Source organism: Aquarana catesbeiana, linkage group LG04 (assembly GCF_042186555.1).
Source record: "Aquarana catesbeiana isolate 2022-GZ linkage group LG04, ASM4218655v1, whole genome shotgun sequence".
NCBI classification, from domain to species: Eukaryota; Metazoa; Chordata; class Amphibia; order Anura; family Ranidae; genus Aquarana; species Aquarana catesbeiana.
In genome coordinates, this window is record NC_133327.1 from 546,870,962 (window position 1) to 547,015,140 (window position 144,179).

Genomic DNA, 144,179 nt, shown 5'->3' on the forward strand with positions numbered 1-144,179 from the left:
ATGGGGAAAAATGAGAATATATGTAGTGCAGCTGGACATCAGGCCCTATTAATAAAGGCATTGATGTCCAGCTCCACGTTGATACCTAGAGGAAAAAGCGTACGGAGCTCATGGATCCAGAAGGTCTCCAAATGTGATACCCCTCTGGTCCTGGCACCACCCCTCCAGGGAGGAATGTATTTATCAATCACCACAAATTGTGTTCCTTTAATTACACAATTGTGATTAAGCTTATAATGTCTTGGGACAGTATGTTTGGTATCACCGTTCTTAATGAGAGCAATATGCTCTGCTACTCTAACCGCAAAGGAGCGGATGGTGCGACTTACATACTGTTTACCACAGTGACATGTAATTAAGTAAACAATGTAACTGGTACTACAAGTACAAAACTGCTTGATAGGATATCTTTTCTGGGTAACTGTGGATGTAAATGACACAGTTTTCCGTCCTATCCCAGAATTATGTTGGCACACTGTGCACTTTCTGCACGAGTAGAACCCTTCCATCTCATGAAAAAATGTCTGACATATGGGGGGATTGATGATATTTGGGGCGATTTTACTCTGTAAGGTTGGGGCTCCTCTGAAGATGACTTTAGCCCGATCAGGCAACACTGTATTTAAAACTCGGTCATTTCTCAGAATGCCCCAATGTTTTGAGAGGATAGCCTTGATTTGTTTGTGCTGGGTGGAGAAGGAAGTGAACATGGACCATTTGTAGATGTCTCCCTGTTCTCTTTTAGGTTTCTCCTCCAGTAGAGACTCCCTGTCAACCGCGAGAGTATGTTGGAACTCACGATCGACAAGGTTAGGGTCATAGTCTTTGTCTGAAAATGTCTTTCTTAGAAGTTCAGACTGTGATTTAAAGGTGTCTACATCAGAACAGTTTCTTCGCAGTCTGAGGAATTGACTGCGTGGCACAGAATCAAGCCAGGATCGATGGTGACAGCTATCTGGTGGTATAAAGCTGTTACGATCCGTGGCTTTAAAATGTGTCTGGAAATTAAGTTTGCCGTTACGTATTCCAGTCTCCAAATCCAAGAAATTCATTTTGTCTCTACTGGCTGTGTAAGACAGAGAAATACCCCTGTCGTTATCGTTCAAAAACTTGAAAAATGAATCTAGAGATTCAGCACTACCTCTCCAGAGGAGGAGGATGTCGTCTATGTACCGCACCCATAACGTGAGGGAAGGGTCCCTACTGGCATAGACGACATCCTCCTCCCCCTTCACCATAAATAAATTGGCGAGGCTAGGGGCGACGCCGTGCAGTTGTAAATAATATTGTTGATTGAACCAAAAATAGTTTCGCTTAGTGGCGAATTCCAACAGCTCTATGATAAAAGAGCGTTGGAAAGAGGCGATGCTGGGGTCCCTCTCTAGAAAGTACTGAACGGCATCTATCCCCTTATCTTGGGGAATGCACGTGTACAGGGATGCGACGTATATTAGCGCTGAATATTTTATTTCCGTATATATTTATGGACATCAATGTAAGTGCCAAATCTATCCAATTTTCTTGGGGGAGCCAACTTCAGACCCTTGTCTAGGACAGAAAGTTCCTCCTTGGTTAATGACTTGGCACTTAGATTGAAGACTCCTTGGCCTGTCAAATTTTCCTTCTTTTTCTTCTCCCTCCCCTTGTACCTCTCTTGGCTCTGGACCCCTTTTTCGTGGCCTTTGGTCCTCGTAAAAAACCTGGCTGTTGTATTGATTGGGTTGATGATGACCATAGGGATAGGGTGACTGCACACGTCTAGAACCAATATCATGTCTATAGTCATATAGTCATCTCTATATTCATCATCTTGCACACCCCTAAGGGGGGAGAACCTATTATACGTGGCAGGGGGAGGTTGATGGTAATAATGGGGATCAGTGTGGTATGTGTCATCATAGCCTTTATGTCGAGATGTAGAGGTATCTGTAGGTCTCGAATAGGATTCAGAGTGACGCGCACCATGACTTTGTTGTCCCCTAGCCCCACATTTATGCACGCTGGGTGGCCATTTTGCCCGAATACCGGAAGTGACATTGTTTACACAGTGTGGAGCTGTCCCTCATTAACAGGATTATTGTCTCTATATATACTTTGCTGGCTGCAGTGGGGGGACCCCCCAGACGATGTCTAAGAGGATGAAACGCGTCGGGTAGGACCCCACTGCCGCCATTTTCTATACAGCGCTGATTTTACAAAGACGTACATGTGAGTGTATTTCTTACTTTAATAAATTTAGATATTTGTTTTACGGAATTACGCTATGTGGCCTTTTTCCTCCTTATTTTATATTACCACCATCCACTCCTCAACTTTATCCTGAGGGACACACAAGTCCACGGTTTACTTTTAGACGTCCATCTCCATCATACTTTTGGAATATCCACTATCACCCACCACCCAAGCCTGATTTGACCCCTTTGGGCGTATGCCCTCTAGGGTCCAGGAGATCTGGTAAGCCTTTCCATTTTCGGTGGTGGTGTGCCTCTTCTGTTTTCACCTTGGATGTCACGTATTTGAATTGCTTTTCTCACAAAGTCATCACATCCATGTGGACTATATCTATGAATTATATACATATTGAGGACTTTTCTTCCTTTTTTTGATGTTTTTCATTATTTGTTGGACTTCAGTGTCCCTATAATGAACTCTTAGCGCTACACATATTTCTGTTTTATTGTTATTTGCCTATATCCTATTGGCCATGTTAGCTGCTGACTTCATCTCTTTGGGTAGCGCAGAATTATTGATATTCTTTTCTTTGCGATCGTCAATCATGACGCCCACTGCCACCGTGGACCTAAAAAAAGAAAAAAGTCTGCTCACATGAAGGCTCCTGCCATCTGACAGTTCTAAAATAACTAAGGGGTGGGGTCACCCGGTGATGTCACTAGGTGGCCTCGGCCCTTGCTTATTTAAGAACTGTTAGACGGCGGTATGAGTGGACCTTTTTTTCTTCCGGGTTGGTGGTGGGGTCGTGATTGCCGATGGATAATTATTGGATCATTGCCAGCATTGTTTTTTTTTTTTTTACTTTCAGCTGTCAGTGTGGAAGCCCACTGACAGCTGGTGACTCATCTGTTGTTAAGTATGTGGCGGCCGCCCGCTCTTTAACAACCAGGTTGTTTCCCAGACGGCAAGCAATTGTGCTGCTAGTTTGAAAATGACTAGCTAAGCTATTGCTAGACTTGCCAGGCTTTACAAGTTTGTTGCACAATTGCAGCAAGTCCGCATTGCATGACTCCAGATCAACTTTCTTTGCAAACATTCTGCAAGTCTGCTGCAAGTTCTGGTTCAGTTGTGCTGTGCAATAGTCATACCACCACAGGGGTCTCTGTGGCTGGATTTTCATGCTGTGGACTCACCACTGCAACTTTTCTCTTGACTTGTGTGATGGAGATATTGAATTCCATATTTATATTAATGAGATCCAAGCGGACCATTGCAAGGACTCCAATTAAACTGCCTTGCCCCATAGGATATATGTATGTATGTGTATATATGTATATATGTGTATGTTATGTATCTACGTGTATATATGTGTGGGTATATATTAGACATGTGCATTCGTTTTCGTCCAAATGCATTTTCGTCCGAATTTCAGGTATTTTCGTTATCGTTTTAACAAACGATAACGAAAGTGCAGAGTCCGAAAAACGAAAGATCCGACATAAACAAATGCTTTATTTTCGTTTTCGTTGCTACAACAGTTCGATATAGATAGGAGATTCGACATGATGATGACAATAACAATCTGTGTCCATCAAACCTGTGGTCGAATGTGCCTAACCTTAGCTCTATTAGTCCAAGATTATTCTACATAGAGAGAAAAGATTCGACATAGAGAGAAAAGATTCGACGTAGGGGAGGAAAGATTCGACGTAGGGGAGGAAAGATTCGACGTAGGAGAGAAAAGATTCGACGTAGGGGAGGAAAGATTCGATGTAGGGGAGGAAAGATTCGACGTAGGGGAGAAAAGATTCGACGTAGGGGAGGAAAGATAAATAAAAATAATGATGATGATGAATGTTATTGGCTGATTGTAACCAAAGAGGAGGAGCAGTAAAATAGCTAGAACTAAGTACACACGTACTTTGGCTTATGGTGTCTGCTGAAAGTTCTAAGAAGATTCGACGGAGCAGGTAAACTATACAGCGTCGTACAGTTTAGCTGCTCCGTCGAATCTTCTTTGAACATTCGACAGACACCATAAGCCTTTAATGACAGATTCGACCTTAATTTGGATTTTCAGACGAATGCAATTTTTAACGAAAAATGAAATAAATAAAAACGAATTTCGGGAGTAACTAAATAAATTTATTTTTCAGACGAAAACGAAATTCCGAAACGAAATATTTCAGTGTGCACATGTCTAGTATATATATATATATATATATATATATATATATATATATATATATATATGGGTATATGTTTTTTAATATCATGATAGAGCATAGCTCACCTTGTTAGGAATGTAGTTACACTGGTGGGAACCAGAGAAGGTCCCCATGTGTTAATTGAATCAAAGAGTATTGGCAAACCTTAAGGCATCAATTCATCAGGGGGCCATTAACATGCTAATGTCGGGACTGTTTGGGATGGGAGATCAAAGGAGATTGTTCATTAATTCATAGACTGAGAGGCACCAAAAGTTTTACTGTTCCATCAATGTCCTAGCATGGTATTTAGCTTGACTTCAGATGTGACCAATCAGGATTGGAGGCAACTATAAGCCAATGAGCAAGTAGGTTTCAAATGTAGCCATCCAGACTTTGAGGCAACTCTGAACCAATCAATGTGGGGCATCTGTTGATTGGTGGAGAATGCATATAAAAGAGGGAGAGAGTTAAAAGTTCAGTCTCTCTCTCTGTCCAGCCCGAGACCATCTAGGGGATATGCTGTCTGAGTAATATATACTGGTATCTCTCTTTATGTTTCTTTCTAACCTTTTTGTATCCTAGGAATTGCCTTAGAATATTGTATAGCCTGTGTATGTCCATTGTAAAATTTTCTGAGTTTGGCCTAGATTAACTTTGCAGCCTAGAGCAACACTGTACTTATGACATCACTGGAGATATATGATAAATTCTAATTATTCTAACTTTCTTTTCTGTGTAAATAAATGTAATTGTTTATCTCTTTTCCCTGTTATCGCTCGTTTTTATTCTTATATAGACAAAGGTTTAATCACTTATATTTGTATCGTTAATCATTTAAGTGAGGTATAAACATTTCCAAAACACTTGTCATGCAAATTTGCTACAAATTGGAAAAGTGTGAACTAGAACTTGTGCTTCAAGTGCTCTGCAAGTGTACAACTTGCCAGTGAAAATGTACAGCAAGTTAACAAGACTTACAAATCAACACTGCCACAAATTTGGCAGTTACTGCCACCTTACTGGTTGTTAAGGATGCTGGCGGCTGGCGGTTCCTTAAATATCGCATGCCGGGGCCACGACTCTTGTTTTATGCGGTATTCACCAAGCATTTTAGCTTTATGTGGTAAATACCGCATAAAACAGTAATGAATTGACATTTCCAGAATTGCATGAAGTCTTTGGGAAAACACCTAAATACCAGATGTGATCTGGTTCTGTGAATGGAGCCCATTATAATTTATTCACAAGATAAAAAGTATGTACATATTTAATAAAACCTCTTACAGTATAGTGCCTACCGTATACAATATTTAGCTTTATGTGGTAAATACCGCATAAAACAGTAATGAATTGACATTTCCAGAATTGCATGAAGTCTTTGGGAAAACACCTAAATACCAGATGTGATCTGGTTCTGTGAATGGAGCCCATTATAATTTATTCACAAGATAAAAAGTATGTACATATTTAATAAAACCTCTTACAGTATAGTGCCTACCGTATACAATATGTGCTGACACCATAGGTGTGCGCAGCCTATTGCATTAGGGTGTGCACCCCAAAGCTCAAACATATATGTGTGTGCGAATTTGTATATATGCGGAAGGTGTCAGTAGAGCAGTAAATGGTGTCATAAGGGCAGATATTGGTGGTGTCAGTAGGGCAGTTACAATATTATTTTAATAATTTTTTTACAATTTTTTAGGAGAAAAAATTTTTTTTTTTTTTTTATTTGGTGAAATATCAGGGGACTAAACATTGGAAATATGCACCACACGGGGTGATTAGGGTGTGCCCAGGCACACCTGGCACACCCTGTGTGCACGCCTATGGCTGACACTATAAACTGCATACAAGCAGTAAACAAGCTTTTAAAAAAGCCTTCACTATCCTCTATAGCTGCAGGCACTGTTCAGCAATTCATCCGCAAATCTCACAACAGAAGCACTCAAGTAGTTTAAAGTGATTGTAAACCATCCTGTTTTATTTTTTTTTTAAATAACAAACATTTCATACTTACCTCCACTGTGCAGCTCGTTTTGCACCCTTTCCTCCTCACATCAGATAACCCCTAGGAGAAGTGCTCTCCTGGGGGGTTACCGTGCGTCCATAGACACGAATACTGGACTCGGCCCCGCTCCCTGCGTCCGCGTCATTGGATTTGATTGACAGCAGCGGGAGCCAATGGCTGCGCTGCTATCAATCTATCCAATCAAGAGCCAGGACCCCGTGCAGAGAGGGAGAGCGCGTCTCCGCTGAGGGAATTACAGGGCTCGGGTAAGTAAAACAGGGGGGTTGGGGGGGCCGGTCACTGCTAAAAGTTTTTTCACCCGATGCATTAAGGTGAAAAACACGAGGGTTTACAACCCCTTTAAGTCTGTTCTCTCTGCTCCCTCCTACCATTGTTTATATTCTGTGTTTATACAGTATTAGAGATTAGAAAGCTGGAAGGCTGCTAAATCACTGCTAAGAGGGGGAGCAGGGGTAGCTGAGCTGGCTTCTAAAACATCTGCACCTCTTCTGCTGTGAACTTTGAGATTTAATTGCTCTAGAGAACCTCTAGATACAAAGGTCTTGTTCTAAAGATAATAGAATATGTAAATATTTGAATGTGCATAGCCCCGCCAGAGTTACACTTCATTACAGAGGCTCTAACCCTTTTCCAATAACTTTTTTGATCCACGATGAATGAATTAATGTAAATGAATCTAAATATAATGAAAGAATGAGGAATGTGTTCCCTTGCAACTAAAGTGGGCCTAACCCAATTAGAATTGTATTGCCCCAAACGCATTGTGGTACAGGGAGAAAACATCTATATTAAATTGTAGAATTGTGTAAGTGGAATCAAGTTGCACTCTAGTGAAATTAGTGGAATCAACAAGTAATAATACATGACTTTTATCAAACTCCCTGTTACAGATATTACAGTTTAAAAACAGAATGGTAGACGTACAAATCTGGTGCCCAATTCAGTATGTCTGCATAGCTGCCACCCCTTCTTTGCACATAAGGCAGGGCAGTACGTCTGAGTTGTATAAAAAATGGATAAAACTATGTGGAATTGATTCACTAAAACTGGAACACTCAGAATCTGGTGCAGCTGTGCATGGTCGCCAATCAGCTTCTAACTTCAGGTTGTTCAATTGAGCTTTGGCAAAAAAAAACTGAAAGCTGATTGGTTTCTATGCAGAGTTGCTCCAGATTTTGCTCTCTTCAGTTTTAGTAAATAAACCTCACTATCTCTTGGTTACTTATAGACCAGAATTTCCCATTTAGCTACTATATGGCACTGTGGGGTTGATTTACTAAAATTGAAGAGTGCAAAATCTGGTGCAGCTGTGCATGATAGCCAATCAGCTTCTAATTTCAGCTTGTTCAGTTAGGCCCCTTTCACACCAGCAGACTGTTTTTCAGCAGATGCGATTGGAACACCAATTGTTCTGCATAGGGCAGCGGATGTCTGCTGTTGCCCGCTGACATCTGATCTGGTCCGCTAAAAACAGATGGATGGGGATAGGTTCACCATCCATCCAGCAGATCGGATGACAATCGGATGGAAACCGCCCCATAGAGAGTTTTCATCCAATCACCCCATAGAGAGCAGCAGGCTGTGTCCGTGTCCACTCTGCAAAGAGGAGCGGACACAGACCTGTCATCCGCCTGCTCAGCGGGGATCAGCAGAGGACAGATTCCACCCCGTGTAAAAGGGGCCTTAAGGTAAGTACCTAAGTACCACCAGCTGCACAGCTGCACCAGATTTTGCACTCTCCAGTTTTACTAAATCATTCTCTGTGTGTATAGCATGCATATTATTTGCAGCCCGTGGCGGCCTGTCCATTATGGGCCCACAGGTGCCACTCCCCCATCCATGCGTCCAGCTCCCTGATCTACATACCAGGCATACCCCACTTTTAAGTACACAATGGGGTTTATTTACTAAAGCTGGAAAGTGCAAAATCAGGCTCACTTCTGCATAGAAACCCATGAGCTTCCATGTTTTATTACCAAAGCTTAATTGAACAAGCTGGGGTTAGAAGCTCATTGGTTTCTATGCAGAAGTGAGCCTGATTTTGCACTTTCCAGCTTTAGTAAATAAACCCCATTGTGTAATTAAAAGTGGGGTATGCCTGTACAGGGCGCCTAACTATGGATTCCAATGGGGGTGTGTGTTTTTTTGAAGCACGTGATTAGCGCCAGAGGCTCTAATAGGCTTCAAAAAAGGATAGGCTCGGGGCGCAGTGAGCTCACCCAGTTGTTTGACGATAGTGAAAGAATATTCGCTATTTTCACACTAAATCTCCTCCTCGCCAATCAGGAAGTGGGTCATAAGACCCTTTTGCCGAAAACGTCAAGCGATCCTATTGGACGCCTAGTGCCTAGGAGGAGGAGAGAGGAGACGCACGGCGGCTTGCACTGCGGAAGCCGCCGTGCTGGAGGAGAGGTCACCAGAGCCGCTGCCTGCAGTCCGCCACCTAGATGGGGTCCGCCGTGCTCAAGGACACCAGAGCAGCTGCATGCAACCCACCACCTGCCACCTATATGGGGTCCGCTGTGCTTAAGGACACCAAAACATCTGCCTGCAACTCGCCCCCCACCACCTGCCACCTAGATGGGGTCCACGTGCTCGAGGACACCGAAACAGCTGCCTGCCACTCGCTGACCGCCACCTGCCACCTAGATGGTGTCCGCCGTGCTCACGGACACTTTTGACACACTTTTGGGACCATTGACATTTATACAGCGATCAGTGCTATAAATATGCGCTGATTACTGTGTAAATGTCACTGGCAGGGAAGGGGTTAACACTAGGGGGTGATTAAGGAGTAAATGTGTGTTCCCTAAGTGTGTTCTAACTGTGATGGGATAGGACTGACTAGGGGAGGAGACATATCACTGTTCCTACTTAGTAGGAGCACACGATCTGTCTCCTCTCCCTTGACAGCACAGGGATTTGTGTGTTTACACACACACAAATCCCTGCACTGGCTCTCGTGCATGCGATCAAGCATGGCCAGCGCATCAGGTCCCCTGGCTGGCGGCTCTCCTGGGCAAAGCCGTACCCGTATGGGATTTCGCCCAGGAGAGCCATTCTGCAGCAGTAAAAGTATGTGAGTCGGGCGGGAACCGGTTAAGCACCTTCCATAGATCCTTCTGGGAAGTCACTTCTGAGTGCTGTAAGCTCAGCACAAGACGTTCCTGACTAGGGGACAAGCTGTCACTCAGTTTTCTGTAACAGCTGTACAGAGGATGGTGAAATATTAAAAGTTAAGTTCCTTCATTTACCTGACTGGTCCTTTCCGGTTAAAATACTGATATGTTGTTTTATTTAAACTATATATTTTGTATTACATGTCATAAGATATAGAAACTTTGTTTCAGTGAGTAAGTCATGGTAATTCATAATTACATGGTCTCTTTCTGTTCCTTCATACTGGGCACGCTTTGAATATTCGATCTTTATATGCAGTGTGCTGCACTGATAAAGCTGAACTATACCTAGCTATAGAACCCTAATATGTCAATGACCTGGGTGAATATATATTTGTATACTCATATAATGAAAATTGTGGCAATTTCTTACTGATTCATCTGTGACCTTTTTTAATCTTATAAATAAATATTTTATATAAAAAAAAAGTTAAGTTTCTAGATTTTTCTGTCCTAAAGCTCTATTTGAAACACTTTAAACCTGTGTTTGAAAACATAAGTCATTCACCCTTGGTGCTGGTCATATATAACCAAGAATTTATTTAAAGTGTTTGTTAACTTAAAAAAAAAACACAGATCCTGTTCCCTTAAAGCATGTTATACATGTGCTTGTTCTGTGTAATTTGTCTCCTTCTATGACCTAAAAAACCTGGGTGATACTGCCTGGCTATATCATCCCCCCTGTAAACTGACGGAAGAGACGGAATTAGAGCTCAGTGTCCCACCCTCCTGGCAGACAATGTGTGTTGTAAGAGAGCAGAGAGGTGCATGTCTACACCATGCTGTCCAGGACAGGACAGGCCAAGGCCTCGAGCCTGAGAGAGAGTCTATGAGAGACAGAGCAGCAGGAAAACTGCAAGGAAAGATACAGAGCTGACAGAGGTACAGCATTGGTGCACAAGCACTGGGAAGTGTGTTAGATTGTCTAGAGGACCAGGGGCATGAGGCCTGAGCAGTAGAGCTGCATAGAGAGCCATGAGGCTGAATATTGGTATTTTGTTGTATTAATGGTGAGAACCCTCTGCATTGGAAGATATTCATTTGTGAAAGTTTGCTTTCTTTTAAATAAAAGTGGGCAGGAAAAGCCCTAAAACATACATCTGGTGTGGAGTAAACTACCAATGCAAAACCCCCAACTTGTCAAAGTGCCCTAAAACAATATGGCTTTCAACCAAAAAAGATTAATCAGATATTTATGTCATAAAAATAGTTTTTAACCAGTTACTGTATAATAATCAATAGTCATATAAGCCAATTATAACCATAATCTAGTAAAATATTTATTTTGCTAAACCGGTTTATTTTGAAATCAGTTTACAGTTCTAGCTGCTAATATTGGTTCAAGTTGCTCTTCCAATGGTCATTTGATCTTTGGGACATTTAAGCATTTAAGGGTGGTAACAAGATCTATTGATGGTTTCCACAGAGAAAATGGACCACACCATATACTGCACATTTATCACATTCACATGCCACCCAAAGCAATCAGAAGATTCTAGTGTGACTTGGTGCTCCAGCACATTAGAAGCTTTCTTTACTGAAATGAAATTGGACTCCTTTGGGATCGGATGATGACTGTAAACGACACATACTATTGAGGATTTTGGAGAGAGACCTTGGGCCACAGTAGAACACTCCAATGTTGTCACTGATAGAAAAAAAAAGTATTGATTTAATTGTATAATTAATGCTACTAAAAAGTCAGCTACAGATAAATTTTACTGTTGCTTTGTCAATTAACTAATAATGACAAAGTTGAAAAATGTGTACATTAACAGTATATTGCTATGTCATGTTTGTAATTCTTAGCTTAAAACTAATTATTTAAATCCCAAATTTGGCCAAAACAATTAAACAATTCAAATCTTGTTTTGTTTATCGCAGATGGCTTTTACTGCCAATAATAATGACTGAATCCTAATTATTCACAAATACATGCCTATAAATTCCAATTTTCTGAATTTGAAAGAAATCTGGCTCCAAAAAAATGAATATTATTTAGATAAAGTAAGAGGTTATTGCCAATGTCAATTGTGTTCTGAATATATCCATCTCTATGCCCCACAGTATGTGTGGCAGATCCTGTACTCTTCAGCAGATCCCGTACTCTTCAGCATAGGGTCACTCTAGGTTTGATTTACTAAAACTAGAGAGTGCAAAATATGAAAACAATCAGCTTCCAGGTTGTTTTTGTCAAAAACTGAACAAGCTGAAATTAGAAGCTAATTGGCTACCATGCATAGATGCACCATATTTTACAAGCACCAGTTTTAGTAAATCTCCCCCTCTGCGTACTATATGTACTTGTTTTATGTACACCTATGCATACACACATATACAGTATTTCATAATATGTATAGGTAATAGTATGGTAGTAATACATATACCAAACATCTTTCCAATGATGTAAGAGCCTTAAAATTACCTCCAAAGGTTTATACCTTTGTCTTTCAAATTTGGAAAAATGTCAAAAGTAGTTTATCAGTTGAAGATATCAGTAATTGTTACAGTTGTGTTCCATGAGAATGTAGATACTAAATTATACCCTGTACATGTGCCGTAACTATAGAGGATAGTGCGAAATGTGCTCTAGAGGGCTATTGCTAGGTGAATACTGTACATATTGTATTTCAAAATTAGTTAGTCTCACATCAAGAATGAGTAACATTGAATGTTTTCATTTCTCCAAAATTTAAATCTATATAATTTGAATATCAGGAGTAGGGATGAGCCGAACACCCCCCTGTTTGGTTCGCACCAGAACATGCGAACAGGAAAAAAGTTCGCTCGAACACGCGAACACCGTTAAAGTCTATGGGACACGAACATGAATAATCAAAAGTGCTAATTTTAAAGGCTTATATGCAAGTTATTGTCATAAAAAGTGTTTGGGGACCCGGGTCCTGCCCCAGGGGACATGGATCAATGCAAAAAAAAGTTTTAAAAACGGCTGTTTTTTCAGGAGCAGTGATTTTAATAATGCTTAAAGTCAAACAATAAAAGTGTAATATCCCTTTAAATTTTATACCTGGGGGGTGTCTATAGTATGCCTGTAAAGGGGCGCATGTTTCCCGTGTTTAGAACAGTCTGACAGCAAAATGACATTTGGAAGGAAAAAACCCATTTAAAACTACCCGCGGCTATTGCATTGCCGACAATACACATAGAAGTTCATTGATAAAAACGGCATGGGAATTCCACACAGGGAAACCCCGAACCAAAATTTAAAAAAAAAAATGATGTGGGAGTCCCCCTTAATTCCATACCAGGCCCTTCAGGTCTGGTATGGATATTAAGGGGAACCCCGGCCAAAATTTAAAATAAAAAATGACGTGGGGTTCCCCCTAAATTCCATACCAGACCAAAAAAAAAAAAAACGGCGTGGGGCCCCCCCAAAAATCCATACCAGACCCTTATCCAAGCATGCAACCTGGCAGGCCGCAGGAAAAGAGGGGGGGGACGAGAGTGCGGCCCCCCCCTGAACCGTACCAGGCTACATGCCCTCAACATTGGGAGGGTGCTTTGGGGTAGCCCCCCAAAACACCTTGTCCCCATGTTGATGAGGACAAGGGCCTCATCCCCACAACCCTGGCCGGTGCTTGTGGGGGTCTACGGGCGGGGGGCTTATCGGAATCTGGAAGCCCCCTTTAACAAGAGGACCCCCAGATCCCGGCCCCCCCCTGTGTGAAATGGTAAGGGGGGTACTTACCCCTACCATTTCATTAAAAAACTGTCAAAAATGTTAAAAATGACAAGAGACAGTTTTCGACAATTCCTTTATTTAAATGCTTCTTCTTTCTTCTATCTTCCTTCATCTTCTTCTTCTTCTGGTTCTTCTGGCTCTTCTGGTTCTTCCTCCAGCGTTCTCGTCCAGCATCTCCTCCGCGGCGTCTTCTATCCTCTTCTCCTCGGGCCGCTCCGCACCCATGGCATGGGGGGAGGCTCCCACTCTTCTCTTCATCTTCTTCTTCATCCTCTTCTCTTCTTCCTTCTTCTCTTCTTCTCTTCTTCATTTTCTTCTCCGGGCCGCTCCGCACCCATGCTGGCATGGAGGGAGGCTCCTGCTGTGTGACGGAGTCTCCTCGTCTGACGGTTCTTAAATAACGGGGGCGGGGCCCCCCGGTGACCCCGCCCCCTCTGATGCACGGTGACTTGACGAGACTTCCCTGTGACGTCACGGGGAATGCCACAGGGAAGTCCTGTCATGTCCCGCGCGTCAGGGGGGCGGGGTCACCGGGTGGCCCCGCCCCCCATTATTTAAGAACCGTTAGACAAGGAGACGCCGTTACACAGCGGGAGCCTCCCTCCATGCCAGCATGGATGCGGAGCGGCCCGGAGAAGAAAATGAAGAAGAGAAGAAGAGAAGAAGGAAGAAGAGAAGAGGATGAAGAAGAAGAAGATGAAGAGCGGGAGCCTCCCCCCCATGCCATGGGTGCGGAGCGGCCCGAGGAGAAGAAGATAGAAGACGCAGCGGAGGAGATGCTGGACGAGAACACCGGAGGAAGAACCAGAAGAACCAGAAGAAGAAGAAGATGAAGGAAGATAGAAGAAAGAAGAAGCATTTAAATAAAGGAATTGTCAAAAACTGTCTCTTGTCATTTTTAACATTTTTGACAGTTTTTTAGTGAAATGGTAGGGGTACCCTTACCATTTCACACGGGGGGGCCGGGATCTGGGGGTCCCCTTGTTAAAGGGGGCTTCCAGATTCCGATAAGCCCCCCGCCCGCAGACCCCCACAACCACCGGCCAGGGTTGTGGGGATGAGGCCCTTGTCCTCATCAACATGGGGACAAGGTGTTTTGGGGGGCTACCCCAAAACACCCTCCCAATGTTGAGGGCATGTGGCCTGGTACAGTTCAGGAGGGGGGGGCCGCACTCTCGTCCCCCCTCTTTTCCTGCGGCCTGCCAGGTTGCATGCTAGGATAAGGGTCTGGTATGGATTTTTGGGGGGACCCCACGCTGTTTTTTTTTGGGTTTTTTTGGCGCGGGGTTCCCCTTAAAATCCATACCAGACCTGAAGGGTCTGGTATGGAATTTAGGGGGAACCCCACATCATTTTTTTTTTTAATTTTGGCCGGGGTTCCCCTTAATATCCATACCAGACCTGAAGGGCCTGGTATAGAATTTAGGGGGACTCCCACGTCATTTTTTTTTTAAATTTTGGTTCGGGGTTTCCCTGTGGGGAATTCCCATGCCGTTTTTATCAATGAACTTCTATGTGTATTGTCGGCAATGCAGTAGCCACGGGTAGTTTTAAATGGGTTTTTTCCTTCCAAATGTCATTTTGCTGTCAGACTGTTCTAAACACGGGAAACATGCGCCCCTTTACAGGCATACTATAGACACCCCCCAGGTACGAAATTTAAAGGGATATTACACTTTTATTGTTTGACTTTAAGCATTATTAAAATCACTGCTCCTGAAAAAACGGCCGTTTTTAAAACTTTTTTTTGCATTCATCCATGTCCCCTGGGGCAGGACCCGGGTCCCCAAACACTTTTTATGACAATAACTTGCATATAAGCCTTTAAAATTAGCACTTTTGATTATTCATGTTCGTGTCCCATAGACTTTAACGGTGTTCGCGTGTTCGAGCGAACTTTTAAAGGGTGTTCTGCGGCATTCGAATTTGCCGCGAACACCCCAAATTGTTCGCTGTTCGGCGAACTTGCGAACAGCTAATGTTCGAGTCGAACATGAGTTTGACTCGAACTCGAAGCTCATCCCTAATCAGGAGAAACTAGACAAAATTTGTTTTGGTGGCTTCAAGAATCCTGCACCTGTTCTTGTGCCAAAAACAGTCCCTCCTTAGCTTTATTATTGTGGGCAAAACCTTTTGTTTAGTCTTGGATAGAACAGGGAAGGGTTAGACCCTCTGTTAAGTTTTTATTGCTGTCTCCCCATTGGGGAGATTTAACACACATTGCCCACACTCTAATCTAAATTTGGTCAGTCGGTGTATGTTCAGCTTAAGAGAAGAATTCCCCTTACTTTGGGATTTCCACTAACTTCCTGATGTGTTTCTGGGACAGGAAGTGAAGGAAATTTCCCCAATGTTACAGACAGCAAAAAATATTCTGGCAGGAGTTTTAAATGTTCCCCACTCTATCCAAAAGTTAACAAAAATGGCTATACATACAATTTAAAGTGACCTTTTTAAACTACACATCTAGTTAAATTCATTTGTTTTATTACACTTTGTGTCCTCTAAATGTATGCAAAGTACTACACTGTGACAGTAATCGTGGCAATGGAAAAAAAAATGATATACAGTATGTACATAAAAATGTATATTTGTATACAGTAAGTATGAAAAAATAAGGAATATGGTTTACCTTGGATGCTTGTCTGCTATACACCTGAATTCTTTATGCCAGTTGGGCCTTCCATAATTAGTTTTATGTCTTAAACCAGTAATCACATCTAGTTCACTATCATAGTGAAGAGCTATATGCTTAACCTAAAATATATGATAACAACAAAACTTTCAGTTGAAAATACTTTAATAATGAGCTAAAATATTGTATGCACACATTGCAGAAGATGAAACTTTCCAAATGCTGACCGAATACAGAAATGTAATAGATGGTAATAAATAGTAAATAATGTGTGTTACATGGGCAAGGGAATGCAGGAGGTACAAATAAAAAATATAGAACTGTGGTATATGGATTCATGCCAGGGCCATATGGAATTCATGTTATAATAACTGAATTTCTATTTTTATTTTTTTACTCAATAGGTCAGTTTTTCGCAAGTTAAACATGAGCATGTACAATATAAAATGTCTGCTTGGGGCACATGTCCTATGTACTTGCAGACAGCATGCAAACAAAGAATAGTCTCCTAGGTTGGCAGTTTGGCCAAAGGACAGGTAGCCTTGTGGGGAGGTGCAGCATAGTGAGGCAGCAGTAAAGAGTCCAGTTGCAGTAACAGTACTGTTTTGAAGCTAAAGTTCAATAAAGCACAACTACTCAGCGAGAAGACAACCCGACTGGGTTGCACTCACAGAATGTTGCATCGAAGAGTATAAAAATAGGTCCCAGGTGCACCAACATAATCTGTCTTGAGGGTTGGAATGCAACCTGGCCGGTCTGTACCCAAACAGGGGGGTTTTAAGGAAGGATAGCGTCTCCCTGCTTTTTCCCTACTCGTCTGTAACCTCTCCCTCCTACTAATTACTGTCTCTGAAAGACAGATGACCTGTCCCTTCACTACCCATATACGAAATGCGTGCCAAACCTGAAAACTAGGATTATAAATAAACTCTGCTCAATCCAAAATGTCTGCCAGAGTCACATTGGGCGCCAGCATCCAATTGGATAGCTCCCCCAGTAACCCAGGAAACCATATGGGATCCATAATCCTCTTGACTCCCTCTGCAATGCTCCTGCAGTTGAGTGCCACTTGCAGTGGAAAAAGTAGAGTGCACCTGCCTACAGTATAGTGAGTGAGAAAGTGGTAGATTAGGAAGATCACTAGTGGTTTTTGCCAGAGTGAAAAAAGTCAAAATTTAAGTAGTGTCAACTTTGTTGACAAGTTACAAAATTGTAGGATGTGCCAATTGTGCAAATTGACTGGAAGCATGGTGCAAGAGTGCAAGATACAGAATGCTATAATTTCTTCTCACAGTAAAAATGAAGTTGTATTTGCTTAGTACTATACAGTAAAATATAGACACTGCTAAGAGTACACACTACAGCAGCTGTCTCCCTCTCTGCTAACTAGGGATGGAAGAAAAATAACGTTTTTACTCAAATTTTGGTCACAATCTGGAAATTGTATGACACTTACCTGCAAACGAAGCCCGCACTGTCTCCTGTGCAGGCTGCGTCCATCTTCGCCCCACTCCGGCTCTGTGACTGGCCGGAGCTGCATGACGTCCCTCCTGCACTTGCACGCGTGAGCCGTCAGTCACGGCACACGCTGGGGGAAGAAACGGCACGGTGGTCCGTTTCCTCACACCACATGCGCCGATGACAACATTGGCGCACTACAAGTGAAATATCTCCTAAACGGCGCACATTTAGGAGATATTTCCACTACCTATAGGTAAGCCTTTTTCTAGGCTTACCTATAGGTAAAAGTCACTTAAAAGGGTTTACAACCACTTTAAAGGTTTGAATTGGGCTTTAAAGGGCTCATAAGGTTGCTTTTTTGTGTTTTTTTCCTCTTTTGTTGTAATTTGTGTTATGTTGCTTTCATTTTTTTTATCTTCTTTTTTATGTATGCACAATAAAGGTAAATAACATTACAATACATAGAAAAAAGAAAAATACAAAAATTTCTTTTCTGTCCTTTTCTTGTGGTTTTTGATTCCATTTTGTGTATTTTTTTATCATTTTTTTTCCACAAAAAGAAATAGACAGTGACACAAATGTTTTACCTGATTATCATCCCAGCCTGTGAGAAAAAGATGATAACTAAGGAAATTGAATTTGCCTTGTTCTGACATTTGCTCCTCTAAAGACTGAAGTAGGTCAGCAAACCATTCAAAAGCATGAGTATCACGGCAAAGCCAATAAAAATACACCTAAAAATTAAAGAACAAGTATCATTCACAATTATATCTGGAAAATAAAGTAAAAAAAACACCACAAAGGTGAACATATACATAGTATATTTGTAATAAAACACACCATTTAAAACCAGAACACACACTCGCAGTGCTCATTCACACCAGAAACTGCACATCTACTGAATGTTTTTTCATGCACATTTGCATGTATTTATTATACATTTTTATGCACATATACATGCAGTTTATTTGTGTGTTTACATGCAGCTGACATGCATTTTTACATCCTCATTTGTCCTTTGAGGTAATTTCCTTGTTCTTTCTTTCTTTGTGCTTTTATGTGTACTGTGATACGTTGAAGTGCATTTGCGCACATTTACATGCATTTGTGCATAGTTTTGCACGTTTGTGGTGTGGAAAAATTCAGCTTTCTGTACTTTTTCACTGCACTGTAATGGTCTGGACCCCCTGCTTATGGTCCATTGAGGATTTTTACAAATTAGTTGTTTTCATTTAACAGTTTCCCTTAACCACTTAAGGTCTGCCCTATAGCAGTTTTACTGCTACAGGGCGGCACCTGTGCGCCAGATTACGCATATATACGTGATCAGACTCTTCCAGGGAGGTGGTGAGCATGCGTGTCCACGACGGCTCACTTCAGCTATCATTGCACACAGCAGAAGCCGATTGATGGGTGCACAGTACCCAATGTCCACTGGCACCCGATAATCATTAGGCAGAGAGACAGGACTGAGATCTGCCTATGTGAACAAAGCAGATCGCCGTTCTGACAGGAGGGAAATTATGGAGTTTGTGTCCCTGCAAAGCATGAAAAGAATTCTATCTTTTCCCCTAGTAAAAGCACCTCTCACAGTATAGTAAAACACTGGCTAGGCACAGTTACCCCTCTGGTCCCCCCGATGTTAACCTCTTCCAAGCCATTGTCATTAGTATAGTGACAGTGCATATTTTTTAGCACTGATCACTGTATTGGTGTCACTGGTCCCCAAAAAGTCTCAAAAGTTTCAGTTAGTGTCAGAATGTCCACTGCAATATCACAGTCCTGCTATAAGTCGCTGATCACCACTATTACTAGTAAAAAAAAAAATAGAAGTAATTAAAAAATCCCATAGTTTGTAGACGCTATAACTTTTGGCAAACCAATCAATATACACTTATTGGATTTGTTTTACTAAAAATATATAGCTGAATATATATTGGTCTAAATTTATAAAGAAATTAGATTTTTTTCCATTTTTTTTTTTATTGGATGCGTTTTATAGCAGAAAGTAAAAAATATTGTTTTTTTTGTTTTTTTTTTAAATTGTGGGTCTTTTTTTGTTTATATCGCAAAAAATGAAAAATGCAGAGATTAAATACCACCGAAAAAAGCTCTATTTGTGGGAAAAAAAGGACATAAATTGTTTGGGTAGAGTGTTGCATGACTGCACAATTGTCAGTTAAAGTGACGCAGTGCCGTATCGCAAAAAATGGCCTGGTCATGAATTAGGGTAAATTTTCCAGAGGTTAAGTGGTTAAAGTATAGCTAAAGGTGAATTCACATATACTGTGGTGACATGCGTTTTATTGCACTGTAAAAAAACCTGTCACTGTAAGGACACACAGGTACCAAACGTTTCCTATGTGTCCCATGCACACTGCAGTACAGCCTAGAACTTCTGTCAGGTTTTTATCTTTGTCTGTGCCCCTGTTCTGTCAGATTAGGCGTCCCGTCAGAATTGGTAATGGAAGTGAGGTTTCGTCGCCGCCATTTTGCTACATCCCGCACTCCTCCACATTAACGATACACCGAGAAGGGGGCAAGTGGACATCTTGTTACACCCACCAGAGTTTTGCATTTCACAGTTATTTTTAACAGGAAACGGAGCATATATGGTGAAAAATAGTATTAAGAAATCCATCGGACTGTTTACATGTTGAATTATAAAAGCAGCAGTGTTCTGTCACATTAGAAAACCTGTGAGATCAGCAGGTTTGCCGCTGCTTTTAAAATTCAACATCTAAACAGTCCGTCGGATTTCTAAATACTCTATTTAACCTTATAAGCTCTGTTTACTGTTAAAAATAACAGTGAAATGCAAAGCTCTGGTGGGTGTAACAAGATGTCCGCTTGCCCCTTCTCGGTGTATCGTTACAGTGAAAGAGTGTGGGGTGTAGCAAGATGGCGGCAACAGAATGTCACTTCTGTTACCAATTCTGACGGGTCGCCATATCTGACGGAACACCCCATTAGGGAGATTCATCCTCTCTATTTGTCCTATTTACAGTTATCATTGAAAGTGAAAGTAAAAGAAAATCCCAAATTTTGGGGTGTCCCCAGAACAGTAATAGAGCAGAAATCTTCCAATAAGGACACTAGTTCTGGCGCCCTAAGGAATTCTCTTAAAGTGGTTCTAAAGCTAGAAGATTTTTTACCTTAATGCATTCTCTGCATTATGGTAAAAAAATCTCCTGTATGTAGTTCCCCCCTCCCAAACAAAGCAGTTGCTTGGGTGAACTTGTTAGCATTTTTTATACCTTTTCTAGTTTCATTGCTCTGTTTGGATCACAGGAATCATACCAAATAGATTTCAGCACTGATGCAAACGGTGTCACTCCAATCCCAGCTGCAATGCATACACTGACTTTAAAGTTAAACACATTAGTTGTTGCTGATCCATAGGGTCCATCAACAGCCAGTCTGTAATATAAAAAAAAGGTAAGTGCAATTTAGTGAATATGAAGGTTTACACTCCAAAAATAAATTAAATGTAAAATATATATCTAAAAAATAATGAATATCCACCAGTCTGTCTACATTTAATGGGCCAGAAATAAGCAAACTGATCTGCACTATGATGTCACTATTCAGTTTTCAGGTGGAGCTTGATCATATGATCTATACCTGCAGTATTGTTGATCTTCCTTATTAGGATCAGACTAGGTTTAAGGTTTCCTTTAGACCTTTGTGTTACCAAAAGCATGTTAATTTGCCGTATTTCATGCATTAACTTACCTTGCCTTAAGGCAGCCCATTCATTTGCATTGGGCTACCATGCTGCCAATGCATTTCAATGACCAAAATAACGGACATGACCCTTTTTTGTAATACAGCGCACTATAACGCACAGCATGTACACATTTTACTGCATAGGCCCTCTCTGGATTCCATCAGTCACTGCTGGCCTAATTTACTGAGCTGCACTATGATGTCACTATTCATTTTTCAGGTGGAGCTTGATCATATGATCTATACCTGCAGTATTGTTGATCTTTCTTATTAAGATCAGACTAGGTTTAAGGTTTCCTTTAGACCTTTGTGTTACCACAAGCATGTTAATTTGCAGTATTTCCTGCATTAATTTACTTTGCCTTAAGGCAGCCCATTCATTTGCATTGGGCTACCATGCTGCCAATGTACTTCAATGACCAAAATAACGGACATGACCCTTTTTTGTAATACAGCGCACAATAACGCACAGCATGTACACATTTTACTGCATAGGCCCTCTCTGGACTCCATCAGTCACTGCTGGCCTAGAAGCTGAGGCATATGTACAGGGGTCGCAGGGATTGCAATTGCGACCCGGCCCCATGCTCCAAGGGCCCCGTATGGACCCCTGTACATCTGAATGGGTGGGGCGGTGGAGGCAGTATATAGAGGAACTGACCCCCTCCATTGAGCAACTCCACTGTACCCCTCCATAGAACAACCATTTCCCTTCATTGAAGGAGAATGGTTGCTCTACATGCCGCCCCACTGCCCCTCCTAGCCACCTCCTGCTGTGATTTGGCTCCTGTGTACTCCTCTGGTCCCCCCTCATCCCCTGCAGTGCTTCCGGGTTCCCCCCTTCCCTCTTCCACCAGCTGCTGCAGGGAATCTGTCAGGATCCTTGTCTTAACGAATAGAGCCAGTGATCTGTACCAATCACTGATTCTGTTCATTCATAACTGAGGCATAGTGAACCGTGTTTAATATGCTTCAGTTTGTGAATATATGTGAAGCTATGCACAGAGCTTTTCCTGTTCATTCTGTGCAGCTGAGGCTGCAGAGAAGGAGATTGAGGCTGTGTCCTTAATCTCCTTTTTCTGTCTCAAAAGTAAAATATCAGAGATCTGTTTAGCCCCCATGATACTTCACCAAAGACCCCCAACGGTGCTCCTAAAACATGGTAAATAAAATTATAAAAACAATTGTAAAACATAAATAAATGAAATGGTAAAACAAAATGTAAAAAATTAAAATAATGAAAAAAAATACTGACAAAAGTGGAGGAACTACCAGTGTCACAAAGGTCGTATCTGCGACCGGCCCTGTGGGGGGGGGGAGGGGGGCAGTCGTGGAGGCTTTTTTATGGTTTCTTGCATCGGGGCCCTGAAGATTCTAGTTGCGCCTCTGCCTAAAAGTTTTTCTGCTTCAGTGTCTTATTTATTCTATGCTCTCTTCGGTTTTCTGTTTCTTATTACAGATTCTGCTGCCCTTGCTTAATAGCTTGAGATACAGAAAGGGGCTCATTTACCATTAGAGTACACCAGCCGTTGGAAAAATGTGGAGGCTACCATTGCTCTAAACATTGGTTGTCTGGCTGTGTCTGGTTTCAATATTTCTCCATCATCAGTCATGGACATGGAACAGTAAGGCCCCTTTCACACTGGGGCGGTAAAACAGCGCTATTTTTAGCGCCGATTTACCGTCGTTTTAGCGGCGTATTCGGCCGCTAGCGATGCGGTTTTAACCCCGCTGGCGGCTGAAAAAGGGTTAAAACCTCTCGCATAGCGCCACTACAGCAGCAGTATAGCCGCGCTGCCCCATTGATTTCAATGGGCAGGAGCAGTGAAGGAGCGGTGAATACACCGCTCCTTCACCGCTCCAAAGATGCTATTTGCAGGAGGTTTTTTTTTTCTCCTGCCAGCGCACCACTTCAGTGTGAAAGCCCTCGGGCTTTCACACTGGAGAAACAGCAGCGGCAGTTTTAGGTCGGTTTGCAGGCGCTATTATGCAATGGATAGATTCATAGCATTAATCTATCCACGGGTGCCACGGCCACCGCCTATTCATGCATCCGGCCCCTTTCAGGCAACCTGGCGCATGAATTACAGCAGCCAGAGTTTTTTTTAAGCACCTGATTAGAGCCAGAGGCTCTAATAGGCTTCAAAATGGGGTGGGATCGGAGCGCAGAGAATGCACTCCGATCCCACCCAGGTGTGTTACAACAGCCATCAATCCGGCCAATCTGAAGCGAGTGTGAGATCCGTTTTCAGATCAGCCGAAAAGAGAAGACTCCCGATTGACCACCGAGGAGGAGGGAGGAAACGGAAGCTGCCACCATGGAGTACAGGAGAACGGGAGGCCCCCCTTGCCTAGAAGAAGCCACAGGTGATGGGGTAAGTGCTACCGACCGACCAACGGGGGGGGGGTTGCATACTGTTTGCCGCCCCCCCCCCCCCAAAAAAAAAAAAAATTCCACCGGCCGCCACTGTCAGGTACAGACAAAGGAGGCACATATTGGATAGGGACAAAGGGCCTGATGTATTAATTAAACAAGCAATAAAATGTAACTAACTTTTTTTGTTTGTTTTTTTGTTTTGTCAGGTTTTGACTGCTGTCTTTGCCCCCGTTAGGGGAATTCACCCTCTCTTTTTTTCCCATTTACCATTATTATCAAAAGTGAGAGTAAAAGAAAATCCCAAATTTTGGGTTGTCAGCAGCACAATAATAGAAAAGAAATCTTCCAGTGGGCACAACTATTTATGGTGACCCAGATGACACCCTGGAATTCCCTCACTTCTTGTTTTGGCTATGGGACAAGAAGTGAGGGTGGATCTCCCCTATGGGACACAGATGTCAAAAAAACTGACAGGGGTTATAACCCTCCCTTACTCTATCCAAAATTTAAAAAATACATCTTGTCTTTAGTTCTCCTTTCAGGTGATATACTGCTTGATTCATCAAACAGAGAAAACAGTCATATTAGACAAACATCTACAAATGTTGGCATTTGATCACTGAGTTAAATAACCCTAACACTGGACTTCTCTTATTTGCTTCATGTTTCTCCGTTAAATATGCACAAAAAAGTTATGTATTCTTAGCCCACAAGGCTTAAAGTGGAAAGGAACCCTCCTATTCTTTAACCATTTCAGCCCCAGAATTGTGCAGTCGTGCGACACTGTACCCAAATAAAATGTATGCCCTTTTTTTTCCCACAAATAGAGCTCTCCTTTGGTGGTTTTTGAACACCTCTGCGGTTTTTATTTTTTTGCGCTATAAGCAAAAAAAGACTGACAATTTTGAAAAACAAACAATATTTTTTACTTTATGCTATAAAACATATTCAATAAAAAAATTTAAAAAATCAAATGTATTCATCAAGGCCAATACGTATTCTGCTACATGTCTTTGGTAAAAAAAAAATCCCAATAAGCGTATATTGATTGGTTTGCGCAAAAGTTATAGCATCTACAAACTTTGGGCTATATTTATGTTTTTTTTACTAGTAATGGCGGTGATCAGTGATTTTTAGCGGGACTGCGACAGTGCAGCGGACAAATCAGACACCTAACTGACACTTCTGACACTTTTTTGAGGACCAGTGATACTAATACAGTGATCAGTGCTAAAAAATATACCCTGCCACTGTACTAATGACGCTGGCAGAGAAGGGGTTAACATCAGGGGCGATCAAAGGGTTTAATGTTCTCCTAGGGAGTGCTTTCTAACTGTGTGGGGTATGCTTTGACTGGGGGAAGACAGATCTGTGTTCCTGCTTAGCAGAAACACAAGATCTCCATCCTCACAGAACAGTGGTCTGCCTTGTTTAAATAGGCAGACTGCAGTTCTGCCTCTCCTGAGAACGATTGCCGGCGAACATCAGGATTGGGTCGCTGGCGGTGCGGGAAAGAGCACCAGACCCAGTGCACGAAATGAATTACGGATATGTGATTTCGTGCAGGAGGGCTGCCCTGCCCCAGTATATCTGCGTGGGGCAGTCCAGAAGAGGTTAAATCCAAGGAAGCTGACATCTTAGCTTGTGTTTGATGTGCAGTTGCCATATATTATTTTCAATCTATATGCTGCTAGCATTTGTAAATCAATAGAAAGGTATGTTATATTTACTTATTTTACATCTCTTCAGTTGCCTCCTGGTTTCTGTCTGGGCCAAAATGATATCATACATCTGAGTCTTCATGGGTAATTTTTTTTCTTTCATCTGGAGGAGGGGCTTTCTCGGCTAAGGACACCCTCCTGCCTGCATGTCTGCGCTAAGGGGAGATGGATTCCAGGAAGCTAATACTACTTGAATCATCTGCCCTTACTCAAGATAGTCACAGCCAAAAATGCTGTAGGGTGTTTTTCAAAGTGATTTCTCAACAAAATAAAGCATGGCGACGTGGATGGGTGAGTTTGCTTTGAATATCAAAAATTAATTAAATGATATTTTCAATTTGTGGTGTTCAGATATAGCTCAGTTCTGTTTTAAGGTCTGAGCACATTTCAGGCAAATCAACAGGACATGCAGGATATTTACGCGCATGAGTGTCCAACCTGCGGCCCTCCAGCTGTTGCTTAACTAGGTCCCATGAGGAATAGGGATGAGCCGAACACCCCCCGGTTCGGTTCGCACCAGAACCTGCGAACGGACCGAAAGTTCGCACGAATGTTAGAACCCCATTGACGTCTATGGGACTCGAACGTTCGAAATCAAAAGTGCTCATTTTAAAGGCTAATTTGCATGGTATTGTCCTAAAAAGGGTTTGGGGACCCGGGTCCTACCCCAGGGGACATGTATCAATGCAAAAAAATTTTTTAAAAACGGCCGTTTTTTCGGGAGCAGTGATTTTAATGATGCTTAAAGTAAAAAAAAAAAAAGTGAAATATTCCTTTAAATATCGTACCTGGGAGGTGTCTATAGTATGCCTGTAAAGTGACGCGTGTTTCCCATGTTTAGAACAGTCCCTGCACCAAATGTCATTTTTAAAGGAAAAAATCTCATTTAAAACTGCTTGCGGGTTTAATGTCATGTCGGGTCATGGCAATATGGATGAAAATCAGTGAGACAAACGGCATGGGTACCCCCCAGTCCATTACCAGGCCCTTTGGGTCTTGTATGGATATTAAGGGGAACCCCGCACCCAAATTAAAATAAGGAAAGGTGTGGGGCCACCAGGCCCTATATACTCTGAACAGCAGTATACAGGCGGTGCAAACAAGACAGGGACTGTAGGTTTGTTGTTAAGTAGAATCTGTTTGTAATTTTGAACATTTTTAACGTGTTTAGCTCCAGCCAAAAAATCTTTTCTAAGCTTTTTGGAAAACATAGGGAAGGGTTATCACCCCTGTGACATTTGTTTTGCTGTCTTTCCTCCTCTTCAGAAGATTTCACCTCACTTTTTTGTCCCAATGAAAAATGTTTTTTGAAAATTTGGGTTTTTTTGTGGAACAAGGATTGGAAAGCATCAGTGGAAAGGAGAAATTGTTTTCCCATATTAACTCTTACAGGAGAGAATTTCCCTTCCTAGGGGTAGATTTCATCTCACTTCCTGTTGTCTCCTTCCGTTTGCAAGTAGGAGTCGTTTGTAAGTTAGATGTTTGAAAGTAGGGTCCTGCCCTATATACTCAGCAGAAATTTGAGCCTTAGGTGTTGCTGTGGCCACAACACTGTAAGCCCTCACAGGGCCCTGCTGTGAAATATTAGATCAAGAATTGTAATTACATGCCCCTGTTGAACAGGAGCTGAAAAATTAGGCCTTAGGCACTGGTGCTGGTGCCACAACACTGCAACCCCTCACAGACACTCTAGTTGGAACACAGGAACGAGCCCTGCTGCAAAGTATTGCTTCAAAAATTGTAATTACACGCCCCTGTTAGACAGGGGCAGAAAAATTGGGCCTTAGGCACTGGTGCTGGTGCCACAACACTGCAACCCCTCACAGACACTCTAGTTGGAACGCAGGAACGAGCCCTGCTGCAAAGTATTGCATCAAAAATTGTAATTACACGCCCCTGTTAGACAGGGGCAGAAAAATTGGGTCTTAGGCACTGGTGCTGGTGCCACAACACTGCAACCCCTCACAGACACTCTAGTTGGAACGCAGGAACGAGCCCTGCTGCAAAGTATTGCATCAAAAATTGTAATTACACGCCCCTGTTAGACAGGGGCAGAAAAATTGGGCCTTAGGCACTGGTGCTGGTGCCACAACACTGCAACCCCTCACAGACACTCTAGTTGGAATGCAGGAACGAGCCCTGCTGCAAAGTATTACATCAAAAATTGTAATTACACGCCCCTGTTAAACAGGGGCTGAAAAATTGTGCCTTAGGCACTGGTGGTGGCGCCCAGAACCAAAAATGTTCTTACAAGCTATCAGCGTGATGATTGAGGAGGAAGAGGATAATTACTCAGGGATAGTCACTCAGCATCAGCATAGGCAGTCTTTGAAGGGATCTGAGATTTCAAAAAAAATTATTCGGTTACATCAGCATCAGGTGCTTGGTAGCTGGTGGTGATCCAAGACTCATTCATTTTTATGAAGGTCAGCCGATCGACCGAGTCGGTGGACAGACGCACCCTGTGATCGGTTACCACGCCTCCAGCAGCACTGAATGTGCGTTCCGAAAGAACGCTGGATGCAGGACAGGCCAGTAGCTCAATTGCATACTGTGCAAGCTCTGGCCAGTGATCCATCCTCAAGACCCAGTAACCCAGAGGATTTTCGGTGGGAAAGGTGTCCAAGTCTGATCTTGCCCCTAGGTATTCCTGCACCATGTAAAACAGACGCTGGCGATGGTTGCTGGAACCGATCATACCTTGGGGCTGCGGACTAAAAAATTGTCTGAACGCATCGGTCAGACGGCCACCTTCTCCACCGCTCCTTCTTTGACTGACCGAAGCCTCAGCAACACGTTGTCCAGAAACAGGAGTTTGTAACCTCCCAGTCTCTGGGAACGCGTTGCACAGACCTTTCTGCAAGGCCTCCCAAAGATGTTTCATCCTCTGCTCCCTCTGCGATGGCAAGATAAGGTCCGCAACCTTACCCTTGTAACGTGGATCAAGGAGGGTTGCCAGCCAGTATTGGTCCTTCTCCTTGATACCACGAATACGAGGATCCTTACGCAGGCTTTGCAGGATCAGGGAGGCCATGCAGCGTAGGTTTGCTGAGGCATTCGGTCCGGAGTCCTCTGGGTCACTAAGAACGACATGGTCCGCAGCCACCTCCTCCCAGCCACGTACAAGTCCATGTGTTTCTTGGGACTGATCCCTTAAAGACTGCTGCTGATGCTGAGTGCCAGGCTCCACCTCCATACTGACACAATCTTCCTCCTCCTCCTCTTCCTCCTCGTCCTCTTCCTGTGTGATCTGCGGGCACGCAGGAACACTGTCTGGATAAAGGGGGCCTTGAGAGCTAAGGAAGTCCTCCTCTTCCTGCCTCTGTTCTGCCTCAAGTGCCCTGTCCATTATTCCACGCAGCGTGTGCTCCAACAGGTGGACAAGGGGGACAGTGTCACTGATGCATGCACTGTCACTGCTCACCATCCTCGTGGCCTCCTCGAATGGTGACAGGACAGTGCATGCATCCCTGATCATGGCCCACTGGCGTGGGGAAAAAAAACCAAGCTCCCCTGACCCTGTCCTGGTGCCATAGTCGCACAGGTACTCATTGATGGCCCTCTGCTGCGTGTGCAGCCGCTGCAGCATGGCCAACGTTGAGTTCCACCTGGTGGGCATGTCACAGATTAGGCGGTTCTTGGGCAGGTTAAACTCCTTTTGGAGGTCCGTCAGCCGAGCACTGGCATTATATGACCGGCGGAAATGCACACAGACTTTCCTGGCCTGCCTCAGGACATCCTGTAAGCCCGGGTACCTGCCCAAGAACCGCTGCACCACCAAGTTAAGGACGTGAGCCAAACAGGGCACATGGGTCATTTGTCCCTGTCGGAGGGCAGAGAGGAGGTTGGTGCCATTGTCGCAAACCACCATTCCTGCCTTAAGTTGGCGTGGCGTCAACCACCTCTGAACCTGCCCCTGCAGAGCTGACAGAACCTCTGCCCCAGTGTGGCTCCTGTCCCCCAAGCACACCAGCTCAAGCACCGCATGGCATCTTTTGGCCTGCGTACTTGCGTAGCCCCTTGAACGCCTACGGAGCACCGCTGGTTCCGAGGAAGAGGCCATGGAGGAAGAAGAAGAGGAGGGGGTGGAGGAGAGAGGTGTGTCACAATCAGCATTTTGGAGGCGTGGTGGCGGAACAACCTCCAACACTACTGCACCTTGTCCTGCATCCTTCCCAGCTGCCAGCAGAGTTACCCAATGCGCCGTGAAACTTACGTAACGTCCCTGTCCATGCCTGCTGGACCATGAGTCAGCGGTAATATGCACCTTACCGCTGACCGCCCTGTCCAGCGAGGCATGGACATTGCCTTCCACATGCCGGTAGAGAGCCGGAATCGCCTTCCGTGAGAAAAAGTGGCGTTTGGGTACCTGCCACTGAGGAACCGCACATTCCACAAACTCACGGAAGGGGGCAGAGTCTACCAACTGAAAAGGCAGCAGTTGAAGTGCTAGCAATTTTGCCAAGCTAGCATTCAACCGCTGGGCATGTGGATGGCTGGGAGCAAACTTCTTTCGGCGGTGCAGCAGCTGGGGCAGGGAAATTTGCCTGGTACAATCTGACGTCGGTGTACCAAAAGCAGATTGCCCTCAAGTACTTGGCTGTGACACACCTAATTCTACACCTTCATTCCTCTCACTGCAGGTCTCAGAGAGGACTGAAGGTCTAGTGGGGTTGGAAATCTCAGCTGATGAGGAGCAAGGAGAGATCCTCTTTGTTCTTTGGTGTGGGTCTTTTAGATACGCTTGCCAACGAACTGCATGGCAGGTCAACATATGTCTGGTCAAGCATGTGGTACCCAAGCGGGAGATGTTTTGGCCACGCGAGATACGCTTGAGACATATGTTGCAAATAGCAGCGGTGCGATCTGATGCACTCGTCTCAAAAAAGGCCCACACCAAAGAACTTTTTGAATAACGCGCAGAGACTGCAGCGCCCTGCACATGTGGAGCTTTGGGGTGTGATGCAGTCAATGTGCTGCCCTTAGGCTGGCCCCTGGAGGGCATCCTGCCTCGTTGGTGATGTGCCGCCGCCTCCTCCTCCTCCTCCTCCTCCTCTCTCCTATCAGGCACCCACGTTGAGTCAGTGACCTCATCATCCCCTCCCTCCTCATCACTGGAGCAAACCTGGCAGTATGCTGCAGCAGGGGGAGCATGACTGCCAGATTGCTGTCCTTCTTGGGCACCCCCTCTGTCCGTGCTCATGTTACTGCCTTCATCGAGCTCAGTATCGTCATCAGAGCCTTCCAAACGCTGGGCATCCTCCTGGAGCATGTACCCAACACTGTGGTCAAACAGTTCGAGGGAATCCTCATGAGGACATGGTGGAGCTAGGGAAGGAGTCACTGATGACATTGAGCTGAGGGAAGAGGCCGCTGCTTTGCCAGACAAAGCACCCTGGGCATGGGTGAGAGAGGATGAGGAGGATGAGGACGGCTTGGTCATCCACTCGACCAAGTCTTCCGCATGTTGCGGCTCAACACGGCCAGCTGCCGAAAAAAAGGCCAAGCGTGTCCCATGGCCACGTGCTGATGAGGATGCACCGTCTCCACGACCAGCACTAGACACAGAGCCTGCTTGCCCTCTCTTATTGGCTTGTGACTGTCTGCCTCTCCTTCTTGGCCTTCCAGACATACTAATGGCCTGTAGCTGCACTAAGCTGGGATAGAACACCTGTAATTTTCTTCAGGTAGCTTTATATACTGTAACCAGACAAGCCTGCCTGTCAGTAGGAAGATAACAGGAACGGATCTAGCTGAACACTGTGAGCAGGACGCACTGTACTAAATGTAAATAGTCTAGCTGCCAGACCGTGGTACTAATAGGATCAAATAGAACACCTGTAATTTTCTTCAGGTAGCTTTATATACTGTAACCAGACAAGCCTGCCTGTCAGTAGGAAGATAACAGGAACGGATCTAGCTGTACACTGTGAGCAGGACGCACTGTACTAAATGTAAATAGTCTAGCTGCCTGACCGTGGTACTAATAGGATCAAATAGAACACCTGTAATTTTCTTCAGGTAGCTTTATATACTGTAACCAGACAAGCCTGCCTGTCAGTAGGAAGATAACAGGAACGGATCTAGCTGAACACTGTGAGCAGGACGCACTGTACTAAATGTAAATAGTCTAGCTGCCTGACCGTGGTACTAATAGGATCAAATAGAACACCTGTAATTTTCTTCAGGTAGCTTTATATACTGTAACCAGACAAGCCTGCCTGTCAGTAGGAAGATAACAGGAACGGATCTAGCTGTACACTGTGAGCAGGACGCACTGTACTAAATGTAAATAGTCTAGCTGCCTGACCATGGTACTAATAGGATCAAATAGAACACCTGTAATTTTCTTCAGGTAGCTTTATATACTGTAACCAGACAAGCCTGCCTGTCAGTAGGAATTTAACAGGAACGGATCTAGCTGAACACTGTGAGCAGGACGCACTGCACTAAATGTAAATAGTCTAGAAGATAACAGGAACGGATCTAGCTGAACACTGTGAGCAGGACGCACTGCACTAAATGTAAATAGTCTAGAAGATAACAGGAACGGATCTAGCTGAACACTGTGAGCAGGACGCACTGCACTAAATGTAAATAGTCTAGAAGATAACAGGAACGGATCTAGCTGAACACTGTGAGCAGGACGCACTGCACTAAATGTAAATAGCAGGAACGGATCTAGCTGAACACTGTGAGCAGGACGCACTGCACTAAATGTAAATAGTCTAGAAGATAACAGGAACGGATCTAGCTGAACACTGTGAGCAGGACGCACTGCACTAAATGTAAATAGCAGGAACGGCTCTAGCTGAACACTGTGAGCAGGACGCACTGCACTAAATGTAAATAGCAGGAACGGATCTAGCTGAACACTGTGAGCAGGACGCACTGCACTAAATGTAAATAGTCTAGAAGATAACAGGAACGGATCTAGCTGAACACTGTGAGCAGGACGCACTGCACTAAATGTAAATAGCAGGAACGGATCTAGCTGAACACTGTGAGCAGGACGCACTGCACTAAATGTAAATAACAGGAACGGATCTAGCTGAACACTGTGAGCAGGACGCACTGCACTAAATGTAAATAGCAGGAACGGATCTAGCTGAACACTGTGAGCAGGACGCACTGCACTAAATGTAAATAACAGGAACGGATCTAGCTGAACACTGTGAGCAGGACGCACTGCACTAAATGTAAATAGCAGGAACGGATCTAGCTGAACACTGTGAGCAGGACGCACTGCACTAAATGTAAATAGTCTAGAAGATAACAGGAACGGATCTAGCTGAACACTGTGAGCAGGACGCACTGCACTAAATGTAAATAGCAGGAACGGATCTAGCTGAACACTGTGAGCAGGACGCACTGCATTAAATGTAAATAGTCTAGATAGAAGATAACAGGAACGGATCTAGCTAAACTGAATACAGTGTATATATATATATATATGCAACACCTGGGATGCATATATATACACAATACACTGTAAGTGCAGCTAACTGACTGACTGTTCTGCCTAATCTATCTAACTCAAATCAAATGACACTGTCTCTCTCTCTCTCTATCTCTCAGCACACCGGAACACACACTACACAGGGCCGCCGTGCAGGCGGCCTTATATAGTGTGGGGTGTGTACTAAATCCCCTGAGCCATAATTGGCCAAAGCCACCCTGGCTTTGGCCAATTACAGCTCTCTCTACTGACGGCGCTGTGATTGGCCAAGCATGCGGGTCATAGTGCATGCTTGGCCAATCATCAGCCAGCAATGCACTGCGATGCCGCAGTGAATTATGGGCCGTGACGCGCCACACGAATTTAGCGCGAACGGCCCATAACGTTCGCAATTCGGCGAACGATCGAACAGCCGATGTTCGAGTCGAACATGGGTTCGACTCGAACACGAAGCTCATCCCTAATGAGGAACTGCAAGGCTGACAGTTGCAAGCATGACATCCAAAGGCAGTGGCATGATGGGACTTGATGGGACAGCTGCAGGTTGGACACCCATGATTTACAGGGATAAAACCTTTGAAAATGTGCATATACTGCAGAGATATACAGAGAGATTTTTTTTTTTTTTTTTTTTTTACTTTGTTCAGATTTACACTTTCACTACTTGTTCATATTTCACCACTTGTGAAAAACTTATATTGCTCAGATCCATGTCACAAGGCCAATATACGTATCCTTGTGACACTTGTGTAGCCCACAGTACCCACAAAATACAAGTCAATAACAGAAGCACAGGGGTCCATGAATGAATAATTTGCTGATCTCTGCCTGCTATGAAAAAAAAAAAAAAGTTTTTCTTTGTTTCTGTCAGTGAGTTTTGTAAATAAGTAAATTTTCTTCTTCACTGATGTGGGCTAATGAGGCTGCACTGGTGGGCACTGATGAGGTGGCACTTATGTGCACTGATGAGGCTGCACTTATGGGCACTGATTAGGTGGCACTGATTGGGAGGCACTAATATGCCGCACTTAATGGCATTGATAGGTGGCACTGATATGTGGCACCGATGAGAAGTGATAGGCGGCACTGATAGGTAGCACTGGTGGGCACTGATAGGGGGCACTGGTGGGTTCTGATAAGTGGCACTGATAGGCGGCACTGGTGGGCACTGATAGGCGGCACAGATAGGTGGCACTGATGGGAACTGATGGGCGGCACTGATGGCATTGATGGGTGGCACTGGTGGGCAGCACTGATGGGCATTGATGGACAGCACTGATAGGCGGCACTGATGGGCACTGAAAGCCAGCACTGACTGGCATCACTAATGGCCACTTTTGGTGGCACTGGTCGGCACTGATTGGTGGCACTGGTGGGCACTGATTGCTGGCGCTTTAGTGTAATCAGGGCACTGATGATCAGTGCCCTGATTACATGTCTTGTCTTGATGCCGCTGATCGGCTCCCCTCGCCACACACTCTGTCAGTGTGAGGCGATGAGAGACGATTACCGGCACTTCCTGTATTTACATGTGACCGGCTTTTTATAAAGATTGGGGTTGCGCCATGTCCTAGCAATACAGCGCCACGATCGCCACGCTGCATGCCCCCGGGGGCACGTGGGAGCTGCCGCTCGTGTGCGCAATCATATGACATCCACCCAGAACGAGGGCCGCACCGTTCCTCCGTCATTTGGTTAAAGAAAGCATATGCTGTAGTCAAAATAATATTATATCCTCATTTTTTTAACACTTTCAGCAGCTGATGCAATCACTTACTAAGTATACAGCTTCTTCATCTTTTAATCCTTGCCTAGGCTCCAGTTTAAGCTGGTGCCATGACCACTGTCCCAAGTCTCCTATTTCAGGATGGCTTCTTTCTGTCTCTTGCAAGCCACTCTTGAATGCAGGGACTTGAGTTGTATCTCCCTATACTGTGTGCATCAAAAGAAACACACAGCCCTTTAGCCTAAAATGGCAAGACACACCCCTGCTCCTCCCTTCTCCTCCCCCTCCCTTCTCAATGCTAAAGGATAAAAAAAAAAATATAAGAATTGATCGAAGATATATACTGCATAGCCAGATTTCAAATTATGAAAAAGTAACTAACCTAGGAGGCTGCCAAATATTCTGATGAATACTTCTGTTTGCTACACACTCCGTGATAAACTTTTGGGTCCAGTCTCCAACAGCTCTCACATGTACGCTGAAAAATGGCTCTTCAGGAGCTGATGTTAGTGTAAATGGATGCCACTCTAGATGTGATACAGAAGGACACTGAAGGAAAATGTACTGTCCTGACTTCATAGTAAAACCTTGTTTCTTCATTTGAATCTCCAAAACTCCAGAAGGATGCGTGACAACCTAAGAAATACATTGCAGATATCATTTTCATATATAAATCACCAATGGTCTTTACTCAACTCAACTCAAAGATGTTCATTACTATTAGAGACTTAGTTCTTAAAACATTGTTATAATGTTTACAGGGGCTACAATTCTACCCTTTCAGACAAGTATATGACTTGTATGCACTCAATTCAGGCACCATACCTACAGTATAGAAGTCTGGACTTTCCTGTCTATAGAGTCCTTTAACATGTTTTAACCTTTTTTTAGCACAGATTGTTAAAATGCACATTTTAGGCCTGATTATTGTTTAAAACCCCCAAAACACCCAATGTGCATGTTTGAATTTGCGTACATATGTGTGTATATAGTAGCAACAAGCTTTTAAAAAGTTTTTTTTTTTTCTTAACTGGCCTATGTGATAGCATAGTGCAGATAATAGGTTCTTTTTAGGGAGCCATCAAGGGTTTATTAGACCCCCTAATATCACCTATGCACTCTACTGAAGATGATTGTGCTCATTCGTCTTCTTTGCTAGCCAGAGAGGCCAAAGATTGACAAAGACTGACTATGCTTATTTTCCAGTTGCTCTGACCTTTTGCCTGTCCCTTTTTCAAATATGGCCTGTAGACTGTGTACCATGTTCTTGTAATGTTCCTGTTCAGCTGCTTCCTAAGCAGTTGCATAAAAATAGGTGACTCAGAGGGTTGGGTGTGTCATTGCCATCATCCCTTTGAAGATTTAGAAACAAATATATACCTCAATGTGGGATTTTTAAGGCAATGTAGTAAAGAGAAAATTATATTTAGATAAAAAGATAACTTATTGATACATAGAAAATATATAACATACAAAAATACTTTTAGTGATCATGTGATTAAAAAATCGTCAAATGACATGAGATAAGCAGGGAGCTAGAGCTCCTACATCGTGATACATCCTGCTTCAAGATACAATCACCACCTATAATGATGCCATGGCGTCAAGTAGCGATATTCCAATGCGTTTCAACTTTATAACATCAAAAAAAGTCTTCCTCGGGGAAAGATTGCATCACGTTCTAAAGTTTCAAAAAATAGCAATGTTACAAACAATATACATATCGCATATATCTCATTAGTAGCATATATTGGATAAGCACAACTTACATTTTTCGTGTAACTGCAAGAAAAACGCATTCCCAATGCTAACAGGGGTCTCCATTATTTGTTGCCCATACTGTCTAATATCCTCTACAGGACGAACGGGCATGTTTTAAAAGAACCAATAATAGGCAGCCAATAGGTAGAGTTGCTAAAAAAACAGAAGGCAAAAAGAGTGTTTTAGATAGATAATGGTAGTAAAAGCAGTTTTTTCAGAGATCAATATTCTCTGAAGCTTAATAGTTAGAGCTTGTATGGGATTACCTTCTGGTGATAAAGTAGAGTATAGGTCTTAAAAGTTCAAAGCAGCCTGTAACGATGAGCCCAGGTTGTGGAGTACCTCTCGGTTAGGAGCTGAGTAGGAAATGCTGCCATAAGCCGTCCCTGGCGTCCTAATAAAGGGAAGTGGGCGTGGCAAAGGCTCTGAGCTTTGCGTCACTATGGCGACGCTCCGCTGCCAATTGGTGCTAATGTAGGGGGTGCGGTGCCGACAAGGTAGCATCCCGCCCCTTGCGTAGAGAGTGTCGATGTGTCAAAAGCTTTGGGGAGTCGCATCTCCATGGCGACGCCCCATGACTAGTTGTTACAATGATGGGGGACGCAGAGCGCCGTTCCGCCCCTTGATTGAGGCACCACGCCTCACCTCCCCATATCCTATGGGGTGTGGACATGGCTTGCCGAGACAGGGGAGGAAGGGGTCGCGTCACCTAGGCAATGCAGCGCACTCCCATTGCCTGTCCGCGATACATGCAGCGTCGAAGTCATATGACTCAGACGCTTGCCGAGACAGGGGAGGGAGGCGTCACCTCACCTAGGCAACACAGCGCACTCCCATTGCCTGTCGGCGGTACGTGCAGCGTCGCAGTCATATGACTCAGACGCTGCCGGGACGCCGTTTCACCTAAGAAAAATAGTAATCGTCTCACAAGTGGGCAGAGGCCAGCCTAAGTGAAACATAAGAACAAATAACTTGTTGTTAAACAGAGAACCTTTTTAGATTAAAGTTAGAAAATTACCTTAAATTCATGCTCCATGGTCTGATAAGACCTGGTGCACAGATAGAATATATAAAGGCAATGGGGGTAACTATATTGATTTACGAGGTTGCATTATAATGGAGTAGAGACAGCACCATTGGGGATTTTTATTCCATATGCGGAATGCCTGAACCCTTTAAAACGGTCTATATCTCCCTTTACTTCCAGCGTGGAGGTTCGGGAGAGAAAAACCTATTAGGACTAATAACCACTGACACAGTGAAAAACCCCCCCAGCCCCGAATCATGATCAGGGTCCTGGGGTATATAGGCCACGATATTTGAAGCGTGGCCCCCCTGTGACGGGTAGGGATAAAAGAACAGAGAGGGCAATCATATGTCAAGACCTGAAACCTTTGCACTGGGAAGCAATTATAAAAGTTGTTCTCCTCAAATGCGTTAATGATGACAACAATTATACAACAATCATGTGGGTAGATGGAACTTAATAGACTACGCATAATGAATCATAATATAAAGTAAAAGAAACTCTCCTAAAGAATTTTTACTGGACTGAGTATATACCCAATACCTTGGCGGTTTGGAACATGTGGTATCCCACTGTGGGTCCCACGAGAGGAACCATGCTACCTAAGTGTAGCTAAGGATGTGGCCCTTGGAATAACTATTTCGAATGTATGGGTAACCCAAAAGTGTAATACCTAAACAGGGGTCAAAGCATGCAAAGCAAAGCAACAAAGTGCAATACATATTTGTGATTTATTTTTAATCCGTTTTCCCAGAGCTGAAACCCTCCAGAAAAGGTCTGAAGCTTTCAGTTTCAATTAAGCCCGAGGGGGTGGTGGCCCTAAGGTATATTATCCAGCGCATTTCCCGCTGGAGGAGAACCTTGTTCCAGTCGCCCCCCCTGATTGGTAGATGAATCCTGTCTAGGACTGTAAAATTAACGGAGGGTAATCAATAGCTATTCTGTCTAGCGACATGTCTTCCCAAGGGTAAATATAAGTTGTCAATACGCATGCTTTGCGTGTGTTTGTCAACTCGTTTCCCGAGTTCTTGTCGGGTCTTTTAGACAGTATGGGCAACAAATAATGGAGACCCCTGTTAGCATTGGGAATGCGTTTTTCTTGCAGTTACACGAAAAATGTAAGTTGTGCTTATCCAATATATGCGACTAATGAGATATATGCGATATGTATATTGTTTGTAACATTGCTATTTTTTGAAACTTTAGAACGTGATGCAATCTTTCCCTGAGGAAGACTTTTTTTTTATGTTATAACGTTGAAACGCATTGGAATATCGCTACTTGACGCCATGGCATCATTATAGGTGGTGATTGTATCTTATAGCAGGATGTATCACGATGTAGGAGCTCTAGCTCCCTGCTTATCTCATGTTATTTGACGATTTTTTAATCGCATGATCACTAAAAGTATTTTTGTATGTTATATATTTTCTATGTATCAGTAAATTATCTTTTTATCTAAATATAATTTTCTCTTTACTATATTGCCTTAAAAATCCCACATTGAGGTATATATTTGTTTCTAAATCTTCCTAAGCAGTTGGGCCTGAAAGTTGCAACCTGGTACACCCACCAATAAAATCCATCACTAAGCTGGTGAAGATCTGGTATGTGTGCTTAAATATTCGTTTTCTGCACTTAAAAAATGGCCTTTTACCCATTCTTTTCTCTACTGTCCTCTAAAAGGTGGTACAGTGGAACCTTGGATTATGAGCATAATCCGTTGCAGGATAATACTTGTATTCCAAAGCACTCGCATATCAATGCAAGTTTCCCCATAGTCACTGTAAACGAAGATAATTCGTTCCACATTGACTTCTATTACATGTAATACTCGGAAAGGCTCGGAAACACTCGGGAACGGAGTATTTTCAAGTGTTTCCGAGTATTTCCAAGCATTTCCAAGTATTTATGAGCGGCTCCGAAAGGCTCCGAGTGTCACCGGCGTCCCCGCACCTCTGACCAAATGCGGTACTGCACAGCGCACAGGCTTGAATCCTGCTCGTTTTGCGAGACAACACTCGCAAACCAAGTCAGGATTTTTTTTAAATAATAGCTCATATTGCGAATCGCTCGTTAACCGCGTTACTCGCAATCCGAAGTGCTACTGTATTCCTTGTTGGCATTGTTGGCATTTAAGCCTGGCACATTGACAGCTCCGGTCAGAGACACTGCTCTAATGATCTGACATTAGTACAGCGATCTCCCCTGCTGTTAGTTTGTGCTTTGACAGGGGAGCGCTGATAGGGAGCCGGTCAGCTGCTCGTTTTCCAGCATGCTCGTTGGTCAGAAGTCGGCCAAACGGCTTCTGTCAGACCGGCTGCCATACACACGGGCCGAATGTCTGTCGTTCTTTTTTTAACCAGCCGATGACGTTCGACATTCGGCTCATCTGTACTAGGCTTAACTTTGTCAGTCCAGTGTCAAATTGTATGCAAAGGGATAGACTAGAGGCAGTTCTATTGTATTCATCTGACTCTACCATGTTGCTGCTTTGTAGTAGTTTTCACCTCAGCTGATCTTTTAGTCCTTTAGTTGTCTTTTTGACCTGCTGCCATTAAATCATATACAATTTGATCGTTATTGATTCACAGTACAATGTTTTTTTCATTTCAATATTGGCTAAATAATTTTTTGATGGCTTCAATAAGACAAATTTCTTCACCTATCTGCTTTACAACTTTTTTGTATGTGTTAATTATTATTTCTTGCTCTATTTCATTGGGTTCCTTGAGTCAGACTTTCTTTGAAATGTCAATGCCCACCCTTACCATTATGCTATCAATATTTTTCATATATTTTTTGTCAGAAGAGCCAAGGGATGCAGTTGTGGCCAAATTGAAAAGCTGTTTTAGATCGGAGAACCAAGTGGAAATAATTGCAAGAAATCTTATAGCCAACATCACTTCTGAGAGGCCGATGTCTGAGCTGCAGGTCTTATCTTGAATTATTTTAATTTTTTTTTCATTTTTTAAAGTTAGTAGACAGGTTGCATTGCTGCTCCTGCCCATACACACAACTGTACCAAACAAGTATTCAGTGACATGCTGCAATTGTCAAATCAAAGCCACCTTGTTGAAGGGCGGCAAGTCAAGATAGACACACACAGTGCAGCTCGAGATCAAGTCTTCATGAGTGTCCCCCCCTAGAAAGTGGCTTTTTTGTGGGGTCTAAAGAGAGGAAGAGCACCCGCGGGGGGCCCCAGAAGGGGAGGATTAAGACTACTATTTGCCAAACCGCTGAACAGAATAGGTTATCATGACATGTTTGTTATTTTTTAAAAAATGGAAAGTTTACAATCATTTTAAATTTGCAATTTTTGGACTTTATGATAGGTTTGACAAACATCCAGTAACTGAACCCAGAAACAGTGCCTTGCAAAAGTATTCACCCCCCTTAGCTTTCTACCTATTTTGTTACATTACAGCCTTTAGATCAATGTTTTTTTAAATCTGAATTGTATGTGATGGATCAGAACACAATAGTCTAAGTTGGTGAAGTAAAATTAGAAAAAATATACACATAAAAATATTTTTCAGAAATAAAAAACTGATAATTGGTAAGTGTGTATGTATTCACCGCCTTTGTTATGAAGCCCATAAAAAGCTCTGGTGCAACCAATTACCTTCAGAAGTCACATAATTAGTGAAATGATGTCCACCTGTGTGCAATCTATTACATATACACACCTTTTTGAAAGGCCCCAGAGGTTCCAACACCTAAGCAACAGGCACCACTAACCAAACACTGCCATGAAGACCAAGGAACTCTCCAAACAATTAAGGTACAATGTTGTTGAGAAGTACAAGTCAGGGTTAGGTTATAAAAAAATATCCAAATCTTTGATGATCCCTATGAGTACCATCAAATCTATCAAAACCAAATGGAAGGAATATGGCACAACAGCAGCAAACCTGCCAAGAGACGGCTGCACACCAAAACTCACGGACCGGGCATTAATCAGAGAGGCAGCACAGAGACCTAAGGAAACCCTGGAGGAGCTGCAGAGTTCCACAGCAGAGACTGGAGTATCTGTACATAGGACGACAATAAGCCGTACGCTCCATAGAGTTGGGCTTTATGGCAGAGTGGCCAGAAGAAAGCCATTACTTTCAGCAAAAAACAAAATGGGATGTTTTGAGTTTGCGAAAAGGCATGTGGGAGACTCACAAAATGTATGTACATCTGGTCTGATGAGACTAAAATTGAACTTTTTGGCCATCAAAGAAAACGCTATGTATGGCGCAAATCCAACACATCACATCACCCAAAGAACACCATCATGTTTTTCAGCAGTCGGGACTGGGTAACTGGTCAGAGTTGAGGGAAAGATGGATGGTGCTAAATACAAGGATATTCTTGAGCAAAACTTGTACCACTCTTTGTGTGATTTGAGGCTAGGACAGAGGTTCACGTTCCAGCAGGACAATGACCCCAAACACACTGCTAAAGCAACACTTTAGTGGTTTAAGGGGAAACATGTAACATGTGGTCAGACTTAAAGATTGCTGTTCACAAGTGCAAACCATCCAACTTGAAGAAGCTGGAGCAGTTTTGCAAGGAGGAATGGGCAAAAATCCCAGTGGTAAGATGTGGCAAGCTCATAGAGACTTATCCAAAGCGACTTGGAGCTGTGATAGCCGCAAAAGGTGGCTCTACAAAGTATTTTGTCTTTAGGGGGTAAATAGTTATGCACATTGACTTTTTCTGTTATTTTGTCCTATTTGTTGTTTGCTTCACAATAAAAAAAGAAAACATCTTCAAAGTTGTAGGCATGTTCTGTAAATTAAATGATGCAAATCCTTAAACAATCCATGTTAATTCCAGGTTGTGAGGCAACAAACCACGAAAAATGCCAAGGGGGTGAATACTTTTGCAAGGCACTGTACATTCACTCATCCCTAGTGGTTATATGCACAGCAACCAAAGACATGAGATCTGGAGAAACAACTAGAACTGCCAACTGTTGTCTAAAATCTACGGGAAGTGCTTCAATCCTATCAACATAGTATACTTGTTTTAAAAATTCATAAATACTGAGAGATGACAAATCTCTTACTGCCATGGAAGTGGATAAATCATGTGTTTAATGCTATCTTTGTAGTTTACACGTTTACTCAGTTACCTTTGTGATTATAACATCTTGTTTAGACTTCCAAAAACGTATTATCCTCTCACACGCATAAAGCGCTAAAGGACAAATGACCCATTTCCAAGCCTGTTTGGAAGAAAAGCAGTTTGTTATACATATTCAGCTAGCAGGCTTTGCAATCCATATTAATAAAAAGAGGTTGGGCAAGTTGGGAATGAAAGGGTAGGTAGATGCTGGAGTAATGATTTTTTTTACATTTAAAATGTATACATTTTACAGCATAATTCCATCACTAATATTCTTATGATTACACATTTCCTAAAAGAAAAAAAAAGCCATTAAATCACATGTATTATAACAGATATTTGTCTAAATTCTTGCTTTAATACAAAAAAATAATATATATAAAAAATAGATATAAGACATAAACTATTGCAGCTCTGTACTCATTAATGCACCACTAAATGTATTTTAGAAATTCAAGTGTAAGTACCTGAATTTGACCTTGTATCAGCCTATTGCACTCTACTATACAGCAGAGCTCAGATGGGGAGAAGGAGAAGCAGCAAAAGGAGCCATCATGCTGTGCTTCAGTGGTCATGTGCTAACAAGTGAATGCTGATAGGAGGAATAGGAAAAGTGACAGAGAACTGAGCTCATCATTCTGCTGCTTCACCTTTTCATTGCCCAGTCACAGGCTGGGGAGGGACAAAATCTGTGTTACTTTACTGCAACAGGAAAAAAAGCAGGTATTCTGCACTACCAGACAAGTCTGTGCTATGTAGCAGAGTTGTGTAAATCTTCATACTGCATGGACAGAAATACAAATGCTTTGGCAGGTGAAACAGCTCCCTTATCATGGTTTTTAGCTGTTTGCCTAAAGCTATTCTTTAAAAAAGTTGCATAATGTGTTCCCTAGTGTGTGTTTTAACTGAAGGGGGGGTGGGAATGTCTAGGGGAGATGACATATCGCTGTCCATACTTTGTATGAACACATGATCTGTCTCTTCTCCCCTCAGAGAACCGGGATCTGTGTGTTTACACATACAGTTTCCAGTTCTCGCTGTGTCAGAGCAATCGCAAGACCCTGGCGGTCATCGTGCCCGCCGGGCACTCAAATTGGCTCCGGGGGCGTTTCGCCCAGCTGTGCCATTCTGCCGCAGTAAAACTGCGATGGCTGGTCGGCAAGTGGTTAAATTACTTCTAGCCTACTCCTGTTAATCTGAATAATCTTGAAGTTTGTAAACTTACTTTGTGAAGATCCCCATACATTCACTTCCTTGAATTCTGGAACATGTATTCACTATCACTAGTGCTTGTGAGTAGACACTGCTGTGTTCCAGAATTATACTGTATATTCTGATACTAGCAAGCAATGGGGGGGATTTACTAAAATTGGAGCACTCAGAATCTGGTGAAGCTGTGCATGGTAGCCAATAAGCTTCTAAATTCAGCTTGTCCAATTAGAGCGTTTTTAAACCCTCAACAGTAAAATAAGTCTGTATATGCAGTAAAGCATGCTTGTTATACTCACTGTGGAACCTAAGCAGTTAATCCTCTGCATTGTGTAAAAAGGCTGTATGCACAGATCCTCCCCTCCTTCCACTGTCCCCTGATAATTTCCTGATAACACAAAGTCTATAGTCAGGCAGCACATGCTCAGTTTGGTGTGTATTGCTAGAGAGGTTTTTTGTCCTTGGAAAAGTGCATGTGATCAGCACAGGGCCAAACAGCACTGTCCAGACAGAGAGTCAGAGTTCCTAGATCCTGATAGGACAGCTCAGTGCAGTGTGAAAACTCCTCCTACAAGCTTTAGCTAGTGCTTGGCTGGACACTGATATAAGTCACAAGATTGCTCTAAATGCTGATGGGAAAAGTTATTTACCAGTTTATATTTACTACGACTATTGCATTTCCATGTTCTGTGTACTGTGGGAGACCATATATAGTGAATGCAGGGTCCTGGGTTTAGTAACACTTTAAGCTTTGGCAATAAATCCCCCTGAAGCTGATTTTCTATGAAGAACTGCAGCAAATTTTGCACGCTCCAGTTTCAGTAAATCTCCCCCGATGTCTCACTGCGAGATATGTAAACATCTAAAGTCTTAAGTAGTACAGACAGTGCAAATTGGTAATTTTGAAAGGGAGAATTAAGGTGTTCATAAGTGTAATGCCCCGTACACACGGTCGGACATTGATCGGACATTCCGACAACAAAATCCTCGGATTTTTTCCTACGGATGTTGGCTCAAACTTGTTTTGCCTACACACGGTCACACAAAGTTGTCGGAATTTCCGATCGACAACCACGCGGTGACGTCAAGCACGTACGACGAGACTAGAAAAGGCCGGTTCAGAACCAAGCGCGGCACCCTTTGGGCTCCTTTTGCTAATCTCGTGTTAGTAAAAGTTTGGTGAGAGACGATTCGCGCTTTTTCAGACTCGTGGCTTTCAGATCGTTTTCTGCTGTTCAGTTTGTGCTTGTGGGTTTGTATCTGCTCTTCAGTGCGTGGCGTCAGTTCGTATCGGAGTTTTATGTGCGATCTTGTCCGCTCGTTGCTGTTTTTCAGGTCGCTCTTCACAGGCCTTGCTGTTCTTCAGTGCGTTCTGTTACTTCGTTCTGAGCAGCCGACCGTTTTCTAGCCATGTTTCGTATGCGTACTCCTCGTACAGTTCGTGCTGTGCGGGGGCTTGGTGTTGGGGTCCTGACCTTGACACAAGTCCAGTCCATGAACAGGGTGGGGAGGAGTTCATGGACCAAGAATTGGTTGCTTCAGCGTGACCAGTTCTGTCATATGCCTTTGCTCCGTGAGATCCGTGAGAATAATCCTGATGATTTCAGGAACTTTCTCAGGATGACGGACCCCGTATTTCACCGTTTGTTGGCTTCGCTGACCCCCTATATCAGCAGGCAGGATACCTGCATGAGGCAAGCCATCACTCCGGAGCAGAGGTTGGTCGCTACCTTGCGGTATTTGGCCACAGGGAGAAGCCTGCAGGACCTCAAGTTCTCGACAGGCATCTCCCCCCAGGCTCTTCTTTGTGGACATTTACTGCTTGTGTTTGTTTGAGCTGACCCTGACAGAAATGTGTTGAGTGCAGAAAATGGCGTGATTGTGTAACCTTATACAAAGCACTGTTGGCTGTTATTTACTAAATGCAAAGACACTTTTCACTACAAGTGCACTTGCAACTGCACTGAAACTGCACTTGTAGTGCAAAGAGGATTTGCCCTTAGGAAATTACCCCCATTTTCTCATAAAACAACAATTACATCACCCCAAAAGTGTTGTAGCATTGAGACAATAATCCACACATTCTTGATGAACAATCTTTTTAATACCAGCACAATCACATGTGCATTTACCAAAGGTTTTTCTGACAAACCGACATGTTTATTGTATAACATATTTTGTGGTGTCATTATCCAAAATCAAAATGTGCATTTTATAGAAAACAGGCCTGTGTAAAACCCACAAGAAAGACACAAATCTTGATCTTACAAAGTTCACATTTGGTAGAACTGGAAGGCAATATCAGACATGAGAATTTAGGAACTGGGTTTGATATTGCGTTCAGATGGGGGGAAATCACCACTGGAAAAGCCAAATTTGGAAGATGCACACAAATTTCACAATGTCAACATGTGCTATCTGCCATCACGGGGGATCAAGGGACGTGTTTTGGGGGAGAAAGCCCTTCCTCACCGCTACTTTATAATTGAGGAAGGGGTTGCACCCCCAAAACGCGTCCATTGATCTCCCGTGATGGCAGATAGCACATGTTGGCACACTGTGTGCATCCTCCAAATTTGGCTTTGGGAAAAATCACAAAAACATTTCGCACATTGTAGCAGACAAAAGAAGAAAGTGATTTGGAGGGGCTTTAAACTCGCCCCAAAACATCAATGATGTTTTTATATTTTGGAATAACATCATTGATGTTTTGCTTGATGTTTTCCAATTGTAAATTACACCCCATGATCTCCCCGATCAGGATTTGGGCACTTTCGGATGTGAAAGGATCTTCATCCACAACCTCAGGATCACCTAAAAAGAAAGAAAACCCAAAATAAATTAGGTCTAAAAAAAATGCCGCCATCCATCTCTTATCTGAGCCTGTGGTTGCAGACACTCACCTGTTGTGGTGACTAGTTCCACCACGTCTTCCTCCTCCTGCTCATCTTGTGTTGGTATTTCCCCTTCTTCCAGAGGGGGGGGGGGCTCTGGTCTCCTTGGATGAGGGGTGTCCTCCGAGTCTTTTCTCCCCTATGTAAAAGAAAAATGGTATAATTAGCACACAGATATTTGATGTCAGAACTATAAAGATGAAACATTGCTTGGAAGTGGGGTACAATGATCTATTTTAGCAGAGTTCCAAGATGTCGCTTTTTTAGTGTCCTTTGTCAAGCTGCAATACTTTACCTGTTTGGTACAAGCTTCACAGATGGAGACCCCCCTATAGTATTCACTGGAGCACCTGTGTGGCCCCCCTAATAAAAAGGGTGTTCTGGGGTCCCACACTAGTGCTCCAGTGTCCAGATGTGAAAACAGCTGCTGAGTGTCCTCTCCTTACACACAATCTAGTTTGCATTTCATTCTAGTAACAAAGCCATCTACACAACCCAATTCTTTGAAGACAAGTATAGGGCCTCAAAATGGTGGCCAAATGCATATGGGCTAAACAATGGTATTTTATAGTCCGAAAAAAAAAATGTGTGATCCGAACGAATAATGTGCCCATGAACATGAAAGTTGCCATTTTAAACTGTACAACAGTTCCTAAAAGCACATGGAGCAGCACGAACGTAATAAACATAAAGAATAGGAACACAGCACAACTACTTACTTTTTTGCAGCACTCTCCGGATCTTTCTGTACTGCTCATGTTCTCGTAATTTCAGGTCCGACCACCGCTTCCTGAGCTGATCTTTCGATCGTTGTACCCCGAATTTCCGGTGCAGACTCCTGACCACATTCGCCATGATCTTGGCCTTTCGGACATTGGGGTTGGGGTAAGGCCCATACTTTCCATCATAGTCGGCCTTCTTCAGGATGTCCACCATTTCCAACATCTCCCCAAAGGACATATTTGAGTCCTTCAATCTCCTTCTGGATCGGGACGTTTCAGGCTCCAGCCTTTCCTCCTCCTCCTCGTTGCTGTACTTAGCACTATCCTGCTGTCTCTCCGCCATGTGCTCTTCCTCCACTGCGCCGAATGAAAAGGGGCGGGGAATAGAATAGAAAGAACGTCAGGGGCGGGCGGAGTTATACGCATGCGCAGTGTGTATAAATCGTAACGCGCGCGTCTTACGTACGATCTGTGAGCGGAGGAAGGAGCATCGGAGACGCCGATCGTGCTAACGAAGGTAGGATCTAAACTTGGGCCTATATTGCTTCGAAATTGAAGCCTATATTGTAACAAGATTAGGGGAGTTTGGCCTGACCTTAGGGTTTGTCATGTGTTGTGTTTTGCAGAGAAAATGGATGGGTTCAACGACCACAATTTCCTGCCCCTGTTCATAGACAAGTACAGGGAGCTGCCCTGTCTGTGGCAAGTCAGACACCCCCATTATAACCACAAACGGAAGAGGCAGGCAGCGCTGGAGAAACTGCTGGAGTTGGTGAAGCCGGTGGTCCCCACAGCAACCATCCCTTATTTAAAAGCTAAAATTGGGGGCCTGAGGAGCACTTATCTTAGGGAGCGCAAGAAGGTCACAGATTCCCAGAGGTCCGGAGCTGCAGCAGATGACGTTTATGTCCCCAGGCTGTGGTACTATGAGAGATTGCGATTTCTGTCAGACCACACTGAAGTCAGGGAATCCCTCTCCACTCTTCCTTCCACGCTTCCTTCCATCCCAGCTGAGGCTTCCGATGTCCAACCTGGGCCTTCCAGCCAGGAAGAAGTGGAGGAGCCCAGCTGGAGTCAGGTATAGCATTCCTCTACAGATTTCTGGGCAATAAATAAATTATGTTTCCTAGATGTTATTATTGATCACTAATTGCTGATTAAAAAAAGTGTTTTACATATCAATAGACAGTAGTGGGCAAAAATAATTGGGACAAGAATGAAAAATGCTGGGCTCAGAAGGATAGTCTGTTATATTTGTTAACATTGAATTTGCAGCAGTCAGGAGGTGAAAATTGTGTGTGATTGATGAAAACAATACTAAAACTATGTCCCTTTTTCATACACAGGAAGACCTCAGCCAGGAGGAGGCTGTGGAATGTGGCAGTCAGGAGGAGGCGGGGATTAGTGGCAGCCAGGAGGAGGCGGGGATTAGTGGCAGCCAGGAGGAGGCGGGGCTAAGTGTCAGCCAAGAGAAGCCTGGGACAAGTCGCAGCATGACTGAGTCTCAGGTCCCTCCCCTCCGCCTGCCAAATAAAAGGGCCAGGAAGGCCACTCCGAGTCCCATGCAGGATTCAGCATACAGGCTGATCCAGGAGGCTTCGGCGTCCCTCAGAGCCTTCCCCAGTCCTGCAGAGGCCTTTGCCTGCATGGCTGCCACCAAATTGCTGGGCATGCAGGAGGGCCAACGCAAGATCTCTGAGGACCTGATTTATAAAGTCCTTCGGAAGGGGGAGAGTGGGGAACTGACACACAAGACGGATGTCATGGAGAGGGACGATCCTCCTCCTCCTCCTCCTCCTGCTGCCACAACTCCACCACCACAGCCACAGCGTGGAAGGAAGCGTGGAAAGAAGACCACAGAGTGATGACCCTGGGTTCAGTCTGGTCTGACAGAAGCTGCAGTCTCTCGTATGACCACAGCCTGGGGACACAGATGTCATCTGCTGCTTTCCGGATCTCTGGGACTTCTGGACCAGACTGCCCTCCCTTAGATAAGGACTCCTCAGGCCACCAATTTTGCTTTTAAATAATTGATGTCTGCCCTGGGGGTCCAAGGCTTCGCCCACTTCTGCAGTTTCTCCAGCGTTGCCTCCCTCTTTGTTTATAGTTGTGACCCCTTAATAAAATATTTTTAGGTAAATTCTACTCTCCTGTGTGTGTTTTCATCCAAAAAGGACAGTTTGTTGGTGAGTATTCAGGTACATTTCTAAAGTACAATGTGAAATTAACAAGGGACAACAACACCAAACAATCTCCTCCTACAGATTAAATCGAACAACATATCAATGGTGTTGTGGGAACTTGTCACAAAAAACACACAAACATTTTCGGGAGTACAAATCAAAATCACCAAAAAAAAAAAGAGAAACACAAAAAAAGATTCTACATTAAAGTAAAAAAAAAAAACAAACAAATATGTTGTCAGATGTGAGAAATCAAAATATATTGAGGGAATCCCGATAAATAGTAACGAAAGAAGTTTGTGAGAAGTGTGTGTGAATATGAGCATCAAAACGACTTAATTCTTGTCACATTATAAAGAAGAGAGTGCGCTGTATTAAACCATTTTTTACATTGCAGCGTGACGAAAGTGCTGTATCCATTGCGAACGCTAAGTTTACCAGAACGAGCTGTCCCGTGTCGGAATTTCTTCTGAGCATGCGTGGCACTTTGTGCGTCGGAACAGGCCACACACGGTCGGAATTGACGCGATCGGATTTTGTTGTCGGAAAATTTTATCTCCTGCTGTCCAACTTTGTGTGTCGGAAAATCAGATGGAAAATGTCCGATGGCGCCCACACACGGTCGGAATTTCCGACAACACGCTCCGATCGGACATTTTCCATCGGAAAATCCGACCGCGTGTACGGGGCATAACAGTTTGGGGGAAGAAACTGTTGTTAAGTCTGTTTGTCCTGGTGTACAATAATCTGTATCACTTGGTAGAGAGGGCAACAGAAACAGATAATATTCAGGTTGTGTAGGTTTTGCAGTGATTTTCTATGCTGGTTTCCTGACTCAGAAGCTGTATAAGTCCTGGTTTGCAGACAGGCCCGCACAAATGATTTTCTTCTGCAGACTTAAGTGTCCACTGTAGTCTGTCCCTATTCTGTTTGGAGGCTAAACTGAACAGTGGTGGAAGTGCGAAGAACAGACTTGATCACTGTAGTATAAAATCATTCACAAATCTTAGGGCAGGTTGAACTTTCTGAGCAGGGGAATTGCTGGGCTTTTTTGAGGAATGTGTTGATGTTGGATGTCCACTTAAAGGAGGAGTCAAGCCTGAGCTTTTTGCACTCAATTGCCTTTTTTTTGCACTTGTTTTGCACTTCGGCAATGTTTGGTGGCTCGGTTCTCAGTACAGAGACGGAGGGGGACAGATGCAGCATCGTTCTGATGCTGCATCCACCTAGGTAAGTATGATTAGCCAAAAAAAAAAAGAAAACCATATTTCTCTTGTAAGGTCCTTGGAAATTATTGATCAAGAAATCCAAAGGTCAATGCTGTTGAGTAAGGGGAGAGGAGACATCGTGGGAAGGCTTCTTCTGAAATCCACTCTAATCTCCATGGCTTTGAATGTGTTAAGCTCCAGGTTGTTACAAGTGCACTGTAGGGCCAGCAGTTCTTTTTCATGCCTGTATGCTGACATCTCAGATGAGACTGATAATGGTTGTGTCATCCGCATAGTTCATCTTTTTAATAGACATATTCCCTGAGGTCCAGTCATTGGTTTAGAGCAAGGGTCTTTAAACTTTTTAAACAAAGTGCCAGTTTATTGTCCTTCCAACTTTAGGGGGGTCGGACTGTGGCCAGTGGGAGTAAAATTGTCCTGGCGTCAGAGGGAGTATACAATGCCCTATCATTGGTATTATGGGGAGGAATATTGCCCTATTGTTGGTATCAATGGGAGAAATAGTAGCACATCATTGGTGTCTGTGGAGAAAAAGTGCCCCATCATTGGTATCAGTGGGATGAATAGTGCACCATCATTGGTATCAACGGGAGGAATAGTGCCCCATTGTCTGTTTCAGAGGCAGGAAGTATGCCCCACTGTTACTGACAGTGTGGGGGAATAATGCCCCAAGGGCTGGATAAAAGTAAGAAAAGCGCCACATCTAGCCCCCGGGCTGCAGTTTGGAATTCACTGGTATAGAAGGAAAAGTGTAGCTGTGAGAGCACACATCCTTGGAGAATGCCAATACTAACTGGTTGCTGTATATGATTTTCCTCAGCTTTACCTGTTGTTTCCTGTCTGTCAGGAAGTTGGTGATGCACTAGCAAGTGGAGCTAGGCACAAAACGCTTGGTAAGTGTGGAGTTGAGGATTTATAGAGAGACAGTATTGAATGCCAAGCTGAAATCCATAAACAGGATCTGTGCATATATGCCTAGGGAGCAAGATGTTGTAATATGTAGTGCAGCCCCATGTAGACCACATGCTCCACTTACCAGTTTGCTCTATATGTAAACCGCAGAAGGTCAAACAGGAAACCTGTCATGTCCCTCAGGTGGGTCAACACTAGTCTCTCAAAGGACTTCATGAGTACTGACATCAGGGCAATGAGCCTGAAGTCATTTAGTGCTGTGATGGTGGAATTCTTAGGGACAGAAATGAGTGTGGAGCATTAGTGGAACTTCAGGCAGATCCTGTGATTTGTTGAATATCTTTGTGAAGATACAATGCCCACTGATTACCGCATACATCCAGTCAGGGGGGTGTTATTCCCCCTGTTGCCCTCCTTATCTTTTTACCTTGTCATGAGTTACTAAACTCAGACAGCATTCACTTTGCAAAATGAACAGTCTCTACTCCCTTATGCTGGTCAAGTAGGGAAATAAAAGCAAAGCACTGAGAAAACCTCTCAAACTTATCATATTTGATGATAAATTGATTGGTCTAAAAGTACATATATCACAATACAGTATCTTACAACATATCTTACCCCTGGTTTGTTGCCAGAAAATTGTGGAAAAGGGCATTGTTCCGTTTCTCCCCACTCATTGTAGTGGTCTTTACAATATGAAAGATTATGTTGTAACAAACTTTGCGGAGTCTGTCCACGAACTATCTGCCTAGAGAAATAATAATGAATACTGAATTGGGCATATGGGAACTGACAAATAACTAAAAGCTAAAATTATGCCATAAAAAACATTTCTTCTGGTTATACAGCATTTTGATATTCATTAAGCTGAAAACTTTATTTTTTTAGTGAAACGTTTTAGTCTTGAAACATCTCAGTAAATACAATACTATGAATAATCTTTTGTATATATACAGAATATTATTCTTTTCAATTTTTATATACCTGGCAAGATGAATAAATAATATAACATCTACAGTATGTTAGTTTTCAGTTTTACTGAATTTTGCAAAAGATAAACACATAATTTATAGTAGAGTGTATGCATTGCTCAGATTCTTTATTGTGTTTGTAGATATAGCATAAAATGGTTAAAGCTAAACTCCAACTCTCTTTTCACTAGAAGTAAATGCAATGATCAGTCCCAGCATAGATCATACCTCTGTACCATGTTGCTCTTTTGTCTGTAGGTCTCCTTATATTCTGGGCTTTAGTTGTGGCTTTGTACCATGTGACAGTCTGTATAATCGAATGCAGTGGTCTCCAAACTGTAGCCCGGGGGCCGGATGCGGCCCTTTGCTTACTTGTATCTGGCCCTTGGGCATTATTCTCCCCCCCACTGTCAGCAACAGTGGGGCATAGTTCCTGCCACTGACACCTGCAATGGGACACTATTCCTCCCATTGATGCCAATGATGGGGCACTATTCCTCCCATGAATACCAATGATGGGGCAGTAATTCCTCCCACTAACACCAGTGATGGGGCACTATTCTTTCTACTGACACCAATGATGGTGCACTATTCCTCCCACTGACACCAATGATGGGGCAATAATTCCTCCCACTGACACCAATGATTGGGCACTATTCCTCCCACTGACACCAATGATGGGGCAGTAATTCCTCCCAATGATGGGGCAGTAATTCCTCCCACTGACACCAATGATGGGGCAGTAATTCCTCCCAATGATGGGGCAGTAATTCCTCCCAATGATGGGGCAGTAATTCCTCCCACTGACACCAATGATGGGGCAGTAATTCCTCCCAATGATGGGGCAGTAATTCCTCCCACTGACACCAATGATGGGGTAGTAATTCCTCCCACTGACACCAATGATGGGGCACTATTCCTCCCACTGACACTTACAATGGGTTACTATTCCTACACCAATACCAAAAATGGGGCATTGTTCACTCCCACTGGTGCCAGGACATTTTTACTCCCAATCGCCACAGTCCGGCCCCCCTAAAGTTCGAAGGAGCGTAAACTGGCCCTTTGTTTAGAAAGTTTGGAGACCCCTGGTCTAATGTAGACAGAATGCCTTCCACTTCCTGCTTCTCTAGCCTAAAACACACCCCTCTGTAGTCTTTGAGACTCTGCAAATGATGCGATTTCCTTCACAGCTCTGAGGTTGGGAGGGATGGAATACATCCTAATTAGCATTCAGTCCCACCCAGGCACACCTACAGGAAAAGCCCCCCCACCCAAGTCCCACCTAACAGATCCTAGCATTATTCAAAAAAAGGAAAGCTCTCCATGTAATATACATAGCCTACTGGGAAAGCTAGTTGTACTAATGCTGGGAGGGATTGAATAGACAGCCCTGGTTCACGCAGCGCCACATGAAAGTCACGTGACTTCCAGCGCCACTATCACTATCTCACAGAAAATGCATGCTTTTTCTTGCAGATTGCCCTGCATTCGGAAACTCGCAGATGTGAACAAATAGTAACCCAAGCATGACGTTGCCACGTGTTTTCGAAATGCACAGCAAAGCACCCAATTCCTGTGCGGGTTGACACTCATTTGGAAATACGCAGATGTGATTGCAGACTATATGGTAACACAAGCATGACAGACACAAATTGCTACACGTTTCCAAAACACATGGTCAACACATGGCAAAGCATGCGTTTTCTTGCGGCTTGCTGTGCATTTGGAAATACGCAGATGTGAACGAGAAAAGTGCAGATGCAAATGCATGGTAATGCAAGCACCATGATGTGGGTTGCTGTGCATTTTTGAAAAGCATGGCATGGTGTGCATTTTCTTGTGGGTTGCCATGCATTCAGAAATATGCAGCTGCAAAAGAAATGGTAATGCAAGCGAGCCACACATTGTCACGCGTTTTCGAAGCGCTCACCAAAGCGTGCTTTTACTTGTGAGTTGCCTGCATTCGGAAACACGCAGATGCGAACAAATGGTAACATAAGTATGATGCGCGTTGCCATGTGTTTTCAAAATGCGCGGCAAAGTGCGTGTTTTTGTGTGGGTTGTTGTGCATGCGCTGCTATGCATTTTTGAAATGCACAACAAAGTGAATGTTTTCTATATTCGTTGCAATGTGCAAAAGAGAACGCAGCCTAAATGGTAACGCAAGCGTGATATACATCGCTGCTCATTTTCAAAACACAAGTCAAAGTGCACATTTTTTTATTGCGGGTTGCCGTGCTTTTGGGAACAGACAGATGCAAATGAATGGTAACGCAAATGTGATGTGCAGTGCCACACATTTTTGGAACAAACGGCAAAGCGTGCGTTTTCTTGCGGGTTGTCATGCATTCAGAAACACGCAGATGAGAATGCAGCCTAAATAGAAAGTACAACGTGCATTGACAGGCATTTTAGAAAGGCACAGCAAAGCGTGTGTTTTCTGTGCGGGTTGCCATGCATTTAGAAACACGTAGATGTGAACCCAGCCTATGTGGCACCGTGAGAGCGATTCGTGTTTGGTTGGTGTTGCCATGGATTTTTTCCTTGCGGGTTGCATGAACAGGCATGCATCAGTGCCCTCTTAGCAAGCGGCGATGGGAGAAGAGGAGGATCGGGGCTGCTCTCTGCAGAACCATTACACAGAGCAGGAAAGTAGAACATGTTTGTTATTTTAATTAAAAAAAAATTGCTTTTAGAATTACTTTAACTTTCTGACTAAAATTCCACTTCCTGCTTCTTCCTCCTTCACTGCAGAGAGGAATGGAGTGTGGGCGGGGATAACACAATTCTATTCTTCGCCCAATCACCACCCACATGAAGGCCCAGAAACAACCACAGTAATCCTTAGACACACCCACATCAACTCCTACAGCTGCTACAAGTGACTCCCATAGCCTGCCTGAAACTACAGAGGCTCAAAGGATGATGGGACATGTAGTATCAAGACTGGCAAAGCAAGGAAACATGAAGTCAGAGAACTTCTGAAGGAGTGACATCACAATCACAGAAACCTGCTGTATACAGCTAAAGTAGGTATGTACACACACACACACACACACACACACACACTGATATTGTGGTTGTGATTCATTTACATGCACAATACACCTGTTGTTTTGTGGGGGAAAAACTGGAGTTCTTCTTTAAAGACCTTGTACTCTCTGTGTCACCACTATTTCCTGTCCCTGAGTGGAAATACAGTGGGGACGGAAAGTATTCAGACTCCCTTAAATTTTTCACTCTTTGTTATATTGCAGCCATTTGCTAAAATCATTTAAGTTCATTTTTCCCTCATTAATCTACACACAGCACCCCATATTGATAGAAAAACACAAAATTGTTGACATTTTTGCAGATTTATTAAAAAAGAAAAACTGAAATATCACATGGTCCTAAGTATTCAGACCCTTTGCTCAGTGTTTAGTAGAAGCACCCTTTTGATCTAATACAGCCATGAGTCTTTTTGGGAAAGATGCAACAAGTTTTTCACACCTGGATTTGGGGATCCTCTGCCATTCCTCCTTGCAGATCCTCTCCAGTTCTGTCAGGTTGGATGGTAAACGTTGGTGGACAGCCATTTTTAGGTCTCTCCAGAGATGCTCAATTGGGTTTAAGTCAGGGCTCTGGCTGGGCCATTCAAGAACAGTCACGGAGTTGTTGTGAAGCCACTCCTTCATTATTTTAGCTATGTGCTTAGGGTCATTGTCTTGTTGGAAGGTAAACCTTCGGCCCAGTCTGAGGTCCTGAGCACTCTGGAGAAGGTTTTCGTGCAGGATATCCCTGTACTTGGCCGCATTCATCTTTCCCTCAATTGCAACCAGTCATCCTGTCCCTGCAGCTGAAAAACACCCCCACAGCATGATGCTGCCACCACCATGCTTCACTGTTGGGACTGTATTGGACAGGTGATGAGCAGTGCCTGGTTTTCTCCACACATACCATGTTAGAATTAAGGCCAAAAAGTTCTATCTCGGTCTCATCAGACCAGAGAATCTTATTTCTCACCATTTTGGAGTCCTTCAGGTGTTTTTTAACAAACTCCGTGCAGGCTTTCATGTGTCTTGCACTGAGGAGAGGCTGCCGTTAGGCCACTCTGCCTTAAAGCTCCGACTGGTGGAGGGCTGCAGTGATGGTTGACTTTCTACAACTTTCTTCCATCTCCTGACTGCATCTCTGGAGCTCAGCCACAGTGATCTTTGGGTTCTTCTTTACCTCTCTCACCAAGGCTCTTCTCCTCCGATAGCTCAGTTTGGCAAGACGGCCAGCTCTAGGAAGGGTTCTGGTCATCCCAAACTTCTTCCATTTAAGGATTATGGAGGCCACCGTGCTCTTAGGAACCTTAAGTGCAGCAGAAATTTTTTTGTAACCTTGGCCAGATCTGTGCCTTGCCACAATTCTGTCTCTGAGCTTTTCAGGCAGTTCCTTTGACCTCATGGTTCTCATTTGCTCTGACATGCACTGTGAGCTGTAAGGTCTTATATAGACAGGTGTGTGGCTTTCCTAATCAAGTCTAATCAGTATAATCAAACACAGCTGGACTCAGATGATGGTGTAGAACCATCTCAAGGATGATTAGAAGAAATGGACAGCACCTGAGTTAAATATGAGTATCACAGCAAAGGGTCTGAATACTTAGGAACATGTGATATTTCAGTTTTTCTTTTTTAATAAATCTGCAAAAATGTCAACAATTCAGTGTTTTTCTGTCAATATGGGGTGCTGTGTGTACATTAATGAGGAAAAAAATGAACTTAAATGATTTTAGCAAACGGCTGCAATATAACAAAGAGTGAAAAATTTAAGGGGGTCTGAATACTTTCCATCCCCACTGTATCTACAAAATGAGGGGCATTCTTCTCTTAGACAGTTATCTTTCAAACAGGTGACCCCATCTAAAGATTTCCTATCATCTTCTTGTCAGGGCTGGCTCAGCCCTTCCTTCTCTGAGCTGGCCGCTCAACTGTCAGTTAATTGCCAGCTCTCATCTCTCTTTACAGTTAACCAGCTGTTGTGGATCTGCTCGTCAGTCCTGCCAACTTAATTCCTGCCTTCGCCTTGGTCACATCACAAGAAACCATCTCCTGCATTCCTGTTTAAAGACTGGCTTTGCTGACATCCCTTCTGGCTCCTTATCCTGCTTGCTGTTCCTCTAATAGGTTCCCTGACTTCTGGCCTGGCTGATTACCCGATCTGGTTACTGAACTCTGGCTTGGCTGACTACCCGATCCGGTTACTGGACTCTGGCTATGCTTTGACTACACTTACTCTATTTACCTTTTTGTTTTTATTATTAAACAAGTGTGATTTTACTGTACTTCAGTCTCGCTCTGGTTCATGGTTTCTGAGTAGGCGAAGGCCATGAATTCAGAAGATACAGTCAATCCACTTGTTAGTAATATTTTTTCCAGATTGGATGAGCAAGATCACCATATGGATCAGTTTGCCATGGCGTTACAAACGCTCCTGAGTTGCATGGCTCACCTGGAATCCCCCACTGCGGCTGCTCCGGTACAACCTGAGTTGCAGGCTGTCCCTGCTGCTGCGCCAGTCTCTGTGCAGGCACCCACCTGGAGTATTACCTCTATAAGAGGTATGTCTGGTTCCGCCCCACTTCCTCAGCTATTTGGGGGTGATCCAGTTCAATGCAGAGGGTTTCTCAACCAAGTTGAGATATACTTTGAGATGCTGCCCCAGGCATTTCCCACAGACAGAAGCAAAGTGGGGTTCGTGATATCTTTGCTTTCTGAGAGAGCCTTGGCCTGGGCTAACCCTCTATGGGAGACGCAAAAACCTGTTGTCTTGAGTTACCCTGACTTTGTGGCTTCCTTTAAAAGGGTATTTGGCATTCCCGCATGCTCAGCTTCTGCTGACAAGCGCCGCATGTCCATCAAACAGAGTACGAGAACTATTGCTGACTACGCCATTGAGTTCCGTACTCTGGTAGCAGAGGTTGCTTGGAACAATGAGGCCCTCGTGGCTGCTTTTTCTCATGGTCTCTCAGATTCCATCAAGGATGAGATAGCAGCCCGAGATATACCCACTGAGCTGGAGAGCTTGATCTCGTTTGCCATCCTCATTGACCCCAGACTCAGAGAGAGACTTTCTTTTAAGGAGCGCTTACGGAAGCCTCCTGTACGTTTTCCTCCGAGCTTTGCAGCCCCACCCGTGCCTCCCTCAACTCCCATGCCTCCTGGTACCGAGTCGGTCAGTGAAGATGAACCCATGCACTTGGGCTTCATGCATCTCTCTGCGGATGAGAGAGCCTTTAGGAGGAGGGAGAGATTGTGCCTTTATTGTGGCCAGGCAGGTCACTTTTTCAAGTCTTGTCCTACCCATCCTGGGAACACCTGAACCCTGAGGTCCTGTCATGGACAGACCTTAGGTGGTGTTATGTCATCCTCAGTTATCCAGAAGGATAAGCCCCTGGTTTCGGTCACCCTTTCTTGGGCTACATCGTCTATCGAGATACAGGCTCTAATCGACTCTGGGGCTGCAGGCCTGTTCATTGATGCTGCCTTTGTATCAAAGCACTCAATTCCACTGCAGCTGCGTGACACTCCACTTGCCATTGAGGCTCTTGACGGGAGACCTTTAAAGCCTGCCCATGTGACTCATGAGACGGTTCCATTGTCCATGGCTGTAGGGGCTCTTCACCATGAGATAATCCAATTCTAAGTGATTTCTTCTCCTAAGTTTCCGCTGGTTATTGGTTATTCTTGTTTACAGAGGCACAACTCCTCTTTTGATTGGCTCTGTGCTGAGGTTCTCTCCTGGTCACCACAATGCAGTGAAACATGCTTCCGGAAGATAGCCAAGGTCCTGTGTACCTCTTCTCTCTCCTCCCTGCCAGAGGAGTACTGTGATTTTAGCAATGTCTTTGACAAAGGTCAAGCCGGTAGTTTGCCTCCACACCGGCCGTATGATTGCGCAATTGACCTTCATCCTGGTGCCACTCCCCCTCATGGCCGGGTTTACCCTTTGTCGGTCTTGGAGGATAAAGCCATGGAGGAGTATGTTGCAGACGCACTTTCTCAGGGTTTCATCCGCAAATTCTCATCTCCTGCTGGTGCTGGTTTCTTCTTTGTGAAGAAGAGGAGCGATGAACTGAGACCTTGTATTGATTTATAGGGGTCTCAATCGTTTCACGATTAAGAATGCCTACCCGAATGCCTACCCGATCCCGTTGTTTGACCGCCTCAAGGGAGCAACGGTTTTCACTAAGCTTGATCTGAGAGGGGCTTACAATCTCGTGAGGATTAAGGAGGTGCTGGTTTCTTCTTTGTGAAGAAGAGGAGCGGTGAACTGAGACCTTGTATTGATTTATAGGGGTCTCAATAATTTCACGATTAAGAATGCCTACCCGAATGCCTACCCGATCCCGTTGTTTGACCGCCTCAAGGGAGCAACGGTTTTCACTAAGCTTGATCTGAGAGGGGCTTACAAATCTCGTGAGGATTAAGGAGGGCGACGAGTCGAAAACTGCGTTTAATACCAGAACAGGCCATTTTGAGTATCTCGTAATGCCTTTTGGCCTTTGTAATGCCTCGGCAGTTTTCCAGGAATTTATTAACAATGTCCTCTGAGATTTGTTGCAGTTATTTGTGGTGGTTTATCTCGATGATATCCTCATATTTTTCAAGTCCCTGGAAAGTCACCACACAGATGTCTGTCGTGTGCTTCAAAAATTAAAAAAGAACAATCTCTATTGTAAACTGGAGAAGTGTGAGTTCCATCGGGAACAGGTTAAATTACAGGGCTATGTCATTTCCACTGCTGGTATTTCGATGGACCCAGAAAAACTTTTGGCAGTCCTACAGTGGCTTCAACCTGTGGGGTTACGTCCTCTGCAGCGTTTCCTGGGCTTTGCCAACTATTATCAGAAGTTTATTCGTAACTTCTTATCTCTGGTCAAGCCCCTGACCGATATGACCAGAAAGAACAGTAACCCACAAAGTTGGTCTCCGGAGTCCATTAAGGCCTTTGAATGTCTCAAGGCTGCCTTTGTTTCTGCTCCTGTGTTAGCACATCCTGATCCTACATTACCTTTTATCCTTGAGGTTGATGTTTCTGAGACTGGTGTTGGCTCCCTTCTGTCTCAACATCCTACCTCTGAGAGTGCTATGCATCCTTGTGGCTACTTTTCCAAGAAATTATCACCTGCCGAGTGCAATTACGAGATTAGTGACAGAGAGATGTTGGCAATTATTTTAGCCCTGAAAGAATGGAGACATCTCCTCGAAGGTACCACTGTGCCGGTTCTCATTCTTACTGACCATAAGAATCTCCACATTCTTGTCTGAGGCTAAATGCCTCTCTCCCAGAACGGTGCGATGGGCTCTTTTCTTGTCAAGTTTCAATTACATTGTCTCATTCTTACCCGGTTACTAAGAATGTAAGGCAGTGCTTCTCAACCTGGGGGTCGGGACCCCCTCGGGGGTCGAAAGATGATTTGCCAGGGGTCACCGAATCCTGGGCTGTTCCTGAAGCCCGCACTGCTCTCCCAGCCTTTCTGCAGGGCTATTCCTGGAGCTTGCGGCCGCCCATTCAGCCTCTTCACAGTCGCCCATTCTGTTCTCGGCATGGCTGGGGGGCAGAGACCTTGATCAAGAGCACCTAAGTTGGCTGATCAGAACTCCCCCAGCACTGCCACTGATCCCCCCCCTCCAGCACTGCCACTAATCCCAACTCCCCGCCAGCACTGCCACTTATCCCATTTCCCCCACCCCCCACCAAGGAGTAAGTGAAGGAATAAAAATAGAGAATACATGGAAGGGAGAGGAAACGAGGGGGAGGAACAAAGAAAAAGGGAGAGAAAGAATAAGAGAAAGAACAAGAAAGATGGCTAGAGAGAGGGATGGGGGAAAAAAAAAACCAAGAAATTAGGACAGAGAGAGATAAAAGGGAAAGAAAGGAGAACAAAGAGAAAAAGAGTGGCACATCCTAAAATGTACCATAAGGGATTTTAATACTGTACGTGTGGAAGGGACTCGGGGAGGGCTATATGTCCGTGGGTTAGGGGCGCAAATTACTTGTCTTGCCTTAGGTGCTGACAACCCACGCTACGAAAATAATTTTACGGTTAGGGGTCCCCACAACTTGGTAAATTTTATCAAGGGGTCACAGCACTAGAGGGGTTGAGAACCACTGATGTAAGGGCTGACGCCTTGTCACGACAATTTTCCTTCACTTCCAAGTTGGAGTCAGTTCCGGTTCCTTTGATTCCTCCTGATCGTATTCTGGCTACGGTTCGCATCAGTCTTACTTCTCCTTTGGGTGACAAAATTCTTGCTGCTCAGGTCGATGCTCCTCCTGAGAAACCTTGTGACCGCTGCTTTGTCCCAGAGTGTCTCTGTACTGCCGTGCTCCAGACTTACCATTCTCCCAAGGCAGCTGGCCACCCTGGTAAGAATCAACTCGTTTGGGCCATTTCCCAACAATTCTGGTGGCCTAGTCTACGTGCTGATGTAACTGCCTTCGTAGCTGCCTGTTCCATGTGTACTCAGAGTAAGACTCCACGACACCTACCATACCCAATGGAGAGAGGCCCTGGACCCACCTGTCTATGGATTTCATTGTGGAGTTGCCCAACTCCCAGGGCAACACAGTTATCCTTATGGTGGTTGACCGGTTCTCAAAGATGTGTCATTGTATTCCACTTAAGAAGTTGCCCACTTCTAAGCAACTGGCTTCCATTTTTACTCGGGGGATCTTTCGCTTACATGGGCTACCCAAGGTGATTGTCTCGGACAGGGGTAGTCAGTTTGTGTCCCAGTTCTGGTGAGCCTTTTGTGCACAGCTGGGAATTCAGCTTGCTTTCTCCTCTGCGTATCACCCGCAGTCTAATGGGGCCGCAGAACGAGCCAATCAGTCCTTGGAGCAATTCCTACGTTGCTATATTTCTGACCATCACAACAACTGGTCACACCTATTACCATGGGCAGAGTTTGCTCACAACAGTGCCTTGAATTCTGCTTCCTGATTGTCTCCGTTTATGGCGAATTATGGTTTCCAACCTTCCACGTTGCCTGACTTGTTTGTTCCACAGAGTATTCCTGCACTAGAAGAGCATCTCCTTGGTCTTTGTTCCACTTGAGCACAAGTCCAGGAGGCTTTGCATCATGCTAATGATAGGTACAGATGCCTGCCTGCGCCTTCCTACCAGGTTGGGGATAGGGTCTGACTGTCATCTCGCAAACTCTGACTTTGTGTTCCCTCATTGAAGTTCGCACCTCGGTTTATTGGGCCTTTCCGTATCCTTCGCAAGATTAACCCATTGACTTACACTTTGGACCTTCTTCCTAGTATGCACATCTCAAATGTTTTTTATGTCTCGTTATTGAAACCGTTGGTCTGCAACCGCTTTACCACCTCGGTGCCACGTCCTCACCCTATACAGGTTGAGAACCATAAGGAGTATGAGGTACAATCCATTGTTGACTCCCGTAGGTGCCATGGGCGCATACAGTACCTGGTGCATAGGAAGGGGTATGGTCCAGAGGAACGCTCCTGGGTCTCATCCTTGGACGTACATGCTCCTGCCCTCCTCCGTGATTTCCATAGACGTTTTCCCCTCAAGCCTGGTGGTCCTCCGAGGGGGAGGGGTCGTTGAGGAGGGGGATACTGTCAGGCCTGGCTCAGCCCTTCCTTTTCTAAGCTGGCCACTCAGCTGTCGGCTAATTGCCAGCTCTCATCTCTCTCCACAGTTAACCAGCTGTTGTGGATCTGCTCGTCAGTCCCGCCTACTTAAAGATCTCCAGCTCACTTCATTCCTGCCTTCGCCTTGGTCACATCACAAGAAACCATCTCCTGCATTCCTGTTTAAAGACTGGCTTTGCTGAAAACCCTTCTGGCTCCTTATCCTGCTTGCTGTTCCTCTACTTGGATCCCTGACTTCTGGCCTGGCTGATTACCCGATCTGGTTACTGAACTCTGGCTTTGCTGATTACCCGATCTGGTTACTGAACTCTGGCTTGGCTGACTACCAACCGATCCAGTTACTGGACTCTGGCTATGCTTTGACTACGCATACTCTATTTACCTTTTTATTTTTATTAATAAACAAGTGTGATTTTACTGTACTTCTGTCTCGGTCTGGTTCATGGTTTCTGACACTTCTGTTCTTCTGACAACTGTAAAAGTTTGAATTTCCCATCATTTTTTGTCTTGGTTACCACAATCACCTAGACAAATAGAGAGGTTGAATCTACTCAGCAGCGCCATAAACAGAAATAAAAAAAAACTTGAAAGGAGTTCTAATCCTTTCCTACTTGATCCAAAACTAAAAAAAAGTAGATACACTTTAACCTAAAAATACTCTAATTCTGGTATATACACATGTAAACATGTTGATGTTTCCTGCATTAAAAGGTGAAGCTCTCCTCATTTGCCTCCTGCCTCCTGGTGTTGACAGGTACCCACTCTCACTTCCAGCTGACTTTGCTGCAGTGAACTCATCCGGAAGTTTGGCCCCCCTCCTCCTCCCCTCGCCACCGGGCCATTCATAAAGTGCAGCGCGCTTCGCACATGCGCAGTAGGGAACCGGAAATGAAGCCGCAAAGCTTTACTGTCGTTCTCCCTTATCCGAGATGGTAGCTGCAGCAGCACCCAAGAGCCGACTGAAAAATTGGCTCGGGTGAAGACATTGCTGGATTCATGGACAGGTAAGTGTCCTAATATTAAAAGTCAGCAGCTACAATATTTGTTTGTTGTTTTTTTCTGAAGGAGCCTGGAGCTCTGCTTTATAAACAAAATATAGTTGATTTTACAGTTTGATATCTATCAACAGAGTCATAATACAATTGTTTACAGACATTGCTGTCATTAATAAAGCTAATATGGGTTGCAATTATTCACTAATCTTTTACGGATGATCAGCAAAAAGAATAGGCATACCAATGTAAGAGGCATGAATTTCAAGATTCTGTTATGCATTCTATAAGGGAAAACTAAAAAAAAAAAAAAGATTTTTTAATGATAACAATGTCATCATTATCATACATTCAGTTAAAATCTAGATATTGAATGCACCTATTTATCCATTAATATCATCATAGTGATCATCATCTCCTTTTGTTATACTCTATTTTACAATTAAACATATTCCAAAGTTCATATCAGTGATGTACTCTGCAAAAATAATCATACATACTTTGTTTAATATGATACCACATTATTTTTTCTATACTGTATATTTTTGAGGGAAACACACTCAAAACAGACCATTTTAAAGAAGAATATTATGAAACAGAAATATACCGTATATACTTTTATAACTGTATACACTGAAACACTATAAAAGAATATGGTTTGTAAATTAGACCAGAGCTAGCAGACAGTTATGCCGCGTACACACAGCCGGACTTGCCAACGGGCTAAACTCCGTCAGCGTTTCCGACGGAAAGATTTAGAACATGTTCTATATCTGAGTCCGTCGGAAATGCCGACAGAAAAAGTCCAGTGGGGCATACACACGGTCGGAATGTCCGACTGAAAGCTCCCATCTGACTTTTTCTGTCGAAGTCCAGCTGTGTGTACGCGGCTTTAAAGAGACTCTCAACTATCATGTAGAAGCTCTCCATTTTTGGAAGATGAGTGCTACCCTTTGAACAGCAACTATTACCTATTCTTTGACCCTGGAAAAACAGCTCAGAGGCTGTGGGAGAATATTGGACTTCTTGGCTTTTTTAAAACCATGGAATCCCACTGAAAATAATAACTTTGCAAGTCCAAAGCTATACTGACTAAAATGTTAAGGTGCACCAAGCAGTCCAGCAGCAATGAACATGCTTTCTTAAAAAACAGCTAACCCACAGATTTCCAAGTCCCCTTGTTTGTTTGCCAATTGGCAGAGAAATATTTCACATTTATTCAGGACAAGTTGTCTTAGAACCTATTTATTTTTTATTTATTATTTTATTCATTACAGGTACGGTACTTATCTAACGTTGTCAGTTTATGAAGCGCTATACATAACCTAAGGTAAGAACAACAGAATGCCCCCTTTCCTTTTTAAGTGAGAGCAGCACAGGAAGAAAAAGCAAAATATAAGTCCATCTACTGTTCGTTGAGAACGAGAAGGAATTAGTACAAGAGTAAAACCTATTTGCTATTACCAGGCTATACAAATATTGTAACGGATAAAACAAAAAGTAATATGTTCTGAAGTTTAAAATAGGAAACCAAATGAAGATATCATCTAAACTAAATGAAAAAAAAAATAATAACAGCAATCAGCATACTATATTTAAGAAAAACAATAATTTCACATACAGTACATAGATACCCTTTAAAATTCCGTTGGCATGCAACACCAAAAGTGTCAGTACTTGCTCCTGATTCATGTACATGTCAGAAACAGGTAAATACATTTTTCTGTGTCTATGTGAGGCATTGCCATAAATGTATTATATACAGTATATAATATGAACACTGTAATATATAATATTATGTAGGAGGTCATCCTGTTTCCATTTGGTGTTCCCTCTTCATCTATGACTACAGGGCAGTGGATCCAGCTACCATCAAGTAACAGAGGTTCTTTGCTGCTCTACCTCAGGGATCATTTTATGTTCCTTCTTGGGTAGTGGCAGTAGTAGAAAAACTAAAAAAATATATATAAAAAAATGTAAAAAGAAATAATTTCATGATAATATTTTTTGCCTGTAAACTGGATTTTGTAATTGCATTTTTTTCTAGATGGGTAGCTCAATGTCATTTGTTATTCACCTCGTAATCATTTTATGAATGAGTATCAGCCATTTTAACCCTTTTGGCAAATCCTTCACCTTTTAGGTTGTAAAATAAATTAGCTCCAAAAGCTGAAAAACTTTGCAACCTAACAGCAGAATTCTAAACTCAACGGCAATCAATTACATCTCTTCAGTTGCTAAGGATGGGCATTAGCTATTAGGAGGGTTTTGTACTCTGGGTCATCTCTGTGTACGTTTCTCCGTTTGCCTACATAGTAAGCTGACCATAGCCTGTTTGCATAAAGAAGTGGATTCTCATTATTTTCCTGTTTTGTTTTATACGCTGCTATTAAGCCTAGGTCAAAGGGATATATTATTTTTAGCAATTCATCTACAGTTTCATTGTAATCTGCTCTTCCTTCTTTAACACGGTCTGGTAGGGAAGACCATGTGTCTAAGTTAACTGTTAATAGTAAAACTTTAACCTGATCTCTGGAGTTGGCAACTCCCAGCAATTTACATCGTTGCAAGACATTATCTGCATGAAATGTTATGTGCACTCCTGGCAATAGTTTGCCAATATTGTTAGCTACAAGTAGCACATTTTCCAAAGACTGTCTGTCCTCCCTATCCATCTTTTGTGCTGTGCTCTCAATTCCTGTTGATATGCATACATGCAGGAAACATCTTTCAAAAATTTTTTAAATAGACTGAATCTTCATGCATAGAAACATTGGGCAACAGCTCTTTTCATCTCCTTCTAATGCATCTGGACTCTTCATGTACCAATTCTATATTATATTTAGCTTTTAACAAAAGTTATGTGTTCCTCGTAGGCTCCCTATTAATTACACACTGTAGAACACAGCTATTTCTTATAGCCCCTTTCTATATCGAGCACATAGAGCACCCAATGTTCATTTTTAGCATTCAAATGAAAAACCCTTTCAAAGTGTACCTTTTGTAGATATTGCAACCCCTTAAGATATTGCTGAAAGAGACCACCAAATTTTTCCCACCCTTCGTGGTCGCCATTTGTTGACTAGTTCTTTATTTTGTGCATACACCTCAATCATTGTGGTAGTATGGACATATACATATCTAGATCTGAGAGATCTTACAACAAAGAGGTAGTTCCATCCGCAATACACATTTATTAATAGGGTTACATAATATATACAAATTACACACCAGACAGTATTTACAACACAATGTACAGTGTAGGTCCCCTGGCTTACATGATATTTACAAATTAATCACAGAACCATATATACAATACAATATAAGATGCAAGTATAGAGTTAGATCACCTGTTAACTTCAGGTCAGCCCATGTTGACTGCTGTCTGTTCCCACACCAAAGAGTGAGTTAGCTTGGTCACAAAGCATTATATCCCCCCCCCCCCCCCCCCAGCATGTTATTTGTTTCCAGGCGATTTTTCTGTTTTCAGTGCTGTGATAGTGTTATAGACAGTTATTTGGCCATACAATAGTGTACCCAAATAAAAATTACTATAAGAGAGAAAAAAATGCAAAACAAAACAATTTGGATTAATTACATTTACCTTTATTTTCTAATAAATTTGAATCAATAATATATTTTCACGTCTAATAGTAGTGTGGCTAATATAGTAGTGTGGCTAATATAATTCTCCCTAATTGGTCACTGTACCTAGTAAAATGTATATTGGGCACAGCCTGATTGGATGAGTCAAAGAAGGCTGTTGTTTACTACCCAGGTGAGATGTTATCAGGGAAAACAAAAGGCCAACCTTTTGAAGTTGAACTAATTACAGTAACACCAACACAACACTCAGTATTTTAAATACATTTCCCTCTAACTGAAATATATTTCTAATTGCAATATTTTACAGCGATTACTGGAGATTTCACATAAACCCATAAGGCAACACAGTGCAAGTTTAGAATGTTTTATGCAAATCTTCCTTCTTTACTCCAAACTCTCACAGACAGACCAAATACTGTTTAACCACTACATGATTAGCCACTGCGGTTAAATGGCTAGCAGGGGAACCTGTAAATCCTAAACAACATTTATGAAGATCTTTGCTTTTATAGCAAATGCTCAAGAGGTTCCTTCTCAATACCTGTTATGAAGCTGTAATTAGACAGAGCACCTCACAGGCCAAATGCACAGAGCCAACCAGAGTGGTTCTGTGCCTTTTGATTGTTGTGAACCAACAAGTCAGCCCTCCCCTTCCTCTTACAATGGAGAAGGAAGGAAGGAAGGAAGGAAGGAAGGAAGGAAGGAAGGAAGGAAGGAAGGAAGGAAGGAAGGAAGGAAGGAAGGAAGGAAGGAAGGAAATTAACTTCCCGTTAACTAACTTTTCTTGGTGTTCTTTACCAGCACTGAAAGGAAAAGCAGTTGATTACTTAAGCCATGGAAAGTTGTGGGTTTTAAACTGCCACTAACCATGATTGGTTGAATGGGATGAATGGGATTTTTATTTTAAAAGATTGACCACCAGACTGACCACCAATGATTGGGGTATGGGTGCTGTGTGTGTGTGTATTGGTTGGGGGGGGGGGGGGGGGTAGTAAGATGCCTCTAACCCCTATGATTGGGGAGAGGTGGAGTTTTTTTGCTACTAATCAATATGCTTTTGGAGCATTTGGTGCACATAGCAATGATCACTTTATGGATGAACACAGTCAGCCTATAATTTTAATCCAGGAAACAACTGTAATCATTATCTATTAGACGTGAAAATATATTATTGATTCAAATTTATTAGAAAATAAAGGTAAATGTAATTAATCCAAATTGTTTTGTTTTGCATTTTTTTCTCTCTTATAGTAATTTTTATTTGGGTACACTATTGTATGGCCAAATAACTGTCTATAACACTATCACAGCACTGAAAACAGAAAAATCGCCTGGAAACAAATAACATGCTGGTCTGGAAGTGGTTAACCTCAAAGATATTTCATTTATGTCGCCCCATACATTGTTCAAAAGTATATAATTTGGGTCTGTATAAAGTTACGAGATCATTAATTATTCACATTTCAGGCACCACCTTGTAATAATATAAGCAAAATTGATAGAATTTGTATGCTTACCCTGCACCATGTATAACAAGTCCAATGAAGAAAACAATGGATAGGTTGTGGGTATACCAGAAAACTTCATAGAATGACCTTTTTATGGTCTCTGTGGATGAGGTTATAATTAACACAAGTGCCAATGTGATTATAAAGCCAGTGATCCCAGCCAATGTAACAATTGTTTCTTTTGTTATGCTCTAGAATACAATAATAAATACATACAATAAAAAGACATTAGTATGTTATCGGCAAGATTTACAAAGCCTAAGTGTGAAAACCAAAGTAACAAATACGTCACAAATGATCACTGTGCTTATTTTTTGCTGCTGCTGGTTTATAAAAACTGAAAAGAATAACTGAAGGAATTATCACGAGTATTATGTAAAACTTGTATTATTTTCATCATTGACTTGTGTGAAAATCTTCATTACCTTGCTCTTCTTTAAATGATCCTTAAAATGTGTCCTGCATGTTCAAATATAAGAACCCTTTCACACTGAGGTGTTTTTTAAGTGCTCTGGTGCTAAAAAATCCAGGAAAAGCTTGCAAAAGCTTATTTCCATTAAAATCAAAGAATGCTTTCACATCGGGGTGGTGCGCTGGCAGGGAGGTGAAAAAACCCCTGCAAGCAGCATCTATGGAGCATGTTTGGAGCGCTAAAAAAAGTGCCTCAAAAGCACCCCTTTCCATTGAAATAAATGGGAAGTGCCTTAAAATGGTTCTTGAAGCAGTTTTTGAGTCACGTGACCTTCAAAAAAGCGCACTGCTAACACCTCAAAAGTGATTGAAAAGCGCCGCAGAAGCACCTCAGAAGCGCCGCAAAAGCACTCAGTGTTTTATGGGCAGTTTTCAAGCGCCTCAGTGTGAAAGGGCTCTATGGGTCACTTTAAGATGATGTATTATTAAGACAAGTACCAAGCAATTCCAGTTCAAGTCTTTTAGCTTTCCGGTGTTTCTGAAGAAATAGACCTATATCCACACCTTTTCTCTCCTTTTTCTTTCCTTATGAATGGAAGGGAATTTCTTTGGTGAGTAGTGCTCTAACCTTACACACACCACTTATGATTTATGAAGCTTACTGTACTCTTTCCTCTGCCTGCTACGCAACTGCAAGACAGTACTTACAATGGGCAGTTATAATTATGTTAGCATAATTACATTCTATTTCTTCTTTAAACATATACCTTTTTTTAGACTCCATTTGTGGGTAGCCCTTTATTGCAGATTTCTGCCCTTCCGTGAGGTGGTATACACTATTTGGTGTTGTTGAGTCAATGGTTAAGGAGTTGGTTCTATTCTCGACTCACCACTTGGTGTGGCTACTATTTCATGTTTTTGACGGGGTGGTTTTGTGGAAAGATAATGTTATCTTTTTTAAATGGTGGAACTTTTGAAAAAGAGGGCGGGACTTTTAAAGGTGTTGAGACCTTAATTTAGAATAATTAATTGAAACAACTTGAAAGTTAGCTTTAAATAATAAATTAATTAAAATGTTTAAATTGGGGTAAACATCCCCTAAAAAGCATGTGCAAAAAGTTATATACATCCTCATAGTAAATGCAAGGATGTTTTTGTATCATTCTTTATTCGTGGCTGTGTTCTTAGGCAAAATTGTGAGTGAGCCCACTCCCTTGGCTGAGAAGCAACCCCACACATGAATGGTCTTAAGATTTACTGTTGGCACGACACAGGACTGATGGTAGCGCTCACCTTTTCTTCTCCGGACAAGGTTTTTTCCGGATGCACCAAACAATCAAGGAAAGGGGATTCATCAGGGAAAATTACTTTACCCCAGTCCTCAGCAGTCCAATACCTGTACCTTTTGCAGAATATCAGTCTGTCCGTGATGTTTTTCCTGAAAAGAAGTGGCTTCTTTGCTACCCTTCTTTACAGCACGCCATCCTCCAAAAGTCTTCTCCTCACTGTGCGTGCAGGGGCACTCACACTGCCTGCTGCCATTCCTGAGCAAGCTCTGCACTGGTGGCGTCCCGATCTTGGCACTTGCTGGACTTTTTGGGCAACCTGAAGCCTTCTTCACAAATGCAGTGGAAAGGTTTTTTACGGGATTAAGTTCATTTTCATGGCAAAGAGGGGCTTTGCAATTAATTGCAATTCATCTGATCACTCTTTATAACATTCTGGAGTAAATGCAAATTGCCACCACAAAAATTGAGGCCGCAGACTTTGTGAAAATTAATATTTGTGTCATTCTCAAAACTTTTGGCCACGGCTGTAAAGGTTCCTATCCGACTAGCCAAGTCATAAAGCACCACTAGGAAAGGGGCTGTAGAGGTGATTACTCAGTAATCACCCGCATGAACACAGATTACAAGTCGTGCAACAGCAAAGATCAGGACTCTCATTGGAGTAGGGCTTGAATCCTCTTTGAACCTCTTGAGCCCCTTTCCTAGTGGTGCTCTATGGCTTGGCTAGTAGAATAGGACCTTTTACTTGCACTTACTGGATATGAAGAATTGAAGGTAAAACTGACACTATCCTCCTCTTTTGGGTGGTTTCTGAAGGAGCCCCCTCCCTTTTGTGTTGGTGTAGTGGGAGGGCTGCATATTTCCTGGCAATATTCACATCTGCTATCATCCTCTCCTATACCACTGCCATCTGTGATCATTTTGGGAGAGAAGACTGACTAATATGACCCTCTAGCACTGGACATAGCTTAATGTCCTGGATATTTCTTTAATCATCCTTAACTGTACCCCCTTTAAACACCCAAGGAAGCTAAAGCATTCAGATGAGGCACCCCTCCCCCTCTCTTCTATGTGCAATAGTATATTTGACTCACATTTTCTATATTGGACTGTTGAGGGGGAAGACCTCTAATCTGGGGTTGCATTAGCTGTGAGGATGTACAGGCATACCCCACTTTTAAGTACACAATGGGGTTTATTTACTAAAGATGGAAAGTGCAAAATCGGGCTCACTTCTGCATAGAAACAAATGAGCTTCTAACCCCAGCTTGTTCAATTAAGCTTTGGTAATAAAACCTGGAAGCTCATTGGTTTCTATGCAGAAGTGAGCCTGATTTTGCACTTTACAGCTTTAGTAAATAAACCCCATTGTGTACTTAAAAGTGGGGTATGCCTGTATATAACTTTTTGCACATGCTTTTAGGGGATGTTTACCCAATTGAAACATTCATTTATTATTAAAAGCTAATTTTTAACATACAGTTGTTTCAATTAATTATTCTGAATGAAGGTCTCAACCCCTTTAAAAGTCCTGCCCTCTTTTTTAAATGTTGCTTAAAAGACTTATGGGATGTGGGGTTGAACTTACAACTATAACTCATTCCTCTTGCTATAATTTTTAGGTGGTGATGGATGTAATTTTCTAATAAAGTGATTTATATTTGATATATCTTTTTTAGATGAATTTTAAAAAATAACATTTATGATATAATATTCTGGTTTATGCTGCTTAGTCTCTGAAAGTAACCACTGCCGTAGGAGGTGCACACTCTTGTTCACCCACAAGACAATTTTTCCATTGTATATAGGGTTACATGAGACTACACACATTGGGGTCGATTTATTAAAACTGGAGAGTGCAAAATCTGATGCAGCTCTACATAGAAACCAATCCTCTTCCAGGTTTTTTTGTCAAAGCTTAATTGAACAAGCTGAATTTAGAAGCTGATTGGCTACCATGCACAGCTGCACCAGATTTTGCACTCTCCAGTTTTAGTAAATCAACCTCATTGTGTGAAGTTCGGACACCAGTTACTAGACTGCTCCCATATGCTTTTTTCAATTTAATTTATTCAATTCCTTTAGCTGCCCTGCCAGGGGTTTTGGAAATGTCACACAGTCCAATTGGTAGCCTTATTGGAGGTAGAATAAATGCAAAAGTGCATGGCATTGTGCTTTAGAATGGACAGCTTTTGAAAAAGGGCCACAAAGCTAATTAAAATGAAAATATAAAACTAAACCTTCAGAAAAATTGGAGGTATTGTGCTTTATCAAAGTCAGTTAAAAACAACTTACTGTGTCATATCTTCTGACAGGATTTAAATAACTCTCATTAGGATGATTGCCAATATATGACAATGTGTTACATAATCCTCCGGCGTCCAATGACTGACTTCTGTGGTATAGTTCTATATTAATTAAATGGGCTACAATATGGATAGCTGGAAAAAAATAAATGTTAATAAAAACTATGCAAATTCAGAACTTAGACATTCAATGAATTTTAAAGATTTTACAGAGGACTGTATAAATTGTTTTTTTAGACTCATATCTACCAGCAGTCATAGAATTCCCAGACCAATCTCAGAGTATGTGGGCAGTCTAATATTTCACATAAATGTACAGTTGCTTAATTAAATGTAATTTGCCATTTTAAACCAGGCAGCAATATCAGATGGTGTTGTCTACTATTCAGTTTAAAAGTAATACTTTAGTTTAAACTGTTGTTTTTCTGTCCTGGAAGATTTCAGGCATACTATTAAGTTTAAAAAGGATACCTGCATTCCTTCATATCATTATATATATTTCCCACTGGAAGTCTATAATGGACTCTCACAGCATGGTCTACTTACAGAGCTTATTCAACTATTCCAAAATCTTTTTTTCTAAGTTAAAATTAAAGTCACCACGTGTACAGCAGGTGACAGTATTTCTACGTTCTCCAGAGGAAGGTAACATTAATAAGAATATAGGGAACACATAGTGGATTTCTAGCCAGTACTTTTTATATCATTATAGCAGTGTTTCTTTACAGTGCTTTTTACAAAGCAGTTAATCTGACATTCACCAGAAATTCGCTGCAGATGAAGCTTCCTGGTGCATGTGCTTTAAATGACAGGATTGATTCACCAACAGTGAATAAAATATTAAAGGTGACCTTCACTGCTTTTATAAATATGGACCTTAAAGCATTTTAATATGGGTTTTCACATTATAAATCCCTGCTCTTCCATATAATAAATGCTGGGGAGTCTTCACAGGGATCGGGGAGGGGTGTCGAAGTTGGGATTTATCTGTAAAAAGCATCAGTGCTTAATGTTTTATTACTAGCTAAAACAGAAGGCCCAAAAAGACAAACAAGGCTTGGACTGCATACACTGAATATCAATATATGATCAGTTAGGTGTAGCACTCTTCCTCTTAGGGTGGTGCAGAATTACCCCCTAAATCATTTAGAAGGCTAACATTTCCATGTCAGGGTCTAGTTCTTGTATTATAGTGGGTTTGGTAAATAAGTTGGGTGCCAGTCACTTTAGGCCCCTATATATTAACTGGTGAACAAAAAAATTACCCGATTCTCTGATCCACACACTCGATGTGGATGGGAAAATCCTTCCTGCTGAGTTATTCTGACAGAGGGGAGACTTTGCCACCATCAGAATACACTAATCAGTGCTGCTGGCTATAGCCAGTGGCACTGATTGATTGGGGAAAAATCTGACAGGGTGGTTGTACAGAAGTTGATCGGTAGATTGACTTTTATATAACCAGCCTGCCCATACATGAATCAAAATTTGGGCAATCACTGCAGAACTGGCCAAATTTCAATCCATGTATGCCCGGCTTTAGTCTTTTAACTTTTATAGATTTACTCAATTCATGGGTTCAGGATACCCAAAAAGAGCAAAAAAATAGAGCAGGTATTCTGAAGTGGTAGTAGTAGTTGGCCCGGTAAGAACAGCCTATTGGTAATTGCTGGCTTGTGAGAGCAGCCAAACAGATCTATGACCCTCTAAAAACAGTCATAGTCTTTCTTGAGTCGCAGTAGATCTCTCCCAAATAAATCTGGCTCTTGACCCTTGTAGAAGAGTCACATACCTTGATTGATGGGTTTCTACCCAGCCTCTCTGCCACACTCTTTAGCATAAATAGTCTTTGCAAATCCTGATACCTCTAGAAATCTACTACAGCAGGCAACTAAAGTCCTTGGTCCTCCAGCACATTTCCCGGTTTGGGACAAGTCCCATTTAGAGATCCTTCTTGACACACATACTTTCCAGGCAGAAACTCAGGAGGTCGAGAACACTCTAGAAAGGTGACCAAAATATTTATCATCATCCCAATCCATACCACTGAACAAGAAACTCAGGGTTTGGTTGGGTTAGATACATAATTATAACTCAGTGATCACCCTTCCCTCACTGATTACTGGAACCTATGTCACAGTAATGGGCAGAAGCATGCAACCCTTTGAACTTAGGGCTGGGGGAATGGGTGGGGGGGGACAGATGCCCTGAACACAGTGTGGCTGAAACTTGCTGTCACTTAGTCCTCTAACTGCTTGATTGACGAGAGTGAAAGCAGTGTCATACCCTTCTGGCAAAGCAGGGTCCATGATAGCTGCTAGAGGTAGGGTTCTGCTTTCTCTTTCTTCCAATGGCAGCCTACTGTGGGTTGAGGAGACCAAGGAGAGAGGGTGCACAATGAGAACAGCCTACTTCTCATCTCACCTTGTCATGTGAAATATCAAATGACCGAAGAAGGAAATAAGTAGAAATTGCCTTCATTCCCAGGTGGGAGACAGGCTGAAAAGGAAATCTGAACTGTCAAAACACAGGGGTGGCAGGAGCAACTCAGGCCCAGAGTTTTACTTTCCCCCTCAAAGACCCAAAGAGACTCATAGCCACCCTACCTCCCCCAGGGCCCTTCAGCTCTCCTCCCTTCACTAAAGCCCCACAAGGACTCCCAGATAAATGCACCCCAAAGAGCCCCCCTTTCCCCAGCTTCTCTTTCAACCCATTGACCGATGCCAAAGCAGTCCTCTTAGGATTGACACAACCAATGCAGTGGCATTTCTTGCTCCCACTGGCACCGATACGGTCACATTTTTTTCCCCCACTGACACTGATGCAGCAGCATTTTTTTCTATTTAGTAACACCACCTACGCAGGGGCATTTTTCTTTTCAATTACATCACCAATGCAATGGCATTTTTTTTTCTTACAGTGACACTACCGATGCAGGGCATATGTTTACTTCCAGTGATACCACCAATGCAGGTAAAAAAATTTCCGTTGCCCCTGTTAGCCACTGTGGGAATTTGCAGTGGTGCGCCACAACTATTGGTGCAATTTTAATGCATGTTGCAACCATTACATACATTTCAGCACTATTAGCCCCACCCCCTGCTCAACCTGGGGAGGGTGGTGCAGTTTGGTATCTTTGCCCTGAGCACTGGATGTCCTTGCCCCTACATAGAAGCCTAGCAACAAATCACACTAAATGTAATTAGAAACACAAAAGCATAAGGCAACAGGACCCAACAAGTAAATTCCAGGATCTCAGTCTCTATGCGTATGAACATCTGAGTTCACTATCCAGAGTACTGTAACAATTTATTCCTGCTTTTGTTAATTTGCTTTAGTATACCAGGCCCAGAATCTAAAGGGAACTAATAGCAATGAATCCAGGCAAGTGTGAAAATGAAAAATGTTTGTGTTCTCCTTCTTTATTAATGGGATACTGACAGCATAGCTTCATTATTGTACAAAGATGTGTGAAGATGAAAAGCCAGGATAAGCACAGATCCCTTGAGTGGCATTTTTAGTTTGGCTCTTGATTACAGATAACAGTGTTGTGTATTCCTCTTTGAAAATGCACTGGCTCTAACAGGCCCTAATTACATCCTTTCCAATTTTAGCAATTAAAGCTTGCATTTGAAGTAACTGAGAACCAATGAGAAATTAAAGGTTAGCACGTAAACACAGATCTAAATGCACTTCTTTCAAGGTTGCTCACCTCTATTAGAAAAACCTGTTATTGATGCGGCAAGATAATGGCAGATGCTAATAAAGTAGGCTTTGTATATTTTTAAACGCAGAAGAAGCCAATTATTTGAAACACTGCTTGAAAAGCATCAGTGGATACATTTAGCAGGATATGATCATTTTGAGATCTCTCTAATAAGCTGAAAAAATGTACCTATTCAATATAATTTAAATTATACTTCATGTTCCACTTTATTTGACAAATCAGAGATAAAGTGAAATGTGTTATATGCATTGAACCTGATTCCATAAAACACTGTGACTGCTTTAGAGTAGAATCACCATTTTTGTCAACGCCTATATTCAATTAAAAACTTATTTTCTTTCCTTGTATATGTTTTAAGATATTCAATGTTTTTTTTTTTTTGTTTTTTGTTTTTTTGTGATAGCTCTTTTTTTAGTATGCCATTGTAGTATCAAAGCATGTAAAATAACGGGCAGTTAGACTGACAAAGGGCTACTCCAGTCAGCCAATTGGTTATTGGTGGTTGGCCATCTGGCATATGTTTGTGCACTGAGGTTTCTCTCTTTATTATGCTGCTTGACCTTCTGTCCATTTGTTGGTGCTGATTGTGTGGTACCTGCTTTCTCTGGGCTCTCCTGCATTCCTAATTCCTCTCCTGCATCCTAGTGTGTTCACTGGTACTCTTTTTAAGCACTTAGGTGCGCTGTTCACTATAAGGGACATGGCCAAGCATGGCAAAGCATTTTTTTTTAGTTTTGGATATAGTAGGGAAGGGTTGGACCCTTGTTTTAGCTTTAAGTATTTCCTGAAGCTCTTGGCAATAAACCCCAGAAATAACTGACTATTTTATCTAATCATCTGTAACCCACTGCATAATCTACTGGGGGCACATAGGTGCCAAACCACATGCTTAAAAGGTGGCTACCAAAGGCGAATCACAGTGAAACCAGGGGTGTAAGACCTTAGCTAATACCTTTAATGTCAATGGACCCCATACAACCATTCTGCAAATTTCTTGGCCTTCAATATTTCAGTGAGTGAGTTGGCTATCCATATTAGCCTCTCAACAGGCTAACCACCAAATAGATACCAATTAAGCTGAAGATCCTTCTACCCAATACGTTTTTACGTATTTTTTAACGTATAGCAAACTCTAATTTTCTCTCAGGCCTCACAGGTCTGAAACTAAGTAAAAAGATGATTGCAATAATGAAGCAATTTCTGAGGTTAATCTACGACAGGCCAGACAGAAGTGCTGCAAAACAGAGGAACCCAGCATTGCATTTTCCACTTGGGCAGTGGATGGTTTAAGGAATAGCCCTGTGTTACAGCATCAATATTCCCTGGGTCTGTGTGATAATAATAAATCTGATATGTAAAAAAATATATGATCAGTTTTTGATTTCTTTCTAATTCATCTGGCCATTAGGACTAATCATCACCAACAGGAGTGTAGGGAACTGCATTTATCATTTAACAATTTCTACCCCATACCCAGCATTGTCACTAGCCTTTTTGCCTTTGCTGAGAAAAAAAACTGATGCAAAGTGGAATCACCAAGATTTCACAAACTGAGAGATGAAGGTGCAGGTCTAAAGCCCTCTGTAGTTGAAGAAAAAGGAAAACGTATCTAGCCATACAGTAGGTCTAGGCAAAATAAACACCTCCCATAATGACTTCTTTAGTGAAGAAGCCAGAGCTAAAATACTGTATTTGCTAGGCTTGATATACAGGGCACCTATACTGTCATTTGCAATTTGCAGGATAATGAATAATAGGGCACCCTTAATACCTAGGATGACCATTACTAGAGATCTGTGTAAAGCACCCATGGTCTTAGTCATGTTTATGGTAATGGATCCTCAATACCATCTCTACTAGTTTATTCTCTGAGCTAACACAGGTCCAATCCAATGCTTCATTCTAACATCTATTGTAAACTGGCCGGAAATAAAAATGGGCCCCCTGCAGGTTTATGCCATAATGTGCTGGTATGCGAGTAAAACTGCATACTAGCTAGTAAAACTGCATACTAGCACTTTTAGACAAACTTACCTTTCAAATGAAGCCCTCCAGCAGTGCGCTGTCACTGCTGCCGGGGCTTCTATCTTCACCCAGTCTTCATTTCAGGCTTGCGGGCTCTGGCCTTTTGAATTCCAGGGCCACAATGACATCTCTTCTGCACATGCATGTGGGAGCTGCGGCTGCGGCATGGTGCTCTGTACTCTACAATGTACTATGTGCCCTGAAAGCAGAGCATCACTGTGCATGCGTGGGTGATGTCATCAGCTTTTGTCGATGTGAATATCTCCTAAACAGTGCAGGTTTAGGTGATATTCTTGTACCTACAGGTAAGCCTGATTGTAAGCTTACCTGTGGGTACAAATTCAAATAGAGAGAGTTTACTACTGCTTTAAGATCCGTACATTGATATGCTCACTTTTAAATACACACTCACCGGCCACTTTATTAGATACACCTGTTCAATTGCTTGTTAACACAAATTGCTAATCAGCCAATCACATGACAGCAACTCAATGCATTTAGGTATCTGTACATGGTGAGGACGACTTGTTGAAGTTCAAACAGCAGCAAACGGCAGTTGTGTGGACGAAAATGCCTTGTTTGAGATGATAGAAAGGTAACAGTAACTCAAATAATGACTCATTACAACCAAGGTGTGCAGACTACCATCTTGGAACGCACAACACATCGAACAATGAAGCAGATGGGTTACAGCAGAAGACCACACTGGGTGCTACTCCTGCCAGCTAAGAACAGGAAACTGAGGCTACAATTCGCACAGGCTCAGCAAAATTGGACAATAGAAGATTGGAAAAACATTGCCAGGTCTGATGAGTCTCCATTTCAGCTGCAACATTCAGATGGTAGGTTCAGAATTTGGCGTAAACAATATGAAAGCATGGATCCATCCTGCCTTGTATCAACAGTTCAGGCTGGTGGTGTAATAGTGTGGGGGATATCTTCTTGACACACTTTGGGCACCTTAGTACCAATTGAGCATTGTTTAAATGCCATGGCCTCCCTGAGTATTGTTGCTGACCATGTCCATCCCTTTATGACTACAGTGTACCCATCCTCTGATGGTTACTTCCAGCAGGATAATGCACCATGTCACAAAGCTCAAATCATCTCAAACTATTTTTTTGAACCTGTCGATGAGTTCACTGTACTCCAATGTCCTCCACAGTCACCAGATCTCAATCCAATAGAGCACCTTTGGGATGTGGTAGAATGGGAGATTTACATCATGGATGTGCAGCCGACAAATCTGCAGCAACTGCGTGATGCTATCATGTCAATATGGACCAAAATCTCTGAGGAATGTTTCCAAAACTTTGTTGAATCTATGCCATGAAGAATTAAGGCAGCTCTGAAAGTAAAAAGGAGTCCAACCCGGTACTAGCAAGGTGTACTTAATAAAGTGGTCAATTAGTTTATATACCTATACATATGGCAGATATTTCTGGAACTACAATAGCTTGTTAAATCCAATGTGACTGATAGACTTTATCACTGAGAACATTTGCTGCAAATGTCTTCTGCAGTCTATAATAGCAGTTACCTGTCTGTTACAATAAAATGTAAGTTCATTTTGTCCAAAATGAATTAAAAAAACATTTTTCTGGTACATAGAAAGATGACAAATAAATGTTATATAAAATGCAAAAAGCTAATTTACCTGAATGAAGGGCAATCATGTACCCAACAAGTCGGTGAAATGTAATGTTTTTGTCAAGCAGTCTTCTCATATTTCCAGTGCAGCACTAAACAAAAACAAACTAAAGCAATAACAGTGCAGAAACCACTAATGATATAATCATAGCAAATGTGCACCATAGTGGAGCATAAAATAGAAACAAGCAAAACATATCTTATCAACACAACAACAGCAAACCTTTAAATGCATTAATAACTATTTTTTTAACTCACCATGCTTCCTCTCAGGAAAGAAACAAAATTTCGACTAACTGGAATCAAAATCAGCATGCTGTTAAAGTTCAAACACATTGCAGAAGCTCTAGCACAAGCCAAAGAGGACTGTAAAGAAATATTAAAGATCATGAGATTTTTGGGGCATTTCATCACGTATTTTATACTTTGCTTTGTTTGTGTATTTTAGTCTTTAACCACTTGCCTACAGGGCACTTACACCCCCTTCCTGCCCAAGCCATTTTTCAGCTTTCAGCGCTGTCGCACTTTAAATGACAATTGCGCAGTCGTGCTATACTGTACCCAAACAATTTTTTTTATCATTTTCTGCACACAAATAGAGCTTTCTTTTGGTGGTATTTAATCACTGCTGGGTTTTTTATTTTTTACAAAAAAAATAAAAAAACAAAAATTTTGAAAAAAAAAATTTTTTTTACTTTTTTCATGTCAGTAAATTTTGTAACTAAGTAATTTTTCACCTTCACCCTAACGTGCGCTGATGAGGCGGCACTGATGGCCACTGATTAGGTGGCACTGATGAGGAGACACTAAGATGCTGCACTTATGTGCATTAATAAGTGGCACTGATGAGCACTGATAGGCGGCACTAATAGGTGGCACTGATGGGCACTAATAGGCGGCACTGGTGGGCACTGATAGGCGGCACTGGTTGGCACTGATAAACTGACACCGATAGGTGGTACTGATGGGCATTGATGGGTGGCACTGATGGGCAACACTGATGGGCATTACTGATGGGCATTGATTGACAGCAGTGATGGGCATTGATGGGCAGCACTGAAAGGCGGCACTGATTGCCAGCACTGACTGGCATCGCTAATGGGCACTGATTGGTGGCACTTGTGGGCAGTGGTGGGCACTGATTGCTGCCACTGGTGGGCACTGATTGCTGGCATTGGTGGGCACTGATTAGTGACACTATATTGCTATATTGTAATCAGGGCACTGATGATCAGTGCCCTGATTACATCCTTAGATGTCCCCCTGCGTGGAGATGCCGCTGATCGGCTTTCCTCGCTACACACTCTGTCAGTGTGAGGCGAGGAGAACCGATTACTGGCATCTCCATGTTTACATGTGACTGGCTGTGATTGGACATGGTTGTCCTAGCAACGCGGCACAGCCGCGATCGCCGTGGGCACACGAGAGCGGCTGTTCTGGGACGCCATCATATGACGGCTTCCCAGAACGAGAGCCACACCGTTCCGCCGTCATTTCATGGTGGGTGGGCGGCAAGCAGTTAAATAAGTTCACATTTACACCTATAATTCATTTAGTATATAAACATATGAATAATGGCTATTTATTATTTATACATTTTTACATGAAAGTTATTTGCTTTTCCATCAGAACCCCCTACCTTGAGTCAGAATACAGTGCTATGGAGATAGAATCTTTAATCGTTAAAAGTGTAGCATCGTTTTTTTTTCGTACTATTCCCACTTAGTAAGAACTTATTTACACTTTAAAGGGTATAACTCTTTTCATTCACGTTTTACGCTGCTCAAGGGCATTAGGAACCACCATATTCCTTTCACCTCTTAGTACCAGACATCTATTTGTCCTCTCCTTACTTCAATTGCAGGCTTCTGTGTGCTCTGACTGGGTGCACCGTTCTTAGATGGGCTCACTTGACCTGATCATGTGAGTCCTCTGCAGAGGAACACATATCATTTTGTATAACCTATGCCTTTATTGCAGTAAGAAGGACATTTGTTAATGACTTCATGGCCCAGGGAGATAAACAGGGGATCCCCTAGCCCATGCTACTTCCTTTCTACCAAAAAATAATTTAGTAATGACTTTGAAGTTTTCATTGTTTCATGTACAATGCATCATTAATAGACGCATTCTTCAACTTCAGTACCCCCTAAACAAGGTTTACAGAATTTAGATTAATGCTAAAGACAGTGGGTGTTGGTTTACTAAAGCAGTAGAGGATGTTCATTTAGCAAGATGAAAGTTCACATTGCAAAGCAGACGTTTGCTGACTTCATGCACGGGTAATAAAATAATTCCTTTCCAAGGCCGGCCATACACGGTTTGAATCTTGGCTGGTTCAGTAGGAACCCTCTGAGATTCTAACTAATAATGGGCAGGCCGAATGTACCAATGACAGCACCACTCAGCATGAATAAAGAGCTTTATAAATGAAGCTCTAAAGCATAAAAAAAACACTGATCTTGGCGTTTTGAATGCTTTTAAGTGCAGAAAAGAGATTTGAGGTCTTATAGACTCCAGATCTCTCCAAAAAGAGTAACTGTCACATGTATATTGCTGTCACAAGGATGTTTACATTCCTTGTGACAGTAATAAAACTGATAAAAAAAAGCAACAGTGGAAAAATAAAAAAATAATAAAAAAATGTATCATTTAAAAAAAAATTAAAAATTAAAGTGCCCCTGTCCCCCTGTGCTCACGCTCAAAGATGAACGTGCTTGTTGGTCCTGCACGCATGCAAACAGCAATTGTCCCACACATGTGAGGTATCACCGCGAACGTCAGATCATGGGCAGTAATTCTAGCACCTCCTCTGTAATTCGAAAGTGGTAACCTGTAAAGGCATTTAAAGCATTGCCTATGGACAGTAAAATTTACATCATTTGTCGGGCATGCGCAATTTTAAAGATCGATTTATTCTGTGTAACATCATCTTTTATATTGTATTTAAAAATTGGATCATGTATTTTTTTTTTGCATTAGAATTTTAAAAAGTGTATTTTTTCCCAAGAAATTATGTTTGAATAACCGCTGCGCAAATACAGTGTGACATAAAAAAATTGCAAAGACCTACCAATTTATTCTCTAGGGCCTCTGCTTAAAAAAATATATAATATTTGAGGGCTCTAACTAATTTTCTAGCAAAAAATACTGATTGTTACATGTGAACAAAAAGTGTCAGAAAAGGTCCGGACTAGAGGTGGTTAAAACATTAGGAACTGAGGCACATGCCAGCATCATAACCAGAATACCAGCTAGGATTCACTAAGCGGGATACCAAAGCGCTTTCCAAGACTAACATTTTCTCAAGCACCTTCCCAATGCAATAATACCAATTTTTTTATTCGTCAGGTGATGATGTCCAATATCTGTTGGAGTATGCCTACATTGTAGTTCCCTATAATATGTGAGATTATAACAAACGTTCCCAATCAAGACCTTATTGAATGAGTTGCCAGCAGAGTAGAAAGCATGCACATAGCACATAGGTCTATTACAATTCTTTGCTTCAGTAAGTCATGATTATTAACCACTTAAGGACCGAGCCTCTTTCTGAGATTTGGTGTTTACAAGTTTTTTTTGCTAGAAAATTACTTAGAACCCTCAAGCATTATATATATTTTTTTCTAACACACTAGAGAATAAAATGGCGGTTGTTGCAGTACTTTCTGTCACATTGTATTTGTGCAGCAGTCTTACAGGCGCACTTTTTTAGGAAAAAATACACTTTTTTGAGTTAACAAAACAGACAACAGTAAAGTTAGCCCAATGTTTTGTATATTGTGAAAGATAATATTACGCTGAGCAAATTGATACCCAACATGTCACGCTTCAAAATTGCGCCTGCTCGTGGAATGGCGACACAGTTTTACCCTAAAAAATCTCCATAGGCGACGTTTAAAAAATTCTACATGTTTAAACTTACAGAGGAGGTCTAGGTCTACCAATCGCGGCGAAACCTCACATATGTGGTTTGAACACCATTTTCATATGCGGGCGCTGCTCACAAATGTGTTTGCTTCTGCACGCAAGCTCGGTGGGACGGGGCACGTTTAAAAATATTTTTTTTTCTTATTTATTTTACCTTTTATTTCATTTTTTTACATTGTCCTTTTAAAAAAAACGCGTCCCTTTTATTCCTATTACAAGCGATGTAAACATCCCTTGTAATAAAAAAAAAAGCATGATAGCACCTCTTAAATATGAGATCTGGGGTCAAAATGACCTCAGATCTCATATTTACACTAAAATGCAATTAAAAAAAAATAAAAATAAAAAATCATGTCATTTGAAAAAAAATAAAATAAAAATGTCCCTTTAAGAGCTATGGGCGGAAGTGACGTTTTGACTTTGCTTCCGCCCTGCAGTGGTATGGAGACGGGTGGGGGCCATCTTCCCCTCACTCATCTTCATGCCAAGCCAGGGACAGGACACGATCTCCTCCGCCACTGCCGATGGCTCCGGTAAGCAGCAGAGGGCACCAGAGAGCGGCGGGAGAGGGGGGCCCTCTACCACTGCCGATAAAAGTGATCTTGCAGCGAATCCACCGTAGAGACCACTTTTATCTTGAAGCGGACCGCCCACTGAAGAAGAGGATACCAGGGTTATGGCAGCTAGCTGCTGCCATAAGAATGGTATTCGTCTTCAAAGCAGTGACGTAAAATGACAGCGGGTGGTCCGTAAATGGTTAATCACATTAAACAGAAATAAAATAATATCCTATACAATTCCTAGTTCTTCTATTCAGGAAGATAATCATTTTCCTAATATTTTCATATCACATACATTGTAACAATTCTATCACTGGGGCGTACAAAACATTGGGATCAAATTTTTTTTTTTTTTCATGGGAGATATCAGTTTGTAGCTGTTTTTTAACAATTCAATTGCTCCTTTCATTTTTGTTATATGCTGACAATGATGAAAATAGCCCAGCACATTCTATTTTGTCGAGAGATTGTGCCAAATCATAATGTATTTCCTTTGAAAGATGTTTAAAGTATTCATAACAAAGAGAACAAAATAATAGTGTATCTTTTTTACCCACAGATGTCTATAAAATAACCCATGACCTGAAAAAAATCTGCTTTAAGAACTGAAAAGGACTGGAATTGAGTGATAATATTTTCTACCCAACTGTTTTACGAATATTTTGTTTCACCATTGGAAGTTTGCACTGTTAGGAGGGGAACCTATGAAGATGGTATTGCCCGTCTACTAAAATGTTTTTTGTGGACTGCAATGGGATGGCTACACTTGCATGCTATACTGAGAGACATGCCAGCCAAACAATATTTTATCACTAACAAGATATTTGTAAAAAAGTCTTCATACTTACACCCAAGATGATTCGAGTATAGTAGTAGGAATCAGCATTTTCATACCATATAAAGGTGTCTGTAAACATGTATATATTTAATCCCAGCCATATTACCTGCAACCATAATCAAGAATGTGTCCTGTGTTTAACATTATGTAATACATTAGAATATAATTGATATATAAAACATACATTTAAATAGCAAACAAAAAAAACACAACCCTGTCAAAATGCCAACTAACTAATTGTTTTTCTGTTTTGGTTGAGAAACATTTGCACATTAACAGAGTCTATAAAGGGCAACAAATGCATACATTCTAAAAAAGCCAATATACTTATAAAATGTAATCAAAATGTATGCTATTATGCAGAACTGCACTACTACACCAAGCAGAGCCCTACAGTGTGCAAAGTTCCATTACCAAAAAACCCATCACAGAAATCGATAATGAACTATACCATGACTGCACATTTTAATCTCTTTGAAATGTAACTTTGTAGTTTATGATCATCTGCTGGTGCTTATGTAACAAGACAAAGTTTCACACCAAGAAGAACATAATAAGGCTAGCACATTTTATGTGCACTATGAAATATTTAAAGTTTCTTCTAGTCTCTTAATTCAGTAGCAGCTACTTAATGGTGAAATGATTTGTTGTTTGTAGAAGCCAAAGAATATGACAGCACCACCCAGCGTGAATAAAGAGCTTAATAAATTTAGAACAGCAATAATATAAATCCCTTGTCACCATAAACAATACAGCTTCTTTAGCAAAAATCACAGTTTTAACTGTAATAAATATCAGCAGCTAGAAATTGCTAATGTATGAGTGCATGCAAATTTTCTGTTGCCAGGTTTCTATAATTACCAAATCAATAAATTCTCAGTCTTGGCAAGAAAATAGATAAATATGACAATTACTATTACGTATACTTACAATAGTCGCAAAAGTTGTGGTTTCACTGAAAATCCAATAGCCCATCTCAGGATATAGCTGCTCTAATGCAGTGGTAATATAAAGGTGAAAGACCTTTTAGCACCTAGTTTCTGCTCTGGCTCAGTTCCGCTGCTCTGAACTGAAACATTTCTCCTTGGAATTTTCTAATTAAAACTTATCTGCCAAAAGGCCATCACCAGCCTGTCAGAATCATGTGACTAACACACTCATAAAGGTAGTCTATGTCCTATGCCATTCTCTTGAGTAAATAAGATGTTATGTTTTGTTCACTCAATGTCAATGAAGCAATCTTGGCTTGTTTTTAATTAGCTCTACATGCACATGATCAATTTAAAATATACCCAGGAATAAGCAAACAATTATCTAGTTACCTTTACAGTATATCGACCATTTGGTGAGCATTCCTTATACATTATTACAAAAAAAAAAAAAATGTTTGAATATTATTTAATAAAATATATTAATGAATACATTTGAAGTCGAAACATTATCATCTGAAAATATTTTAGTATGTAGAAACATGTGAATCTACACTTCTGAGTGCTGGTAGAGCTACCACCATCATATATTCTAAAGCCTCATACACGCGATCAGATTTTCTGACGGGAAATGTGTGATGACAGGCTGTTGGTGAAAATTCCGACCATGTGTATTCTCCATCGGATAATTGTTGCCAGATTTTCCACGGACAAATGTTGGATCGCGGGTTTTAAAGTTTTCCACTGACAAATTTGTCGGATTTTCCGAGCGTGTGTACACAAGTCTATCGGACAAAAGTACAAACACGCATGCTCGGAAGCAAGGACAAGCCAGAAGCAGTTGGTCTTGTAAACTAGGAGAATTAACATTCGGCAAGTGCAAAATTATGAAATCTCGAAATGCAGCGCTCATTCTCTTCTTCTTTGATGGGATAATAATGAAGCTGCTTTGCTGGTGATACTGATGGAGTTATTGCAAACAAATTTTCAAAGGGTTTTTTTTTCTAGTGATATCAAGAATAATATTATTATGCTTTTTTTTATTTGGGCAAGTTACCACAACACCATTATCCCATAGTTTTTAAGATCAAAGATACAACTATGTTAGTGTCCCTTGTCAATTTTACATTGTATTTTTTTAAATGTAACTGCCTACTCCCAAACTGTCATTTGAAGTAAAACACATAGCCAAGTGTTATTCTCCACAATTTGTTTATTGTGCATTAAAAAAAGAAAACAAATAAAATTAGACATGCTATCTGCCAATAGAACTTAACTAAAAAGTGCATTCTTTGCATCCAAAAATATAGAAAATATACCAAATCAAATCATTATTCAACCAAAAAAAGTAATGTCAAAGCAATAACTCCAAGGCCAATAATAAATAACAGGTTATTTCCTCCGATTCCGCAACATGTCTGGTTGATGAACGGCCGTTCAGAAACTAACTGAAAAGCGCAAAATGAAAAGTGCAAAATGAAAAGCGCAAAATGAAAAGTGTGAAATGTAGGCCAACAATTCCTTGCCATTTGTATGCAAGACAAGTTTGGGCCAACTCCCTTCAGACAAAAGTCCATGATTTTGTTGGCCAACAATCCAATTGTGTGTACGAGACTTTAGTGCCATGTGCCCATAAGGCACCTCCCAGCACAAAAGCTGAGTCAGGCAGCTACTGTTGTAATGAGTTTGTCGATGGTGCCGCCAACAAGCTATGGGAAACAAAAGCATGTGCAGACTTAAATATTCTTATCATAAATGGTAAAGTATATGCAAACGCAGCCACTACAATCTCATGTAAGTTTTAACATGTTAAGTCATTTAAAAAGTTGATTTCAAAGTTGATTTCAATATTTAAAAAGCTGCTGTTTCCCTTAAAATAACACCTGGTGATGCTACCATGAAGGTCCTTGTTCAGTTACTTTCTGTTATAGGGTAAAAATGCTCTGTCCGTGTCTGCCCATTATGCTCCTGTATTGTCACCCTGTCAAATGGCCATCTGATGAAAACTACAAGTGGCTGTTTCAACACACATTATGCAAACATGGTCTACTGTTGTACTAATCAGGAAACATGGCCTGAGAAAAGCCACAAAGCAATTGCTACAGTGCATTCGCATAGACAGGAAGTGGCTGCAAAAAGGCCAGTTTCTTAGGCCTCTGCCACAGGCAGGTTGGAAACTTTAGGTTCATTTGACCTTTGCCATGGGTCAGCTTTAAGATCCTTTAGACCTCTGCAACAGGTCAGTGTAGATTGTGTAGGTTCAGATGGGCAGCTACCTTTAAGTTTCTTAGGCTTTTGCCACAGGCCAGCTTAAGACTCTTCAGTTCTCTGCCACAGGCCTTAGTACTCTCGGCCGGGACAGGCAACCAGGAGAACAAAAAAACAGGGAGACAAAACTGGAACCTCCTACTCACCATGCAAAGCCTGAGGGACAAGGATCCTTCTAGAAGGTCTCTCTCCCATCCCACATCACTGGAATAAACTCTTTAGACCCCTTTCACACTAGGGCAGGCGTTGACGGTAAAATGCTGCTAGTTTTAGCGGCGCTTTAATGTCATTTTAGCAGCGCTATTCGGCTGCTAGCAGGGCACTTTTAACCCCGACTAGTGGCCGAATAAAGGGTTCAATGCACCCGTGTAGCGATACTGCCAAGGCGCTTTGCAGCGCTTCAGCAGCGGTGCCCATTCATGGGCAGGAGCGGTGGAGGAGCGTTGTATACACCACTCCTTCACCGACCCAAAGATGCTGCTTGGAGGACATTTTTTAATTCTTTAAGCGCCCCAGTGTGAAAGCACTCTAGCTTTCACACTGGGACTGCCAGGGAGGTGTTTTTCAGGCGCTTTACAGGCGCTTATTTTAGCCCAAAAGCGCCTGAAAAATGCCCCAGAGTGAAAGGGGTTTTAGTGATTGGCCAAGGCAGAATAAATATTCATAAATCAATACACTGTAACTTCTCACTCTACCTGCTGGAGATCACTGGAGAACAGCAGCAGGCAGAAGCAATCAAATCTTAGGAAAGGCTTAGGAGAGCCCACAAACAAACAAAGGTTAAACAAAAGCTTAGGCTGGCTACAGCTGCAAACAACACTACATTTAGCCAGGGATACAGTTTATGGCAGGGTCTCTACACAAATAATATTAATTATAAAAAATATTGTATCAAAAATTTGGAAACAAAGTAGAATTAAAGGCAAAACTTTTTTTCATTTTGGATAGTGTGAGGGGGGTTTTAACCCCTGTCAGTTTTTGTTTTGTCCATCTGTGTTCCATTGGGGAGATTTCCCTTTGCTTCCTGTCCCATAGCCAAAACACAAAGTGAAAGGAAATCCCTTCAAAGTGAGTGAATCCCGTTGGAAGATTTCCCCTTATTACTGTTCTGGTGTCAACCAAAAATTTAGAATTTTCTATTACTTTCACTTTCGATGATAACAGTAAACAGGACAGATAGAGAGGGTGGATCTCCCTAACAGGGCCACAGACTTCAATAAAAATTGTCAGAGCTTCTGACGCCTCTGTACTTTATCCAAAACTAGAAAAAAAGTTTTGCCTTTAGTTATACTTTAAGTAAAGCTTCCTCCCACAAGTATACCTGTGCTTAAGGTGGTTGTAAAGGCAGAAGTTTTTTTTATCTTAATGTATTCTATGCATTAAGATAAAAAGCCTTCTGTGTGCAGCAGCCCCCTCAGCCCCCTTAATACTTACCTGAGGCCCATCTCGATCCAGCAATGTTGCATGAGAGACTCGACTGTCCGGGACTCTCCCTCCTCATTGGTTGAGACAGCAGCCAAGTGCCATTGGCTCCCACTGCTGTCAAAGTCAGTGAGCCAATGAGGAGAGAGAGGAGGCGAGGCCGGGCCACGGTTCTATGTCTGAATGGACACACAGAGCTACGGCTTGGTTTGGGTGCCCCCAAAGCGAGCTACTTGCTGTGGGGTCACTCAACAGGAGGGAAGGACGAGGAGCGCCGAAGAGGGACCCGAGAAGAAGAGGATCGGGGCTGCTCTCTGCAAAGCCACTACAGAGAGTATAACATGTTTGTTATTTTTAAACAAAAAAGTGAGACTTTAATATCACTTTAAGGTGCCACTTGCAAAAAAAAAAAAACTTTTACAGTATATGGATTAAATACCTTTCTAAATTACTGAAGCTCATTGGAGTGTCCTTATTTATTCATATCACAGGTAATGGGATACACTTTAATTACATAACATGTATTTGTTATATCATTTACATTACCATCTAATGGACACAAAGAGAATGTATCTTATAATATTCCTTCAAAAATGATTGTATGGACTTATTTTAATCATTTGGATTTGAAGCACCCAAATAGAATCAAAACTAATTATAAATGATGCAGTTGCTGAAAACGTTAGATTGTGGAAACTGTTTTACCACTTATTTTAGTTTGTAAAGTTTGCAATTATGATACCAAATGCCTGACACACTATGTTGCTGGTAGGCTATAAAATGTTGTACCTATGCTTGTTTACTCATTGGGGTGGAAGTAGAGCATATTCATTTTGCAAACTGAATTTTCATTTTTAGAGGATTTTTGTTTAGATTATTGAATGTGGTGAAAATTCCCTTTGCAAAGAATATCTTACCATGTGCAAGCATTTATTTAGGACACCACATAAAGTATATTCACAGGCAAACATAGCAATTTCTCAGGATCAGAGAACAGTTTGGTTCAGTTTGATAGGCAGACCCAAGACAGGAAACACAGTTGCACCAGGTGTTGCATATAGTATAGTTCTGTAACTGCTATCCTGTTGGTTCTAAGATGACTTTGCCAGTCACTTCCAGCCTTGACATGTACCATATAAACTAGAAACCTGCCTATATCTGTGGTTTCTGGCGGTTTTTAAAGTTAACAATTGACAATTCTTTTTAGGGATGGACAACGAAAGAAGATGGTGGTCATAGAAAGGTTCAAAGGGTTATTTAGAGAGGGATCGGAAAGTTGGAAAGGTACAGGGGAGGAGGAGCAACGCCGTATCAAAATGGCACCACCCTTCCAGGGGAAGTTTCTGGGCCAGTGTGATGCAGTATATTTTAAAGTATAACTAAAGGCAAAACTTTTTTTTTGTATTGGATAGAGTGGAGAGGGATTAGAAGACTTGTCAGTTTTTATTGCCATCTGTGCCCCTGTTAAGGAGATTCACCCTCTCTATTTGTTCTGTTTACCATTATCATTGAAAGGGAAAGTAAAAGAAAATCACAAAGTTTGAGTTGTCCCCAGAAATCTCATAGAGGGTAAATCTTCCAATGGGGACACTAGTTCTGGTGACCAGGTGTCCCCAAAGAATTTCCTTAATTTGCAAGGATTTACTCTTATTTCCTGTTTGGCTATGAGACAGGAAGTGAAGGTATATCTCCCCAATGGGACACAGATGGGGGGAAAAAAAAATCTGACAAGGGCTATAACCCTCCCCTACTCCATCCAAAATAAAAAAAAATGTTTGCCTATAGTTCTACTTTAAATATGGGTCAGCTCCATGTCTATTTAGGCATCCTTGGAAACTAGCCAGACTTAGTTGGGGGACCTAATTAGGGATAAGGGTAGTCTTCTCATTCCGATATGCGGGTGCAGGGCCACTGATAGAAATCATGGGGCCCCGTACAGCCTAATTGATGGGGCCCCTTTCAGCCGCACCCTCAACCCCCTCCCCTGGCCCCACCCCTGGCCTGCACATGTCACCCTACCCCAGTAAATGTACTGAAGGCGGGCGGCAAGCAGTTAAGGGGAAAAGGTTAGGGATGGAGTAACACGACAGGTCTGATCAGGTCCGCCTGTCCATTTTTCAGGCGGACCTGATCTGACCCTCCATTCACTTCTATAGAGCAATGGATGTAAATGGACTTGTGTCCATTTACACCCGCCTAACTTCAGCTTAGTTTCACACTGCTGCGATACGAGAACCCATGTGAATTCAGCACAGGTTCCCGCATCGCATCTCCCTCGCAGGCAGTTCACACTGCCCTCTGCAAACCGCTGCAGGTGTCAATACAAAGTTGATGACACCCCCAGATCAGTTTGTAGATTGCAGAGCGAACTGTGAATTCTGACAGGAATCGGATCGCATGGGTGTGAACGCCCATGCGATCTGATTCCAGTGCAGGGAAAAAAAGGTTCTTGCACCTTTTTTGTGCGAGTCCAATGGAGACAATAATATTAACAATAGTAAAAATGGGAGTAACAATGGGGGCAAAAAATGGAGGTAAGTATAAATATATATATGGTGGCTGACTAAATACTTTTTTGCCCCACTCTAAGTATATAAGTGAAACATAATAATATTTCCCATGGTGGTGATACACAAGAACCTGAAAAAGCAATGGTAAAGATAAAAATAAAAATAAATATAAAAAAATAAAATAAAATAAATTAAAATTATTTTTTTATATTTATTCTTATTCCTATATCTATTATTATTTTTATTTTTATTCTATTATTTTTTTTTTATATATTTTTATTTTTATTCTCACTTTCATATTTATTTTTATTTTTATTTTATTTTTTATATTTATTTTTATTTTTATCTTTACCATTGCATTTTCTGGTTCTTTTGTATCACCACTATGGGAAATATTATTATGTTTCGCTTTTATACTTAGAGTGGGGCAAAAAAGTATTTAGTCAGCCACCAATTGTGCAGGTTCTCCCACTTAAAAAGATGAGAGAGGCCTGTAATTGTCATCATAGGTATACCTCAACTATGAGAGACAAAATGTGGAAACAAATCCAGACAATCACATTGTCTGATTTTTTAAAGAATTTATTTGCAAATTATGGTGGAAAATAAGTATTTGGTTACCTACAAACAAGCAAGATTTCTGGCTCTTACAGACCTGTATGTTCTTCTTTAAGAGGCTCCTCTGTATTGGATAGAGTGGAGAGGGATTAGAAGGCTTGTCAGTTTTTATTGCCATCTGTGCCCCTGTTAAGGAGATTCACCCTCTCTATTTGTTCTGTTTACCATTATCATTGAAAGGGAAAGTAAAAGAAAATCACAAAGTTTGAGTTGTCCCCAGAAATCTCATAGAGGTTAAATCTTCCAATGGGGACACTAGTTCTGGTAACCAGGTGTCCCCAAAGAATTTCCTTAATTTGCAAGGATTTACTCTTATTTCCTGTTTGGCTTTGAGACAGGAAGTGAAGGTATATCTCCCCAATGGGACTCAGATGGGGGGAAAAAAAAAATCTGACAAGGGCTATAACCCTCCCCTACTCCATCCAAAATAAAAAAAAATGTTTGCCTATAGTTCTACTTTAAATGTGGGTCAGCTCCATGTCTATTTAGGCATCCTTGGAAACTAGCCAGACTTAGTTGGGGGACCTAATTAGGGATAGGGGTAGTCTTCTCATTCCGATATGCGGGTGCAGGGCCACTGATAGAAATCATGGGGCCCCGTACAGCCTAATTGATGGGGCCCCCTTCAGCCGCACCCTCAACCCCCACCCCTGGCCCCACCCCTGGCCCCGCCCCTGGCCTGCACATGTCACCCTACCCCAGTAAATGTACTGAAGGCGGGCGGCAAGCAGTTAAGGGGAAAAGGTTAGGGATGGGGTAACACGACAGGTCTGATCAGGTCCGCCTGTCCATTTTTCAGGCGGACCTGATCTGACCCTCCATTCACTTCTATAGAGCAATGGATGTAAATGGACTTGTGTCCATTTACACCCGCCTAACTTCAGCTTAGTTTCACACTGCTGCAATACGAGAACCCATGTGAATTCAGCACAGGTTTCCGCATCGCATCTCCCTCGCAGGCAGTTCACACTGCCCTCTGCAAACCGCTGCAGGTGTCAATACAAAGTTGATGACACCCCCAGATCAGTTTGCAGATTGCAGAGCGAACTGTGAATTCTGACAGGAATCGGATCGCATGGGTGTGAACACCCATGCGATCTGATTCCAGTGCAGGGAAAAAAAGGTTCTTGCACCTTTTTTGTGCGAGTCCAATGCGAGTTCAGCCATACAACTGTATGGCTGAGTTTGTATTGCACAGACATCACATGTGATCGGCACAGCAATGCGGTGCGAATCACATGCAACGTCTGTGTTCGCAATAGTGTGAACCCAGCCTCAATCCGATCTGCCAAACAAAACCAAAAAGGGATCCGTTCCCCTCCGTCTAGCGGATTGGAGGGCAGTCAGATGTAAACGAACAGCTGGTTTGTTTACACCAGCCATCCTTAAAGCAGAGTGGGCTGTGTCAGTGCCCAGTCTGCATAAGCTGAGCAGACACGGACCTGTCATCTGCCCACTCCGCTCAGTGGGGGATCAGTGGACAAGCTTAACAAGCGGATTCCACTCTGTGTGAAAGAAGCCTTGATAACACACAGCAACACAGGCAGGTTAAGATCATCAGCATTATAATACACAGGCAGCAGGCATTCTTATCATGGCTCTGGCTGGCTCTGTCACACATGACATGGCTGTTGGGTGCTGACCTTGTTAACTTATGAACAATAAGTTAACAAAATCAGCACCCAACAGCCATGGCATGTGACACACTGTTACAGAGAACCTGCTGACTGCTGTGTTGCCTGTGTGTTATATGATATACAGTAGATACCACCCATGTCCATGTGCCATCCATAGTAATGTGCTACAGACAGTGCAATGCAGTATATTTATTTAATATTCACCCGAATCACCCCTGTGCTGAAGCTTCCACGATCCACTTCCCCTCTGCTCCTGGACCCTGTGTCAGCTGTCTCTGCCTACCGCTGCCGCTGCCCGCGTCTTAGCCTCTCACCCTCTCTCTCGGGCCCCACTACTGAGTGGAAGGTGATAGGCAGGAGGCTGGGACTTGAGCCAAGCAAGTCACCAGAACATGCTAAGCGAGCGCCCGAAAATGAAAAAAAATTCCCTCCACACCCACCAGCACATCTTTAGAGAGGGGCCCAGAAAATGGAAATAATACACTCCCCTAAGGTAGTAGTAGCGGCTGAGTGGGGGTTTAATTTAACAAGACTTTTTTTTATTCTACGCTAACTGTCTTTGAGGTTGCCTGGGCCCCCTTGCTGAGCTGAGAACGCCAGGCCCGGTACAACAGGGCCAGTTGTACTGGCTTATCAGCAGCCCTGTGCGGATGAGTAGTAATAAATAGTCCATGGATACCATGTGTCTTTAAACTTCTCTTCTCTGTGGTGGATAGAAGCAGTGAGGTCCTCCCTCTGCCAGATCTAATTTATTTTGGCAAACCACATGGATATTGAAAGAAAGGTAGTCTCTTTCCATATTGCAGGGATGCATGTTCTGTCCACCAGATGTCTTGCTGATTATTTGTACCTTATTTGTACCTGTGTTGTTAAATTAAATGCAAAATGTGTAATTTACTTAAGACAATCATATGTGGTGTGCAGGCTCCATCTAGCGTTCCTTTTTGGTATTGCCGCAGTTCTGTTTATTGTTTTAGGGGTAGAGAAGGAAGCACCACCTGAGTGTAGTATTAACAAATGATGTTTAATGACACCAGGTAAAAACACACTTACAGGATAAAAACATATAAAAAGCTCATCTGTATAGGTATGTGGTCTTCGGTGTTCCCTCTGATCCTGTGGTGGTGACGCTGCAGGGATGCTGGGCTGCAAAAGGTGGATTACCAGCCAGGTAACATAATAATATTTCCCATGGTGGTGATACAAAAGAACCTGAAAAAGCAATGGTAAAGATAAAAATAAAAATAAATATAAAAAAATAAAATAAAATACATTAAAATTATTTTTTTTATATTTATTCTTATTTCTATTATTATTTTTATTTTTATTCTATTATTTTTTTTTTTATATTTTTATTTTTATTCTCACTTTCATATTTATTTTTATTTTTATTTTATTTTTTATATTTATTTTTATTTTTTTCTTTACCATTGCATTTTCTGGTTCTTTTGTATCACCACTATGGGAAATATTATTATGTTTCGCTTTTATACTTAGAGTGGGGCAAAAAAGTATTTAGTCAGCCACCAATTGTGCAGGTTCTCCCACTTAAAAAGATGAGAGAGGCCTGTAATTGTCATCATAGGTATACCTCAACTATGAGAGACAAAATGTGGAAACAAATCCAGACAATCACATTGTCTGATTTTTAAAGAATTTATTTGCAAATTATGGTGGAAAATAAGTATTTGGTCACCTACAAACAAGCAAGATTTCTGGCTCTTACAGACCTGTATGTTCTTCTTTAAGAGGCTCCTCTGTCCTCCACTCATTACCTGTATTAATGGCACCTGTTTGAACTTGTTATCAGTATAAAATACACCTGTCCACAACCTCAAACAGTCACACTCCAAACTCCACTATGGTGAAGACCAAAGAGCTGTCGAAGGACACCAGAAACAAAACTGTAGACCTGCACCAGGCTGGGAAGACTGAATCTGTAATAGGCAAGCAGCTTGGTGTGAAGAAATCAACTGTGGGAGCAATAATTAGAAAATGGAAGACATACAAGACCACTGATAATCTCCCTCGATCTGGGGCTCTATGCAAGATCTCACCCCATGGGGTCAAAATGATCACAAGAATGGTGAGCAAAAATCCCAGAACCACACAGGGGGACCTAGTGAATGACCTGCAGAGAGCTGGGACCAACGTAACAAAGGCTACCATCAGTAACAAAACAGAAAAAATTTGCGCTGAACCCAAAAGAGCAAGCAGCCAGCAAAGTTCATTGATATCAAACAAAAATTCACATTAAAAATTATTGCGGCGCTAAAAAAACACAGTTCAAAAGAAATCTGAAGAGTGGGAGGAATCCAATCAACAAATGTAGTGTGAAGATGTAGAGAAGTCACTTGTCACCACGTGATAATGTAGTCTGCTTACCAGAAGGATTAGGCATAAATGGTTATCTCTCAATAGCATCCAGCGAATCCAGCCAACCGGAACCCCTCGTCAGACAACAACCTCCGTGTAACTTCCTTCATGTATATACAACTCCCAATGATCACTTCAGAATTATGGCTTTCAGGCATGTAGTCATCATAAACCCAGAGAGAGAAATGAAGGACCCATAGTGAAGCCCGTAATATTATGTAAAAAACTTTAATGTAGTAACTTACAATTGAGGTTCAAAACAGCATGCATCAAAGAAAGGACAATTGGCTGACATCCATACGCTGATTGCTGCAGCCGATTGTTCTTTCTTTGATGCACCATTCTTTTCAACACATTGGAAGAAGCAAGACATGTCTTTCTCAATCTATCGTCATCACCCCTTAGAGAACTTTAAAAAGTAAATTTTTATTATCTCATCTTGTACTGTATATCGTTGTTTATGCAATGTACGCTGTATTTTATGCAATATTATACTTATTGAGGTCTATTTCTGTTATTTTGTAGTTTCACCTGGCTTGTTCTAATAAAACTGAGATCAAAGAAATATGGTATCTGAAGTTATTAGGATAAGAAGGTTTAGCTATCTGTCCCAGAGACAAAACAGTGCAGGAACAGGTTTTATTGAGTAAATGAGTTGAGAAGGGTGATTTATAGCATTTCAGCAAGATCTAGTTTATATGCAGTAAAAAAAGCCTATGGAGCACTGACCATGATCGACCATGGTTAGTTCAACCTCCGCACCCCTGGCCAGAAAGAACAGATTTTTGGGCAACTCCGCAGAATATGAAGGAGTGTGCCCAGATAAGAAAGACATCTCCAACACACACTGGATGTCTGTGGGTAGATTTATTGAGGAGTCTTGGGAGGCAATACCAGCATGAAAGCAGCTAAAGCTTTGTTCCTAATATTTGTTTGTGATAGAAGATTTCTATGCAAACAGAATGGCTCTTTCTATATGTGGAGGCGTAAATGTAATTTCTAGTTCATTCTCCCATTTGTGAGTGTAAGGATGTTCTGCTGGTAGTGTTATTAAAATCGTGCAGATTTGGGACAGTAAGTGTGGTACAGAAGAAATCTTTCAACAAAGATTCTCAGAGTAGAGGGTCTTAAAAGTCTGCCCTGACTTGGAATGGCTCCCAGAAAGTGTCTCTGAGACACTCAAAGTTGACCATACCCCCATAGGTGGGTCAAGAAGTTGTTGTATGTCTGTCTGTGATATCTAGACTGTTGGGCTCATGAAATCCATAAGTCCATAAGGTGCTTGAGTTGTCTATTATGAGTTATAAAAGAAAGAAAGGCGCCTCTAAGTGCAGTATTAAAGGATTTAATGTAGCGCACAAGGGGTTGAAACACTTACAGAATCATGGAGTTATAAAAGCATGTAACGTAGAGTCCTCATGTGTGTTCATAGTCCTTCCTCTGTCCGGGGATGGAGAGCAGGGGGGAGCCATCCAGCAGCTGTCAGAAAGCTGTTCAGACAGGAGGAACAGGATACAAACAAGTGCACTGAACATAGACCTACAATACATCCTATTATCTCATAGAATACATGCACTATACATTATAATACTACAGAGCCATCTGCTGCATAGATAAGTATAATGCATACAGTATATACTCAGGTTTTATAAAAGCAGATTGCTATTGTTCTTCCAACACCCCTTCTCAACAGCATGTACTTTGTCAAATTACATTTAGCTTCTTCTGACTATAACTATGACATTCCTTTAACAAAGGCTTGGTGAGTGCATCAGCAGTCATCTCCTCTGATGGGCAGTATTGAATGTCAATAATACCTTGTTCTTGATTGTCCCTCAGAAAGTGATACTTGACATCGATGTTAAACCAAATAGTACACACGCTGCGCTTATCAAAATAAACATGTAAGAAATTTCTACTAAAATATTAATAAAGTGATATTGTGCTTAACAAACAAAATATACAAATTCTATTAATACTATACATTAATGTGCAATAAACTTCAATGAATAAATAAATAGGTAAAAGTGCTCCAATCAGCCTGTGTATTGCAAATATTCCACAAAGCTTGTGCAATTTTCAAACATTAATAGATAATTCAAAACAAACATCCACGCGATTTAGTTTTGCATCCATGCATTTCAGTGCTGCATCTATGCAATATGGTGTTAGTGCAATGTTCAAACAATAAAAAGTTAAAAAATACAAAAAACTGCATCCATGCGATTTGGTGCTACATCCATGTAATTCTATGCAATTCAGTGCTGTGTTGCTGTGCAATAATCAAATTAACAGTCCGATTTAGTTTTGCATCCATGCATTTCAGTGCTGCATCTACGCAATATGGTGTTAGTGCAATGTTCAAACAATAAAAAATAAAAAAATACAAAAAAATGCATTCATGCGATTTGGTGCTGCATCCATGTGATTCTATACAATTCAGTGCTGTGTTGCTGTGCAATGATCAAATTAACAGTCCACAGATCTTCCACAATCCATTCATGTGTTATTGTGAACACAAACTAAAGTGCTGTGTGCTCATACAAGTGCTCCCCCCCAGGTGATAGCCCCTCACCTTAGGGCGTGTGACCTTGCAATTAGGCTATGGGTTCGATGTTATATACAGGGTCCTGGATAGATTTGCACTGGTGCCTCTGCTCCTCACAGCAGTCCCGTTTGCACCTCAAGATATCAACACAAAAAGGACTTCATGGTGCAGTATGTACTAAATTTATTAAAATCATAAACAAATCCCGCAATGTGTACTTACAGTAAGAAGGCGCTTAAGGGCGCCACACTAAAACAGCAGAAACGAACGGGCAACAGCGGCCGGTATGGGGTGGCGTGCTAATCTTTCCCAACAGGTTGTATAACGTTCCGTCCTGTCCCCTTGACATCGATGTGTTTGGTTCTAGGATTGACCCTTCTTGATTGCGTAAGCTATATACATGGTTGTTTTCAAAAATTGGAAATAATGCCATTATTAGTGGAGAAAAAGAATCTCTCGTGCTAATATGTAAAAAAGTCGGCTCAAAAATATAGTGGGCCCTCACTAATTATATAACTGTATATGCTTACACAAGAGGTTAAAGGTTCAGCTTAAGTTATTTTCCCTTGCTTTTTGTTTCAAGGGTACACAACACACAATACATTATTATCGTTAATTCTTATTCTTCATGTAGTCTTTACAACTGGACTTTTGAAGAATATTCTTCTGCTGCCAGGAAAAATAAGAGGCATTAGGATTTGTTACTTCCACCGCTGTCATACACAAAAGGCCGTTTCTCTTTTTATGTGTGTTGGTCAGCATTCACAGGTTTGGAGCAGTATCATTGTGCTAAGAAACAGAGATTTTCATTCAAACTTTTTTGAACCTATTGCTCTGATGTATTTTTACATTTTCAGAGAGGTATCTATTGCTTTCTTCCGGAGGAAACATGCTTTTGACCTGTGTGAAACGCTTTGAAGAATTGATAAGTAATCAACACCACATGTATTATATCACAAATGGAAATGGTACCACTAATTGTTTTTTTTTTTTTTTTTATGACTGTACCATGTAGTGTATGTATTTGTATCATGTCAAGATATATTTCTATGTGCCCTGGTTATAGGGTATTTTTAATGTTTATCTTTTATCTATAATCTTTTATATATTGTGGCAGTGGGACCCTGTGCTACCTGGAGATTGCTGGTTTAGGGCAGATTTTGGAAAGAAAGGCATGCTGATTACACAGCTGTGTGCTGGGCTTTTTAGTTAGACTATGGCTCAGGGCCCCACCCAACAGACAGAAAGTCTGTGCATGGGAGTCAGGTGGACTCCCATTCCTCTGAGAGCAGTCAGAGGCTGCATGGGGCAGCCAGAGCATTCATGTCTGCAGGAGGCAGATGTACTTGGTGACAGAGCAGCAAGGCCCTGATCAGAAGTAAGCTAGTAGAGAGCTTAACTCTAGGAAACTCTTTTGGTCTGAGGAGCAGACCTAAAGCCTAGGCTAAAGGCCTGAAGCAGCCGTGTGGCAAGAATGTAAGCCAGGAGGCTAAAGTATTGCGTGTGCAAGATACAGTGATGGTGGAACCCCCCCCCCGCATGGGCTACTGATGTCTTTGTATACTTTTCCATGCTTTTAAATAAAAGTGGACTACCAGGCCCTTAAAAATACAGTTTTTGACCACCTTACTCATTTGAAAACACACCTACCACTTGAGTATGATCACCCCAATCTTACACGATGTATAAATAAAAAAACATTTGGGTGTGGCACCAAGAAAATCCTAGGTAGTTTTTCTTGAGAGTTTGTTTCTCTTAGTAATGTGTCTTAAACCAATGTGGTATCAGTGAATCCTGTTAAATCATTGAAGGGTCCTACTTGGCAAGGCCCGTTTCTCCAAAAATCCATTACTGCGCTAGACTCAAAAATAATGTACAGTATATGTCTATACTTCTGAAAGCATATAATGTTTATATAAACAACACTAAAACTGATCTGGATTTATTTATTATAGGTACTTATATAGTACCAACAATTTGCACAGCGCTTTACATATATAGTGTACATTCACATCTGTCACTCTCCTCAGGGAGCTTACAATCTAAGGCCCCCAACTCACATTAAAATATACATACTAGGGCCAATTTAGACAGGACAATTAACCTACCAGCATGTCTGGGAGGAAACTCACGCAGGCACAGGGAGAACATAAAAACTCCAGGCAAGTGGTGCTATGGTTGGGATTCAAACAGATGACTGTAGTGTTGTTCCTTTCCTTCCTTTCCCCCATTTCCCCTCCCTCCCCGGTCTCCCCCTTTCCCCCCCCCCCTTTTTTTTTTTTTTTGTGCATCTTTTTTCTTTCCCCCCCCCTCCTCCCCCTTTCCCTTCTTTTTTCCCCCCCACCCCGATTTCCCCCCCCCCTTGTCCCCCCTTTCTGTCCCTCCCTCCCTTGTCCCCTTCTCTCTCCTCCCCTTCTCTTTCTTTCCCCCCCCTCCCCTCCCCTTGCCCCTCCTTTCCTCTTGTTCCTGTCTCTTGTCCTCTCTTCCCCCCCCCCTTTTCCTCCCTTTATCAATCAGGGTATTGATATACTTCCTATTTCCATGTTGACTCTCCAGTTATTTGGGCCTTACCTGATCCACACCCATCATCAGCTATTGTCCTCCATACTATAGGTGGACCAGGTAGGATACATTCTTTGGACTTTCCATGTACTACTCTGGCTACTCATATGCTTGACCAACGTGCACATTTTATATATATATTTTCATGACTTACAGGATTCGCATTTGGCCCCAGTGTGATCTCAGATCTAAACTTTCATACGCCCTCGACTAATGGGCCTCTCTTCCCATTGAAAGGAAGAATAAATTACTTCATATATCCATACCTATCTATTCCCACCTCGACAGTGGCTATATGAATATTCTTGTTATACTCTACTAAAGTTCTACACACCACGACCAGGGAACGCGTCTGATGGGCAGTATGTGTCAATACATCTATGTTCTTTTAAACTCTTTATGGAATGCATAACCAATATCTATAGATACCAATGTAAGTGTAAACAGAAATATATATACAGATTTATGCAATTATAGGTTTTTTGTTCATGATTTTCAATGTGTACTTACTATGTTTATGTTATATATATCATTTCTCATATAGAAAATTCTTTTTCAATCCTACAATCACCCCTGAAGAAGGAGGCATAAGTAACTCCGAAACGCGTCGGGTGCAAATGTATTGGTATCACTAGCTTTGTATCTATGGAACTGCATTCCTTGTTTTTAATTATGTGATTGTGTGATATTCACTCGATGATTTTTTGTAATAAATAAATTGTTATTTACTTCATATACCTTTCTAAATGTTCTCTTAAATGTGCCTTCAAAGTCCACTAGGGGAATTTCCTTTGTTTCAAATTTGAATCTAGGATGTGGCACAACTAGCAGATAATTGGTCGATCAAATCTTTTGCTCTTAATTGAATTGGTAGTAGATACCGCTCCCCGCACTAGATCGACAATTATCTTTGCATGGCCGTCCAGAACTCTGTTTGAGTATTCTGGATCGCCAAAAATCTATTCGTCTTTTTTCCATTTTTTTATTCCTCTCAGTTTAGTGAAATAAATACTATACATTTTTCCTTAAGTACTTCCTCTATTTGATAGACAAAAATGACCAACTTTAGGGGTGATGGATGGGAAACACTGATGGAGGGCTACCTAAAAGATTTTGGAGATAAGGAATCTGTTGACTCCGAGATATCTTCTCTTTTCTCCAGACTCTCCAAAACTCTGGAGAAAAAATCATTATTTTACTGGCGTGTCAAATCATTCCAGGACTATATTAAAGAAGACATTAACCCTGCAGGATTGCGAGTCCAGATCTTCCCGACATTGGAGGGCCTGGACTCGGAATTCAAAAGCAAATGGGAACAGGCACTACGGGCATGTTCACAAAGCCTGATGGAAATCCTGATCGAGGAATATAAAAAGAGATCCAACACCCTAGACTCAGACATTGTAACTCTCTGTAATAAGCTACAGCAATTAAAAATGCAGAGACCACTTACTAACAAAGAAGATAGACTGAAAACACACTTAGAAACATTCAACAAGGATGTACTCATCAAAAAAAGACAGAAACTCATCCGTGACAGGAATGCGTTTAAAGATGGAAGGGCTTATAGATGGACCCAAAATAGGACAAACCAGAATAGAAACTATCAATATCAGGGACACCAAATCAATCCCCCACAACCCACCCCTAATCCACCCCAAACCCACACCCAAACATTCCAGAAACCCAACACGGGACACAGTACCAAACGCACATTTCGGGGTGACCCCAATGAGGGGCAACAAGCAAAGAAACTAACCCTTGACATCCCTAAAAAAACTCACCCCTCCACAGTTACACAGGAACCAATTCCTAAAACACTTAATGCACAGAGCAATACACACACCCCAATAAGGGATATGAATTCTCAATCAAATCCCTCGACAGTCACAACATTGGACACAATCTCCAACGACCCATCTTTTTTAGAGAAAATCCTGATGGGTGTACAACCCACACAATCCAACCCCAATACCTACACTCAAATAGCACTCTAACGGTCCCTGATACCGATCAAGAATCTAAACCTAATAGTCTCAATGTTATCAATCTTTCATCGTATGAACTTTCCCATGACGAAACTAATGTCCTGCAAAAAGGCCTAAACTTCTGTCCTAATCAAAATTTGGACAAGTTTGAGATCTATAAGGATCTCCAACTGTTTATACGCAAGCTTATTCTAAAAAAACTATACCATAAGCAGGAAAGACCCACTAATTTGACGCCACAGGAACACCAAGCATTAGAGCAACTGGTGTCCCTTCTTGACGAGAACGACCCAACCGACCTCATAGATGAAATCAATTTATCCCAAATACTAGACTCCATCGAAAGACCCAATGAACCCCCGAAGGGAAATACCTCCACACTTAAAAAGAAGTCTGATTTTTGCCCTGCGCCAAGTACCCATCCGAATGCAGCAGCCTTTTTAAGGTTAGTTGGCAAAGAACTAGATAAAATAAGAATTCATAACAAATCCCCTGAAAACCTCACTAAAAATGAGAAGGCAGCACTCAAATCATTGTCAAAGAATGACAGTATTACAATTAAAAATGCAGATAAGGGTGGGAACATTGTAGTACTTGATAATAAAGATTATATTAAGATGTGCAATAGACTATTGGACAACCAAGAGTGGTACCGCCCTATACCGGCGAGTCTGGTCAGTAAATATAATAGGGATTTCTATACACTGATTGATACGGCATATTCCAACTCTACTATCACTAAATCCCTATGGCAATTTATCAGAAATGATTTTCCACGTACACCGGTTTTCTATGCATTACCCAAAGTCCATAAAGATATAAAAAATCCCCCTGGTAGACCGATTATCTCCGGTATAGGGGCTATCAGTGAAAATGCAAGTAAGCTGATAGACGAAGTACTAAAACCATTTGTCCACGCCCTCCCCTCTTTTGTAAAAGATACAGTACACTTCCTACAAATTATCGACCAACAAACAATCCCCGAACATGCCATGTTCGTTACGATTGATGTCGAATCCCTCTACAGCTCTATCCCCCATGAGAAGGGCGTAGCAGCCATAAAACATGTTCTTCGCACAGCAAAAGATCTGGACCCCACATACAGTGAATTTATTACCTCACTTTTGGAACACATTCTCAGCCACAATGTTTTTACTTTCAACGGCTCCCACTACCTCCAGGTGCAGGGGGTTGCGATGGGGACATGTTGTGCCCCATCGTATGCCAACCTGTACCTGGGGGAGTGGGAGGCCATGTTCCTCAATGATGAGGGCCTGTCGATGTACACGGACCACATACTGTGTTGGTACCGGTACATCGACGACCTTTTCATCGTGTGGGACGGATCGATCGACCTCCTTAGGGAGTGCCTACTGAGGATGAACCGTAACGACTTCAACCTCAATTTCACTATGTCATTCGACAAACAGTGCGTTACGTTTCTTGATGTAGAGGTCTGCAGAGGTGAGGAAGGAAATATCACTAGCAAACTATATAGGAAATCAACCGCAAGTAATGCCATATTACATGCGAGTAGCTTCCACCCCAAACCCCTCCTCAACTCTATCCCATATAGCCAGTACCTGAGAGCAAAACGAAACTGCTCCGACATCAACACCTTTAAATTAGAGGCAAATAAGCTACGTGACAGGTTACTACTAAGGGGGTACTCCCACGCATCTCTGAAACGCTCTTTTAAAAAAGCCCTCATGCAGCCAAGAGAGGAGCTACTATACTCCAAAAAAGCAAACAAATCTGACAAGAACGATATTGATACCCTTAGAATCATTACTAAATTCAATAACCAACATAGACAGGTTAGGAACATTGTGACAAAATATTGGCACATGCTACAGTGCGATCCAACATTAGGACCATTGGTCCCACAGAGACCCCTTTTTACATTCAAAAGAACTACCTCCCTGGGAGACAAAATTACAGCCAGTGAGTTTAAGGCAGGGACTAATAAGACACACTGTAAGTACAAGGGGACATTCATGTGTGGCAAATGTAGATACTGTAAATATATGCTTACAACTAAAAACCCGATTCTTCCAAATGGTCAGTCCTTCCACCCCAAACATTTTGCCAATTGCAGGACCCACGGGGTGATTTATTTACTTCTATGTGAATGTACATGCTTTTATGTAGGAAAAACCAAGACAGAATTTTGGAAGAGGGCATATAGACATCTAGTAAGCATGGAAACTGGCGACCCGGACCTCCCACTGGGGAGACACACCCTAACAGTACATAATGGCATTTGCCCAAAAATCAAATTTCTTATCTTGGATCGGGTACATTCAGAATCGAGGGGAGGGGACTGGAACAAGACACTGCTGCAACTAGAGTCCCGGTGGATATACAATCTAAGGGCCACCGAACCCCCAGGCCTAAACGAAACCATTTGGTTTAAACCCTTCCTTGAAGGCTTTTCATCTGGTGGTAGAGAGCAGTAGGGAAGACCACCCCACAGACAACCACAGGTCTAGGGTTGGACTACAGATCCATATCCCATCCATTACTACCCTCTATATAGGGGACACTACCATTGGCCGTATGGCCTTCTACATGTTTGGTGGACCCCCGCCTATTTGCCACCTACACCCATTTATAGGTAAGGAGAGGCTCTAAACCTAACATCCTATGCAGCAGTCGAGCTTGACCATTACACCAGCCCCCCCCCTTAACCTTCATAGAAGAGAAACCTCTATTGCATTATAGGACACACAGCCTATATACTATACACCATGCCATTCTGGGTCATGAATTAAACTGTTGTTACCTATTCTGTATATTGTATTATATGATACTTGAGGTTATTAATGCCTAGACCATATGCATGTATACTTGGTGTTATCTATGACTCTTATCCACGTAACGTGCCTCCCAGCTGCACATTCCCTATATCTGTCTATGTGATTACCGCTTTGTTATATGTCCCTCCATCAGGTTACCATCTTAACCCGTATTATACTGCCCATCGGTTCTGCTTCCCTGCTATAGCAACAAAACTCAGTATATTATCATTTTTATCCCCTTTTATTAGATGCACAAAATATGTGCTCTGACTCATTCTTCATTAGCCTTACATTACGATCTGCTATCTGCCCGGCACAAAAAGAGCCGCCTGAGCGAGTTTGGGCTCATGGCGGCGCTGTGTGAGGTACAGTATTTACTGTCCTCCATCTTGCGACCCCAACGGACATGCGCAGTCCGTTGGGGAAGCTAGACGTGCCGGCGGGTGCAGTAGGCGTGGCCACGCCTCATGACGTCTGCGCACGCATGCGCTGTGAGAGCCTGGCGGCGCGTGCTCCACCCGGGGGGCCAGCCAGAGTGCGTCCGTCCCTCCCTCACCACAATCAGCTGTTGCTTCTTTCCCATCAACGGCTGATGGGTGGGGAGGGCTTTATTTATCCAGCCTCAGCTCACACCAAGCGTCATCTGCTGCAGACAGGACGCTTTGGGTGAGAGCTGCTGTGATACATGGTTAGTAATTTACTACATACTTATTGACCCAGATCTTTATATTGAAACTACCAGCTATTAACCTTATCTGCTACCTGTCATGCTCTATTTACTTCACCTATTATCTGCTATGCTCTATGGGTTTTTTCTTTTCTTACAATACACCTATTGATCCAGATTCCTCTACTGAAACTATCAACCATTTCTGCTACCTGGATGCCTTATATATTTTTCTTCTGTTTTCCGTTTTTTTACTCACTATCTCTCTTCCTCTGCCTTTTCTTTCCCATCCTTTTTCCCATCCTTTTCCCCTTCCTCTTTCCTTTCCTTCCTTTCCCCCATTTCCCCTCCCTCCCCGGTCTCCCCCTTCCCCCTTTTTTTTTTTTTGTGCATCTTTTTTCTTTCCCCCCCCCTCCTCCCCCTTTCCCTTCTTTTTTCCCCCCCACCCCGATTCCCCCCCCCCCTTGTCCCCCCTTTCTGTCCCTCCCTCCCTTGTCCCCTTCTTTCTCCTCCCCGTCTCTTTCTTCCCCCCCCCCTCCCCTCCCCTTGCCCCTCCTTTCCTCTTGTTCCTGTCTCTTGTCCTCTCTCCCCCCCCCCCTTTTCCTCCCTTTATCAATCAGGGTATTGATATACTTCCTATTTCCATGTTGACTCTCCAGTTATTTGGGCCTTACCTGATCCACACCCATCATCAGCTATTGTCCTCCATACTATAGGCGGACCAGGTAGGATACATTCTTTGGACTTTCCATGTACTACTCTGGCTACTCATATGCTTGACCAACGTGCACATTTTATATATATATTTTCATGACTTACAGGATTCGCATTTGGCCCCAGTGTGATCTCAGATCTAAACTTTCATACGCCCTCGACTAATGGGCCTCTCTTCCCATTGAAAGGAAGAATAAATTACTTCATATATCCATACCTATCTATTCCCACCTCGACAGTGGCTATATGAATACTCTTGTTATACTCTAATAAAGTTCTACACACCACGACCAGGGAACGCGTCTGATGGGCAGTATGTGTCAATACATCTATGTTCTTTTAAACTCTTTATGGAATGCATAGCCAATATCTATAGATACCAATGTAAGTGTAAACAGAAATATATATACAGATTTATGCAATTATAGGTTTTTTGTTCATGATTTTCAATGTGTACTTACTATGTTTATGTTATATATATCATTTCTCATATAGAAAATTCTTTTTCAATCCTACAATCACCCCTGAAGAAGGAGGCATAAGTAACTCCGAAACGCGTCGGGTGCAAATGTATTGGTATCACTAGCTTTGTATCTATGGAACTGCATTCCTTGTTTTTAATTATGTGATTGTGTGATATTCACTCGATGATTTTTTGTAATAAATAAATTGTTATTTACTTCATATACCTTTCTAAATGTTCTCTTAAATGTGCCTTCAAAGTCCACTAGGGGAATTTCCTTTGTTTCTAGTGTTGCAAGGTGGCAGTGCTAGCCACTGTGCTGCCCATGTGTAAAATGTCAAAGAAGACTTTACAACTCTAAAGATTGTAAAATAGATAGTAGTGCAAATCAAAGATATTGTAACATTTTACAGTAGAGAGACTGTGGATAAAATATAGCCTACAGTGAAGTGGAAGCACCCAACATATACTAAAAAAAACACTAAATGATGTTGTAAATTCATTGAGACCTCTCAGGAACATACTGTTCAATTTCAAAAAGTTTTTCTCTGGCAAGGCCTAGAGAATCTTTTAGATTCAGGCACATTCATAAGTATGGCCTCAATGCCAAAGACAGGCTGAGAGTATCTTTGTTGCGGTAAGTCGAAAAATGATGAGACACACTGTGTTTCACACTACCCTTTTCAGGGCTTACTGAATCTGGTATGCATTGCACGGATGGTACGACCCACATAAAAAAGGGCACAAGGGTATCTGAGGCCATATACTATGAACTGTGTGCTGCAATTGATGAACTGTTTGATCTTAAATGTAAGGCCATCCTGTTTTGTAAAGGTTTCATGTCTATGACGGATGAATTTGCAATAGCATATTTCTAATACTGGATTATTTTGTTTTTTATATTATTAGCTCCCCTGAAAATCGTACTATATTTGTCTGGTAAGACTTTTTGTAGTACGGAGTCCTATAACAATACAAAAACAAGGGCAGAAAGAAACATTTTGGCAGTGTGTGGGCTTGCTGGTTGGAAGACCCCTCCACAGCAGTAACTATGAGCTCCTAATATCCCCCTCTACAAACCAGCCCCAATACCACTTCAACTTCTTCCACCTCTTTTTTTTACCACTTTGCCCATGAGGAAACAAATTGGAGCCTGTCCTGAAATGGTGTGGACTGCTATGTGAACCAACCATTGTTTCTTGTGATGGTAAATCCTTTTTTGTTCTTCGTTTACAAACTTTTTATTGTATAAATTGACAATATAAAGAAACAAATATCGAAGATAAAGCAATATTGAATCACAGAATTAAAATAAGGTGATGACACTTCAAATATCTATATGAAGATATAATATAAAACTACAAGTATATAATTATCAATATAAAGTAAAATAAAAAAGGAATATAAAAAAAGAAAAGAATACATGTATCCATAAAAAGCAAAGAGAAAAAACGAAGTAAGGTTTATAAAGTGAGGATTGGAAATTATATCAGTCTGGATGAGCCTTTTTTTGTGTTCTTAAGACTGTGAGGGTAGACCACTTGGAGTCTGTATGTTCTCTGCATACAGAAAACTAACCAAAAACAGATTTATAAAAAAAAAATTGTTTTGAGGAAGATAAGCCTTCTACAGGAGTGGGGATTCCATCTAGATCTTGATTAAAGGCTTCACAAATGTGTTCTTCTTTGTATCCTTTCTCCAAGAACTGTTTAGTTAGGTGCTGGCCCTGATCTATATAATCTTATGCCGTGTACACACGAGCGGACTTTCGACGGACTGAATCATGTCTGACTTTTCGACGGACTTACGACAGAGTTCCACCGAAACGGAACACAATCACACCAAAGTCCGACCGTCTAGTACGCGGTGACGTACACCAGGTCCGACGAGACTATAAAAAGGAAGTGCAGTAGCTCGTGCACCACCCTTTGGGCCCCTTCTGCTAATTTCATGTTTACCTCGAGTTAGTAGAAGTTTGGTGAGAGATGATTCGCGCCTTTCAGACTCGTGTTTTTCAGATCGTTTAACTGTTGTTCAGTTTGTGTTTGTGAGGTTTGTATCTGCTTTTCAGTGCGTGTAGTAAGTTCGCATTGGTTTATTCAGTGTGTTCTTGTCCGCTCGTTGCTGATTTTCAGCTCGCTCTTCACAGGCCTTGCTGTTCTTCAGTGCGCTCTGTTAAGTTCCTTCTGACCAGCCGACCCTTTTGAAGCCATGTTGTATGTACGTACTCGTCGTAGAGTTTGTGCTTTGCTTGGGCTTGGTGTTGGGGTTCATTCTTCAACCCAAGTCCAGTCCATGAACAGGGTGGGGAGGAGTTCATGGACAAACAATTGGTTGCTCCAGTGTGACCAATTCTCTCATATGCCTTTGCTTTGTGAGATCTGTGAGAATAATCCTGATGATTTCAGGAACTTTCTCAGGATGACGGACACCGTTTTTCACCTTTTTGTTGGCTTTGCTGACCCCTTATATCAGCAGGCAGGATACCTGCATGAGGCAAGCCATCACTCCGGAGCAGAGGCTACTCGCCACGTTGTGGTACTTGGCGACTGGGAGAAGCCTGCAGGACCTCAAGTTCTCAACAGGCATCTCCCCCCAGGCTCTATGGATCATTATCCCAGAGACCTGTTCTCCCATTATTCAGGTCCTGCAGAAGGACTATATTAAGGTAAGATTTATCCTTTAACATCACATTTTACTGTATTTAATGTTTGCTAATGTATTGTATGTCTTTCCTCAATCCCTAATTACCATGATTGCAATATGCTGTGAATGTCCCCTTTGTCCTCATGCATGCTGGAAGCTTTTAATGCTCCTTTTTTGTCATTCATGCATATTTGCCTTCACTAACCTCCCCATGCTATGCTGGGCCCATATCCACCTAGTCTAGTCACTTAACAATGTATTTTGTCAGCTCCATTGTAGTGCTTTAGCCTGAACATCCCCTTAAAATATGTCCAAATGGTCTGTGTTTCATTAAATTAATTTATAAGCCCCCCCCCCTAAAATTTGTCCAAATGGTCTGTGCATCTTTAAATTAATTTATAAGCCCCCCCCCCCCTTAAAATGTGTCCAAATGGTCTGTGTGTCCTTAAATTAATTTATAAGCCCCCCTCCCCCTAAAGATGTGTCCAAATGGTCTGTGTGTCCTTAAATTATATTATAAGCCCCCCTCCCCCTAACTTGTGTCCAAATGGTCTGTGTGTCCTTAAATTGATTTATAAGCCCCCCTAAAATGTGTCCAAATGGTCTGTGTGTCCTTAAATTGATTTATAAGCCCCCCTAAAATGTGTCCAAATGGTCTGTGTGTCCTTAAATTAATTTATAAGCCCCCCTCCCCCTAAAATGTGTCCAAATGGTCTGTGTGTCCTTAAATTAATTTTTAAGCCCTCCCCCTAAAATGTGTCCAAATGGTCTGTGTGTCCTTAAATTAATTTTTAAGCCCCCCCCCTAAAATGTGTCCAAATGGTCTGTGTGTCCTTAAATTAATTTATAAGCCCCCCTAAAATGTGTCCAAATGGTCTGTGTGTCCTTAAATTAATTTATAAGCCCCCCTTAAATTTTATCAATGGGCCATCAGAGGGGGTGAGGAATCTGATAAGTGGGCCTTATATTTTAGTCTTTAAATAATACTTAAAATAAATGTTATACTGATATTGGGTAAGAATGTTTTTTGTGTAATGTGCTTACAATGTTATGTGCAAAAGTACTTTTTTTTTTTCTTGTTTGACTCCCCAGTTTCCTTCAACACCACAGGAATGGCAGACTGTGGCATCCCATTTTGCCACCCGTTGGGACTTTCCCAACTGTGGAGGGGCTATGGATAGGAAGCACGTCCACATCGTGCCACCACACCATTCGGGGTCATACTATTTTAATTATAAGGGGTTTCATAGTATTGTGTTAATGGCGGTGGTGTCGGTACAATATGAATTTCTGTATGTGGACGTGGGGAAGAATAGCCGGATGTCGGATGGAGGAGTCTTCGCCCAGACGGAGTTCTACCAGTGTCTCCAGAGTGGTGGCCTGGGATTGCCACCTGATGCGAATAACGTGGAAGGACTCCCCTTTGTCTTCATTGCAGATGAAGCCTTCCGTCTGGGCGAGCACCTGATGAGGCCATTCCCCCAAAGGACCCTCACCCCGGAGAGGAGGGTTTTTAACTACCGGCTGGCCAGAGCAACAAGACTTGTGGAGAATGCCTTCGGGATAATGGTCAGCCGGTTCCGCCTGTTTCAGACAGCAATCCACATGGCGAACTACAAACTTAATCACATTGTCCTAGCATGCTGCATCCTGCACAATTTTTTACGCAAAAATTCAAGAAATTATCTTGCATCAGTTGTGCCTGAGGCCGGACTTACAGAGAATCCTCTGACGGGCCTGGATACTGGCCATACTGGCTTGTTCCCCCAAAGCGCACGTGAAATTCGGGATAAATATGTTGATTTTTTTACGGGTAGGGGGGCCATTGCAATGCCAGACAATGTCTAATTTTTATGAATAAAAAATAATGATCAGATAAAATCTAGAAATGTATTTATTGCTTGCCTTTCTTTTTGGCTGTCTATTAGGTTCTCCTAGTGCACTTGTAGTGCCAAGTGTATTTTCCTTTAGTAAATAAGCCCCATTGTCACTGTAAACAGCAAATAACTTACAAAACTGGTATTGAGCATTGAAAGAAGAAGCCACACATTGTTGATTCGCAAACTTTTGAATCTGTGTACATTCACATGTGCGTTTATAAAAATTTTTAGAAAATATATATTTTGGTTTTTAACAATATGTTTTCTTTTAACAATATGTTTAAAAAACTTTTTTTTGTTTGTTTTTTTTATAAACAAGCATAATTTTTTTTTTTTTTACAAACAGGCTTTTTTACAAAATTTGGCTATTAACATTTTTAAAAAGTCAAAGTCCAGAATGGGGTCAGCAAAAAAGGAAATGAAGAACATGATCGATTTTTTTGGGGGGGGGAAAGGGATTCGATTCTCCCCAAAACATCAATCATGTTCTTCATTTCCTGCTGCATATTGTCCAGCCGATTGCGCATGATGTCCAGGCTATTGCGCATGGCACCAATCTCCCCATTCCAGGCCATGATCTGGCCAATCAGTTTTTGGGCGCTGTCTGTTGTAAATGCTTCCACTTCCACAATCAGCACATCACCTAAAATTGATGAAAAAAACATGTATTTAAAAATATGCAGGCATACATAGATTACCTGAAGCTGGGGTGTCAGACACTCACCTGGTGGGGTGCACATCTCGCCCACTTCCTCCACCTCTCCTTCCTCCACCTCTCCTTCCTCCACATCCTGGGGGGGGGGGGCGCTGGTTCCGCCGCTTCCCCTACCACAACCATAACATCACCTAAAATTGATGAAAAAACATGTATCTAGAAATATGCAGGCATACATAGATTACCTGAAGCTGGGGTGTCAGACACTCACCTGGTGGGGTGCCCATGTTGCCCACTTCCTTCACCCCTCCTTCCTCAACATCCTCGGGGGGGTGGGGCTAATTTCCCATTCAGGCCGGCGAGGTCGGGGGGTCCCTGGGATCCTGCTGTCTGAGTCTTTTCTCCCCTATGAGAATTAAACAAAAGGTATACTTAGCACACAGATATTTGAGTCCAGAAATAGGAATATGAAACATTGCTTAGAAGTGATGTACAATTCCCATTTAAACAAACTGCAATACTTACCTTTTGTGGCCAAGTTTCACAGATGGAGACACCCCAAGTATCCCCTGGAGCCCCTGTGTGGGTTACCCTAAAAAATGTTCTCTGGTGTCCCACACTAGTGCTCCTGAGTCCAGATGTGTAAACAGCTGCTGAGTGTCCTCTCCTTACTTTCCACTGACTGAAGTTTGCTATTCATTCTACTTTCAAAGACATCTAGACAACAATGTCCTAAACTTCTTTTAATAAAACAAATTACCAAGACCAAAATGTTGTTTAAACTCTGTATCAACTAAATACACCATACAGTATATATTTTTAAATGATGTTTCCTACAAATGATGTTTCCTAGGAACGATTCGTGTGTACACGAACATGAAAGTAGCCATTTAAAACTGTACAACACTAAAGAAAAGCACATGGAGCAGCATGCAAATTAATAATCAGAATAGGAACACACGACAAGTACTTACTTTTTTGAAGAAATTTCTTTATTCTTTTGTACTGATTCGGCTTCCTCAATTTAAGGTTGGACCAGCGTTTCCTCAATTGGTCTTTAGAGCGTCGTACCCCAAAATTCTGATGCAGGGTCTTCACTACTTTGGACATGACTTTGGCCTTGGGCAAATTTGGCTGGGTGTTCAGTCCATGCTTCCCATCATAGTCGTTCCTCCGCAAGATGTACACCATCTCCACCATCTCTTCAAAGGCCATATTGGAGGCCTTAAATCACTTCTTCCCGGATCGGGACGTTTCGGTCTCCGGGCTTTCCTCATTACTGGAAGAATTAGCACACACCTGCTGTGTCTCCACCATGTTGCTCCTACTGCGTAGAGAGAAGGGGCGAGGAATATTCGGGAAAAAGAACGTCAGGGGCGGGCGATGCAGGTGGAGTTTCATGCATGCGCACTGTATATAAAGCTGACATGCAAGTGCCGTCTGTGCACAGAGGAAATAGGAACGGAAGTTGTGAGCGACCAAAACGAAGGTAATTTTTATACAAATTTTCGAACATCAGTGGCCTATACTGTTTATAGATTGAGGCCTATATTGGGATAAGATTATGAGAGTTTAGGCTAACATTAGTGTTTTTGTCTTGTGCATTGTCTTACAGAGAAAATGAATAATAAGTTTAAGGACCCTGAATTCATGTCACAATTTATTGACAAGTACAGGGAGATGAGGAATCTGTGGGAGGTCAAGCACAGTGCATATTACAACAAACCAGTAAGGAAGGCAACGCTGGAGAGACTTCTGGCATTTGTGCAGACTTTGATCCCAGAAGCAACCTTGGAGATTTTGGAACATAAAATTGGGATCTTGAGGAATATGTACAGGAGGGAGCATAACAAGATCCAGGCTTCCCTGAGATCAGGAGCATCAACAGATAATGTGTATGTACCCAAGCTGTGGTACTTCGAAAAACTGCGTTTTCTTGACGACCAGATTGAAGCCAGGGAATTGCTTACGACCCTTCCCTCCACCCTTCCCTCCACCCCAGCAGAGGCTGATGAGGGACAACCTGGGCCTTCCATCCTGGAAGAAGCGGATGCGCCCAGCCAGGTATATTATTTTTATACATATTTAGTGTCCTAATATTAATGATGTTAACTAGATGTTATAATTTATTAATTTTTAAGGATTTTATCCAAAAAATGATGTATACATATCAATTGACACTAGTGGCCAAAAATGTTTGTCACCAGCTTGAAAAAATGCTGGAGTCAGAATGATACTCTTTTATATGTATTAACATTGAATTTGCAAGTCATGAGCTGAAAATTGTGATTGATGAACCAATAACTAAAACTATGTCCCTTTTCTATACACAGGATGAGCTCAGCCAGGAGGAAGTTCTGGAAAGTGGCAGGCAGGAGGAGGCCAGGCCCAGTGTCAGCCATGAGGTGGGCGGGCCCAGTGTCAGCCCGGAGGTGGGCGGGTCCAGTGTCAGCCAGGAGGTGGCCGGGCCCAGTAGGAGCCTCACCCAATCGCAGGTGCCTCTCCTCCGCATGCAAACAAAAAGGTCCAGGAAGGGGACAGTGACAGAGGAAGCATCACTGCACCTCATTAGAGAAGCTACAGATGTCCTGAGGAGCTTACTCGACGCTGAAGAGGTCTATGGATGCTATATAGCGACCAGGTTGTTTGAATGTGAGAGGGGCAAACGCCTTCTCTATGAACAAATTATTAGTGATGCCCTTCACAAGGAGCTGAAGGGTGAGTTAACCACCAACAGCAAAATATATGATCTCACCCATCCTCCTCCTTCTCCTCCTCCTGCCACAAGTCCACCACCAGAGCCACAGCCTGCAGGGAAGGCTGTAGGGAAGGGTGCAGGGAAGGCTGCAGGGCAGCGTGGAGGGAAGGCTGCAGCAAAGAGAAGAACGTGATGACCTGGGTTCAGTCTGGTCTGACAGAAGACGCAGGCTGGTGTAGTACCACAGACTGGGGACATATATGTCATCTGCTGCTGGTCTTGATCTCTGGGATTCCTGGACCAGATTGTGCTCCCTATTATATGGACTCCTCAAGATCCCAATTTTCTTTTCCAAAGACTTGATGTTTGCCCTGGGGCCAAAAGGCTTCACAAATTCCTAAAGTTTCTCCAGCGTTGCCTTCATCTTTATTTTGTTAACCAGAATAAATGAATATTTTATTTTCAGAAAATACTTGCCTATGTGTTTTTATTCAAATGCATTTCTAAAAGGCAATGTCATATTAACAAAGGACACCAACCTCCTTGAGGTTCTAAAAAAAACAAAAATATAATGTTATTGTGGTAACTTGACACCCAAAAAAATAAAACATTATTAATGTTATTGTGGTAACATGACACACAAAAAAATAAAACGTTTATAATGTTATTGTGTTAACTTGACACACAAAAAAATAAAACATTATTAAAGTTATTGTGGTAACTTGACACAAAAAAAATATGGAGATCACTAGAAAATAATTTATAAATAATCATAAGAAAGATCTTGATGAAATCAAAAATAATAAAAGATGACTCAAAAAATACATTTGTAAACATTATTATGGAGATCGGGCTTTTAAAAAATACAATATAATTCATGAGATCGGGAGAAATAATCCAGAAATCTGTTTGTGAGAACTCTGCATGAATATGAGCAGCAAAACAACTTTGTTCTTCTAGCATTATAAAGAAGACAATAATGCGCTGCATTAAACAATCACAGAATTTGCAGCGTGAGGAATGTGCTAGCTCCAACAGGAACACTAGTTTTACCAGACCGAGCGCTTCTGTGTCGTACTTACTTCAGAGCATGCGCCGTTTTTTGTCTGTCGGACCGGCATACAGACGAGCGGATTTCTCGATAGGAACTAGGTCCAGCGGAGTTCTGGCGGAAAGATTTGAAACATGTTTCAAATCTAAAGTCCTTCTGATTTTCGACAGAAAAGGTCCGCTGAAGGTCCGATGCAACCCACACACGGTCGGATTGTCCGACGGATTTGTTCCGTCGGACCAGTCCGGTCAAAAAGTCAGCTCGTGTATACACAGCATTAGGTATGAGTGAAGTTTCTCCTAAGTCTGTGAAACTGACTGAATGGCATATTGTGCTTCTATATAGGGTGGTAGTGACTTTTTTTATGCAAATAGGAGTTACCCGCCGTTTCTTTAAAACTCTTCTTAGGAATGATACTCCCCTCATTATCTCAAGATATAACTAAATCTAAGAAGACTAAAGATCTGGGGTCCACTACATGGGTGAATTGTATTTTGCGTGGGTTATTATTAAAATTTTTCACACATTGAGAAATAGCTTCAAGAAGATCATCCCAGGTTATATTCACACCATCTATATAGTGCCCGTAAAAGACTAAGTACCTTGCAAATGGGTTACTGCCCCAGATTTAACCCTTTCCCCAAAAGCCATAAAGTTGTTTGCATATGAAGCCACCAGCCTGCTACCATTACCACCTTTTGTCACAAAAGACAAGGCATCCCCTTAGCAATACACTTCAAAGAATTTCATGGATCTTCGCCTAAAGAGTTAAAATTTGGTGGAATATTCTAGCTTATAATAACCTGAAAAAAGATGGGATAGAGATAGAGTGCTCCTCCAGAAGGAAGCAAAATGGATATTTATGTTGAACTCCTTATCCCCCTTGGATTTAAATAATGAACTGTCATTGCAATCCTTCTTGTGAGTCCCTGGTGGGACCACACTAAGGGTTTATATTGAACTATAATGTCGGTCTACTCATCTTTTACTTATTGTCTTATTTGTTTTACCAACATACTAATTTATATATTAATAAAATTGTTTATTTTTGGTGGTAGGTTTGTAGTAGTGTTACTGCAGCTTTAATTGGGCAGGTACCGATGAAAGCAAAAAATGTATAAAAAGCTCTACAACGGCAGCTTTCCCCCTCACGTCCTGAGGAAGTTCTGAGTAACAGGAATGAAATGTGTTGACATTACAGGGCAACCCCCCCCCTTTAGGCCACTGGCACCCTCCATGTCAGGCTGGAGTGCACACCAGACCACACTGGTAATGTGCTATATATATATATGATGCCTATGCCAAGAGGATTATGCAACCTTGCCTCACATCTAGAGCACTGATGGACTTTATAAATGTAACCAGGAGTGGGTGAGGCTGTATGACTACTTCAGTTAAGAATCAAAGTGTTGACCACTTTATGGCTTTCCATGTGTAGTTTAGCCCAAATCACTATCATACCAACTGTTTGGAATTAGACGCTTGCAGATAGCTATACTACCTTGTGGAAGACCTGGTCAGTCATACTGCAGCTGTTCTTTCTCAGCCAATTTACAGACATCTACATACACAGTACAGCTGTCTGGTGGATCTAGAAGGGGAATACACGCAATTGACAGTGTAATATCTTCAAACTCAGCTCTGACCGGTGATCATTTTAGCAATAAAGCAACATCTATATGAGGATCATAGATGGTCAGCAGGGTTTTTACAGATCTACACATTATGCATCAGTATACGATTCAGTCTTAGCAAGTTCACGTCTAACTTAGAGCTGATCATTCTATGATACATTTAAGTATATTAATATTGGTTGTATATCCTTACATCCAAGTGCTTCAACACCGGTCCCTGATTTATGATAATTATTTCTACATTGCCAGAACTAGTCTCTTGATTCACTTTTATGTGAATAATTTGATATGAATACAGTTATACATCCATATAGATGTATTCATTTTTTGTAGTTTCTATGACCGGTCCATTATGTATCAGAACAAATTATCTATATATTCTTTTACTATCTGCCTTCTCTGACGTGATGTGCATATATTCCTCATGAGGTGCCTTATATGGATTTGTGGTTAAAAATATTGATACACGTTTCCAGAGGTACATTAGGCACACGCAGGTCAGATTTATGCCGCGTACACACGGTCGGACTTTTCGTCTACAAAAGTCCGACAGCCTGTCCGACAGACTTCCGACGTACCTTCGGCGGACTTGCGGCAGACTTTCTTACGAACAGACTTGCCTACACACGACCACACAAAAGTCCGACGGATTCGTACGTGATGACGTACACCGGACTAAAATAAGGAAGTTCATAGCCAGTAGCCAATAGCTGCCCTAGCATGGGTTTTTGTCCGTCGGACTAGCACACAGACGAGCGGATTTCGGGTCCGTCGTACTTACGACGTAAAGATTTGAAGCATGTTTCAAATCTAAAGTCCGTCGGATTTGAGGCTAAAAAAGTCCGTTGAAAGTCCGGAGAAGCCCACACACGATCGGATTACCAGCCAGCTTTAGTCCGTCAGCGTCCGTTGGACTTTTGTAGACGAAAAGTCCGACCGTGTGTACGCGGCATTAGACTATTTTCTATATACCAACAGTGTTACTTTATAGGGAGGGTGCTTGGGTTGGGTGGGTGGGAATGGGAGAGGGGTAGGGATGCAGACATGGTGCTGTGGTATACGTTTTTTAGGTTTTCAATTTGTGTAATGAATTTTTACATTGATTTACTAAAACTGGAGAGTGCAAAATCTGGTGCAGCTCTGCATAGAAACCAATCAGCTTCCAGGTTTTATTGCCAAAGCTTAACTGAACAAGCTGAAGATAGAAGCTGATTGGCTACTATGCAACGCTGCACCAGATTTTGCACTCTTCAGTTTTAGTAAATCAACCCCATAGTGTATATGATTTGGTAACCTCAAGTTAGTGTCTCTTTCCACACTTCTTTCTTTGTTGGATTACATACTTTTTGTTGTTGTGACACCCACCATTATTTTGTGTATTTCTTATGAGCATTGGGAAAGTATTATAATCATCTTTGTGCTCCTCCAGGACAAACTGTTTTATAGATTACAGTTATACCCATATCTGGTAACTTGTTGGATTTCACCTGGAGATACTGACTTTTTTCTTAGGTTATCAACTCTCCAGTTGTCTGCTGAATGAAAGGAGTCGCTCCTGTCAGGCAGAGCAAGGACCAGAATACCCTCTGGAGGGAGGACTCTACACTCTCCTCCCTGCAATGGCAACCTACTATGCATGAAAGATCGCTGTAATAGGTGGTCTTACTTCTTAAAGTGCAGTGCTGCAATAAACATACACCAATATAAATAAATGATAAACAATATAAAACCAAAAATTATCCAACAAATTAGACTGTAAATACATACTGTGATTGCGCTTATTAAAATGTGTAAAAATAAATGCATTGCATATAAAACCACCAATAAATTGTTTCAAAATATTTCAATAATAAATCAGTCCAACTCCGGTGCTCATGAAGAAAAAAGCACTCAGTATTGAAAATACAAATTCCATCTAAGTGCTTCACTCTTTTTTGCTTATAATGCTCTCACCTCTGCTGCTGACCCATATAAAGTTATTTTACAGGTCAAATTTAAGCCTTCCCTTTAGGGGTCACATCTATGCTATTTCCTTCTTCCCGGAATCCTCTTTTTGCTCCAATTTAACTTTTCTTATTTTACGTTCCTTTAATTGCCATATAAGGTAAGTAAACACCCCTTGCCCTTTAAATGGGTAGCAGCTCCAATCTCGACCATATAATAATAATAATAATAATTATTATTATTATAGAGGATTTATATAGCGCCAGTTAATTCAACGCTTTACATAATCCTCCAGACTCAGCTCGAAAACAAACACATAGGGATCATAGTGCTTTCTGTATAGGTTTTTCCTTTATTAAAACCAATATAAATACACTCACTTGTGTTTGTGCACTAATCTGGTGCACTTTGGTTAAAGCATGTATATATCCTCTTAAGAGAACTGTAGATCGTAATGATGTCACTGGCTCCAACCTTATGCATTTTGTCAGACAGACACATGACTTTTTCATAGGATCCTTAAATCATCATGCCTGGGGAATGCCCGAAATATGCTTGTGAAGTGAGCTTGCACCTCCCCCAACCCTCCTGGACCATACTAGGCCACATGTCCTCAGCATAGGGAGGTTTTACATGCAGCGGCGGCCTGTGGTATTTTTTGGGGGGGCAGCAAACAGTAACAACCCCCCCCCAGTCGGGTCTGGAGCACATACCCTATCTATGGTGGGCAGCGCTTCTCCAGGGCTTTACCAGCGGCTTCCCCTGCTCGGTGGAGGTGGCGGCTTCGCCTTCCCCTGCTCTGCACAGGCATCGTGGTGGCTTCCGTTTCCTCCCTCCTTCTCGGCGACCAATTAGGACTCTTCTCTTTTCTGCCAATCAGAAAACGAGTCTCAGACCCACTTCTGATTGGCCAGATTGAGAATCAGTGTTTCAATAGCGAATATTCATTTGCTGTTGTAACACCTGGGTGGGCTCATAGCGCAATACTCTGAAGCCTATTAGAGCCTCTGGCTCTAATCAGGTGCTTAAAAAAAAACACGCCGCTGTAATTCATGCGCCCGCCGTCCTTAAAGGGGCCGGATGCATGAATAGGGGATGACGATTGTGGATAGAGCATGAATAGGCGGCCATGGATAGAGGGAGCAGCGCTCTGGAACCCCTAATGGATGGTCCGCCACTGGATACGTGACAGGTGATGGAGTCTGAAGTGTAGAGGAGGGCCTCTCTTACAGCTGTGGCTTAGGAGCCCTGGTAGAATAACAGGGAACGCCGGAGCACAGAGTGCCTGACAAGACTTCTGCTGTTAAATGCTGATGTGTGTCAGAATACACAGGAGCAGCTGACTAGTGGCACGCTGGCAGAAGAGCAGGAACTGATGTCAGGCACAGCTATGGCCAGATCAGGTGTAGGAAAAAGAGCCAAGGCAAGGTCAGATAGTCCAGGTCGGCAACTAGCGGGCAGATCAGACACAGGCGGCAGGCAGGAGAGTAGTTAGAAGTTAGGCTGGGGTTGGTAACAACAAGGCAGATGAGCAGAAGGATAAGGCAGAAGCGTAGTCCAGGGGTCGGTGCACACAGAGTTCAGGCAAAGTCAGAAGCAGATTTGGTCAGCAACAGGAGAGCAATACAGGAACAGATACTGTACACAGATGCTTCAGGAACGTAATAGATCAAATGGCACTGACTGCATTTTAAATAGCTCGCCTGAGGCTAATGTGCACGTGCACCACCTAAATGGCCACAAACAGGGCTTACAGAAACCATGCACTTGCGCATATGTATGCGTTTTCCGTGACAGGAGGGTACATTTTCAGAGGACACCCTGGCAAAGCACCTTGTCCCCATATTGATGAGGACAAGGGCCTCTTCTCTGTTGGATGTGGGGGTCTGCAGGCTGGGGTATTATAAGAATCTGGAAATCCCCTTTAAGATAAGTGGGCCTTAACAGAGGAGAAAATGGAAGTGAGGGCAAAAGCTTGCCTTCAACATCTAAGCCTGATATTTAAAATGTATATTATATTTAATGTATAACATTACAAAATAAGTTTATATTTAAGATAATTCTTGCAATCACCATAAGAAATATTATTTTAAAGTTAGCCACTACCATATGAGCTGGTGCATTTGCTGTGTGTTCACACCCCTGCTGATTTTCTCCACAACCTGATAGTGTGTTCAATTTGTGTGCTGCCTTATCTTGTGTATTAAAACAGCCAGTCTTAATTTTTTAAGTTACAAGCACATAACTTGGCTTTGAAATGAGTACACCAAAATACAAGTGACAATCTAAAAGAAGGGTAACAGCAACATCTGGTGGACAGACTAATTAGAACATCCAGAAATTAATATAATGTGAAGAAAAAAGTCAGCAAAGAAATTTGGTGCACATTACTGAATTAAAACTCGATAAAGATGCTCTTAGTTGTGGCGGAGAGCAAGTCATAAAACAAGCAGCCTGCAGCCAATGCCTGGGAGGTATCTTAACAATTAACTGTCCTTCTATTGCTTATTTTTAAAGTTTGCTGAGATAATCCTATGTCCTGTACACAGCGCTGCTTGCAGGACTTTTCCTAACATCCCGCAAGCGCACCGCCCCAGTGTGAAAAGACACACTGAAATTAATTTTTAGAGTCTATTTCCAGCGCTAAAGTATGTGAAAACTGCCTCAGTGTGAAATGGGTCTAAATGCTGCATTACCTCCTGCATTCATCACAATATAAAAAATAAAAATAAAACCCCCAACAAGGATAGGGTTGTCATAGTGGCAATAGCAAGTTTTCTGCCCCAGCAACACACATTTAAATAAAACATAAAAAGTCACAATATAATTGTTCAGATGCCAAAAGCTCATTTATATTATTTTTCTACCTTGGCTTGCCTGACTGCACCAAGGAGTGTAAGTAACCAAACAAGTTTAGAAACGTGTAACAGATGCAGTGGCAGCCCATTAGGGGCACACAGGAGCCCCCCCCCCCCCCATTCATGCATCCAGCCCTTTAATCTACATGCAGGGCGCCGGACGAATGGATTTTTATGGGGTTTTGTTTTTTTTTTAAGCACATAATTAGGCAATTTAAAAAAGGGTGGGCTCGAGGCGCAGAGCACTGTGCCCTGAACCCACCCAGTTGTGTGACAATAGCAAATGAATATTCGGTAGTTTCACACTGATTCTCTTCCGAGCCAATCGGGAAGCGGGTCCTGAGACTTGTTTCCCAATTCGCCGAAAGGAGAAGCGATCCTATTGGCCTAGGAGGAGGGAGGAGATGCACGGCACCCCAGAGCCAGGACGATCCCCCCCAGACAGGCAGAAGACACCCCGCATTGCAGACATCTCCAATGGGGAAGACGACAGGAGCCCCCCTTCCTCCACCGACACCCCCTGAACGAGACCCCCCCGGATCGGACACACACACCCCCCCAAATCGGACTGAGACCAACCCAGAAGCGGATGGAAGAGACAGCGGGGAACATGGTGATCATCAGGATCGGAATCCTGGATCTGCAGCAAACGGTAAGCGAACCGCTACGGGCATTAATCTATATACACCTCTCTATACATTCATCTGTATACCCGTATACTCTGTATACAGCACTCCGTGCATTAATCTGTCTCATCTGTATACCCATATACCTTGTTTACACCACTTCGACAGACTTCCTCTGCCAGCGGCACAGCTATTAAAGCTCGCGAGACTGTTTCTTAGCATCCTGGAACTCCCCATGTGACGGTGTGATGTCACATGGGGAGTGAACCAACTGCATCCTAGAGAGGCGATCAGCTGCAGAAGGACTGACAGGCACACATTTAGGGACTGCAGAGTTTACTTCCTCTTTAAGTGCAAGGACTGGAAAATGAATGTACACTGAATTCAAGGGGAATGATAAAGGGTTAGTTTATAGTAGCAGGAGAAGAGGTCATGCAGATTGATATTGCAACTTTCCTCCACAGTCAGTGAACTACAGTGGGAGCACAAGAAATGATCTCATCTGCTCCATAAACTAAAACTTTTTTTTATTATTAATTGATAGAGTCAGGAAAGGTTAGAACCTCTGTCAGCTTTTTTTTCTGTCTGTGCCCCCAAAGGGGGGATTCACCGTCACTTCCACTCCTGTTGACAGTTGCCATCCAGACAGAAAGAAGAAATACAAAAATTTTACAGCTGTCGTTACAAAAGAAGATCAGGGGAAATCTTCCAAGATTTCTGTATGTCTCTCAGTTTGGGGAGATGCACTTATACTAGCTTTGGAGCTAGTATGACAAGAACTGTAGAGGCGAAGGGGAAAAAGAAAGCACAAAAAAAAAGCTGCGGAGACTTTTTTTGCACTTAATTAGCATCTTTCTTTTATTCAAATGGTGCCCCAACACCCCTTAAAGGAGAAGTATGGCCAAAGCTAGTTTGGCCATACTTTTCCTATGGATCGCAGGAGTGCACTCCTGTGATCCTTTTTAAGCTGACTTCACAGAGCTGATCCGGGCTCTAAAAAGATTCCGACAATATGGTCTGTATCCTCCAAGAAGCCTAGATTGGCACTTGGCTCAGCCTCTCAACAAGCTACTGAGAGCCTGAGCCAGATCCTCCCACCCCCCAACAGTCTAGGGGAGCACTGGAAGGGAGATCAGAGAGCTGCTGATTGACAGTCACGGCTATCTGTCCAGAGCAGAGGGGAAAACTGAGCGATCAGCGGTGTTTGATCACTCAGTTCTCACTACAGAGCCGATGCAGCATCGGATGTTGTATCCACCTAGGTGAGTATAAAAATGTGTTTAGTTCAAATTCTGAACTTCTCTTTTAATTCAGTGTTCTTTAATACAGGGACCACAGATTTCACGGTTGCATCGTGGTCTGCCTTTCCTCCAATTCTTTTCTCTGTATTGGCTGCAGAGTATGAAAGGCAACCTACTGGCCAATAGAAAAATTACTTTCCAACATAAAAAATACACAAATATCCTTAAGGCTGGGTTCGAACCTAATGCTGATGCGGCTCCCAGCAGGGGTCCGGTGCATCCTGGTTCACTGTTTCAGGTCCGAATTCAGCCTGAATTTTGGGCTGAATTCGGACCTGAAATGGACCAAAAGACGCACAGGGCTCCTGTGCAAATTTGCACCAAATCCTTATCGGAAATATGTGAACCAGCTTCATAGAGAGCCTGTCACAATCTCCTGCTATTGCGAATCAGATGCGGAATACTGCATCCAATACGCAACAGTGTGAACCCAGCCTTAAGCTCAAATTTATGTGCTTTTTTTTTTACAATTGTTAATTTGTTAGAATATACAGTTCTTTTTAGCAGAAAAAAACCCTTTCCCTTCTATCCTAGCAATTTTTAAGTGGGTGTACGCTGCAAGAGGTGCATGCACAGTGCAATGTATACACTGGCTTAAACCTAGCAATATACAGAAATTAACATGGAACCTGTAATGCCCTGTACACACGGTCGGATTTTCCCACGGAAAATGTTCGATGGGAGCTTGTTGTCGGAAATTCCAACCATGTGTAGGCTTCAGCAGACATTTTCCATTGGAATTTCTGACACACAAAATTTGAGATCTGGATCTCAAATTCCCCAACAACAAAATACGTTCTCTAAAATTCTGATCGTGTGTACACAATTCCGACAAAGTTCCATGCATGCTCAGAATCAATTACAAGACGGAAGCGCTCAGTCTGGTAAAACTAGCGTTCGTAATGGAGATAGCACATTCGTCACGCTGGAATTTTTTAAATCTTTTAATGCAGCGCATTATCTTCTTCTTTAGAATGCTAGAATAATGAAGTTGTTTTGCTGCTGATATTCGCACAGAGTTCTGAAAAAATTATTTCTTTATTATTTCTCGTGATCTCCTGAATATTTAATTTTTTGGTTTTCGTCAGATCTCCATAATAATGTATTTAATTTTTGTTTATAGTGTTTTTTTTTTTTTTTTTTATCAAGATCTCCTTTTATTTGCTTCTAGTGCTCTCCATAATATTGTTTTTAGTTTTGTGTGTCAAGTTACCACAACACCATTATTATCTTGTATTTTTTTAACCTCAAGGAGGTTGTTTGGTTTTGGTGTCCCTTGTTAATTTGACCTTGTATTTTGGAAATATACTTGCCTACTCACAAACAAACTGTCCTTTTTGAAGTAAAACACATAGGCAAGTATTTGTGACTACAAAATAGACATTTATTATGGATCATAATAAAATAAAGAGGAAGGCAGTGCTGGAGAAACTTGTGAAATTGGCGAAGCATTTGTACCCCTGGGCACATATGAACTATTTTACACCCAAAATTGGTAGCCTGAGGAGTCCATATAATAGTGAGCACAATCCGGTCCCGGACTACAAGAGATCAGGAACAGCAGCAGATGACATATATGTCCCCAGGTTGTGGTCATACAACAGCCTGCGACTTTTGTCAGACCAGACTGAACCCAGGCCATCACTTTCTTGTCTTACTTCCACTCTTCCTTCCAGGCTGTGGCTGTGGTGTTGGAGGTGTGGCAGGAGGTGGAGGAGGAGGAGGAAGATGGTCCAACTTACACAGGTGTGTTTTGGTTGTGAGTTGGCCCCTCAACCCCTTATTTAGGGTCGTATACATAATTTCCTCACACAAGAGGCATTGGCCCTTCTCTATTTTCTGCATTTTGCTGGCAGTCATTCAGCCGAAGGCCTCTTGAAGAGTGGGGGTGGCTCTGAGAGCTGCCTTAGCTTCCTGAATCAGCCCAAGTGCTGCCTCCTGCACATTACTCCCCTTCCTTGGAAGGCGGGGGGGAGGGACCTGGGATTCTGTCTGGCTACTACTGGGCCCGGCCACCTCCTGGCTGCCACTTTCCGCTGCCACCTCCTGGCTGCCACATTCCATGCCCTCCTTCTGGCTGAGGCTTTCCTGTGTATGAAAAAAGAACATAGTTTTAGTTTTTTCATCAATCACACACAATTTTTAGATCATGACTTTTGCAAATTGAATGTTAACAAATAGAAAAGACTATCATTCTGACCCCAGCATTTTTCATTCTTGTCCCAAACATTTTTGGCCACTACTGTCTATTGATATGTAAAACACTTTATTAAATCAGCAATTAGTGATCGATAACAACATCTAGTTAACATCATTAATTTTACGCCCAGAAATGTGTTGAACAATGCTATACCTGACTCAAGCCGGGCTCCTCCACTTCTTCTTCCTGGCTGGAAGGCTCAGGTTGGACGTCAGAAGCCTCAGCTAGGGTGGAAGGAAGAGTGGAAGGAAGAGTGGAGAGTGATTGCCTGACTTCAGTCTGGTCTGACAGAAATGTTAGTCTCTCATAATACCACAGCCTGGGGACATAAATGGGATCTTCTGCTGCTCCTGATCTCATGGAACCCTGGACCTTATTGCGCTCCCTATTATAAGTGCTCCTCAGGCCACCAATTTTGGCTTTTAAATAGGGGATGGTTGCTGTGGGGACCACCGGCTTCACCAACTCCAGCAGTTTCTCCAGCGCTGCTTGCCTCTTTTGTTTATGATTATAATGCAGATGTTTCACCTGCCACAGACAGGGCAGCTCCCTGTACTTGTCTATGAATAGGGGGAGGAAGTTGTGATCATTGAAGCCATCCATTTTCTCTGCAAGACACAACACAAGACAAACCCTAATGTCAGGCTAAACTCTCCTAATCTTGTCCCAATGTAGGCTTCAATCTATAAGCAGTATAGACCACTGAGGCCCCAAGTTCAAATTGTACCTTCGTTCTAACGATCGGCGCTTCTGCTACTCCTTCCTCCGCTCACAGATCGTACGTACGACGCACGCGTGTTACGCTTTATATACACTGCACATGTGTGAAACTCCGCCCGTCCCTGACGTTCTTTCTAGTCTATTCCCCACCCCTTGTCTTTCAGCGCAGTGGGAGAGCACATGGCGGAGACAGAGCAAGTGCATGCAGACAGCAGCAGCAACGACGAAAGCCCAGAGCCACGAAAGTCCCAATCCCGGAGGAGATTTAAGGCCTCAAATATGCCCTTTGTAGAGATGATGGAGATGGTGGACATCTTGAAGAGGGCCTACTATGATGGGAAGTATGGACCTTACCTAAACCCTAATGTGAGAAAGGCCAAGATCATGGCTAAAGTTGTGAAGAGTCTGCGCCGGAATTTTGGGGTACGACGATCCAAGGATCAACTGAGGAAACAATGGTCATACCTGAAATTGAGGGAGCACGATCAGTACAGAAGGATCAAAAGAGTTCTTCAAAAAAGTAAGTTGTTGTCAAGTAAGTTTTTGTTGTGTGTTCCTATTATTATTATTATTACTTGCATGCTGCTCCATGTGCTTCTCTTTACTGTTGTACAGTTTAAAATGGCAACTTCGTTCGTTCGCCCACTAATACGATGTTTGGGGCAGGTCCAGGTTAACTACATTTGTAAAAATAAATTGTAGCGCTAGAAACACACAAATAATAAATAGGATTCAAAGTACATATAGACGTAATGTCCCAGGAAAAGCAAATATGTGATCCAAGGGAGCAAAAAAGTCCACAATGAGAATGGATAATCCGTGTGTCAGGAGCCAGGGAGCGTCTCCGCTCGCCGGGCTCCGGTGCGCATGCGCACGGGACGAGCGCTTCGCCGCACACCCGTCCGCGGCCTGATGGTGCGGCGCGCGCGGGTGCACGGCGGTCCCCGTGTGCGCGCCGTAGCCCGTGCGGGTGCCCGGTAGCGCGTCACGCTGACGCGCTCGCCGGGCACGGGGGCTATATCTGACGGCTCCAGCACCCAGTCGGGTTGCTGGTTTGTCGTCAGCTCTCCCCTGCTTCCTTGTGCCTGTGTTCCCTAAAGCCTTATAGTCTGATCTGTGTACCGAATCTCTGCCTGATTAACCACTACTCTCCTGGATTGTCCCTAGTGCTTGCCTGATCTGTGTACCGAACCTCTGCCTGATTAACCACTACTCTCCTGGATTGTCCCTAGTGCTTGCCTGCTCTGTGTACCGAACCTCTGCCTGATTAACCACTACTCTCCTGGATTGTCCCTAAGCACTCTGCCTGACCTGTGTACCGAACCTCTGCCTGATTAACCACTACTCTCCTGGATTGTCCCTAGTGCTTGCCTGCTCTGTGTACCGAACCTCTGCCTGATTAACCACTACTCTCCTGGATTGTCCCTAAGCACTCTGCCTGACCTGTGTACCGAACCCCTGGCCTGTTTAACCACCTCTCTGCTGGACTACCCTGATCATACCTGCCTATTCCCTAACCTCTGCTTGTGTTTGCAGCCTTGCTCCCCCCTGGATCTCGGGGCACCCGCTTCCAGCCTCTGAACCTGCTATTCACCCGGAAGCCCGTGCCTCCGCGTGCCCCCAGCCTCCTGTACCCATTTCGGGGGTCTGGGTGCGCGTGGTCGTAAGGGCGAGCCGCTCTCGGCATCTCGGCCTCGGTAAGTACGTGTTTGTGACAGTACAAACCAGCCAGATGTCTGAGGCCGACAGAGCGCGCTCTCCTTTGGAGATCTTATGTCAGCAAGTATCTACCCTGGCGGACTCCGTACAAAAGCTGCAAGAAGGCTACACACAAGTTGATAACCGCCTGCAGCAGATCTCCGGGTTACTACCCTCCGCAGCCGCAGCTCCTGCACCCAGCAGTGGGGGTCCGCTTCCTCAAGCTCCGGCCAACCCCACTGTGGTTATGGCCCTTCCTGAGCCCAGGGTCCCTACACCTGAACGGTTCTCGGGAGATCGCAAGAAGTTTAGGGCTTTCAAAAACGCATGTTCCCTATACTTCGCTCTACAGCCAAGAACCTTCTCTTCAGAGATCGTCAAGGTGGGGTTTGCCATTTCCCTGCTTTCCGAGGAACCCCAGGCTTGGGCCCACAGCCTGATGGAACAGCGCAGCCCTGCCCTGAACACTATCGAAGCGTTCTTTGAGAGCATGACCCAGCTCTACGATGATCCACAACGCATGGCCACCGCCGAAGCTATCTTGCACCATTTGTCCCAAGGAAGAAGACCTATTGAGGACTATACAGTAGAATTCCGTAAGTGGGCGGCCGACACCAACTGGAATGAGCCGGCCTTACGTTACCAGTACCGCCAAGGCCTATCTGAATTACTCAAAGACGAGTTAGCCAGGATGGAGACCCCTGCTTCCTTAGAGGAACTTATTCAAGCAGCTACAAAACTTGATCGGCGCCTTAGGGAGCGGCGCTCAGAACGGTTTCAGCAGCCTCGCCCTGCCTGGGCATCACCGCGACCTCACTCCACAGTATCCCAAACTTCACCTTCAGTTACTACCGCATCGGTCCCTGAGGTCGAACCAATGCAGCTCGGTTTGGTCCGAGGTCCCTTGACCTCCGAGGAGAAACAGCGCAGACGGCAGTCTAACCTTTGCCTCTACTGCGGAGGAACCGGGCACTTCCTGCGCAGCTGTCCGATCAGGCCCAGTAAGTTCCCTCAGTCAAACATATTGAACTTCCCTAACCATAACATCCCCAAGGCTTATGTGATGTTGTTTGTTTCTCTGCAGCTTCCGGAAAAGGAGACTCGCCTGCAGGCCATCGTTGATTCCGGGGCCTGCAGCTGTTTTATAGATTCCGCCTTGGCACACAGATTGAAGATCCCTCTACAGACCAAAGAGCAGGATCTACAAATACACCTGGCCGACGGATCCCTTCCTTGCTCAGGCCCCATCACCCAGGAGACCCAACCTATTTCAGTCGTCACGGACTCCGGCCACCGGGAGTTCTTACGGCTTGACCTAATTCGCTCACCAATCTTCCCCATCATACTCGGCCTACCATGGTTGCAAGCCCACGATCCGCTAATCAAATGGAGCACCAAGTCAGTATCATTCCCTTCTCAGTATTGCTCCCAACACTGCCTGCTTCCGGATTCCAAAGTTTGTGCCACAATGGCGGTACCGCCAAACAACCTCCAACACGTCCCCTCTGAATATCTCGAGTTTCAGGAGGTCTTCAGTAAACAAATGGCTGACCGCCTACCACCTCACAGGGCCTACGACTGTCCAATTGATCTTCTTCCTGGCTCTGAGATTCCATTTGGCCGGATATTCCCCCTTTCTGAAACCGAGCTGGAGGCTCTAAAGCAGTACATAGATGAAAATCTTGAGAAAGGTTTCATCCGCCCTTCATCTTCACCCGCTGGAGCAGGTATCTTTTTCGTGGGAAAAAAAGACGGTACTCTTAGACCCTGCGTAGACTATCGACAACTCAACAACATCACAATCAAGAATCGGTACCCGCTGCCACTCATTCCTGAGCTATTCCAAAGGTTTCGATCGGCCAAGGTGTTCTCCAAACTTTACCTCCGGGGGGCCTACAACCTCGTCAGGATCAGGGCTGGAGACGAATGGAAAACGGCCTTTAGATCCAGATTCGGCCACTTTGAATATTTGGTGATGCCATTCGGCCTCTGCAATGCTCCAGCCACCTTCCAACATCTAGTGAATGACATCTTCCGACAATATCTAGATGACTTCCTGGTGGTGTATCTGGACGACATCCTCATCTTCTCCCCTACGCTAGAGATGCACAGGAGACACGTTAAAACAGTTCTCGCTATTCTCTTGCAACACAAGCTATACCTAAAAGCCGAAAAGTGTGAGTTTGAGAGATCAACCATACAATTCTTGGGATTCATACTCTCCACCAATGGGGTTGCAATGGACCCTCAGAAGATTCAGGCAATTCAGGAGTGGCCAGCTCCATCAAATAAGAAAGCAGTACAGAGGTTTATCGGATTTGCTAATTTCTATCGGAAATTCATCGTGGGATTCTCTGCCATTGTGGCACCTATTACTCAACTAACTCGGCAGCATCATTCGTTCCAGTGGTCCGCAGCCGCTCAAGAGGCTTTTCTTAAGTTAAAAGAACTATTCAGTTCTGCTCCAATCCTTTGCCATCCTGACCCGACTCAACCCTTCGTATTGGAGGTCGATGCATCAGAAATCGCAACCGGAGCAATCCTTTCCCAGAGACAGGGACCAAAGGCCATCCTGCATCCAGTAGCTTTCGCTTCCCGGAAACTCAGTCCACCGGAACTTAATTACGACGTGGGTGACAGAGAGCTGCTGGCTATAAAGTTTGCTTTGGAGGAATGGAGGTATCTGCTGGAGGGGGCAGTCCATCCGGTGATGATCTTTACGGATCACAAAAACCTTGAGTACCTCAGAACAGCAAGACGATTAAAACCCCGCCAAGCCCGATGGGCCCTGTTCTTCTCTCGTTTTAATTTCCATATTGCATACAGACCTGGGGCAAAGAACGGGAAGGCTGATGCCCTTTCACGAATGTTTTCCGCAGACTCCCAAATACCAACACCATGCACGATCCTCTCTCCTCAAAATTTTCTTGGATTAACCCAAGCAGACTTAATATCCTCCATCAAATCTTCATCAGACACATGTACGGAACCAGCTGTGCATTCCCTGAAAAAATATGAAGACCTTTTCTGGATCAAAGGAAAAATATTTGTACCACAGGTGACTCGGCCCCTAGCCCTTCAAATGTGTCATGATCACAAGATGGCAGGACACTTCGGGAACAAGAAGACGGCTGAGCTCCTTTCTCGTTCCTTTTGGTGGCCAGGATGGAGAAGGGACTGTAGGGAATATGTGGCGTCCTGTCTCCTATGCCAGAGAAGCAAGGGCCAGAACATCAAACCCTGGGGTTTGCTCAGACCTTTGCCCATTCCGGAACGACCTTGGGCTGACGTCTCCATGGACTTCATCGTTGACCTACCCAGCTCAGAGAATTTCTCCACCATCCTAGTTGTGGTCGACCGCCTTTCCAAAATGGCCCACTTTCTGCCCATGAGGGGTACTCCCTCTGCCGTGGAGACGGCCAACATTTTTCTAAAGGAGATCGTTAGGCTCCATGGGATACCAAGGAGTATCGTGTCAGACAGAGGCGTTCAGTTCACGTCCAAATTCTGGAGAGAACTGTGCAAGGCTTTGGGGATCAACATTTGCCTTTCTTCAGCTTATCACCCTCAGAGCAATGGTCAGACAGAGAGGACCAACCAGACGCTGGAGCAGTACCTCCGATGCTTTTGTTCGGGTTCTCAGGATGATTGGGCGAGCCTTCTCTCTTACGCGGAATTTGCGTACAATAATTCTATCCATGCCTCCACCAACCAGACTCCTTTCTGGACCAATTGTGGGTTCCATCCCACATCCTTTGCTAACAACATTCCAGAAACGGCAGTTCCTGCAGTCCAGGATAGGATAATCTCACTACAGTCCAATTTTCAAAGGATTCAAGATACATTACACAAGACCCAGGGGGACTATAAGAAACAGTACGACCGGGGCAGAAAGGCAAGTCCAAAATTTGACGTAGGAGACGAGGTCTGGCTGTCCACCATCAATCTGAAATTACCTCTGCCTTCTCGAAAGCTCGGGCCTAAGTTCATTGGGCCTTTTCAAATCAAGAGGATTATCAACCCTGTGGCGGTGGAATTGACACTTCCCAAAACATACCGGATTCACCCCGTTTTTCATGTGTCACTATTGAAGCCTGTGGTGCCCAGCCCTTTTCCAGGAAGAAAAGAACCTCCTCCTCCGCCAGTCAGAATTGATGGCGAGAATGAATTTGAAGTGGAATCCATTCTTGGTTGCAGGAAGAGGGGCAGGCAGTTACAGTACCTGATTCAATGGAAGGGGTACCCTCCCGAAGATAATTCTTGGGAACCCGCCAGGAACCTACACGCTCCACAGTTAATTCGAGCATTCCATCAAGATCATCCAGAACTAATGGCCAGCCTTGGCGTCCAGTGTCCGCCCTTAGGAGGGGGGCACTGTCAGGAGCCAGGGAGCGTCTCCGCTCGCCGGGCTCCGGTGCGCATGCGCACGGGACGAGCGCTTCGCCGCACACCCGTCCGCGGCCTGATGGTGCGGCGCGCGCGGGTGCACGGCGGTCCCCGTGTGCGCGCCGTAGCCCGTGCGGGTGCCCGGTAGCGCGTCACGCTGACGCGCTCGCCGGGCACGGGGGCTATATCTGACGGCTCCAGCACCCAGTCGGGTTGCTGGTTTGTCATCAGCTCTCCCCTGCTTCCTTGTGCCTGTGTTCCCTAAAGCCTTATAGTCTGATCTGTGTACCGAATCTCTGCCTGATTAACCACTACTCTCCTGGATTGTCCCTAGTGCTTGCCTGATCTGTGTACCGAACCTCTGCCTGATTAACCACTACTCTCCTGGATTGTCCCTAGTGCTTGCCTGCTCTGTGTACCGAACCTCTGCCTGATTAACCACTACTCTCCTGGATTGTCCCTAAGCACTCTGCCTGACCTGTGTACCGAACCTCTGCCTGATTAACCACTACTCTCCTGGATTGTCCCTAGTGCTTGCCTGCTCTGTGTACCGAACCTCTGCCTGATTAACCACTACTCTCCTGGATTGTCCCTAAGCACTCTGCCTGACCTGTGTACCGAACCCCTGGCCTGTTTAACCACCTCTCTGCTGGACTACCCTGATCATACCTGCCTATTCCCTAACCTCTGCTTGTGTTTGCAGCCTTGCTCCCCCCTGGATCTCGGGGCACCCGCTTCCAGCCTCTGAACCTGCTATTCACCCGGAAGCCCGTGCCTCCGCGTGCCCCCAGCCTCCTGTACCCATTTCGGGGGTCTGGGTGCGCGTGGTCGTAAGGGCGAGCCGCTCTCGGCATCTCGGCCTCGGTAAGTACGTGTTTGTGACACCGTGTGTCAATTCTGTCTGCTTCTCAACCTTCAACTGGAATATCATCAATTTAAGCGAGTAGATAAAATACGCTTACCAGAGAGGTTGGATTCTACTGCCATAAGCATAGAATCAATGGAGCTTAATGCCACCCAGGGCGAAGTGGTGAAGTGTTGGAGGCAAAGGTAGAGCCTCTCCCAGGCCGGGACGTCCCCTCTCTACCAACAGGAACGAAGCCGAAAATGGATTCCAGAAAACGTGATGGTTTCTCAGTTCACCAGGGTATATGGAAAAAAGAGAAGAGATGCTTCCACATAGTATAACTTCTGGGTGTTTTTATTCGTAAAAAACCATGATACATATATATAAAAAATTGTGATCACAAAGATAGAATAAAAAGCAGTGTATAGGGTCTGTAAAAAGCCACCCTACGCGTTTCGGTCCAATGACCTTCAACAAGGGCATGAAGGACCCTCATAACACTGCTCAAATTTATAAAATACTATATGTCATCTAAAATAATCAAGACCAATAGGCTGTGAGTAAACGAACAACAATGGATACCATTGGACCCAGGGAACATCACCTGTTGCAGTATGTCACGCCCCCTAAGAATATCCAATCAAAGAACTTATGGCATAAGATTTACTGTATCTTCTGGACCAATATAAATGTAGTATTTCTCTATGTCTATATCCCAGCCTGTGGCTGCAATGGGCGTCCTCGTGTAAAAAACCGGGAACTCTATTCAACGTGTGCGTGTGACGTCAGTAGCTAAGAATGTGCAGGCCGTGCAGGAGGGTTGCCTAGCAACCATACACGCTATGTCCCGAAAAGCCCGCGAACTCGGGAGGCGTGCCTGCACGGCCGTCACCTTAGGAAAAATGCCGGAAGTATGTGGACCGCGCAGAAGGGTTGCCTAGCAACCCTGCACGAGACCGCCCGAAAGCCCGCGAACATGAAAAACATGTCCACGCGGCCTCACATAATGCCAAATTGTCCATCATGTGATGACTGACGTCATTCACGTATGGACGTCGAGATAGGTTGCTAGGCAACTAGCTCGTGGGGCCCGGAATGCTTGCGAGCCTGAAATAGATACCCGCACGGCCATCACATGACCCTAAACAATCCGTCATGTGATGACTGGCAAACACTGGAAACAAGTTGCCAGGCAACAAAGACCCAGTGTCAGGGAAGTCCGCAATGATGCGGACGTGCCCGCACTGTAATCACCTATTCTGAAAAGATCTCACATTTGATAACTGGCGTAAATCAATGTTTAAGAGTACACTGGTGGGCTAAAAGGATGGCTATGTTAAGAGGGCGCCCTAACTAAAAAAACCTGATGTTCTTTAAAGGGCAAAAAAGAGCATACACAAAATAAAGTGAAAATGAGAAATAAAATGAAATAAAAATAAAAAAAGTAATAAAAAACCTTATTTATTAAATGTGTAAATGAAATGTGTAATGATGATTAAAAAAGTGACAATTTGAATAAATACATGAAAATGGGGTGATATGAGTTAAACTAACCCAACTCACTGAGCCCCATAGAGATGTAGTAATAGTGATGTGTGTCGTGACCCTAGGGTCAAGAATAGAAGAGTTTTATGAGTTAGATTAAATGTGGATAGGTCATATTGATGAGTGGTGCATGTGTAGTGGGGCACGTGAAAGAAAAATGTGTGGGAGTATGTGAAAATGTATACAGAGTCATAAAAAAAAAAAAAAAACTACATTTGTTCATGCCTATTTGTGTTAAAAGTTTAGTACATTGTTGTCTAGATTTTGTTAGGTTTGTAACTAGAATGAAATTCAAACTTGATTCATTCAGGTTCGTGGGCGCAGTAATCGTTCATAGTAAACATCATTAGTTTGCCCACTAATACGATGTTTGGGGCAGATCCAGGTTAACTACATTTGTTCATGCCTATTTGTATTAAAAGTTTAGTACATTGTTGTCTAGGTTTTGTTAGGTTTGTAACTAGAATGAAATGCAAACTTGATTCATTGTAAGGAGAGGACACTCAGCAGCTGTTTACACATCTGGACGCAGGAGCACTAGTGTGTGACACCAGAACAAACTTTTTAGAGTGTCCCACACAGGTGCTCCGGTGGATAATAGGGGTGTCTCCATTTGTAAAAATTGTACAAAAAAGGTAGGTATTCCAGCTTTAGAAAGGGAAAAAAATGTCTTCAGCTTGGAACTCTCCCCAGAAAGACAGTTGTATGACACTTTCAAGCAATGTTTCAGATTCCTATTTCTGCCCTCAAATATTTGTGTGCTAAGTATACCTTTTTTTTACATAGGGGAGAAAAGACTCAGGACATCTGAGGACACCAGGGACCCAAAACCTCCTAAAGAAGGGGAAATACCACCAACACAACCAGAGGATGTGGAGGGAGATGTTTATGAAGTTGGTGAAATAGTGACCACAACAGGTGAGTGTCTGAGACCACAGCTTCAGGTAATAGATGTATGCCTGCATATTTTTAATACATGGTGTGTTTTTGAATTTTAGGTGATGAGGATGTTGTGGAAGAAGAAACTCATTTCACAAGTGCAAATGCACATGTCCTCATCAGAGAGATCATGGTGTGCAATCGTGATTTACAGAAGATCAAGGTAGACATCAATATTGTTGAAAAAAGACTCAAAAACATCATTGATGTTTTAGACAGAATCTAAAACACAACAAAATTCTTCAATTTGTTGAGATTTTCTAAATATTTTAAAATTTTTTGAAGTCTATTGAAAACCAAATTTTGAAGATGCACACAGTGTGTCAACATGTGCTATCTGCCATCACGGGATATTAAGGTACGCGTTTTGTGGGTGCAACCCCTTCCTCACAACTAAAGTAGCTCAGAGGAAGGGGTTGCACCCCCAAAACACGTCCATTGATCCCCCATGATGGGAGCTAACACATGTTGACATTAGGCATGGGATCAGGAGTGAAATCCCCATTTTGACTCTCAATTTGTTTGCATCTTCAAAATGTGGCTTTCTCAGGGTGACATCACCCCATCTGATGAAGGCAATATTAACACAGTTTGGACATACTAATGTCTGATATTGCCTTCAATTTATCAAAGTTGAACTTTGTAAGTTCCTGAGTTGTGTATTGTTTAATGGTTTTAAACATGCCTGTTTAATAGGGATGAGCTTCAAGTTCGAGTCGAACTCATGTTCGACTCGAACATCGGCTGTTCACCAGTTTGCCGAACAGCGAACAATTTGGGGTGTTCACAGCAAATTTGAAAGCCGCAGAACACCCTTTAAAAGTCTATGGGAAAAATCAAAAAGTGCTAATTTTAAAGGCTTATATGCATGGTATTGTCATAAAAAGTGTTTGGGGACTTGGGTCCTGCCCCAGGGGACATGTATCAATGCAAAAAAAAGTTTTAAAAATGGCCGATTTTTCGGGAGCAGTGATTTTAATAATGCTTAAAGTCAAACAATAAAAGTGTAATATTCCTTTAAATTTCGTGCCTGGGGGGGTATCTATAGTATGCCTGTAAAAGGGCACATGTTTCCCGTGTTTAGAACAGTCTGACAGCAAAATGACATTTCAAAGGAAAAAAAATAATTTAAAACTACTCACGGCTATTAATGAATTGCCGGTCCGACAATACACATAAAAGTTCATTGATAAAAACTGCATGGGATTTCCCCACAGGGGAACCCTGAACCAAAATTTTAAAAAAAACTGGCGTGGGGGTCCCCCTAAATTCCATACCAGGCCCTTTAGGTCTGGTATGGATATTGGGGGGAACCCCGTGCCAAAATTTAAAAAAAAAATGACATAGGGGTCCCCCTCAAAATTCATACCAGACCCTGCAGGTCTGGTATGGATTTTAAGGGAAACCCCCGCACCAAAATTTTTTAAAAAATCGGCATGGGGTCCCCCCAAAAATCCATACCAAAACCTTATCCGAGCACGCAACCTGGCAGGCCACAGGAAAAGAGGGGGGGACGAGAGAGCGCCCCCCCTCCTGAACCATACCAGGCCACATGCCCTCAAAATTGGGAGGGTGCTTTGGGGTAGCCCACCAAAGCACCTTGTCCCCATGTTGATGAGGACAATGGCCTCATCCCCACAACCCTTGGCCGGTGGTTGTGGGGGTCTGCGGGCGGGGGGCTTATCGGAATCTGGAAGCCCCCTTTAACAAGGGGACCCCCAGATGGTGCGGGGTTCCCCTTAAAATCCATACCAGACCTGAAGGGTCTGGTATGAATTTTGAGGGGGACCCCTACATCATTTTTTTTTATTTTGGCGCGGGGTTCCCCTTAATATCCATACCAGGCCTGAAGGGTCTGGTATGGAATTTAGGGGGACCCCCGCGCCAGTTTTATTTTTTTTTTGGTTCGGGGTTCTCCTGTGGGGAAATCCCATGCAGTTTTTATCAATGAACTTTTATGTGTATTGTCGGACTGGCAATTCATTAATAGACGTGAGTAAATGACTTTTTTTCCTTTGAAATGTAATTTTGCTGTCAGACTGTTCTAAAAACATTCGCCCCTTTACAGGCATACTATAGACACCCCAGGTACAAAATTTAAAGGAATATTACACTTTTATTGTTTGACTTTAAGCATTATTAAAATCACTGCTCCCGAAAAAACGGCCGTTTTTAAAACTTTTTTTTGCATTGATACATGTGCGTGGGGCAGAACTTGGGTCCCCAAACCCTTTTTAGGACAATACCATGCAAATTAGCCTTTAAAATTAGCACTTTTGATTTCGAACGTTCGAGTCCCATAGACTTCAATGGGGTTCTAACGTTCGTGCAAAGTTTTGGTCTGTTCGCAAGTTCTGGTGCGAACCGAACCGGGGGGGTGCTCAGCTCATCCCTACTGTTTAACACAAAAAAGGCTATTTGTACTGTCAAACGCAAAAATATTATTCCAAAAATATGTTGGTTTGTTCAAAAACCCTTTTCTAAAGCACATGTGAATGTGCACAGAGTTAAAAAAATGTAAAATCAACAATGTGTGGCTTCTTCTTTCAATGCTTAATAGCAGTTTTGGTACTAAGTTGGTGTTTACAATGGCAATGGGGGTTATTTACTAAAGGCAAATCCACTTTGCACTACAAGTGCACTTTCAGTGCAGTTTCAAGTGCACTTTTGCAGTGCACTTGGAGTGCACAGTGGATTTTCCTTTAGTAAATAACTCCCACAGTGCTTTATAATTTGCCACAATCACGCCATTTTCTTGACTCCCAAAAATTCATTCATGGTGCTGAAAATGATGAATCTTTTTATCATGAATGCATTACATACATTAACAACAAAAACAAGGTGTGTGTGTGTGTAGCAGACCCACAACATAATAGTTTGCTGAAGAAGAGATTGTCACCTCATGTATCAAATAAATTAGGTTTGCACTATTGAAGAAAATGGTCAAAAAGAAAAGCTCATTGGAGAACCTAGGAGACAGCTAAAAGAAACACAAGCAGTAAATCAAAGGAAATATTATTTCAGTTTAACTAAAAACTGTATTTTTAAAATGTTTCTTAAACATTGTCTTTCATATCAATGCCCCCCCTACCCGCAAAGTACTCTAGACACTTTTCGCGAACTTTGCGGGCGCTTTGGGGGGGGGGGCAAGCCAGGACGGCCAGCTTCAAGAGCCGTCAACTGACGCTACATAGTTTGATGCATTTTTTCTTAAAAAGTTATGTAATATGCAGCATGCAAGAACGATGTGATTGATTTTATATTCCGCCATGTTTATTGCAATGAGGAATAGTCGGAACGGGCTGGCCTATTTCCCCAAAAGCATTTTCCACCACCCTTCTGGCTCTGGCCAGCCGGTAGTTAAAAATCCTCTGGTCTGGGGTGAGGGTCCTCATCGGGAACGGCCACATCAGGTGATCACCCAGCCCAAACGCTTCATCAGCGACAAAGACGAACGGGAGTCCTTCCATGTTCTCTTCAGCAGGTAGCAATCCCAAGCCACCATTCTGGAGCCGTCTGTAAAACTTGGTCTAGGCGATGACTCCACCATCCGACATCCGGCCATTCTTCCCCACATCCACATAGAGAAACTCATATGTCGCCGACACCACCACCAACATCACAATACTATTAAACCCCTTATAGTTGTAATAATATGACCCCGATTTGGGGGGTGGCACTATGTGGACGTGTTTCCCATCAATTGCCCCTCCGCAGTCAGGAAAGTACCACCGCTGGGCAAATTGGGAAGCCACAGTCTGCCATTCCTGTGGCATTGAAGGAAACTGTGGAGTCAAACAAGAAAAAAAAAATTAGTAATTTTGCAAATAACATTGCAAGCAGATTAGACACAAACATTCTTGGACAACATCAGTATAACATTTATTTTAAGGAGTATTTAAAGACAAAAGTATAAGGTCCACATATCAGATTCCTCACCCCCTCTGATGGCCCATTGTAAAAATTTTAGGGGGGGGGAGATGTTTTGGACAGGTAACCCTCTGCACTTCATTGAGAGCTGAATGCATAAATAATGTGTGTTACTTTGGCCAGCCCCTCCTTACTTACACTATTGGCAGACCACTGGACAGGTAAGAAGTGTCATAATAAAATAAAAATAATACACACTGTCCAAATTGAAGCACTTTTTGACATCCTGCAATTACCTATCAAGATAATAGGAGAACAAAACTTTAAACAGTACAATTTGATAGTATTCAGGCAGGCCCTTTTAGTGGATTCATCCATAAATATGAACACAAAAGAGGTAGGTATAGTGTGTATGGGTTTGGCAAAGTCAGCAGATAGAGGATTGGTATCAGTTGACTTAGCGGTTGGGGGAATGGAAGGTTCCAAATGATTTTGGGACCCCCAAAAAAAGCCTCTGGCACTCTGCATGAATTTAAGCACACAAATAACATTTAAACACATTTTAGGGGGTGTTTAGGGTAAAGCACTACTAAAGAGCTGATAAAATACATTGTTAAGTGACTAGGCTAGGTGGGTATGGGCCCAGGATAGCATGCTTGGAAGGTTAGTGAAGGCAAATATGCATGAACGACAAAAAAGGAAGTTTAAAAACTTCCAGCGTGCATGAGAACAAAGGGGGCATTCACAGCATATTGCAATCATGGTAATTTGGGAATGATGAAAGAATTACAATACATAGAATGTCATGTTAAAGGAGGAATCTTACCTTAATATAGTCCTTCTGCAGGACCTGAATGATGGCAGAACAGGTCTCTGGAATAATGATCCCCAGAGCCTAGGGGGAGATGCCTTCTCCCCGCCGTCAAGTACCGCAACGTGGCGACTAGCCTCTGCTCGGGAGTGATGGCTTGCAGCATGCAGGTGTCCTGCTTGGTAATATAAGGGTACAGCAAAGCCAACAGATGGTGAAAAATGGGGTCCGTCATCCGGAGATAATTCCTGAAATCATCAGGATTATTCTCCTGGATCTCCCACAACAAAGGTATGTGCGAGAATTGGTCACGCTGGTCCATAAACTCCTCCCCGCCCTGTTCATAGACTGGGCTTGGATCAAAGTAATAAGAACCCCAACACCAAGCCCCTGCATAGTGATAACTCTACGAGGAGAACGTAACCGCAACATGGCT

The 144,179-nt window shown here is 42.7% G+C and overlaps 1 protein-coding gene across 1 annotated transcript; it reads right to left on the reverse strand.

Annotated features, from left to right (window-relative positions):
• Positions 1–10,923: 10,923 nt before the first annotated feature.
• NOX3 (NADPH oxidase 3) lies at positions 10,924–81,014 on the reverse strand. Its single transcript, XM_073628956.1, has 11 exons — positions 80,862–81,014; positions 80,611–80,695; positions 73,191–73,336; positions 69,205–69,386; positions 52,078–52,207; positions 42,318–42,410; positions 34,787–35,040; positions 20,650–20,812; positions 17,980–18,126; positions 15,929–16,053; positions 10,924–11,241 (listed from the first exon to the last, which is right to left on the reverse strand). Exons 1-11 carry the CDS (start codon positions 81,012–81,014, stop codon positions 11,115–11,117), a joined length of 1,605 nt encoding a protein of 534 aa, XP_073485057.1. The 3' UTR covers positions 10,924–11,114.
• Positions 81,015–144,179: the final 63,165 nt, after the last annotated feature.

Bases quoted from the DNA above. Each gene is read 5' to 3' on its own strand.
- NOX3 (XM_073628956.1), bottom strand. From the start codon at position 81,014: ATGAAATGCCCCAAAAATCTCATGATCTTTAATATTTCTTTACAGTCC. The intron at 52,208-69,204 runs GTAAGCATACAA...TTATTTCTCTAG, and splicing joins CTTGTTATACATGGTGCAGG to GCAGATAGTTCGTGGACAGA. The intron at 20,813-34,786 runs GTTAGTTACTTT...TTTATATTACAG, and splicing joins AATATTTGGCAGCCTCCTAG to ACTGGCTGTTGATGGACCCT.